The following is a 128,207-nucleotide window of genomic DNA, read 5'->3' on the forward strand; positions in this document are numbered from 1 at the left end:
CAAAATATTTCAAATGAAGCATATCTGGCAAGTGAATGCATCACAGTTTATATTTTGTCATTTACTTCTGGCAAAGTGGTGAATGTTCAGTTTAGTATGCAGGTTGACATTTATTGTCATGAGTCTTGTCCTGGAGGTAGAACTGAGTGATTTCTCCTTAGATAGGCCAGCCTCAAAGTCAAAATTAGCTATATTGTAAAAATTCATGCTTTTTAGTCTTTATTGGTCTTAATTTAAGGTTAGATTAGGCATTAGGGTTAGCAGTGTGGTTAAGGTTAGGGTTAGGTTTAGAATCAGATTTTATGACTTTGTGGCTGTTCCAGCTAATGCAGAGCTCCCTCCAGAACAAGATTCATGATGAAAAACGCTAACCTGCGTTTAGAATGTCCAACTCCCTAAAGAACAGTGATACATTGTTTGTTGCCCCTTACTCAAACACACGACACAGCTCCCTTGGGCTTATGGCCTTATACGTAACTCAACTACTGTATTGTACATTAATATAATATTCAAGGTCCAGTTACAGTTTGACTAGACATGATTTTGGGAATGAACTAAGATCTGAAAATGTATAACTTTGTTCAATGGATGTGATGAATCAATATGAAATGACTGACAACCCCCAAACCAATAAATTAATAAATTAAGACTTCTATTTAAAGCATATAGGGAGTATGCACTTTTCATAAGTCTATTAATTTATTGTGAGGTGTGGCAGCACTTCATTAATAGTATTGAACAGCTATCTATTTTTTACTTAACACTTTTTTTTATTTTCTTAAAAACTGCATTGTTGGTTAAGGGCTTGTAAGTAAGCATTTCACTGTAATGTCTACACCTGTTGTATTTGGCGCATGTGGCAAATAAAATCTGATTTGATTACTGAAGATGTTACAGGTATCTTACTTTTTAAAACACTGCCAGTGTGGTGTGTTAATGAGAAGAATTCATATGACATGATAGGTGTAGATCTGGGTTTTAAAGAGCTGGTCTGGTAATCTCGGTTGTTCAGATGAAGATGTTATTGTATGTTTGATCATCTTTAGGGAACTACCGTGTTAGAACATACCCACTGGGCACACACTGGTTGAATCAATGTTGTTTCCATATCATTTCAATGAAATTATGTTGAACCAATGTGAAATAGACTTTGAATTGATGTCTGTGCCCAGAGGTATTCTGTGTGTGAATACAAATGTCATCTCCAAGGAGACATTTTCCATGTTTGAAATGAAGATATTGTATACTGTAGATATTTACTTTCAATGGTGGTTGTCAATTTCAATTGTGAAAATCATGCAGCCTACCATGCAGCTCTTTGCACACTACAAGTTGTATGGTTGCCCAGCAGCATAGGAAGATGAAAGCTGAAGCCAGACAACTTCCATCTGGCCCCTCCAGACAAGTCCACGGCACATGTCTCTCTCCTGCCCAGTAAAAGGTACTGGGGCCAGCACAGAGCCCAGCGGTACCCCTGGCCAACACCTGTGATCCAGACACCCATCTCTCACACTCCCTGGGAGAGCCTGGACACGGCCACAGCTCCACAGCTTCCAACACCTGATCAAACTTAATGTCTTCTCTGCAGGGACTCCCAGACAGAATTTCCTAAAATGTTTGTATTTATTCTGGGTTAAAGGGAGATTGTCTTGAAATGTTTCCCAGAATTTAGTCATTGTACAGGCCTGTCCTGATTATCTGTGTTTCAGTGTTCTTATTTCTTAGGAGTGGGGAGCCAAGTTGATGGTTTTGTGCAGTAGGCTACTTATAATTGCATTGGAGGGTGGTAACCACTGGGAAAACATATTTCCACATGCTCTTTATACATATTGTAGGCTTGTATGTATTATGGATGAAGCAATAGCAGTTTCTCCCAAACATTTGACTGCGCTCTGACAAAATAATGGATGTGACTGAAAAATCAGGTCAGGAAATACTTGAGGTCAATTTAACAGAATTATTATATTTACTGTATGAATCTAATAGTGGCTGCATCAAACATTGCCAGTTGGATGCTACTGAATAAAGACTGTTGTATTAAGCAGACATATTGAGAGTAAAAAAAGAGTGAGGCATCAAACCAAAGAGATAGCTACAGATGTAGGATCTTAATCTGATCACTCTTTTTTTGAGGAAATGCAAATTTGTAGTGTTTTCAACATTTAAAAAGGCTTCTAAAGTTTGTAATTTCCACTTTAAAATGTCAGACTTGATTTGCCCTAACGCAAAATGTACCAACCCCTACAAGAAATATCTATGAATTATAATCCACATAATAATTCACCTTTCCTGTTGATGTAGCAAACTGGCTCAAATTAAGATCCTACATATGTAAGTATTTATTATTTTGTTCCAGATCACACTGAGAGCTGCTGATGCTAACATAGCCCCTCATATCATAACTGGAAGATGGAAAGTGATTTGCATTGGGGTGGACTCCCAATGTTTGGTGCTGTGACAATTTTTATCTTCTTGCACAGGACTGTCAGGACATCAACAAGGTTGTTAGGCAGACTGTTTTTACATGTGGAGATGACCTCTTACGACTGAATCCTGACCCATTATGATCACTCTGCTTTGATATGGAAATGCTCTCATACTGAGTCATGAAAATTAAGACGGAAGAATCCAGACTTCAATTGGTTTTATTCACAGCATGAATCCAAGTAAAACATTTGGACACTTGACTCAAAACAGATGACCACCACATCTTGTGTTTTCTTAATTTCATGTTAACCAGACACTTGATCCAAAGGGATTTCGTCATTAACAGAAACAAGAGTTTCTGATCTCACATATCCCCCCAGAGCTCCAGTGAGATGATCACAGGAATTTCCAACAGGATATGCAAGATTATACCGGTATTATTAAAGTCTGTTCACAGGGGTGATATGAGCAGGATAATTTTAATCCATGTTCTGTATTAAATCTAAAGTACAACTCCCTCTCTCTCTCTCTCTCTCTCTCTCTCTCTCTCTCTCTCTCTCTCTCTCTCTCTCTCTCTCTCTCTCTCTCTCTCTCTCTCTCTCTTGCTCTCCCTCTCTCTCTCTCTCTCTCTCTCTCTCTCTCTCTCTCTCCAGTGCAATCCCTCTTCACCAGTCGTGAATAGTTATCTTCATTCTGACAACTCAGCTTGAATTAAGCTCACCCATTCTCATCAGCATGCCCCCTCTTGACAGGGACATTAAGTGCTATATCCTGTGTATGACAGGTCTTGGGAATTGATTTTTATGCCCTATGAAGGCAGTATCTCTTTCACATCAGACAGGAGCTGAATCCAAAGTTCAATTTTCAGTAACAAGAGCTACTGAGAGAAGATCATGTCTCAGACTGACATAATCATACCAGTGCTGTCAAGAAACTGATGGGAATGAAATTGAAATTCTCCCAAACACAAAAATACTCAAAAACTCAAGACATAGACATAGACATAGACATAGACATAGGACCCAAAAGTATAAGACTATCTCTATCATCATTCAACAAGATATACCATTTTCTAAACATCTCCATAAAGATATTTGCTACTAAGGACCAGACCCGTTATACTAACTGTAAAATCATTTGAAAATTAAGCACCCATATCACTGCATCACAGTATCAGAGCACCAATTACCTCCAACACTTTACAACTTGTCACCCTGCCACCATACATTTTTCAAACCCTCCTTTCCCCCATGAGCTTCATGTACAAAATATATGGCATATGATGTGCTTCATTGACCAACCCCTGTAACATGTTTATGCAATGTCATTATGAATGGCATACTCATTCATTTTTTAAATTAGCTAGTTTGGAAACTAGAATAATTTAGGAGATATCCATATTATGCATTCAGGGAAGCATGCCGAAAATATACAGCCAGACATATGTACAGTATGATGGGAAAGATTGATGATAACACTTGATAGCGGAAGATCTATAAATATTTAAAGATAAGCCAAACAAATTCTATGTTCATGTTGCTTGGCTTTGAACAGGTTGTATAGACATTATTTTATAAGATAGACTTTCTTTTATAAGAGTTTGCAAAATATATATCTTTACCAGAGGCATTCGTTTTTCTTTATATAGACAGACACAGGACATGCCAAGCCAATGAAAATTGAATATTTCTCTATCAGAACTTTTGCAAGGCTTCGCAACTATAAATTACAACAACCAAATGAGCCAAGGCAGCTCTGCCCTGAAACCCTTTCTCCCACAAGCCACTGCGGCCACCTGCAGATGCTCTCACACAATCAGTTTGAATACAGGAAAGATAAATCAACTGCCAAAGATCCATTGATGTCTGGAAAATAAATTGCCCATGCCTGCGTTTTCAGGGAAAACTAATTTTCCTCACCCCGGTAATAAACTACACGGTAGTTTGTCCTCGCTGGAAGCTTGCCCATCAGACCCAGAGCTGTGTACCTCATTTGTCTTGACAAATGGATATATTCAATAACAGGCCGCGCTCTTTAACCTGGAGATAGTGTGCAGACTGCTGCTAGGTACTCTCTATGCTAATAAAAGTACCAATGTCTTGTTTGATTGCTTCCTTCCATCGTCAATTATTTGCCCCTCTCCTTTTCTCTCACCTGGAGTGAAGGTTTGACTGAATGCATGGATGACTTGCCAATTACTCCACATTAATCACAGAGAACCCATCGAACCAATGGGGATATGGAGGCCATTCCGAATGTCTCCTGGAGTAACTTGATTTGCTCCCCACAGTAATTCAATCATCATGCTGCCTTGCAGCAGGAATCCTATAAGAATTTCAAGAATCCTAATAAACACCAAATCAAGGAATAGGCGGTGGGCCATAGCAAGCTGTCTGCTTTAGCTTTCGAGATGATCGATCTCTGTCGAGGGAGGAACTGTTTTTTACATATTGTGGAAATTCTTCTGAACACATTTCCGTTTGTTGCCCATGTCAATTCTTGCAAATTATTTCAAAATACTTACTTTTATGTTCGCTAGCTGGACAGGCAAACGCTGCCGAGTACTAAACTGTAAACCAATCAAAACTCATGTACTATCCATGCTACTATCTCTCGTCTGCAAATCACTTTATCCGTACCTAAGGTAGTAGACAGCTGGTAGGCAGCCGGTGACTACAAAAATCTATAGGACAAATAGTGTAAAGCTAATACAGTCATCAAGGCAGGACAGGGCACACTAATTTCTTTCATGAAATGCCACATTATCCCTGTCAATAGTTGGAGTAGGATGATTGCAGAGCACCCTGCCTCAGCCTGTCAGGATGTTCATTTTCTAGCTCACAAACTACATTCCTTTGCTGTGATGATTTATTTTATTCATTTTTTTCTCACACTTTTGTCTCACATGATCTATTCAGCTCTCCTGTGTCATGCTCCCAGAGATCAACCAAGTGCTATTCACCGAGCATCAGCTGATTCACTCACCTGTGAAGAGAACCATCCTACTGCAGTTTGAACTAGCCCTGCTGTCACTGTTTAGACATTGGGACCACATAAGCGTTTGCCTTGTGTCTTTTCTTTGTGGATTTTGTCTTACACAGTCTAGTGCATTTTAAAGTTGAAGAACATCCAGTACAGATACATGGGCTTGTCTGACCATCTTTATTCATTATTATCTCTCACTTTTGTCTTCCACTATCTTTTCACCAAGTCCTGCAGTTTGAACTAGCCCTGCCGTCACTATTAAACATTGAGACCACATACAGTATGCATTTGCCTGATGTCTTTTCTTTGTGGATTTTGTCTTACACAGTCTAGTGCAGGGATCATCAACTAGATTCAGCTGAAGGACAATTTTTCTTGAGCGGATGTGGGCCGGAACATAATTACAAATAATTTGTAGATTGCAAATTTGTCACACCCTGATCTGTTTCACCTGTTTTGTGATTGTCTCCACCCCCTCCAGGTGTCGCCCATCTTCCCCATTATCCCCAGTGTATTTATACCCGTGTTCTCTGTTTGTCTGTTGCCAGTTCGTTTTGTTTCGTCAAGCCTACCAGCTGTTTTCCCCTTGCTCCTGTCTTTCTCAAGTTCCTATTTTCTAGTTTTCCCAGTTTTTACTATTCTGCCTGCCCTGACCCTGAGCCTGCCTGCCCTGATCCTGAGCCTGCCTGCCATTCTGTACCTTGTCACATCACCCTGGATTATTGACCTCTGCCTGCCCTGACCCTGAGACTGCCTGCCGTTCTGTACATTTTGGACTCTGATCTGGATTACTGTCCTCTGCCTGCCCGTGACCTGTCGTTTGCCTACCCCCTGTTTTTGTAATAAACTTTTGTTACTTCAACACTGTCTGCATCTGGGTCTTCTCCTGAAACGTGATAGTACGAACTGGCCTTGACTGAGCCAGCAGACTCGGACCAGCTCCGCAACGTCATTTCCTCCCAAGGAGCCACCATTGGAAGGCACGAGGAGTTGCTTCGTGGTCTCATGGAAGGGTTCCAGACCTTGGCCGAACGCCATGACCGAGTGTTTAACACATTGCTGGAGCAATTCCGCGGGTTGTCTGTTATGCAGCTTACCACGACGGTAACCTCCCAGCCCCTCAGTAACCCGGCTGTTAGCAGCACGGCCTCCCCGGCCACCCCGGTTTCCCGAGAACCCTGCTTACCTCCCCGGAACGCTTCGCTGGAGAGTCGGGAACCTGTCGGGCATTTCTCGCTCAGTGTTCGCTCATCATCGAGCTGCAGCCCTCCTTTCCCTCGGACCGCTCTAAGATAGTGTACCTCATCACATTGATGTCCAGGAGGGCTCTCGCCTGGGCTACAGCAGTGTGGGAACAACAGTCGGCCGTATGCTTCAGTCTGGAGGAGTTCATGCAGGAGGTAAAGAAGGTTTTCGACGCTCCATTGTCCGGGAGAGAGGCTGCCCGGAAGTTACTCCAGCTTCGGCAAGAATCCTGCAGTGTGGCAGACTATGCAGTGGATTTCCGCAAGTTGGCAGCTGAGTGTGCCTGGAACCTGGAAGCGCTATTCGACACGTTCCTGCACAGAGTATCGGAGGAAGTAAAGGACGAGCTTGAAGCCCGGGAACTACCGACGGATCTCGACTCGCTCATCGCCTTGACCATTTGGATCAATGGGCGACTACAGAAATGAAGGAAGGAGAGGAAGTCCGATTCCACTCGCCCGCCCAAGGATTCCACCTCGCCTCCGAGGCATCCTGGATGTCCGCGATGGCTCCGTTGCCAAGAGAACCCGAGGCTACCAGAGTTCCCCCGAGAGTCTCCGAAGTCTGCTGATTCACCTCTTCCCGAGCCAATGCAACTAGGCAGAGCTAGGCTGTCTCCAGCCGAACGGCAATACAGGCTTCACATGAAGAGTTGCCTGTATTGCGGGACTACTGGTCATTTTGTGTCCACCTGTCCACTAAAAGACCAGGCTCACCGGTAGGAGCGAGTACTCTGGTGGGCCATACGGATAACTTTTCCCTCCCCTTACTTGCACCACCTTTCATGCCATCTTGCTGTGGGGGAACCAGTCAAAATCTCTCTGGGTACTCATCGACTCTGGGGTCGATGAGAGCTTTATGGATGCTACCCTGGCATCCGAGCTGGGCATCCCCACTCAGCCCCTCTCCATTCCCATGGATGTTAGAGCACTGGACGGGCGCTCTATAGGCCGGGTCACCCACAATACCACCCCCATCAACCTATCATTATCAGGGAACCACAGCGAGATGATCCAATTCCTGCTTATTAAGTCTCCTCAGGTTCCCATGGTTTTGGGTTTCTCTTGACTCCAGCGACACAGACCCTTTATTGACTGGTCTACTGGTGCCATCATGGGCTGGAGCCCGTTCTGCCACGCTCATTGCCTGAAGTCAGCGCAGCCTGCCCCTGGGACGTCATCCTGGGGGCTCGGAAGTTGCCTCGGACCTCTCTGCCATTCCCGCGGAGTACCAGGACCTCCGGGAGGTGTTCAGTAAGGCCCGGGCCACTTCACTTCTGCTGCACCGACCCTACGACTGCGGAATCGATCTTCTCCCAGCCACCACTCCGCCCCGGGGACGACTGTACTCGCTGTCGGGTCCGGAGACCAAGGCTATGGAGACCTACATTCATCTGTCCTTCTGCCTCCCGTGCATCGACTACCGGGGCCTCAACGACATCATGGTGAAGAACCGCTACCCACTACCACTCATCTCCTCGGCCTTCGAGCCGCTCCAGGGGGCCGACGTGTTCTCCAAGCTGGACCTACCTACCACCTGGTGCGGATACGGGAGGGGGACGAGTGGAAGACAACCAGATAACCGGATGTTTGTTCCTGATGCTGTCCGCTCCTCGGTCCTGGAGTGGGCCCACTCCTCCAGGCTCGCCTGCCATCCGGGCTCCCGTCGGACCCTGGCCTTTGTGCGACAACGCTTTTGGTGGCCTACTATGGTTCCTGACGTCTCCGCATTCGTTGCCACCTGCAAGATCTGTGTGCAGAACAAGACTCCTCAGCAAGCTCCAGCTGGTCTCCTCCAACCTCTGCCTGTTCCTCACCATCCCTGGTCTCACATATCCCTGGACTTTGTCACTGGTCTTCCCCCGTCTGATGGCAACACCGCCATCCTGACAGTTGTGGACCGGTTTTCCAAAGCCGCCTACTTCATTCCTCTCCCCAAGCTACCCTCCGCCAAAGAGACGGCCCAGCTCATGGTGCAGCACATCTTCCGGATCCATGGACTCCCAGTGGACATGGTCTCCGATCGGGGTCTTCAGTTCTTGTCCCGGTTCTGGAAGGCTTTCTGCACACTCATTGGGTCATCGGCCAGCCTGTCCTCCGGTTTCCACCCTCAGTCCAATGGCCAGTCGGAGCGAGCCAACCAAGACCTGGAGACGTCTCTGCGCTGCCTGGTCTCCGCCAACTTCACCACCTGGAGCCAGCAACTAGTGTGGGTCGAATACGCCTGCAACACCCTTCCATGCTCTGCCACTGGTCTTTCCCTTTAAGTGTTCCCTGGGTTATCAGCCCCCGCTCTTCCCGGAGCAAGAGGTCGGCACACCCTCGGCCCAGATGTTTGTCCACCGCTGTCGTCGTACCTGGAGGAGAGCCCAGTCAGCTCTTCTCAAGAACCACCTCCAGGTATCGACGACAAGCGGACCGCCACCGGACCCCGGCTTCCCGGTATCGTCCCAAGAGCTGCCCCTCCGGGTGGAGTCCTGCAAACTTTCCCCCCAGTTTATCGGCTCTTTCCCCATCTCAAAGATCATTAGCCCCTCTGAGGTTCGTCTTCCGTTGCCCCGTACCCTCCGTATACATCCCACTTTTCATGTGTCTAGGATCAAACCCATGTCTCACAGCCTTTTGTCTCCTGTTTCCAGGCCCACCCCTCTCCCGCGTCTCATTGACGGCCAACCGCCGTACACAGTGAGGCGTCTCCTGAAGGTTCGACCTTGGGGCAGGTGATTCCAGTACCTGGTTGACTGGGAGGGTTATGGCCCGGAGGAGAGGTGCTGGGTCCCCGCTAGGGACATCCTGGACCCAGGCCTCATCTCTGAGTTTCAACACCAGCACCCCGGTCAACCAGGTATGTGCCCAGGTAGGACGTCAGGTGGCGGCCCTAGAGGGGTGGGGTACTGTCACACCCTGATCTGTTTCAGGTGTCGCCCATCTTCCCCATTATCCCAAGTGTATTTATACAGTGGCTTGCGAAATATTCACCCCCTCTTAGCATTTTTTTCTATTTTGTTGCCTTACAACCTGGAATTAAAATGGATTTTTTGGGGGTTTGTATCATTTCATTTACACAACATGCCTACCACTTTGAAGATGCAAAATATTTTTTTTTTGTGAAACAAACAAGAAATAAGACAAAAAAACTGAACTATTCACCCCCCCAAAGTCAATACTTTGTAGAGCCACCTTTTGCAGCAATTACAGCTACCAGTCTCTTGGGGTATGTCTCTATAAGCTTGGCACATCTAGCCACTGGGATTTTTGCCCATTCTTCAAGGCAAAACTGCTCCAGCTCCTTCAAGTTGGATGGGTTCTGCTGGTGTACAGCAATCTTTAAGTCATACCACAGATTCTCAATTGAATTGAGGTCTGGGCTTTGACTAGGCCATTCCAAGACATTTAAATGTTTCCCCTTAAACCACTCGAGTGTTGCTTTAGCAGTATGCTTAGGGTCATTGTCCTGCTGGAAGGTGAACCTCTGTCCCAGTCTCAAATCTCTGGAAGTCTGAAACAGGTTTCCCTCAAGAATTTCCCTGTATTTAGCACCATTCATCATTCCTTCAATTCTGACCAGTTTCCCAGTCCATGCCAATGAAAAACATCCCCACAGCATGATGCTGCCACCACCATGCTTCACTGTGGGGATGGTGTTCTCAGGGTGATGAGAGGTGTTGGGTTTGCGCCAGACATAGCGTTTTCCTTGATGGCCAAAAAGCTCAATTTTCATCTGACCAGAGTACCTTTTTCCATATGTTTGGGGAGTCTCCCACATGCTTTTTGGCGAACACCAAACGTGTTTGCTTATTTTTTTCTTTAAGCAATGGCTTTTTTCTGGCCACTCTTCCGTAAAGCCCAGCTCTGTGGAATGTACGGCTTAAAGTGGTCCTATGGACAGATACTCCAATCTCTGCTGTGGAGCTTTGCAGCTTCTTCAGGGTTATCTTTGGTCTCTTTGATGCCTCTCTGATTAATGCCCTCCTTGCCTGGTCCATGAGTTTTGGTGGGCAGCCCTCTCTTGGCAGGTTTGTTGTGGTGCCATATTCTTTCCATTTTTTAAAATATGGATTTAATGGTGCTCCGTGGGATGTTCAAAGTTTCAGATATTTTTTTATAACCCAACCCTGATCTGTACTTCTCCACGACTTTGTCCCTGACCTGTTTGGAGAGCTCCTTGGTCTTCATGGTGCCGCTTGCTTGGTGGTGCCCCTTGCTTAGTGGTGTTGCAGAAGGTAATTGGTTGCACCAGATCTTATTTAGGGGCTTCATAGCAAAGGGGGTGAATACATATGCACGCACCACTTTTTTGTTATTTATCTTTTAGAATTTTTGAAACAAGTTATTATTTTAATTTCACTTCACCAGTTTGGACTATTTTGTGTATGTCCATTGCATGAAATCCAAATGAAAATCAAGCTGTCGGAGTATTAGTCATCCTTTTTACTACTCTATCCAAAGTTCTTGATATCGAACTGCAGCCTTGTCCTTTGATAGCTATATTTGGAGATCCATCTGTGCTGCCCAGTCTCATCAAAAGTAAAGCAGTTGTTGTAACGTTTGCTTCACTCACAGATTTTATACTTAATTGGAAATCCTCCAAACCAACCACTGTATCATCCTGGTTGAAATACCTAATGGCTTTGCTTCATTTAGAAAAAATAAAATACACTCTGAGAGGATGCACTAATAACCTTTTCTTAAGATGGCAACATTTAATTTCCTTATTTGACCAAATACCCTCTATTGATGAGGATTAACAACTTGGGTCAACAGGGAAAGGGAGGTAGGGGATGTTGTGATTTGTTTTAATATTATTTTAATATTGTATGTTTATTGTGCTCTTTTTCTTTTGTTTCTTTGTTTGTTTATGGTTTTTTTGTGTGTGTGTGTGTGTGTGGGGGGGGGGGGGGTCTTGTTCTAATAAGAAAATATATATATATATATATTTTACGTACAGTATGTAAAGAATAGTAAATGGTTTGACCTTATATGTCCAATCAGGAAAAAATACATAAAGATTTTATACAAATCTTTCTGAAAATGTTGTCTTGTGTGTGTATGGAGTGACTAACACATTGGTCACCAATGTCAGCATTATCTATTTTCCATAAAACATATCAGCAGGGAACATGTTAAATCAACTAAATACAGCAGCTTCCTGGCATGGCCTCTTCAACCTCAATATCACTTCCAGGACTGTTTCCACTGTTTATTCTCTCTAATCCAAAAATGGATGCATCTCATGCCCTGCCACTAACTAATTTCTATGTCAGAATGTATTGATCCTTTTCTTGCAGTTGCAGCTATGAATAAATTACAAGACAGTGACAAACAGTCTGCAGTGGCGTCAGATGGATGCACTGCTTGCTGGCTGTGGCTAGCGGGGTATAGGGATGGGATGCACTACCATTTCTATAAATGCAAACACAGCAAATAGGGAGCGAAGGGAAAAATGCAGAGTTGTGCTGAAACTGACAACGTTTAGCCCCTCACAGGCAGCAAATAATTTAATTGCAGAGGGAAATGTCATTACTTTGTCTGTGTTTTTTCCTCACACACAAAGACAAGGGAATTAATTGGTTCATTATTCTGAAAGGGGCCCTGTCATCCTTTCCCCAGTCTAAAGTCTCCCCAACCCCTGGGTGCCTGTCTGTGTGACCGATAGGCATCAGTAGTGTCATTAGAGTAAGAGCAATGTCTGTCAGGCTGAGATTTAAGGCCCACCTCCTCTCTGAGCCTCTCCAGGTATCCCATTAGAAACACATCTCTATGGCGATGTGCTGACCCAATGAAGTCATGATCAACATGCACGAAGACCTACACTACCAGTCAAAAGTTTGGACACACCTACTCATTCAAGGGTTTTTCTTAATTTTTTACAATTTTTTACATTGTAGAATAATAGTGAAGACATCAAAACTATGAAATAACACATATGGAATCATGTAGTAACCAAAGAAGTGTTAAACAAATCAAAACATATTTTATAATTGAGATTCTTCAAATAGCCACCCTTTGCCTTGATGACAGCTTTGCACACTCTTGGCATTCTCTCAACCAGCTTCATGAGGTAGTACTCCTGAGTGGCGCAGTCGTCTAAGGCACTGCATCGCAGTGCTAACTGTGCCACTAGAGATCCTGGTTCGAATCCAGGCTCTGTCGCAGCCGGCCGCGACCGGGAGACTCATGGGCGGCGCACAATTGGCCCAGTGTCGTCTAGGGTAGGGGAGGGAATGGCTGGCAGGGATGTTGATAGAGCATGGCGTTTGCAACGCCAGGGTTGTGGGTTCGATTCCCACGGGGGGCCAGTATAAAAAAAAATGTAATCACTAACTGTAAGTCGCTCTGGATAAGAGCGTCTGCTAAATGACTGTAATGTAATGTAGACACCTGGAATGCATTTCAATGAACAGCTGTGCCTTCTTAAAAGTTAATTTGTGGAATTTCTTTCCTTCTTAATGCGTTTGAGCCAATCCTTTGTTCTGGAGTCCAAATTGGAAATGTTTGGTTCAAACTGCCGTGTCTTTGTGAGACGCTGTGTGGGTGAACAGATGATCTCTGCATGTGTTGTTCCCACCGTAAAGCATGGAGGATGGGGGTGCTTTGCAGGTGACACTGTCTGTGATTTATTTAGAATTCAAGGCACACTTAACCAGCATGGCTACCACAGCATTCTGCAGCGATACGCCATCCCATCTGGTTTGGGCTTAGTGGGACTATCATTTGTTTTTCAACAGTGACCTGACACACTTCCAGGCTGTGTAAGGGCTATTTTACCAAGAAGGAGAGGGATGGAGTGCTGCATCAGATGACCTGGCCTCCACAATCCCCCGACCTCAACCCAATTAAGATGGTTTGGGATGAATCGGACCGCAGAGTGAAGGAAAAGCAGCCAACAAGTGCTCAGCATATGTGTGAACTCCTTCAAGACTGTTGGAAAAGCATTCCAGTTGAATCTGGTTGAGAGAATGCCAAGAGTGTGCAAAGCTGTCATCAAGGCAAAGGGTGGCTATTTGAAGAATCTCAAATATAAAATATATTTTGATTTGTTTAACACTTTTCTGGTTACTACATGATTCCATATGTGTTACTTAATAGTTTTGATGTCTTCACTATTATTCTACAATGTAGAAAATAATAAAAAATAAATAAAAACCCTTGAATGAGTAGGTGTGTCCAAACTTTTGACTGGTACTGTACAATGGCACTCCTCTGATGGTCTGTCCATCTCAGTGTGGATAATCTGTGAGTTGTAATCTGTGAGGATAATCTGTGAGTTGTAATCTTTGAGGATAATCTGTGAGTTGTATGCTCTGCCATGCAGCCTTGCTACAGTACACCGCCTGAATTAAGATTGTTACCTGAGCAATAAGATCATGTCATGAATTTAAGATAGGAAATAAATATCTTTGTAGCTGCATAATGAAGAATCAGTAAGTTATAACCCTTACTTGACACCTGGTTCGAGTAACCTTGATAAATGTTCAACTAAAATGAGAATCAGAGAGTCATATGAAAAGTTCAACCAACCCTTAATAATTAAGTAGTTACTACAAAGCTTCCCTATTTTATCTGCTGCCTGCATTAAAGATTGATCCAGTGGTGCAGACAATAGACTGGAGATGCATTATGTCTTCGCAGAAGAAAGTATAGGTTTTAGCCAGGCCTTTACATGGCCTACTCTCTTTACACCAACTGGGTGTCTATTAGGTATGGAATATAAGACAGACCAGAGACTCCACCACAGGAGGTTGGTGGCACCTTAATTTGATATGAGCCAGCGTTGTAATGGCAGGAGCGGATCAGGGGAATGGTATCAAATACATCCAACACATGGTTTCCATGTGTTTGATGCCATTCCATTCGCTCCGTTCCAGACATTATTATGAGCCGTCCTCCCCTCAGCTGCCTCCACTGGACTCCACGTTAACAAAACCCTGATTGCCTTCTTGAACTTAAATTTGAGTAAAAAATAAACAAGCCAAAGAGGTTACAGAAACCCATTGTAGTCCTTTCTCTTTGTTCAACCCATCATTTGTTGCATGCCAAACAACACAAAATTTGGTTCCATGTTTCTTTTCTTTCCATCTCTTTGGGTCAAAGGCATGATTTGCTAACCTTTGGAATATTCTGGAAGCCCTCCTGTCATATATGATTAAGTGTCTCTCCCCGAGGTATATTTACATTTAATGTAAGTCAGCGCTTTCCTGATGCACCATTGCCCTGAATGGAGGAAATCAAATGCCATGCACCTCTGAGGGACATTAATCAGCCTGTCTAATTTGGTGTGCCCCCAACTGGGACCCTAGAGCCACAGGCTCAGCACTTGCTAATGTCCATGGAAGGTGAGGAAATGTAAACAGTCCTTTTATGGGGCACATCAGATTCAGCAGGCCTGGCCAGGTCTGGGCTGTACTTTTCAGGAGCTGGATTACTACACAAAGAAAAAGAAAAATGTTCCCCTAGAGGTGTTACTTTCACAGAGCAACGTGTTTTTTGCTTGCTTTCTGCTGTCCTCTGTTTTTTGGCTGCCCTTTAAAAGTAGAAGATTTTAAGTTTGGGTGGTCTGACAAGTTTGTGGGGAAGTGGGAAGATGTATCGTGACGAGTCATGTAAAAGAGACAAATGGACACTGTCTGAGGGCACTAGTATGTCTCTCAAGATTTAGGCCACTGGCTGATTCTACACATTGATTTTTATATAATTATCAGTGAAGACAATTATTTCAAATGAACAATGATCAGATTTGGTCTTCATTAGCAAATATGAGGTGTCAGGTCAGATTAATCCACAAAATAGGGTACACACCCGTGTGACATTTCATCCTTGTCTCTTCACTGGAACAACTTGTTTCTCTCCTGTGTTCTAGGCTGGATATAGCATATGGATGTCTAAACATAGCGCTCCCTGTTTATGAAAACATTTCACTATAATACAGGTATAGTGGTTTGGAGTTGAACTGCATTGTATGCTTTGCTAAGGTACTGTATGAGCTTCAGATTTGACAATCCTGCAGTTTTTCATGTGCATGTAGTCTCTAATGAAATGTGGTGAACCTCAGTGATTCATTAAAATATTTCAAACTGGAGCAAACAAACGTTATCATTATACAATGGACAGGACATTTAAGTCTGGGGAGGGATTTCTCTGAGGAAGGAGGATTTGAAATATAAAAAGACTTAGTATTTGCAAACGTAGCACTTTTATTTGCTCCACTTAATTTGCAAAACCGCTATCTCTGAGCAATTTAAGCAAGCACTTGTAATACACACATGATTACACAATGAACTGTTAATATGAATATGATCCAGGAACAAATAAAATAGGACATTTCTGCATAGAGCACATTCCTAGCTGGATAGTCATACTGGAGGGATTCTATATGTACCGTATTTTCCGCACTATAAGGCGCACCGGAGTATAAGCCGCAGCAGCTAAATTGAATGATGTGTACATATATAAGCCGCACTGGACTATAAGCCGCAGGTGTTTTAATGTTTAATTACCATATGTAAGGGTTCGTGCACAGAGGGGATTGTCGGGAAAGAGATGGCTGCTTGAGGAAGCTCCCATTTATTGTGGGGGGCGCAGACCGGTCATAGAGCCCATAGAGTTAAAGTTGGTGGACTGTAACCTGTAAAATCCATAGATTTAGGAGGTCTTCTAGTGGCCGTTAGCTGTAAAAATCCATAGATTAGCCGCACCGTTATATAAACCGCAGGGTCGAAAAATAGGAAAAAAGGCGCGGCTTATAGTCCGAAAATTATGGTAGTTGTGTTCCATTTAAAGATGTGTTAGTCGTTGCATTGTATTTGACAGACAGAAAAACTCTGCTGACGTCTTACAAACATGAGGTGTGGAGCAACAAAAGCTAAACAAAGACGACATCACTTTCAGTCAGAGGACACAACATTCTTAGTCCAACATCAAACTATATAAGCAAATACATCAAACTTTAAAGCCATTTTGTCTCTGCCAGAAACCTCCCATTAAATGATCCCCATTACGTTCCCTGCATAGGGCCTAATAGGTTGGAGCAGCATTTGGTTTGTTATCTAAATTATGGCCATGTGTCCCTGCATTAAACTCAGGACTAATTTACTTACTCTCCATTCACACAGGGTCTCCTGAGAGTAATATAACAGGCCATTAGCTAGTCAAATCAGTGCTGGGTACGGGATTGCAACATTTAGTCCAGATGAGGGATGCACTGTATCCCCTGTTCAAGTGGGGAATGATGTTCTCCCTCTGCAATAGCTGCCACATAGTGTATTAAGTATTGTGAAAAATAAGACCACAAGAGCAGCGCAGAGCGAGAGGCAAGGGCTTGATTCACAGAAGTGTCAGTGAAAATACAACCGTGCCAAAACCAATCTGGCGGCCTTCTTCAGGTCAACGATTACTGAGAGCAAATGTATTTTTTCTTCTCTAGTCCTCCACACCGTAGATGGACAAAATAAGGACATCTCAGACCTCTTCTTCTGTTATAGTCATGAAGAGAAACACTCTAGAGAACGAGAGATAAAAATACATTTGGTTAAAAATACATTTAAAATATGCAAGCATACGTACCACACTGTGAACAAAGACCATGGTGAACTTATTTTATCTATATTTTGAACTTGAACTTATTTCATCTATAGCTATCTTGTATCCATGCCAAACAATGTCAATTGATTTATTTTATTTTCAGTTCAGTTAAATAGTACTGTACATCAGAGGCTTTCTCTTCTCTCTCTTCTCATTCGATGCCAATCTATTCTTGGCAGGTGTCTCTAAGCTAACCCTCTTGATGAAATACATGTCTGTCAATCATGTTGGCTGATAATGCAATCTTGTATGACTCACTTTGGGTATTTGCCTTGTCTGAGTTCATATGAGCCAACTGATATAGGCTACACTCTTCCAAAAGGGTTCTTCGGCTGTCTCCACAGGATAACCTTTTTTTGGTTCCAGGGAGAACCCTTTTTGGTTACATGTAGAACCCTTTTGGGTTCCACGTAGAATCCTCTGTGGAAAGGGTCCTACATGGAACCAAAAAAAGGTTATCCTGTGGTTCCTACCTGGAACCAAAAGGGTCCTACCTGAAACCAAAAAGGGTTCTTCAAAGGGTTCTCCTATGGGGACAGCCGAATAACCATTTTAGGTTCTAGATAGAACCCTTTTTTCCTAAGAGTGTACAAGTGAACTCCTGATGCAATCTAAGAGGACACAGTAGATGTCTGTCCCTTTATGATGCAGTTTTAGACAATAAAGTAATGTTAGTTCTCCCACAGACAAGAAGTTGTTGATATAGGCTACAACTGAATTCCTGATACAGTTATAAAGGAGCCTGTCAGATGGATGTTTGTCCCTCACCAGAGAAGATGTCATTGAGGTTCTCCAGTTCCTCCTGGACCCTGAGGAGAAGAATGTCCAGTAGGATCTCCTGAAGATGCTCCCCCTCCACCCCCATCCTCTCCAACTGGTGTTTACCCATCCTCAGCAGAGCTCGGCCTGGGGAGGGACAGAGCAAGAAGGCAAGAGAGGTGGTGAGGTGAGGCTACTAGAGTTGGAAGCAAAATGATGCCAGTCAATTCAGGCTGGGTGCATGGATTTCAAATGGAATGGAATTCAAATTACATGATGAACTTGAATTATGTGTCAAATTCCATTCCTAAATTAACTTGAATTCAAATGCATTTAACCCCAACGCAGGAAACCACGGTGGGCAAAACTACGGTCCCAGGATCTAAGTCTTAGGACACAAGGTTTTATTAGTCATATAACAGTTGTTTTTACTGCATGTTTTTGGTCAGCTTCTGACAAGGATTTACTGATGGAACATTACAACAGTATTGACACTGTGAATGAGCTGTGTGGTTAGTAGAGAATTAACAGTAACTGGGAAGATGAATGATCCATGTCATTATGTGGGGTCCGGAACTGTCTACAGGCATCCAATACTTATACAGCCTGGGATAAAATATCACATATATTCACTTTAAGAAACATAATAGCAGTCTATTAATGATGTCTGATGTACATGACCATGGGTTGTTTTGTACTAAGGCAACATTTGGTAAGTAGAGGGGTTACTGAAGATAGCTACCGGATATGTCATGCTTGAAGACGGCCAGTTGGAGGACACTCTTTTGGTAGGGGTACTGCTCCTTGACCCAGTCAAACACATCCACCACGGTCCAGAGGGAGACCCTTTTGGGGACGCTCATTGTGGCAATATTATCTGGGCTGCACTGTATATGTCAGGGAAGGAGAAAGTCATTAGTATCTAGTATAAATCTGAGAACAGCATCACACTATGCATCCCTTACTTAGATACATTTCTCAAAAATTGGCAATGACAATTTGAAGTTGATTAATTATACAATATCCTAGGAAAAAAACTGAATACTGCAGTCGTTAATGTTATGACAGTGAGATGGTTGCTTTTGTATGTCAACTTCATTATAGTACTATTTCCTCAGCCATATCCCCTGAGGAAATACTTTTATAGAGCTGCATCAATGTTTATTTGGCCTTTACATGCTGTGGGGCACTTGTTTTTGCCATGTTGGAAATATAGGAATGTTTTACTGATTTAATGAAGAGACTAATCTATGATGTTGGCAGGAACGAGCTCCCATATTAGTAATTACTGGACAGCCAGACGAGACAGTGAGAAACCTTTCATTAAGAGGGCAGGGAAAGCAGGAAACCTCTGCTTGTATAGTAAATACAATAAACAATTCCACTTGACTTTTCCTACTAGTACTGACTTTGCTGATAACTTCTTTATTGAGAAAACGTTAATTACTATGACTGATATGTCGTTGTCTCACCTAGCTATCTTGAGATGAATGCATTAACTGTAAATCGCTTTGGATGAGAGCGTCTGCTAAACGACTAAATTGTAAATGTGAGTTTTTCCTGCCTATGCAAAGAAAGCTGTAAGCACTGTATGAAATGTTGCAGTAGGATCTGTTCCCGAGTGCTAGGGGCTGTGGGATTAGACTTTGACATCTGTACACAAATCACACCACAACATCATGTATGAAACATAATCTCATCAGAGAAACACCTTTATCAGTCTTGCTGCTTTCCAGAAGGATTGCATCTCCATCTTCCTGATCAAACCCACATGAAACCACATACTCTGACCCAGTGCATTAATGACTGGTGTGTGTAACTCAATGTTTTGTGTGATTCAAAGATGAAGTTGAGAGTATTCAATTTCTTACAATATATCCGGATTAATCACAGGATAATGGAGAGATAGGATCTAAGTGGTGAAAAATACATCCTCCCGACCCCAAATCTCCCCTTGGGCAGAGAGAGTTCCTTTCTCTTTGTTTTCACAAACTCTTGGAGACCCGACCACAGACCAGACGGAGTATGAGGCAACACGGTTTGGAGTAAATTTCACTGAGGTTTAAGACTCAGACCAAATCAAATATTAAATAAACGTTTTTGAGTAAACGCTGCGGGCCTGGAATGTTATAGGAAAACGGTTCAACAAACATTGTATGGTGCGTAGAATAAAGATAGAACGAGACAGTAAGAGAAACGGGAAGGAAAAGGAGAGAAGGAGTTGATAAATCTCTCTGAGAGGTCGTCATCAGAGTCAAGTGCATAGGTGCACCTTGCTCAGCTAATTAATCAAACTTGCCAAGTAATTTAACATACCTTCAACAGCTGTTGTATGTAGGCCTACTCATGTTTTGCTGGACCTGGGTAAACAAGAAGTATATATCTTATAGTCAGATACAGTCTTTTGCCAACACAACTCCCAGTGGGTTTTTACTGTACAACATGTGCCCAACGTGACAAATATACCATCTTGTGGTGATATACAATACCACAGAACATATTCACTTCCCAAATTCTACTACTCATGGTCATTTCAATGACATTATATTATATAACCTTTCAAATTCTACACAGGTACACATTTAATTAATGATATAACTTTATTTCAGGTATGGTTGTCGTTTTGATTTATATTTTGCTGCACATCATACTGTATGCTATTCAGTACAGTAATAGTAGCCTATGCCATTCACAGCAAGTGTACTGCAATGAGTGCAAACTGTTGATAAAGACAGACAATGGACAGAAAACTGGTGAAACTAATCGGTAGCCTATTCTATTGTAACTATTTATTTACTAGTACTACTACTATAAACTCTACTGTAAATGCTACCACGTCGCATTTGTAAAGTAGGCCTGGCGCAGGTAAGGCAAACTTTAGTAGTCCTTGTCTATTACCTGCCTTCGCATTATGCACTTATATGCACTAGACTTGACATTCATGATAGTAAAAGTAACGTTAATAGTTATTGTAGTGTTTAATCAAGTACAGTTAATCGTTTTATCGGCAGTCATATCTGCCTCTTACCTGCCCATTGTGCCCAACCCTTCCTGTCTCTGAGTCAGTCAAGCCCGCGTGCTGCAGTGGCTGTGGCTGGTGCTGGTCTGGTGCACACCTGCCTGGAGGAATAACCACTACTCGAGGGCTCCATCATGTGGAAGGAACTCTTCCTAAAAGGTGATCTTGGACCACAGCCAGAACCATCCAAATAAAAATCATATTTCATGCAGAGGCAATAAAGGTATTTTATGACGACCATGCTTCATTTAGGCTACTCTGCCTACAGAGTCATGTTTACACCACAAGCCTAAATACATATTAACGTTACGCTATTTTATCTATTTTGCAGGCTTTCAATAAAGAATAGTTCATTATTTTTCCTCATAAATTATAGACCTAAGTGGCGATTTTCGCATGTAAATCTTGGTGGGGCAAACAAAAAACGTTTTTTAGATGCATGCCAGCAAACCCATTACACAACACAACACAACACTAATACATTAATTGCACTATAACGTGACAAACGGTGCCCACACACTGTTAGGGCCTACATAAAGCTGTCTTAACAGCAGAGTCCCAACAGCAGTCCCAACACCTTAACACTGCTACACCTAGCAATCAGCGGAACAGTAGGCAAAATTAGACCAAATTATTAGGGTGAGGCACATGGGCTACTAACAGCTTACTACAAAACATACAATTAGTATTACTTTCTTAACTACAGTATACATATCTCCCTGGCATATTACATCATCTATGCAGCAGCATACAATACATTTTTGGACTCACCTTTTTGTGCTGTGCCCACTTGAACATGAAGGTGGCGAAGCTGTCATTGGCAAATTTTGTCATCAAACTGACCTTCTATGGATTTATGGTGCTTTCAAGACAACTGGGAACTCGGAAAAAAACAAGGTCGAATCATGATGACGTCAGTGATCTTCAGGTTGGAGCTCTAGAAAGAGGCACTTGGAATTCCGAATTGGATGACGTTCAAAACGTTTTTTCCCCGTTTTTGTTGTCTTGAACTCACTGAATTCAGATTTATATAAGATCTATAGAGATGGAGCGCAGCTTTTCTGTAATGTACCATGCTTAAATGCCCAGAGGAGGGCGCATTTGTTCAACAATGTGTAAAAAAAAGTTTTACCATAATTTATACTGGACCCTGCCCTGCCCCAGGCGCATAAGTACAGCAACTAGATACTATATAGAATGAGGTAAGAACGCATCTAGTCAGAGTTGTCCAGGCAGGGGTATTAGCCACATCGTAGTCTCCATGCCTCCACTACACTTTGAAAAAGGGATTAATTCACCCGAGCATCACAGACTGGCTGGTGCACGGATCTCCACGCTGCGGTTATCTAGCTACTGAGAGAGCGAGACTTCAGTTAACTGTCTTATGTTGAGAGGAAACGTTTATTGAGATGTCATTGGGAAAACATGCACCCTTTTTAGATTGAAATTAGAGATGAGACATTTGCATCTGTTATACTTTTTAGTCACAACTTTGACAAGGTGAGTGACAAACTTTTACAAATGTTGCGTCAATTTGTGTAGTCTAGTTTTGCCACCTGTTCTATGTGTTCATTTGAAGACATCAACAAAGTGAACCTGAAATGCATTTATCCTCGAAAACCTTTTTACATTCACTTGATTATGTCCATAGATCAATAATTTTCAGTTTTTTGCATCATGACCTTGAAATTGCACAAAAAACGAGACAATTATGTTTAATGAAATTCGAATTTCCACAAATAGAAATTAGATGGCCCCAAATAATGTGGCAATAATATAATTCAGATGTCATTATGGAGACAGGTGATCTGTAGCGTCTCCATAATGACATCTGAATTATATTATGGCCACATTATTTTACACCTGTGCTCTGGTATCCAATTTATGCACAAATAAACGGGCCTGTTCCTCGTTGACTTAATGCCAAGAAAATGCACATCAGAAAGTTTTTTGTTTTATATTTATCCACTCATGGGTGAAGTGTCCGCGCGTTTAATTAACTGGGAAATGGGTTAATTCCACACGGACGGATGGATACGGGATGTCTCTCTATAAAAGTTTCCGCTCATGTGAGACCTCTGAGACCACAATGCTGAGCTCTGCTGACATCGTGCACAGAGGCCACTCAGCTGTGCGGTGCGCGCGGGGGCCACTGGACATTTTAATTGTTTTCTCTCCTTTAGATTCTGTCACCATCCATGTGTGCAAGTTCTCAGTGTGTCTAGTCTATGTCTATTCAGACCTCCCTGGTTGGCAGAGAGAAGGCAAACATTACTATGGCATAGTCACAAATCACAGTGTGTGCTTTTTTGTCACAATGATGGATGGAGGGCTCTGTCCTCTCTCTTTGCCTAGAGACTTTATTTTTCATGATACAGAAAGAAGTTCCTCATGGAGATTGGACATGCTCATGTGTTAATTCCTGTATTTGAGGAGACATCACAGGGCTCACTCATTGCCAGGTAGAGCAATATCATGGAAGGGTTGTACTGTAGCCTCCAATTCCAAAGGAAATATGTCTGGAGCCTACCACTGCCCTGCCTCCAGGGAAAAACAGGCAGTGGTGTGTGAAAGAAGGCAGGATTGCTTCCTGGGCATTGGAAGGGATGTACTTTCCCAGAGTCTTGCGTTGGGTGACAATGATCAGTGGTGGTGATCACATACAGGTTTCCTAGCAGCCCGGTTCGGTAATGGCTGTGTCTGCCCCCTACCCGAAAATGTCAACTGACACTCCCGCTGCTTAATGAAAAATTCCAGATTGAGCTCCTTTTAATGACTTTGTTCAACAGTCCCACATCCGTCTCTGTATTTCACATTATATTCTCTATTACACAGTTAATATTGACCTATTCCCCACTGAAGTCCAAACAACACTGTTTTCTCAGCTATAGCATACTGTAAAGGTACATGCACCTTAATCCCAAATAAAGGTGATTATTAGGGTATTTTATGAGGGTCTCATTTCTTGTCTGCTGCTACTGGTTCATACTGTAAGGGGAGGGGTCCATAGGTCTGCCTGAGCTGTGGCCCAGGAATGTGGGGGAGCATCACTCTCTCTCTCACACAGCTGTTCAACTGGGACTGTTTACTGTCAGCCACTTTCTCTCTCTCTCTCATAGACCACAGTCAGATCTATGGCACTAGATGGCAGCACAGGAGTCTTTGGATCCTCCATATTCCTGTCATGGATTAATGTAATTCAATCCATACCACTTGCATTATGTTTTAGAGGCTCTGCTGTTTGCTTTAAAGAGAAAAGTTATGAGTTTGGTTTTATATTCCATGCTGAAAAGATAGTAAGGTAATAGATTGGTAAGGATACTTGTGGAGCTTTGCCCTCTTGAATAATGTGTAGTAGACTGAGAGACAGAGGTACAGTGCTCGACCAAAGGCCCTACATCCACACTTCAACTTAATAACGAATGCCTCAACACTGACAGCCAGCCACATTAGTGGTCTGGTGATGATTTAAAATGTACAATTTTAAATTGACACTCAGTCATGCCTCATAAGAGACAGATCAGACAGACTCAATATTATAAAAAAGAGTGGGGAGAAATAGAGCTTGATAGAATGCAATACCGGTAAATCAGCTTTGTCCTTCCAGAAGTTTTACTGGAACATTTAATCTATTCATGTGTCTTACATATTGCTTTGGCTACATGAAAATCATCTGTTTTGTCTTCCCTACAGTTTCTGAATGGAGAATAAGGCCATGTACCTGAGTACATACGAAGAGAGGGAGAACGGATCCATCTATGAGGAGGGCTACGATGGCAGGAACCTATCAAAGCTCAACCTGTGTGAAGATGGTAAAGAAGCAGTTTCCCTTCTTGTCCTGTATAAATCCTTGCCCCTTGACCTTTCACAGATTTGCCCAGAGGCCTGTAATCACCCTCACACATTCACACACACAACATACTATCAGCACGTAGTGCTTTTTCACCGCTCGCTGGGTGAGAGAAATCTGCAGACCCCAGGAGTCAGATTTCCCATATTTATCTTTGCAGTTACAAGCATACCTCTAAAAAGGCCATGACCAAGTTGGGTCAAATCCTCTTTGAATTCTGCCATTGATGTAAGAACTTATTTAGTGCCTCCATATGTGATGTGCTCATATTTCAGCTCTTGGAGTGATGCAAGCAGAGTCCCTTTGACCCGTCTTGGTCATGGCCTTTTTAGAGGATATGCTTGTAACTGCAAATATAAATATGGGAAATCTGACTCCTGGGGTCTGCCGAGTTTTCTCACCCAGCGAGCGGTCAATAAACACTAAGTGCTGATAGTATGTTGTGTGTGTGAATGTGTGAGGGTCTTGGGCTTGGACAGGTGCAGCTGAACAAATCTACTGTACAGTGTTCTCAAGTCATGCCACGCTGGTGGGAAATGCTTATCAAGCCTTAACAGTGAATTGGTCCAAATTTAGTTGGCTTCTACTTGTCCAACTCAACTAATCTGTCCCTAAGCTGCCAAGCATACTCACTGTAAACATTCAAGGATCCTGTTGCTATCACAACCACTATAAAAAAAGCCAGGCTGAACATGCAGCCACATACTGCCACATTAACTTGTGTTCTTTGGTGTTGTGTCCAACGTATTACAGCGTCTATGTCTTAATGTTGCAGGAATTTTTAAATGTAGAAGCTGTTCTGCTCCACTTCCTCTATAAATATTCAGTCTCTCATTGCCTGATGTCAGCTTGTGTTTAGACTTTATTGACCCCTATAAATGTCTAAGATAAGTAAATATTGTCATGGTAAGGGTAGGATATATGATATACATGACGCCATACATAGCACCAGCGTTTTTCTGTGGAATGTTTATTTACATGTTTATTTTCCACAGAAAAACTAGTGTGATTTAGTAAGCAGACAACTTCAAATGAAAAATGTCAAATTACCCAGCCTTTATGTGACATAACTTCCAAAAGGCACAAGACTGTTTATGGAAAATAGGTTGAGGGCCTTGTCTTCTAGAGCGGTATCCTCTGTGACTTCAGAGCTATATGCTCCACAGAGAGAAAGAGAGACGAGGAAGGATTGGGGGGACTACTCATTTTTTGTCTTGTGGCTGGGATGACTTGCCAGGAGAACATAAAATTAAAGTGTGTAATACTTTCCCATTGGTCTCTCTCAGGGCTTATGTCTCCTCGAAATAAGACAATGTGCTTCATGACCTAATAGCATGAGACACTTTGGAATTGATATCAGATTCCTATTGGACTGAGATCTTCTTAGTCTGACTAATGATGTCTTCTGTCACCCTACTTCTGGGCCTATTTGACCAGCGCTGAATGTTCCCTCAGCAACAACAGTTAAATCCAAACAGCTTCCTCACAAGCACACATGACACACACACACAAATTCCCAACTGGAATGCCATGATGACAGTTTTATCCAAATGAATTCCAGTGCATTTGTTCGACCTGGAGAGTGTGTTAAGGGGTTAAATGACTGATTGTTGCTATTATTACTCAGTATCTGTGTGGCAGCCCTGTGATGTATGGTGCAGAGGTGACAAATAGATCTCAGGCCAAATGCCAGACATGCAGACTTTGTTTTGACTCTCATGCTGACTACAATATCAACCAAGTGGAGAATCAAGGCTGCCAACTCGCTACGTCAGTACTAATAGAACAATAATAAAATCATTTGGGGGGATTTTTAGCACTCATAAAGTCTATGTTATGAGAGATGGCCGCAACAATGCAACATGTCATTCAGTTGACAGTTAGGCATGCATTTTTATGTAGGACCTTTTCATCACTGCATAAGAATATTATCCTCATGACATTTTATCCTAATTTCATCCAGCTTCTTTTATCCTCATGGCCCCTCACTTCAGACCTCCTCTAAGAGACCTTGTATCCATCTTTGTCTTCCAATTCTAAAGATATGTTTTCTTTTCAGCTGGTTCTGCCAAGAGGAGAAGAAAGCAAGACAATTGCTGCAGCCAGCTGAACGCCCTGTCTGCCATCAAGTATGCCATCGTGTCTCTATACATCTTGGTACTCCTGAGTATTTTTGGCCTCTGTTTAGCAGGTACGTCAAATCACTTGAGTTACAAAGCATGTTATTGCCAAGCTGTCTATCTAAGAGTTTATATACACAAACCACATCAGATAAGATAAATACTTTATTAGACACTGTCAATGTTATTCCAGTTCCCAAGAGGTGGATATATTATGCTATTCTTTACATTTTTCTCTGTGGGATCAAATGTGAATGAACTCAACGACATACACTGTCTGAAGCAGGTATTCTGGTTGACTTGAAGTGAAAAACCGAATGAGTTGAGATGTGTTCAATTCTTAAGTTCTTCAACTGAAATTCCAAATTGTTAGTCCATCTGGTTTCACTTGAGAACTCTGGTCTTCAGCCTTTTGCAACGAATGACATCAGTGATCCCACAAGATTAAGAATTAATGGGAAAACCTATGGCTACTGCCACATTAAAACAGTTAGTCTGCCTTAGGTAACACATAAGGATTGTGCTTTGAAATTGTACTCCACTTTAACCATAAGTGACTGTCAATTTCAGTTTATGGATTAAGAGACATTTTTGGTAATTTGAGAAAAGCCATTTCTTTGTACATTTGGAGAGTGTAGCTTGAGACCAATGAAAGCAGTAGGAAAAGCAGCTTTTGGTCAAATCAAACAAAGACTCAAGCTTTGATTGCCGACAGGCTGTCTTCCCAACCAATGGCACTGGCAAAGGCCTATAGAGTAGCTGTAACATTCTTGAAACAATACATTTTCTTAAGTAACCAACCCTGACATATGACTAAGGTTACCTGAGACATACTATAATCCTCATATTTAAAAGTTATGGTGCTGAAAGAGGGCCACACTTCCCTAAGGTATTTCTCAGTCATGTACCTGCCTGAGTGCATTACCTATGTGACAGTGTGGAGAGAGAGGCCATGCGGATGGATTTGGCATGCAGAGACTGACAGGAATGTGTTTCCAATACTCCATGGGCCCTGGAGGGACTCTCAGGGTTCCACCATGGCCATCATGGCTCTCACAGGGTCCGTGTGTGTGTTTGTTGTGTGTTGTGTGTGCGGAGAAACTGGACTCCCATCAGCACGTTCCTCTCCTAAGGTCGAGGGCTCGCCCATGGTTCTGCCTAGCAGCTGAGGCCCTTTCTTCCCACTCCTGGAAGCTGTGTCGTAAGTGCTGCCTGGTCTGTAGCCAACCCTGGGAAACAGTATCATTAACCAGTCCTGATAGAGCTGTGCCTAGAGCCTTTCCTCCAGGCCTGGGTCTTTGTATCTGGGGAGGGATGTCTATAACGTGACTTGTCAGGGTTAGAATCTATGCCCTGGTGACCTTTGGTGATGTATCAGAATAACCATTCTGGGGGGGAAGTTTGAAGTTGGATTTATGGAAAGGTTTTATGTTGTTGTTGTGTATCGCTGGCTTTGTAAGCTAGAATCCTTAAAGCTGAAACTGACAAGTCCGTTTGGGATATTACAACAAATAATAATATGCCATTTAGCAGACGCTTTTATCCAAAGCGACTTACAGTCATGTGTGCATACATTTTTACATATGGGTGGTCCCGGGGATCGAACCCACTACCCTGGCGTTACAAGCGCCATGCTCTACCAATTGAGCTACAGAGGACCACAATATACAATGTTTTCTTCTGGCATAATAGTTTTTGGGGGTGTCACAGAATTTCGGCGTTAACCACAACAGAGTATGGGTGGCAAATGTGTGCCATCATAAACCAGGAAAATATGGTTTAAGGTTAGGGACACAGCAGGAGGCAAAGGGTTCAAAATGTGTTTTTACTGCAAACCAGTGGCGGTAGATGCCGTTTAAGATGGAGGGAGGACGATTCTTTTTTTAATGAGCATGGCTCTATTTCTATTACAGCATATATTTCAGTTTTTTATTTGTAATACATTTGCAAAAATGGGGTATTGTGTGTAGATTGATGAGGGAAAAAAACAATTAAATCAATTTTAAAATAAGGCTGTAACGTAACAAAATGTGGAAAAAGTCAAGCGGTCTGAATACTTTCCGAATGCACTGTATTAGCTAAAGCAACATCATAGTCAACATAGCTAATAGAACTAACGCGTTGGTAAACCTGCAACAATCATGCAGTACAGTGTACAGCCAGTAAGCAGTTTAGCAGTTACACCTGCAGGCCCCGGTGGCAATACATTTGTAAAACCAAAAGCTTACCTTGACTTGGAAGAATTCCAGTGTAGGATTCTCATAGGCAGCTAGCTAACATAGCATCCCTCTGTTTGAGCCGTGTGTTTGAGTAGGCTAAACTAGCTAGCTGCATTTGCTAGTTAGTTAATTTTTTTAACGAAATCTCTCTCTCTCTCTCTCTCTCTCTCTCTCTCTCTCTCTCTTGCTCCTCCATTTTTGAAGAAATTAATTTGTTCAAAACTGTTCAACTATTGTCTTTCTCTCTCTTTGAGTCAACAACTCACCACATTTTATGCACTGCAGTGCTAGCTAGCTGTAGCTTATGCTTTCAGTACTAGATTCATTCTCTGATCCTTTAATTGGGTGTACAACGTGTCAGTTCATGCTGCAAGAGCTCTGATAGGTTGGAGGATGTCCGCCGGAAGTTGTCATAATTACTGTGTAAGTCTATGGAAGGGAGTGAGAACCATGAGCCTCCTAGGTTTTGTATTGAAGTCAATGTACCCAGAGGAGGACGGAAGCTTGCTGTCCTCCGGCTACACCATGGTGCTACCCTACAGAGTGCTGTTGAGGTTACTGTAGACCATTGCAAAACAGTGTGTTTTAATCAATTATTTGGTGACGTGAATATATTCTGTATAGTTTTATCTAAAAATAAATGTTTTAAATGTTTAGCTATTTTTATTTTTATGAAATTCACTGAGGACGATGGTCCTCCACCTCCTCCTCTGAGGAGCCTCCACCGCTGCAAACAACAAACACTGTTTTTTCTCCTCTGACATTATTGCACGCTCTATAGAACAGCAAAATATGTACTGCAAAATTGTTTTACCACGCTCCTCTTCTCTTTTTCCATCAACAAAGCAAAGTGGCACCTTTTCCCCAAATGCGGATTCGTACTTTAAACCAATTTAGAATTATACCGTTGTTGCCTAGATTGATTTGGAAAAATCCAGAGCATTTGAAAAGAATCATGCTCTTGGTATCCATGGCTGACAAATTATATCCTGGTAACCAATTAAACATGAATAAAGTAATGTTTCACTGTTAGATTCTAGCTCTATAACCCAGAGAAACCATGCAGTGTTGGTCTGTAAACCACACCTCTGCATTATTAGTAAAGAGGGAAGGTACTCCTGAGTGGCGCAGTGGTCTAAGGCACTGCATCGCAGTGCTAACTGTGCCACTAGAGATCCTGGTTCGAATCCAGGCTCTGTCGCAGCCGGCCGCGACTGGGAGACTCATGGGCGGCGCACAATTGGCCCAGGGTAGGGGAGGGAATGGCCGGCAGGGATGTAGCTCAGTTGATAGAGCATGGCGTTTGCAACGCCAGGGTTGTGGGTTTGATTCCCATGGGGGACCAGTATAAAAAATAAAAATGTATTCACTAACTGTAAGTCACTCTGGATAAGAGCGTCTGCTAAATGACCAAAATGTAAGGTCCCAGATGCAGACCTAAGCCCTGTTGGGTTGGTGAACAGCAGGAATGCTTAACGCTTTGTGTAATCTCTGTGGAATTTCACACATGCCTTTCCAACTCCTCCCATCAGGACCATAATAACTGAAGTTCTATAGGTGGATATAGGCCAAGGCATTACTGGGGCCAACATGCAATACCATTGACATCATTTGAAAAGGAAGATGAAATCGTGGGAGACAAACACTGTCATGGAGGTATTTAGCAATTTATGGTTTAGCGTTAAGCTAATTTAAAAAGCAATCTAACAGAGCTTTCAAATAGAAATGAAATGAAATGTGGATCATTAGAGAGGGTGAATGAGATTAACATAACATGATGACTGCTGTGGAGGGGGACATTTCAGAGGGACCCTGCCAAGTTTCCAGTGTGAACACGAACCAACACCCATCCACATTTGCTTTTCATTTGTGTTCATATGTGAATATTTATGAGGTTTCCCTATATGACCTGGGCAGGGCTCTGCTTCAACCTCTTAGCTAGCACATTAAATATCCAGACCTGACATCTGAACCTTTAATCCATGCTTTTAGATAGATAAGAAAGAGGGGTCATATCACTCCATATTTCATGTCATTCATATGTACTCGCTGATCCATGCTGAGAGATCACAACTCTGTAAGGTCGGAGAAGGCACGGCATGAATACAGATCTGAACCCTGTGCTCCGTATAAAAGGATGTTCTCACACTTTCCATAGACCGACTGTATTGGTACAGCTCTGTCCACGGACTCAGAATGGCTGTTGCAACTGTTAAACAGTTGAACAGTTTACATACAATCAAAGTCATCTGCTACTTAGTAGGATTAGCATAACTACACATTACTCTGACAATCACAATAACTATCACCCTACTACTCAGGAATTGAGATGGGGATGGAAGAGCCGAGGACAGTAAGGAGGGAACGATGGAGAGACTAGAGATAATAAATAGAGATACAACAGTTTGATTAGCCTAAAAATCGAAGCACTCAAAGTTTTTTGGCTATTCGACTTTAGCACATGATGTTGAGAATGTATGAGAAGTGAGTGACCCAGCTAGTGTTAAGTTTCCAGTAAAAAAATAACTCCCATTGGGGACCTCCCTGATTATGTCTGGCTCTCTCAGCTGCCTGATAGGGCTTAACAGTGTTTAAGAGAGTGTTCCAGTGAGTTTAACAAACGTTGGGATCCTCACACTCTCTTATATAAATGGTGCTGTGTGCATGGAAAGCTATTGCACTTTTGATCCTCCATGTTTATGAAGAAAAGTCATGGACTTGTTTGGCCAATGTTCCTAGAGGGGAAGGGACCGGTGCAGTCAAGAGGAAAAAGTCTGCAAAAAATATAAATATAATGTCAACCCAAAAACATTGGCAAGTATTTTTTTAAATATCAAGGAGGATGTCACTGAGAAAATGTATTATTTTCATGAATCACTGTGCTCATTTCCACTGTCAAGAACTAATAGTAAATAAATTGCATATTATTATAGTGAAGAGAGGCAGGTTCCTATTCTAGGTACATAACTAATGTGTCATGTTGGTTTCAGAATTTAGTACTATTTCTATTTAAATAGCAAAACAAATTGCAGCTGCTTAAAAAAAAACCTTGAGCTACATGAGTCTGTATAAATGGACCCTATGAATCATAATCAAGTGGTGACTAGTTAATCAACCCTTTACAGTGGGTTGATGATTCAAAGCATGAAAACACTAGGATTTTCTGGAAACCAAAGTGGTTTATAGGTAATAAAATAACTGCTCCCCAAACCTTGTCCTGCGTAGTCCTGTTCCAAATGCCTACAGGTCATCTGGACAGTCACTCTACATACAGTATTAAACAAACCAGATAGACCTGTTCAGATCATCTATTGTTTTGAAGGCCGACTAGTAGCCTATGACTTGGACACATACGGTACACATTATTTGGGTCATGCTACATTGATTTCCAATGTATTTGAATGTACAGTATGTTGACTAATTTGAATGCATACAGAACCTGGTACTCATGTTTCAGCTGGGCAGCAGTACAACTAGTCTGCTCCTGCATCTGGAGTCCTTTATGGGAAAATGTGTTTTGCAAGGTACCCAACAAACATTCCTATGGACAAGGAGATTGCCCAATACGTCACCTTTCAGAGGAGCTGATTTCTAAATAGTGTTGACACTTCATAGGTGTCCAGGACAGAAGAGAGGAAGATTGACCATCAACACCGAAAAAGTAGGCCTACTAACAATCTGTTTGAGAATGGTAGATACATTTGGAGAGTAGACCTAGGACTACCAAAAATATCTGTCTTTTATGATTCCTGCAGCAACCAGTCATGCGAGTTTATGACATATTGGCAATGGCATTTTGCTATAAACTGTGCCCTGTTAAAGTCCTCTTGATGTTTTGTTTACCTAATTTCTATCTGACATTTTGCAAAACTACCTCAGAATTTTTTTCAACATCCCGTTTTTGGCTCAATGTAGTGTGTATATATATACACTGAACAAAACTATAAACTCATGTTTCCCATGTTTCATGAGCTGGAATAAAACATCCCAGAAATATTCCAGATGCACAAAAAGCGTATTCCTCTCAAATTTTGTGCACAAAGTTGTTTACATCCCTGTTAGTGAGCATTTATCCTTTGCCAAGATTGTGACGAAGAAAGTCAGGAAGCAGGTGCAGTCGGTGAGGTTAATCGAAACTAACATAGAGCGAATACAAAAACAGGAGTAGCGTCTGAACATGAAAACAGAAACAATACTGCCTGATGGGTGATACAATGGAGTGCTAGATAAAGGGGAAGTAATCAGAGGGTGATGAAGTCCAGGTGCGTAATGATGGTTGCCAGGTGTGCGTAATGATGGGTTGCCAGAACCGGTGGTTAGTAGAACGGCGACGTCGAGCGCCGAAGTGGGAGTAGACGTGACAAATATAGTCCATCCACCTGACAGGTGTGGCATATCAAGAAGCTGATTAAACAGCATGATCATTATACAGGGGACAATAAAAGGCCACTCTAAAATGTGCAGTTTTCTCACACAACACAATGCCATAGATGTCTCAAGTTTTGAGGGAGCGTGCAATTGGCATGCTGACTGCAGGAATGTCCTCCAGAGCTGTTGCCAGATAATATAATGTTCATTTCTCTACCTTAAGCCCCATCCAACGTCGTTTTAGAGAATTTGTCAGTACGTCCAACCGGCCTCACAACCGCAGACCATGTGTAACCACGCCAGCCCAGGATCTCCACATCCGGCTTCTTCACCTGCGGGATGGTCCGAGACGAGCCACCTGGACAGCTGATGAATTTCTGCACAACCGTCTCAGGGAAACTCATCTGCGTGCTCGTCGTCCTCACCAAGGTCTTGACATGACTGCAGTTCGGCGTCGAAACTGACTTGAGTTGGCAAATGCTCAACTTCGATGGCCACTGGTCCACTGGAGAAGTGTGCTCTTCACGGATGAATCCCGGTTTCAACTGTACCAGGCCGATGGCAGACGTGTGGGCGTCGTGTGGGCGAACGGTTTGCTGATGTCAACGTTGTGAACAGAGTGCCCCATGGTGGCCGTGGGGTTATGGTATGGGCGGGCCTAAGCTACGGACAACGAACATAATTGCATTTTATCGATGGCAAGTTGAATCACAGAGATACAGTACCGTGACGAGATCCTGAGGCCCATTGTCGTGCCGTTCATCCGCCGCATCACATCATGTTTCAGCATGATAATGCACGGCCCCATGCTGCAAGGATCTGTACACAATTCCTGGAAGCTGAAAATGGCCCAGTTCTTCCATGGCCTGCATACTCACCAGACATGTCACCCATTGAGCATGTTTGGGATGCTCTGGATCGACGTGTACGACAGCGTGTTCCAGTTCCCGCCAATATCCAGCAACTTCGCACAGCCATTGAAGAGGAGTAGGACAACATTCCACAGGCCACAATCAACAGCCTGATCAACTCTATGCGAAGTAGATATGTCGCTCTGCATGAGGCAAATGGTGGACACAGCAGATACTGACTGGTTTTCTTATTCACGCCCCTACTTTTTTTTTTAAAGATATCTGGTACCAACAGATGCATATCTGTATTCCCAGTCATGTGAAATCCATAGATCAGGGCCTAATGAGTGTATTTCAATTGACTGATTTCCTTATATGAACTTTAACTCATTAAAACTTTGAAATTGTTGCATGTTGCATTCATATTTTTGTTCAGTTTAGTTCATACATGCATAATTAAATAGTATAATTATTGTTTTACTTAGCTACATCATTTAGCCACCGAATCCTTAGTTTGAGAGCGCCAAATGTTTTGAATCTGTAGGCCGTCATTTTTCTGAACATGGTACAGTACATATGGGTCATACGGAAACTGTGTCTAGATTAACAGCCAGCCAGAAGACCCACTATTACCAGTAAGTCACAAATATCAATCTTAGCAAGCTACTCATTTTACAGCCTGCAAGTAATTTCTGGAATATTGTTGTAGGCCTATTGTTTGTTGAGATTCCCTTTTATATTCAACATCAAGTTTGCTTTCAAACACCACATTTGCTGACTCATAGTTTTACTTATGCCAGTGCCTGTCTGGCATACGTCTGACATCTAAGAGATTTAAAAGAGCAGCATTTTAATGTTGAGCAAGCCCAGTTCCATGTGGAGATAGAAACTGAACCTCATCCATCTGGGTAAATAGTTAATCAGAGAGACACTGCTGAGAGAGTATTCAACAGGAAAACCTTTCTGCTCTGTCATGACGGCCTCACAGTCACTTCTATCCAGATGGTTATGTTGATGTATTAGTTGGAACGCCGGTGACTTGATTTAGTTCTACAGGCTCAACACCAGGTTAAGATGCTCTGAGGCTACTTTATAAGGAATGTCCTGATGCAGTCAGACCTGAGCTGATATTGGTTTTCATGTCTAAGCAGTTTTGAGAGACCAAGATCAAGCAGTTAGACATCAAGGCACCACTCATTGTCCATGTTTTTATAGTCATAATCATCTGGTCTGTTTACTATACCATTGTCTAGCTCTCTGCTCTTCCCAATCAGAGTTTTGTTATATTTAGGGATCCTCCCTATATCGTGGACTTCAAAGCTTTTTTCCCTTCTCCGCTATACTGTCTTTGTATGTCTGGATGGACACTTTTATCCTTCTGTTGAGTGGAAAGCACCTTTTATAGATACAGACATCTACGATACAGACATCTACAGTATTGTAGGCTTAGGCTATTGCTAATCATTGGCATCCACAAACAATGCTTATAAATGCCCTCCAACCCCTGTGGATAAATAAATGTTATGTGGCATGATTCTCTACCCCAGGATTCATTTCCTATACACAGTGCTGTATCTCTGTTTACTCTATACATTTGAGTAATGCTTTCCATTGTATGTAACCACTCAAGTTTGTGGCAATTTTTTCGTATCGTTTTTTTCCTAAGTGGATCATTGGAAAAGTTGAGGGCTGCTGATTTTCAGGACAAGTTGCTGGTTAGCATAAATTACCATAATAGGTTTCTGTTATGAAAAATCAGTTTTCGAATTATCTTGTTTTTTTCTGACATGGTATTTCTTAGATGTTTTGCTTTTTTAGGTGGACCTCGACTCTGTATGGACCTCCATGGTGCAAAACATTTGTATATTTTCATCTTTCATTAGTTATATGTGATTATGTGCCATCGTAATCATTATCAGTCATATTTATGATTGTAAGACCTGTCCGCTATTGAACTTCTGCCTCTACCAAGTCATAAAGACCTTCTAACAATTTAGACCAATGAAACCACCTGCCTTCTCTTCTGTATGATGTACTGTATGCAGGATATGATCTGGTATGGGCACTGGGCGCTGGGGCTTTCTTGGCCAAGTGTGGAGTGCAAAAGATGAAGTAAAACTGTAGGTCACAGTCGCAAACCTCTCTCCTTACTCACAACCGCACTGCTGGCCAACTTAACCACCAACTGTCAGATTAGATGAAGATCTGTGGTCTGATGCCAACCCTGTAGGGTTTCCATTAACTGTGACCAACTAGAAAGGCACTACTCAGGAGACGTTCAAATCCAGTCAGAGTTCTTGAGGAAATAGTGAGAAGCTGAGCTTAGCATAACCGCCCAAAAAAAATCACCATGTCTGAAGTTATCTTCATATAACAGGGTACAAGATACAAATTCCCATGAATCTAGAACACGTGTTATACCTAGTTTATCCATAGAATAACTTTCTGTGTGTAATTCAAACCACAAATCGAGCCACTCCTCAGAGCTCAAAGAGAACCTCAATAGTACTGCCACACCCAACTCTGAGACAACTATTGGATTTATGTGCTCATTTGCTAATTATTTCTTATTTTTATGTGTTTATACTTGATATGTGTGAGAAGTGAACTTGCATATGTGCTTCATAAACAGTCCAAAGATGACAAAGATTTTCCACAAACACGTGTAGCTTGGCAACAGAGTTAAAGCCTTGGCTGGAACCCTCTCTAGTCTCCAATAGCCCCTTTTTTGCACGGTTTCCTTCCATTCTTCTCTGGAAAAGCCCCACTAATGAAGTTCTGAGCTGATGTTGAAGTTCTGAGCTGACGTTCAGGCTCCTCTGTGCCCAACTCATTACAGACAGGGATTAATCCTTTCGGTTCCCGTTGGAGAAGTCCTGCTCCCTATAGGTTCACTGGGAAGTGATGAATGCTAAAAACATCCCCATTCAGACAGAGAGAGAGTTAAACAGCGTGTCAATTAACATTTGAACCCTAATTGGTCTGGCCCGTTGCTGGACTGTGCACTTTGCAGCTCCTAACTGTTATAATGAGTTGTCCACGTGCTGAATTCATTCCATGCAGAGTGCTTTGTCAGCTGTTCTATTGAAGATAGCCAGGGGTAAGTGACGAAAGAGCAGATAAGCTCAACTCTTTTACCATATCTGGACTAGATTTGGTAAATGTTGATAACTTCCTTTCAATAAAAAGTTATGTTGGGAAGTGTTGATTGAATCTTAGTTTTTCTTTGGCTGTTGGTGGTCCCTCGTAACCGACCAGGACAAAACCCCTTCATGTCAAGAGTTTAGAGGACAGAAACGATTCCACTTGACACCATGTCGCAGCCAACTTTCAAGGACCCCAAGTAGTTCACAACAGACAAGTTTTAGAAAAATGTCAAGCGGTATTGCTCAGGCTCTGCCCGCCAAATAAACCAGCGGCATAATTGATATAACTTTCCACAAATGACTACAGTGATTCTAGAAGTCTGCAGCAGAGGACCATAAATGTGTAGCACACTTAAATGTCGCAGCATGTTACAAAATTAAACCTATAAATGTTTCTCTGAAGAGGTAATTAAGCACAACAGATTCAGAGGCCTCATGTTGGACTGTGCTTGGGCTGTGTTTGTGTCTTGGCCGGCCATAGGGTTTCCAGCCGCAGAGCTAATATTTCGGTGAAAACACACAATGCATGATGACTGCCGTCAGGCGTTTGCATAGTTGTTACTTTCAATCAGTGTTTGGGGAGATGATTACATGACAAAAACAAATTAAACAAACTACTGAGGAAACTGAATGGATTGTTTGTCTCATGTCCATGCCCCAGGGTACAGATAGTAAAGTTACATTTAAAAAAAATCCTCGGTCTCATTACATGGTTTACTCGTGGTTCAAAGCTGTACAGTTGTGGTACAGGCGGTAGGTAGCCTAGCGGTTAAGAGCATTGGGCCAGTAACTGAAAGGTCGCTGGTTCGAATCCCTGAGTCGACTAGGTGAAAAATATGTTGATGTGCCCTTGAGCAAGGCACTTAACCCTAATTGCTCCTGTAAGTTGTGTCTACTGAAATGTAATAAAACATACCTTCACCCTATGAAGTTCAACATTAGCAGTGCATAGATGGAAGATATATATGAGTTTGGAAAAATTATGTTTATACTAGGCACAGGAAATGTTCAATTACCATAGTGAAAGCTGTCGGAGAGAGAACAGGTGCTTTCTACCTCAAGGGCTTCAGCTAAAAGATCCCCCTGCGGTCCCAGATTGCATCACTTCAACCAGCCAATCCCCCTCTCAGCAGGAGCTGCGCTTTGATTCCCTTATCAGAGAAAAACATCAGAGAAAGTGAAGTGGAATCAAACAAAAGCCTGGGTTCTACTTCTGACTATGTGCCTTTCAGCAGCTAGGTTTCATACCATACATCCCGCGCTACAGCCTGTAGTCTGGTCTGGTCTGTCCTGCTCATTGTCCAGCAGACAGTCCCTCCATAGCCACTCCTGGATGGAGTGGGTAACTCCCTGTCTGGGGCACTGACTGATCTACAGTATATGACACACAGCAGTTTAGAGTGCAGACCGTCCAGACGACCCTCCACTCCTCAATTATGCAATCAATCCCATAATATTGGGGAGGTATTTGTCTGAGCAGCGGATAAAGGTCGTTTCGGGAACAGGAAATTAAAGTGGAGCCTTTGTCTTGTCCAGATGGTATGTGAAAGGATTGTCTTGTCAAGAATAATAGCAGATTTTCGCTGATGTAAAACAACACAGATTTAACCTCCCATAATTGTATTCTCATTCCACCTGGAATTTCAAGGTGGTTTTCTATGGTTTTCAAACGGCTCTGGTTGCTCAGACAGTTCAGCAGGGTGCAGATGAGATTCCTCCCTTCAGAAGAACTGAAGCAGATGTCCACTGGTGTACCTGACTCTCTGTTTGGGGTATTACATTCTGGTGTTGCCATCACAACATGGAACTACTTGATGTGTATCCACCACAAACAGAACTCACACCGTGGGGATAAAATGGCAAACTGGAAGTGCAGGAGACATCAGGCAGCTGCTTTTGATCTGTCCTGATGTCAACTGCTCACTCTCAGGGTAATTTGTATTATTCTGTACGTAAATCTGTGATATTCCATTTAGTATGATATGTTTCGTTACGTTAGGTAACATTATGAATGGAATAGCGGTCGTAGAATATCATACGAATTAGAGGACATATCCCAGCTAGCACATAACTTTCTGAGAACCATATGTTTCTTAGAGCTTGGTGAGAGAGTGGTTTTCCTATGCTTATTTTGCATACAACCTTCCCACAACTTTCTGGGAATGGTGCAAGATACCCAGCTAGCACATAACGTTCTGAGAACCATATGTTTCTTAGGTGGGATTTTCAGTACTTCAGCATAACATTTCCTACAGATTTCCTCATGGTTCTATTTAAAGTCATGTTCTCAGAACATTCAGAGAATGTTGAAGTTGCACTATGCAGAAATCGCTCTGCCATTTCCTGGTTGCTAAAACTCTAATAGTTCACCTAACTTCAGTTTATGTGACAAAATAATCTAGCATAGTGTAGAGAATAATTGTACCATCTAAACCGCTATTAAATATATTTTCCATAACCAAAAATATTGTTGTTTCAGCTGTTTGAAGCTGGTGTACAAAACTGAAATACAACAATGCAAAAACAAAACTTAAGAACAGGAAGCATAGAAATAGCGCATATAGAACAGATCTACAGCTTCTTAGACTTGCGTTCAAGTACAATGATAGATCTATAACTCACATTTCTATGTGAATTTGGTCGGGTCGCCCAAAAAGTTACATATTGCCACTTTAAGAAACAACGTTCTTCTGTTTCAATTTCAGTATTTTAGCATAACGTTTTCTACAGATTTTCTCCATAGTGTTATTTAAAGTCATGTTCTCAGAACGTTCAGAGAACTTTAAGAAACAAAGTTTTTCTGTGGGAATTTCAGTACTTCAGCATAATGTTTTCTGCAGCTTTCCTCATGGATCTATTTAAGGGCATGATTAATTTTCTGAGATGGCCATGGAAATGTATAAGGACATGCAATATACAGAGTAAATCCGATGAGACTCTTTTCCTCACTTCCCCACCACTGTTACTGCAGCCTGAGTACAAGTTAATGCCCTGTTTAATATGTGCGTGACTCCGAGAGCCGAACACAAACTGTAATGTGTTCCAGATGACAGGCTCGTCACGGCCTACACACTCTGATGTGCTGAAAAGAAGAGTGACTTGGCACCCTGTGACAACGCTCAGTGCTGCTAGCCGCCCCCAGATCTGGGAGGAGCAATCAACAACACTGACAAGGCCCTGACATGTATTAACAGAAAGACATGATGGCACTGACTCACTGCTTTTTACATTTGCCCTCGGAGGAATGCAGCTCTAATAGTCCTCTCCGTGTGTCTTCTTGACCGTGGGACTTTGAAGTGGACGCAGACTGAGCCAGCCCAGCGAGCCACCCTGTAAAGTCATGTCAGTATGTACGCCCCATGGCTCACATTAAGTTGTTTGAACTGGCAGAGCCTGGGTGTACCTGTATATTTTCCTTGGCTGTCGCTCAGAGCCCTATAAGAATCTGAGATCCCTTTGATTGTGCGTGGGCTGCTTCTTGGCCAGTCTGTGACGCTGTGGATGAAAGAGCCGAGCTGGTCTGAGCAGGATCCAGGATGGACGTCTCTCTGCCCTCTACTCCCAGAGACAATGGTCCTATTGTGGGGTGGGTGTACTGGCTGAGCCCTAGGGCTGGGTGGGCCTCCTGGACACAGCATGGGAGTGGAGGCCTGGGTGATAACGTAGTGGCACAGGATGCTACTGGGCTCTGGCCTGGTGTCTACTCAAACAGTCTGACACTGTGTCCTCATCAGGAAACAAGACAGCTGTTGTGGGCCTACTGAGTGTCCCTGCCAAGGCATGGCTAGACCAGACCAGACCAGACCAGAGCAGAGCTGGGTGGACAAAGTGTTTGATTCTCCCCAGAGAGCCCTCTGGTAATGTCAAAAACACCCAGACCTGTGAATGGGATTGTAACTAATCTGTAGGTCCGTCACTGGGAGAGAGTACTTTCTCATATGCAGGAAAGAGACGATGATGGAGAAAGAGTTTCTCTGAGTTTGTAATGATTTCATCAGGCCGACGATCGTGTGTAAATCTGCTTCTTGTTAGCTAGACACTGTCAAAAACATACTCATATTCCAGGGTTTTTTCAGTAAATGACTCATATAGGATAAAATCATGTTGACTCTATCTGAATGTCATATATAATTTATGACAGAGCCAGTCAGAGACAAAACAGCCAAATGTGAGGAGTGGGAGACTGTCAGGGCTGATAGGGCTGTACAAAGGCACTGTCTGTCTGTCTGCAGCACAAAGACTGTCAGCCCCTGCCCTGCTCTGCCCTGCACAGTGTCTGTCCCTGTCAGGGTGATTCTCTAAAATGCATGCTTCTAAGCCCTAACCCTGCTTCTTTTACCTGGTTGTCTTTTAAGGTTCCCTTTAACTTAATCAATTACATATTCTTTGACAGATGCCTGCAAATATTTGTGTCCTTCCTCTAGGCACATTCAGAGAGAGATGAGAGAAATTGATGTACAATACTATTTGCTTGTATTTTGTAATGGTTGCCGTGCCGGTGTGTACAGTTGAAGTCAGAAGTTTACATACACCTTAGCCAAATACATTTAAACTCAGCTTTCACAATTACTGATATTTAATCCTAGTAGAAATTCCCTGTTTTAGGTCAGTTAGGATCACCACTTTATTTTAAGAATGTGAAATGTCAGAATAATAGTAGAGAGAATGATTTATTTCAGATTTTATTTATTTCATCACATTCCCAGTGGGTCAGAAGTTTACATACACTCAATTAGTATTTGGTAGCATTGCCTTTCAATTGTTTAACTTGGGTCAAACGTTTCGGGTAGCCTTCCACAAGCTTCCCACAATAAGTTGGGTGAATTTTAGCCCATTCCTCCTGACAGAGCTGGTGTAACTGAGTCAGGTTTGTAGGCCTCCTTGCTCGCACACACTTTTTCAGTTCTGCCCACAGATGTTCTATAGGATTGAGGTCAGGGCTTTGTGATGGCCACTCCAATACCTTGACTTTGTTGTCCTTAAGCCATTTTGCCACAACTTTGGAAGTATGCTTGGGGTCATTGTCCATTTGGAAGACCCATTTGCGACCAAGCTTTAACTTCCTGACTGATGTCTTGAGATGTTGCTTCAATATATCCACATAATTTTCCTTCCTCATGATGCCATCTATTTTGTGAAGTGCACCAGTCCCTCCTGCAGCAAAGCACCCCCACAGCATGATGCTGGGGGGGGGGGGTACTGTCACGACTTCCTCCGAAGCTGCCTCCTCTCCTTGTTCGGGCAGGCTTCGGCGTTCATCGTCACCGGCCTTCTAGCCACTGCCGCTCCTCATCTCATCATTACATTTGTTTTGTCTTGTTGTTTGACCTGGTTCATATCCCCTCATCAGTACCTGTATAAGTGTTCCCTCTGCCCCCTTGTCTTTGTGTGTGATTGTTTATTGTGGAGGTTAGTTTAGCTTGGTGGAGCTCCTTGTATTTTGTATCACCGGGATATTTCACCCGTGTGCCTTGTTGTTTCCCTGTGCACCTGATTTACGCACTGGAGTGTTTGAGGCATTGCTGCGTACCGCTGTGTTTTCGGAATAAACCCTTTTATTCTGTGATTTACCCTCCTGTGCCTGACTCCTTCAAAATCACTCACCACAGGCTGAGGTCCTTGATGATCTTCTTGGCCTTCCTGCAACACCTGGTGAGCACCCAATGGTGCCTTCGGCTGAGCGTACCACCCACTGTAGAGCCTTGCGGTCAGTGGCGGTGGAGTTGCCGTTCCAGGCTGTGATGCAGCCCGACAGTATGCTCTCGATGGTGCAAATGATTAAATCAGTGACCAGTTTTGTTAAACTTTAGATTTTCACCTGAACACCCAAGGCCAAAGAAATGTATAATACAAACCTAGCGAGACATGAACCACATCAGACAGTGCTGTTATAATATTGTGCCATGACATGTTCCAGGCACTGTTGTAATAGATCCCCTCAACTAAGGCCCATAGAGTCCATTCAGGGAGAGATTCAGTGATCCTCTGAGACCTAAATGGAGAGAGTCGGCCAGGCCGCTCTTTAGAGGCTGCTCTCGTTCTGTTCAAGAACAAATGAGCAGGCCGTGGCAATCACCTTCCCCACATGTGGCTTTTGTAGTCCATTAAGCCGGTCCCAGGCCAGCCCTGGGTGTGGGTCCCCAAGCCCCAACAGCGCCAACCTCAGGCCCCTTTGGTCATATGAGCCTCTGAGGGCAAACAGGTGCTATAGGCCTTGCAAACTGTCAAACTGCCACTACCCCTTTTGGGAATGTGTGGGACGTTTTTCAGAGACTGGAATGAGTACCAGAGACATCATGCCCATATGGGGCACAGGGGCACGTGCCTCCTCAGGTTTGTCTTGTTTAAACAAAACAAAATGTATGTACTGAATAAAAACGTGTTGGTCCCATGTTTCATGAGCTGAAATAAAATATCCCAGAAATTTTCCATGTGCACAAAAAGCATTTCTCTCAAATGTTTTTGTTAGTGAGCATTTATCCTTTCCCAAGATAATCCATCCACCTGACAGGTGTGGCATATCAAGAAGCTTATTAAACAGCATGAACATTACACAGGTGCAGCTTGTGCTGTGGACAATAAAAGGCCACTCTATAATGTGAAGTTTTGTCACACAACACAATGCCACAGATGTCTTAAGTTTTCAGGGAGTGTGCAATTGGCATGCTGACTGCAGGAGTTTCCACCAGAGCTGTTCCAAGAGAATGTAATGTTCATTTCTCTACCATAAGCCGCCTCCCACGTCGTTTTAGATAATTTGGCATTACGTTCAACTGGCCTCACAACCGCAGACCACGTGTAACTATGCCAGCTCAGGACCTCCACATCCGGCTTCTTCACCTGTGGGATCGTCTGAGACCAGCCACCAGGACAGCTGATGAAAATGTGGGGTTGCAGAACTGAATAATTTCTGCACAAACTGTCAGAAACCATCTCACGGAAGCTCCTCTGCGTGCTCATCGTCCTCACCAGAGTCTTGACCTGACTGCAGTTCGGTGTCGTAACTGACTTCAGTGGGCAAATGCTCACCTTTGATGTCCAATGGCATGCTGGAGAAGTGTGCTCTTCACGGATGAATCCCGGTTTCAACTGTACCGGGCAGATGGCGTCGTGTGGGCGAGAGGTTTGCTGATGTCAACGTTGTGAACAGAGTGCACCATGGTGCTGGTGGGGTTATGGTATGGGCAGGCATAAGCTAAGGAAAATGAACACAGTGGCATTTTATCGATGGCATGTTGAATGCAGAGAGATACCGTGATGAGATCCTGAGGCCCATTGTCATGCCATTCATCCACTGCCATCACCTCATGTTTCAGCATGATAATGCACGGCCCCATGTCGCAAGGATCTGTACACAATTCCTGGAAGCTAAAAATGTCCCAGTTCTTCCATGGCCTGCATGCTCACCAGACATGTCACCGATTGAGCATGTTTGGGATGCTATGGATCGACGTGTACGACAGCATGTTCCAGTTCCTTATTTCCTTATATGAACTGTAACTCAGTAAAATCTTTGAAATTGTTGCATGTTGCGTTTATATTTTTGTTCAGTGTATATACTCTAAATACAGTATATATACATGTCTATATTAATACAATTTTGTTGCTGTTGTTGTTGTTTCTCTGTAATACTGCTAGCCACCTAGCAATTTTTTGAAGTTCGCTTTAGCTAGCCCAGATAGGTTCCAAATCTCCCACCCTCATAACTAGCTACCAAGAAGCCATTTCAGGCTATCAATCAAGTTAGAGTAGCCAGCTTGTCTAACTAGCTTAGCTGGCATGCCTACTGGCAAGGTTGGTAGATTTGAGAAAAGCAAACAATAACTTAATGTAGCCTACTGAATAAGACTCACATTCCTTTCAATCTTTTACCCAGATTTTAGCAGAGATGCAGAGAAGCATATTTTGTTTCTTTAAAATAAGAACCACCAGTCAGGAGTATACAGACAGCTCAAGAGGTATGCTTAGATATGCCGAAAAATTTAGCATAATGATTATGGCTAGATTGCAGGAAAAAGCTGTTTCAGGAGTTTGAAAATTGCAGAATTCTCCAACTTTCCAACGGGGGGCCTAGCCCCCCTCCGGACCACCCCCAGCCATCCTCATGTACTTTATGCCGCCTCAGATTTTTGGGGTGCATGACACCCCTGATGAGGACCATGCTTAAATGTACATTTACATTTACATAATTTAGCAGACGTCTTATCCAGAGCGACTTACAGTTAGTGAGTGCATACATTATTTTATTTTTCATACTGGCCCCCCGTGGGAATGGAACCCACATGGTCATGGATAATTAGCTATACATACCCCCCACCCTCTCCCCTCCCCCTACAGCTCTAGTCGCCCCAGACTCATGATTCTCCAGGGACTAGTCAACTTTATCTAGCCAATCATTGTGTTTATGTTATTGTTAGTTCCAGATCATTTGGTCATAGAGCCCTAACGAGCTATGGTGGGTATGTTTTGGTTTTAGATTTATAGTACATCCACTGGTAGAGGAGGTGTATAGCTGAAAAAGGTATGGTTCTTTATTGAGGCATTGATATTATTCTTGTACAAGACCTAATGAAAAAATACTATAGTATACTATGGTCTAAATACTGTAATGTTATTCTATTTATATACTGTAGTATTCAGTAGTGTTTTTGCGGACATGACTGTAGTATACTATAGTATTCACTCTAGTGTTTTTGCGGACGTGACTAGTATACTATAGTATTCACTGTAGTATTTTTGCAGACATGACTGTAGTATAATATAGTATTCACTGTAGTGTTTTTACTGACATTACTGTAGTATACTATAATATTCACTATAGTGTATTTGCAGACTTTACTGTAGTATTCACTGTAGTGTTTTTGCAGACATGACTAGTATACTATAGTATTCACTGTAGTGTTTTTGCGGACCTTACTGTAGTATTGACTATAGGGTTTTGCAGACATGACTAGTATACTGTAGTATTTACTGTAAAGTTTTTGTGGACATAAGTGTAGTATACTGTAGTATTTTTGTAGACATGACTGTAGTATACTGTAGTAACCTGCCATCTAGGGTTAGCTAAAATGGCATAACTACCAGACTAGACCAGTTACTGTTTAATGATGGGAACACCTCAACCAGAACGTAATACTCACAAGTTCGTGACAGGCCACCTATTGAGTTGGGTCAACAGTTCTGAGCAATGCAACGGACCAGACAACACTTCAGCAAAAATATATAATTTTATTACAATTGTAACATCTAAGACAGGTTCTAGGCCCATTAAAGGGAAACAGCACAGAGGCAGATATAAAGAACAAGCAAAGCTTATTAATGCTTAGAGGATTAGGTTTGCTTGTTTGACAGATAAATAACACATTAACAAGAGTACACCAAAATGACTTCTTAGATCTGTTACTTCCTCTGAAATGCAACAGTGCTTTCACAGAGATTCAGCTGACCATAAGTAAGTAAGCATGTCGCTGTTAGTCTACACCAGTTGTTTACAAAGCATGCAACAAATACAATTTGATTTGACCAAGTTCATTATGTTGTTTTGTAGTTAGATTGGTAAAAACAAAGTCAAATTGATTGTATGATTGTATAATTGATTAATAAATGCATACATGGCTGTCTCAAAGAAATGTAAGGATATTGAACTCAAAAGATGCCCAATGATTGAACAGAGCAGTAGCTGAGTTTATCTATCTGGATCAAGTGCCATTCTGTGACTTTGGTTAATACGCCATCTTTTTTTGTTGTTGTGGTATCGTTTCTGGTATCGAGTATAGTGATGGTATCGAGTATCGTGATACTAAACCTGGTATCGTATCGAAGTTGTCACGTTCGTTCATGAACGGGGCAGACCAAGGCGCAGCGTGATATGCATACATGTTTATTTGACTATTAAACACAATGACAAAACAAGAAACGAAACGTGAAGTCCAAGGTACTCAAACAAAAAAAATTCTTGGGGTTGCCTCTCGGGTCTCCGTCGTCGGCACTCCTCTTCCCGTGAGGACTCCTCCGGGAGCCCCCACGAGTTAGGGAACAGAACCTCGTCGTCGTCGTCATCCGCCGACTCCTCAGTATAATACTGTTCCCACTCCTCTTCCCATGGTCGTAGGGACCCAATCTGAAAACCAACCGGGTGCAGTGGTCGGGGCTCTTCTCTCTCGCTCCCCGACCACCCCTTTAGCCCCCCCAAAAAATGTTCTTGGGGCTGTCTCTCAGGCTTCCTCCTCGCCCGGCGTCCTCTGTGTTGCCGTTGCTCCTTTCCTGCCTGGGCATCTACCTTCGCCCATGGCCCTTTCCCCACGAATATCTCCTCCCATGACCACAATTTGCCCACCTGTGACATGGCAATTCGCTCTTCCTGGGCACGCTGCTTGGTCCTCGTTTGGTGGGATCTTCTGTCACGTTCTTTCATGAACGGGGCAGACCAAGGTGCAGCGTGATATGCATACATGTTTATTTAAATATTAAACACAATGACAAAACAAGAAACGAAACGTGAAGTCCAAGGTACTCAAACAACATACCTAACACGGAACAAGATCCCACAACCCACTAGTGCCAATAGGCTGCCTAAGTATGGTCCCCAATCAGAGACAACGAGCGACAGCTGCCTCTGATTTGGAACCACACCGGCCAACATAGATCTAGACATACTAGAACTACAACATAGAAATACACAACAAGGAATACACACACCCTGACTCAACATATAAGCGTCCCCTGAGTCCGGGCGTGACAGAAGTCAAAATTCTGGTATCGTGACAACACTACAGTGTGTAGTATAGTATTCTCCAGTACACTACAAAATGAACATTCTAAATTAAGCACTACATGATCGAGGGATACTACAGTGTGGCGTATAGGATTCTATAGTATACTACAGTTTACTACCCGAATTCTATAGTAAGTACTATAGTATTCTATAGTACAGTGTATTATTTTTTTTATGTGGGAGAGGAAATCAGTTCTTATTGACAATAACACACTTCCACTAGGTGAAAAGTCCCTGCATACTGAACTCATGGGACAGACACAGAACATGTGTGAGGCTACTATTTTATGAAGAGGCTTGTTAAGAAGCAAAAGCTACGGTTGATAATCAGGAACATGCATTGGGTGTGGGGATGTGAAATCCAATAACAGGAAAAGGAGAGGAGCGTGGCCTGTATTTTTCAGCCTCCTCTCCTCTTGAACTAGTTTGAGAGCAAACAGCTGACTAGCACCTGGTCCTAGAGATCATCTTGCACAGTAACATCCTGTAAAACCACATGATGCACCAGGACAGTGAGGCCTCTGGGAATAATAGGTCCGCCACCACACCCTCACAGGGATGTTTTACACATTGACTCTCCATTCTTTTACAGACTCTCCAGTCGTCACGGTAGGTAGTCCAGGGGAGGAATGGGGTTGTTGACCTCGCCTGCTGGCTGTTTCGATGAGCAGTCCAGTTTACTGGTCACCACACCCCTGTTTGCAAATTTGTTTGGCTCTAGTGCAAGGGTAAATGTTGCATGGGTGATGATGAAATTCATACATTAGATATCCTCCAGAGCATTGCTTGAAACTTAATTGGGCTCCCAGATTCCTGTAAACAGAAATGCATCAATAGGAGAAATAGAAAAAGTATTTGTGCATTTTGGAGCCTTTTATGGAATGTGACTGTTAACTTGTGTGAGTTCTTGTTACTGTCCTGTGGTAGAGCAGGGACAGGTCAAGGTCATGCGAAGAGCCGCAGTGCGTTACCAGAGACTTCGGTGTCTCCAAGGATGAGTGATTGAATGCTAAATGAGGGCAGACCTTCACCTACTCTATATTCACCCTAGTCAGTCCAGGATCCCACATCTCTCTTCTTAATTTATCCTTCTGGGAAACAAATCCATCTGTTTTGGTTTTGTGCTTTTTGGCACGTTCCCACGTTACTCTTCAACCCACATTAGAGCCAAAGTTGCCATCCGTGACTTCCTGATTAATAACAATTAGGTTTATCTACGTGTGGAAATAACATACTGTAAGATAGACTGTCATTTTGGAATGAGAAAGTCTCTGTGGTTGAGCGCCAGCTTATTTTGGTTTTCAGCTCATTAACTTTGTAAAGAACATAAAATGAGAAGTAATATAAAGTCTCTTTGTGCAACCATGTAGGCAACATTTCCCTCATATTGAAATAATTAAATTAGTTCTGGTCCTCAACACACACATAGGCAACAATTTTATAATAGCCGTGGAGAAGGATGAGAGGGATTTTGAACATGTGTGCTGGGAATTGGCCATTTCCTTCCATTTCCCCAACATTCTATTATTCTCAGATTGAGCCACATCACTTTTTTTGACATAAGGGTCTCGAAAGTATAAGAGAGGATGTCGTCATTGCAGAGCTGAGAGGATTTAGTTTCAAAATATCTCTCTGGCTGACTGCACTGTTACCAAGCAACTTCACTCCGACAGAACATAAACCTTAAAAGCCTTCTCTTGTTATAGAGGTTGTTTAAAATAGATCACTTCTCTTTCCTTTCCAAAGACGTTAACAACAAACAGTCATTGCCAATGGTATAAAAGAGATCACAACACTATCTTGCCGTTTTAATAGTAATACTGTAGTGTACAACTCTAGTGTTATTAATCATCATTCCAGTGACAATTAAGTGATCCAATGCGGTGGATTCTGTTGATAAATGTTCAGGAGCCATATACTGTAGCGTTGTTGATCTGTAGCGTTTTCTATCTGCTATGGAGATGTAGGAGATGTATAATTGAACCTCTCCTCTTTCTCCTCTCTTCCATGTGTCCTCCTCAGTGTCCAGGTCCCAGATGTCCTCAGAGAAGCAGGAGGCACTGATGGAGAACATGACCCGTATGGAGGACCGCTCTCGGGAGCTTCAGCAGTCCCTGGGTGACATCTCCTCTCAGGCAGACCTCCTGGAGAACATCTGGAAGCTGGAGAGCCTGTTGCAGAACCACAGCGAGTCCTTAAAGCAGCTGGGCCGGGCAGTGAGTGGCCTGGAGAGGGACATCAGGGATCTGCAAGGCCACTGCCAGTCGACAGACAGCACCATGGAGCAGCTGGGGGACCGTGTCTCCGTCCTGAACCGCTCCACCCAGAGGAACGTGAGTAGGCTCAGCAACCAGCTGGTCCAGGCCTCGGTCTCACTGCACGACCACAACCTCCTGCTGAGGAGCACGGCGGACCAAGTGGACCAGCTCAAGGACAGGCTGGAGGAGGTTGGCTGGACGGTCGGCGCAGTCAACCACACGTTCACCAGCGACATCAGCGTCCATCACCTAAAGATCCAGGACCTGCAGGTGCAGATCAGCAACGCAAGCCAGGACGCAATGTACATGAGGGAGACACAAGTGCACATGGAGGAGACCCTGAAGAATGAGGTCGAGATCCTCAGCACCATCACAGAAGACCTGAGGCTCAAGGACTGGGAACACTCCTATATCCTCAAGAACATCACCTTCTTAGAAGGTAACGGCCCCATCACTGATCACTGGCTAGAATGAAGTTTATGTCATTATAATCTCCCTATGATTACTGAGCTCCTTTCACGACGGTTAAGGAAAATGTTGAAGATGTTGATGTTATGTATGGTAACTCTAGAATCAATTACAGATTGTATTGAGACTTGCTCTCATACTCAATAAATTTCAAATAAGTATGTCATTATTAATGTTAGCAGGAATTAGACAGAATTCAGTGATGTGAATCCATGCCAAATAAGACTTTGAATCAGAATCTGATTTATATTGTATGTGGATGGGACAGTGTTTTATCTAGGCTGGAAACAATTGTGGGTTACATTTAGAAGCCTCCAAAACCAAGGAACTTAGCCCTGTCATTTGTTCCACTGAAAATCCCATTTGTTTGTCATTAAGCATGGGTTTAGCCAGGAAAGCTGCACACCTTTTCGTGGTAATTGGCGTTTCTGGCCATGATGCCTCCTCTCCCTCCCTTCCTCACTCCATCCCTCCATCCCAATACCTTTAGCTTACATTGCATTCGGAAAGTATTCAGACCCCTTGACTTTTTCCACATTTAGTTACGTTACAGCCTTATTCTAGAATTGATTAAATTGTTCTTTCCCCCTCATCAATCTACACACAATACCCCATAATGACAAAGCAAAAACTGGTTTTTAGAAATGTTTGCAAATGTATTAAAAGTTAAAAAACTGAAATATCACATTTACATAAGTATTCAGACCCTTTACTCAGTACTTTGAAGAAGCACCTTTGGCAGCGATTACAACCTTGAGTCTTCTTGGGTATGACGCTACAAGCTTGGCACACCTGTATTTGGGGAGTTTCTCCCATTCTTCTCTGCAGAACCTCTCAAGCTCTGTCAGGTTGGATGGGGAGTGTTGCTGCACAGCTATTTTCAGGTCTCTCCAGAGATGTTCGATTGTGTTCAAGTCCGGGCTCTGGCTGGGCCACTCATCCTGGTTTTGAGACCACCAGTAAAGATCCTTGTTTCACCATCTCTGACTACTGCCTACTGTCTATCCTGCACCGTACCTGGGTCACACCTCACACCAACCCTTACATTTACATTTTACATTTTAGTCATTTAGCAGACACTCTTATCCAGAGCGACTTACAGTTAGTGAGTGCATAAATTGTTCATACTGTCCCCCTGTGGGAATCGAACCCACAACCCTGGCGTTGCAAGCGCCATGCTCTACCAACTGAGCTACAGGAAGGCTTTCATGGGCCATTCAAGGACATTCAGAAACTTTTCCCGAAGCCACTTCTGCGTTGACTTGGCTGTGTGCTTAGGGTTGTTGTCCTGTTGTAAGGTGAACCTTCACCCAAGTCTGAGGTCCTGAGTGCTCTCGAGCAGGTTTTCATCAAGGATCTCTCTGTACTTTGCGCCGTTCAACTTTCCCTCAATCCTGACTAGTCTCCCAGTCCTTGTCACTGAAAAACATCCCCACAGCATGATGCTGCCACCACCATGCTTCACCGTAGGGATGGTGCCAGGCTTCCTCCAGACGCGACGCTTGGCATTCAGGCCAAAGAGTTCAATCTTGGTTTCACCAGACCAGAGAATCTTGTTTCTTATGGTCTGAGAGTCCTTTAGGTGCCTTTTGGCAAACTCCAAGCGGGCTGTCATGTGCCTTTTACTAAGGAGTGGCTTCTGTCTGGCCACTCTACCATAAAGGCCTGATTGGTGGAGTGCTGCAGAGATGGTTGTCCTTCTGGAAGGTTCTCCTATCTCCACAGAAGAACTCTGGAGCTCTGTCAGAGTGGCCATCGGGTTCTTGGTCACCTCCCTGACCAAGGCCCTTCTCCCCCGATTGCTCAGTTTGGCCGGACGGCCAGCTCTAGGAAGAGTCTAGGTGGTTCCAAACTACTTCCATTTAAGAATGACGGAGGCCACTGTGTTCTTGGGGACCTTCAATGCTGCAGAAATGTTTTGGTACCCTTCCCCAGATCTGTGCCTCGACACAATACTGTCTTGATGCTCTACGGACAGTTCCTTTGACTTCATGGCTTGGTTTTTGCTCTGACATGCACTGTCAACTGTGGGACCTTATATAGACAGGTGTGTGCCTTTCCAATTCATATCCAATCAATTTAATTTACCACAGGTGGACTCCAATCAAGTTGTAGAAACATCTCAAGGATGATCAATGGAAACAGGATGCACCTGAGCTCAATTTCGAGTCTCATAGCAAAGGGTTTGAATACGTATGTAAATAAGGTATTTCTGTTTTTTATTTTTTATGAATTTGCAAACATTTCTAAGAACCTGTTTTCGCTTTGTCATTATTGGGTATTGTGTGTAGATTGATGAGGAAAAAAAATAATTTAATCAATTTTAGAGTAAGGCTGTAACGTAACAAAATGTGGAAAAAGTCAAGGGTTCTGAATACTTTCCGAATGCACTGTATGTTTCATGCCTACCTTCCAATTTGGCAGCGGTGGACAAATGATAAGGGAAAAAAAACATTTAAGCAAAGTTTAGAGGCGGATTAAGAAACTGTGATGTGTTGGTCTGAGGAGAGTGTGAGCATGGAAACATTTATATTCATCACACAGCCACTTGATTAACAGTAATGACCTCAGCAGTGACATGTTTGCTGTTTTAGTGAAGTGTCTTCTGGCTGTGAGGATCACTGTGTCCATTGCCTTCATTCTCATGGAAATGTAATTGTTATAATTTAAACATTGATCTAGCGGTAATTTCATTTTTCACCAGTGGTGAAACAAAATAAGGAAAATGTGATGTTCTTTTAATGGATAATTTGATAAATGGTCATCCTTGGTGTAAAAACAATATCAGCCACCTTAAATAGCCTAAATATGTTTGTTTTTAAAGTATCACAGCTTCATCAGAAAGCCAATGGTTTAAATAATCTATCTATCAAGTTGATACCAAATATCACAAAACGGATTGCATTGCAGGCGTTTTCCCTTGACATTCAAATAGTGCATTACCAATGTGTGGTTTCTGTCCAGCCAACTCAAAATTGCTGATCCAAGACACAGCACCACATATTGGTGCTTCACGGACGGCTATTTATGTGAAAGTTGCACGCTGGTTGACCCTCATGGAGCATGTTTGTTTTTCTTGAGCATTCTTCATTTAATTAATAGAAGACTATTAAGAAGTGAAGAGTGATACCATTGGTCCCACTAAAACAAACCAGTCACCACCAATTAAGTGGAGTGGTTTTCCCTTCAGACCCCCCAGGGTGAGAAGACTTCCAAGTCAACCTTTAACCCTGACTTCTCATTAGCTACTCCTTTACGCCAGGATAGTATCTTAGGATCTAAGGAACAGCTCACATTATGATTTGAAAGGCTACTTTTGAAAATGTCAGTTGGACAAAACAAGACTAAAATCAAATGTTTTCAATTGTGGTTCCATTGTGGTGTACCTTGGGTAACGTGGTTTCCGTTGTGGCCAAGCTGATTCTACAAACAAGTCTGAAGTCAGTTAACTGGATCCAAGTATAAAAAATTGTTGGATGATGTCCCTTAACCATGTTTCAGACTCAGATTCTGCCTTGAGCTCCTCTGCTTTAGTCAGAGGGTGTGGTGAAACATGAATGACATACCAAGAGGAAACTGGTGATTTATGGGATTACACAACTTCAGCAATCATATTGTCTTCATATTACAGTATATTCATCAGTTTGTTATCTCGGGATCAACTCAACGCTTTAATTAGGTTGTTTTCAACAGGGCCTCCAGGACCAAAAGGTGAGAAGGGCGATGTGGGGCCACTTGGGGCCACTGGTGTGGCAGGCCTCACAGGGATGAGAGGTTCGTACACTGTACTGTACAGTCATTAGTCCTATTCTAACTTTCAACATACATTATATTATTCAACCATTTTTCAACCATGTCCTCGCAACCTAATAATGCTAGCAACCTAATAACAGCCCCCAACTGGTCTCAAAGCATCCTGGGAAAGGGAGCAGGGGCATTCCCTTAGATAGTCTTTCATTACATAATTAAATGATGAATAAAGAAAGAGAACATTGGAAAATGTTATTATGGCATGCAAGCGGACCATCATACTCAAAGATTCGGATAAGATAGGTTGTTTGCATTCTTTGAAACGCATGTCAGATATTCTGTTTGAAAAGATTGGGAAAATAAATCCAATGCTTTGTTTCTGTCCTCCCGGCAGGTTTTACAGGAGAAAAAGGCATCCAGGGACCAAGGGGACTAAAGGGCCCGAGCGGCTCCGATGGCCTACAGGGGGAGAACGGGGATATGGGACCCGAAGGGCCCAAAGGTATGTCTGATATTATTACTGTCTGACAGCTGTAGAGCCATTAGTTAAACTATCATCTGTACCTCGCTGCCTCTTTGAACCAGTCTCCCTTATCCTGTTGTGATGGCATGCTCTCTCTTAAACTCAGGCTCCAGAGAAGGCAATCCAGACAGATTGATGAAGGCTCAAGGACTATTCCATCTGATTTGTTGTGTCTCATTGACAACTATATCTGCAGGCCCTCGCCCTCCCCACCCTAACCCAAAGCAGACCTTCCTTATCAGCTGAACTGCCAACCTAAAACCTTGCAGACAGAAATATCTCCCTCACCATAATAATGGAGGAAAGCCATGTCCGGGTTTTAGTTGGTCCAACCTTAGCCCTGAGACCTTGCTATAGGAGTCTACAGCCATGTCTCAGGGCTCGTCCAACCTTGCTTCTAGGAAGCCTTTTCCTCTTTCGTCACCTTGTGTGTTGGGAAGCAGCACTTGTTTTGTAATCAGACATATGATTCGAGACGCAGTGCCTTATTGCATTGGTCATGGATTTGACTCTCCACAACAGGCTTATTTTATTTCTCTATGCTAACCAAACAGCTGGATCAGTTTAGTTTGGCTGAACTGTCCGGTGATGGAGGCTTAAACCCCTGTGAGCCAATAACATTAAGATTGGATGTGTGTGCCCTGCACTCTCTATCTGCCCTGGCCTCCGAGCCCTGTTAGACTGACTCACTGTGACTACAACACACATAACACAGGGTTAGATAAATACGAAATAAAACAACAAAGGTACTTAACCTTTTAGTAAAGCTTGTAAAAGCACCCTTGTGGAAAAGGGAGAGATGTTGTGTGGCCTGTTAAAGTAGGCCTTTCTTTATGTCCGTTTTTCTGTGAGGTAGAGCTGTGTTTGGCAATGGGCGTTTGAACCAGAGTAAGTGTCTAACATTTCCTGACCACCGCACACATTACGATGAGGATGTGGTCAGCTCAGAGCACTACCCGACAATTGGTGGTTCTGTTTGGGTGCCAATGCCATTGGACCCTTTCCTGTGATTTTAGATATGAAACTACAGGAATTAAACGTGGGATAATGGTCACTTTATAGTCATATGTTATATTACTTTCTTACAGTAACAGCTCATAACCACACCTTGTGGATTTAAACTTGTAGTTACAGAGAGATGTTTCCACCGAACTGAGTGGTATGAATTTGAATATTCCATCAAAGGCAAATCCATAGTTTATTTTTTTTAATGAATATTCTACAACAAAAAGTTGACAGTACCATAATGGTCCTTTTTGCCTTATTGTGTGGTGTCCTTTATAATAATGGACATAAACTTCTGGTACATATCAAAATACAACAAATCTTTATTGAATGGAATTAAAGATTGAAGTTGACTGATTACTTCATTTTCCACAGCCTCTCTCAAGTCCAGACAGTAAATTAAATGTATGGTGCTGGCACACTTGTAACAATCAAGACTTTCAGGTGAAACTGCAAGGCTCCAGAATGTCCCTGCATCCACACTCAGATCCTCATCAGATCAACATCAGATTCCCTCTTCAGGACACAAATGTATCCAAGGAGGATCTACTTTCAATAACATTGATAAGACTGTTAACTGGCTTCAAATAGTGAAGCCAGAAAGACGCCATAACATTTCTCTCTGCTCACTCTGAAAGAGGAGATGCAGGATGACTGTGCTTTCAGCCTCTCAACCCCAGCGATTTTTCAAAAAATCCTTTAATCGTTAAATTGATGTTGTCTTTTGCTCTGACCCCTTTTTGTCTTTCATAATTTGGCATACAACCCACAGACAGATAGATGAGTTGCCTCAGACGACGAGAGCAGAGCAACAAACAAAACAATAGCCCACAACAATGGACGTCAGATCACAGAGAATCAAGGACATAATGTGTTCATGTTCACTTTTGGGGAAACATACACCTCAATATACTGTATTTGCTTGTTTTTTAATCTTTGTACTGTCTTTTTCTTTGTACTGTTTTTCTAGTCCACTTCAGCAAACGCTGAAGATACAGTAGTTCACAAGGGGGTTGTCCTATAATTGTTAAGTCTAATGACTAGGTGATTACATTTAGTTTGTGGGTCTTCAGTTCAGGTTAACAAGATTATAAGGTATTCAAAGGGAAATTGAGTTGAGGGATGTCTAATATCAGACCTGAGGTTGGTTCAGCTGTCTTTCTTCTCAGTGTGAGGGGGACTATTTTAGAGTTACTTTATGTTTCCCCAACCATTGGCAAAAATACAAATATTCTTGTCTCACAAGTAGAGGTGGCACCACAGGTCCCAGAGTGGTGTGGTGAAAAAAACAATCTGGGGCCCGTAGTTTTTCCTGGTAACCTAACCAGTTAAAACTCTGACCTTATACGGTATGACGTGACTAATCAGTTGTAAAAAGGTTTAATACAGGCTATGATGGGACCAGAGTTTTTCTAATCAGGTCACATGGAACAACTCCTGGTCTTGGGGAGGATGAAAACCCTGTCAAACTTCAGCAAACTTGTACTTGTTCATATGAATTATATTTTAAAGAAGGACAAGGGGGGTTTCCTATACAGAGACACAGAGAAAGCGCAGGAAAGTGGAGAGCGCGCCTTGAGTTTTGTGCATTGTGCCCAGCTCGCGCGACCTGCGATTTCCATGAATCTGATTGGTCAAGACACGCAAAGAGCCTGCAACAACACTCTGATGTGAATTACAGAGTAATTGTGCACAAGTCGACAAATCATGAGGCAAATGTATCCAAAAACAGCACTTTGCCCCTCTTTTTAACGCTTTGCATCTATATATTTTATTCAACTAAATCAAAAGTGGTGTGGCACTGCCACACCTGATTGAAAGTGCAATGGCAAATGCCACCTCGCCACACGTTTTCCAGCAGCCCTGCTCACAAGTATTCCAGGAACGCAATTTGGAAACCTCAAACCATAGCTTTAGGCCTAATCCGGGCCCACCTACACAAAGTCAACCATGACAGAGTCAACCATGACAGAGTGAGAGGGCAATACTTAGAAGAGAAGTAGCATGTTGGGAGGTTCTCTAGGAACATAATACTGCTCTTGTTCAACAGGATCATCAGTTTCACTTATGTTCAGTTTGATTTTGTAGTTACATTATGTTAAATATTCATCTGTGCTACTCCTAAAGCTGCCACTGAGTGAAACACAATGCTTTGTTGTCTGTCTGTCTGTCCTTTCCAAGGTGACAGAGGAGAAAGAGGACTTAAGGGCGAGAAGGGAGACCGAGGTGACCGTGGTGAAAAAACAGGTGAGACCAGTGAATAGTGAAGAGTTATGGGATTGCTGATGCTCATCATCCTCTCAATGATGTTGTCCATTATTATCTGCATACATATCTGTAACACTGCTGCATCGTAAAATGAGTTGTTGTAATAGGTTGTAGTAAAACACAGGTAGGTTACAGAATTGAACCCTAACTGACCTACCAATTATTTTGTACTGCTGTTCAGGGGGTGAAGGAGTGCAGAGGGTCTTTTGAGGCCTGTTACCTTTCGGTTTGGCTTTAGAATGCAGTTTGCTCCATCACAACACATTCCAAAACTCAGCACCAGAGCTGAAGTCACATGCTGGTCTCAGTCTAGTGAGTTCATCACTCATTTACATGAGTAGTTGGAGGCTCTCACCTGGCACACACGCATCACTTGTAAACAGGGATGCCAGAGGATCAAATAGAAAAATAGACGATTTTATGGACCGAATCACAACAAGCATAAATCTCTGCTCTACTGGTACATGGAATGCTAGTGGTTGATGGGAAGCAGTGGTGTCACAAATTGTAGGTTCCTGTAGTGAGACGAAGGTCTGTCACAGCTCAGAACCCGTGGGGCTCTTTGAGTTGGGGATTGCGCTCCCCAGTCCCCTGGGTCATTAATCCTCTATCTCGCTTGATGTTTATAACGTCACAACTGACAACCATGTTTCTCCTAGAAGGCTGAGAGCTGGGGCTGAGAGTTGGGGCTGAGAGCTGGGGCTGAGGGTTGGGGCTGAGGGTTGGGGCTGAGGGTTGGGACTGAGAGCTGGGGCTGAGAGCTGGGGCTGAGGGTTGTGGGTGAGAGCTGGGGCTGAGAGCTGGGGCTGAGGGTTGGGACTGAGAGCTGGGGCTGAGAGCTGGGGCTGAGGGTTGAGGCTGAGGGTTGGGGCTGAGGGTTGGGGCTGAGGGTTGGGGCTGAGAGCTGTGGCTGAGAGCTGGGGCTGAGAGCTGGGGCTGAGGGTTGTGGGTGAGAGCTGGGGCTGAGGGTTGGGGGTGAGGGTTGGGGCTGAGAGCTGGGGCTGAGGGTTGGGGCTGAGGGTTGGGACTGAGAGCTGGGGCTGAGAGCTGGGGCTGAGGGTTGGGGCTGAGGTTTGGGGCTGAGGGTTGGGGCTTAGGGTTGGGGCTGAGGGTTGGGGCTGAGGGTTGGGGCTGAGGGTTGGGACTGAGAGCTGGGGCTGAGGGTTGGTACTGAGAGCTGGGGCTGAGGGTTGGGACTGAGAGCTGGGGCTGAGGGTTGGGACTGAGAGCTGGGGCTGAGGGTTGGGACTGAGAACTGGGGCTGAGGGTTGGGGCTGAGGGTTGGGGGTGCAGTTGGACCTAAAGCCCCTAGCTTGACTTGCTTGGTAATTGTTGCCATAGCGTTGCCTTTCACTCTCACACCCACACACCTCTCAGAATGGGGGTACCGAACTTTGATATGATATCCCAAGAGTCCCAAGAAACTGGAGTAAGTTTGGGTTTGACAGATTGTTTTTACAGGACAGGCACAAGCTTCAGTCGCCACATTTGAAGTGTCAGCCTACACACACACACGCACACACACACACACAGTCTTGTACAGCTAACCTTGTGGGGACACACAATTCAGTCCCATTCAAAATCCTATTTTCCCTAACTGTCACGATCGTCGGGTACAGAGGACCAAGGCGCAGCGTGAAAAGTGAACATATTTATTAAATAATGATGATGATAACACGAACAAAAACAACAAACGATAACGTGACGTCCTCGGTCTAACACAAACCACACTGGAACAAGATCCCACAACCACTGTGGGAAAACAGGCTGTCTAAATATGGTTCCCAATCAGAGACAACCAGCAACAGCTGACACTCGTTGCCTCTGATTGAGAACCATTCTGGCTAACATAGAAATACAACAACTAGAAACGAAAAACAAATGAAAACTCACACCCTGGCTCAACATACTAGAGTCCCCAGAGCCAGGGCGTGACAGTACCCCCCCCCCCAAAGGCGTGGACTTCGACCGCGCCAACCAAACACCACAGGGGAGGGACCGGGTGGGCACTCTGCCTTGGCGGCGGATCCGGCTCCGGGCATGATCCCCACTCCCTCTCTAACCCCCCAAAGTACCCCTGGTCCGGTCTGGCCCTGCTGACCGGAGCTGGACTGCACACTGGTGGAGCGGATTGCTCTAGCTCCGGCGTGAAGCAGCTGACCCGTGCCGAACCAGGCACCGGTGGAACAGGCACGGGCTGTGCCGGACTGACGACGCACATCACTGGCTTGGTGTGGGGAACAGGAACGGGCCGAGCCGGGCTGACGAAACGCACCCCTGACTTGGTGCGGGGAGCAGGAGCGGGCCGGACCGGGCTGACGAAGTGCACCACTGACTTGGTGCGGGGAGCAGGAGCGGGCCGGACCGGGCTGACGAAGCGCACCACTGACTTGGTGCGGGGAGCAGGAGCGGGCCGAACCGGGCTGACGATGCGCACGATAGGCTTGGTGCGTGGAGCAGGAACAGGCCGGGCTGGGCTGACGACGCGCACCACAGGCTCGATGCGAGGAACAGGCCGGACCGTACTGGGGACACACACCACTGGCCCTACGCAGGGATCAGGAACGGGCCGGACCGGACTGGTAACACACCCCAGTACCTCTCGCCGTGCCTCTACACTTTCCCTCTCCTCTGTGACCAGTGGCCCCCTTAACCTGCCGGCCTCCTCTGCAACCCCGCTGGACCGCTCTATAGCGGCCTCCTGCTGCCCCGTTGTCCACGGCGTGAGCCCCCCCCTAAGAATTCTGGGGGTCTCTCCTCCCCGTGGGCCAGGCCCAGCCGAGGTTGATGTCCTTAAGCGATACCTCTGGCGCTGGCTCCTGGACACGCTGCTTGGTCCAGTGTTGGTGGGATCTTCTGTCACGATCGTCGGGTACAGAGGACCAAGGCGCAGCGTGAAAAGTGAACATATTTATTAAATAATGATGATGATAACACGAACAAAAACAACAAACGATAACGTGACGTCCTCGGTCTAACACAAACCACACTGGAACAAGATCCCACAACCACTGTGGGAAAACAGGCTGTCTAAATATGGTTCCCAATCAGAGACAACCAGCAACAGCTGACACTCGTTGCCTCTGATTGAGAACCATTCTGGCTAACATAGAAATACAACAACTAGAAACGAAAAACAAATGAAAACTCACACCCTGGCTCAACATACTAGAGTCCCCAGAGCCAGGGCGTGACACTAACCCCTAAACCTAACCCTAACCCTAAACCGTACTCTTACCCTAACCTTAACCCTAACCCTAACCTTAACCCAAAAACCTAACCTTAACCCTAACCCTAAACCTTAACGTAATTCTAACCCTAACACTAATTCTAACCTTAACCCTAAACCCCCTAGAAATAGCATTTGACCTTGTGGGGACTAACAAAATGTCCCCAGTTGGTCAAATTGTTGTTTGTTTACTATTCTTGTGGGGAATTCTGGTCCCCACAAGAATAGTTAAACACGTCCACACACACATACACACACACACACACACACACACACACACACACACACACACACACACACACAAACAAACAAAATGCACAGCATGGTCTTAATCCATTCGTCCAGAAATGTTGTTGCAAAGGGCCAAACATCGGTTCCCTGCCAGATGTTGTAAAATGTTGCTCTAAGATTAAGCTTCACTCCCTTCCCCTCCCCTAAGAGTAAGGAGGAAGGTGTAGAACGTTTGGTGGAAGTTTTGTACATCATTTTTCTTCTGTTATTGTTAATGCCCTGATTATGTGCATGTCATGCCAAAACCAAGTTAGATATCTTTTTTCCCAGAGTATATTTTAATGATGAAAAATACCTAGTTAAAATTGCAGTTTTGATTACATACAGCATTGCAAAGTGGGCCAGTGCTCCAATCTGCCAAATGCACTTTTGACAACGTGCCTGTTTTTATAAGGTATTGACAGCATGGTTTTTAGTGCTCTCTCCCTTTGGACTAAACCAATTGGCTCTTTTTCTAGAACAAATAGTTTTGTTTGAAAACTGCAGAGCGATGTCAGCTGTGTGTTGGTAGAAAGGGGAAGGACTGGTTTTCTTTATGCCGTCGTCTGATCAATTAGCTGGACTTTAATAGGTTCTGCTAAGTGATTATGTCTAGAGTAAAGTGTTAACACATTTCTGTCTGAATTTCTAAAATGATTGGACCAAACCAAGCCTCATGCTGTCCTCATGGTAGGTAGGTCTATACCTGGCTGAGACATGTTTTTCATTAGTTATTTTGTTCCAGGTCTCCAGGACTGGGATTCATGTGCAGGGGACCTGTAATATGACATCCTGGCTAGATCTAGCATTTCCTCTCCTTCCTATTCTTCCTAAATCTGTTCTCCTCTCACATGATGGGGGACAGGAGGCCCCTTGGATCAGCCTCCCACTGTGTGTGTGCTGAGGGAAAGGGACTCCTGCTGTCTCGGGGGGCACACACACACACACACAAGAGAGGATGACGACATTGCCCACACATAACCCTGTTTGCACAAAGCAGAAAACAGTCCAGCACAAACACACAGCGGAGGTGACTTGAGAGGAGATTGTGTCAAAACAGTTACGATAGCACATAGACTGGTCCCTGTGATAGCCATCTCTGGGAGGTGACGTCTTGCTTATGAAACTCCTTTAGGGACTATAGGCAGGGGCACATCCAGGGGTTGAACACAGTTTGTGTTTGCCTAACCAGTAAACTGATAAACCCATTTATTCAATGAAAGCCCGAAGGGTTTAGTAAGAGATGTAGAGGTCTTTATTTTCAGACGTACAGATATCAATCAGAGATTAATTATAGAGTAAATGCTTGAACAAGTAGACAAACTTGACATGGGAGATTGTTTGTTATATTGTCCTTGTTCTGCAGTAGGCTACAGCACAGTTTATATTCTATCAATGCATCATTTCCAATCCCCCATATATGTAAAAAAAAATATATATATATATATATATATATTATTTTAAATATATAGATTTGTTTTATAGATTTTCCTTCTTTATTCTTTTCCCCTAACCCTGCCACCCCTCCCCTAATTGGAGTAAACTAATGGACAGCAATACTTAGGCTTCTACTTCCAGCTTATACATACTATGTACATTTCACAGACAGTATATTTTACATTAGTTATCTTTTGTTTGTTTTTATCTCGACAAATGGTAATAATTTCACTTTATGATATGGTTAATATCTTGTCCTTGCATCTCTAAAATTCTCTGACTATATTCCAGTGAAGGATATGGTAGGCTTTGATCTACCTACAGCACTTAGTCATATGTCTCCCTGTAACAGTACACAGCAGTATAACCCACCAATTGAGGTGTCTGTTGAGTAGCGACCCACCATAAAGGTTGAATGGTGAAAAAACATACACAGACTCAAGAATAAGTAAAACATATCATCCTGGCAGTGGAGAGAAAATGTAATAAGTAAAAAATATAATCTTGGCATTTTGAAATAACATTATGCAGTTTTAAAGCCAATTTCCTACAATTCTATACATTTTGACATGGAATTGAGAAAATGTTGCACATTTTACATAAGTATTCAGACCCTTTACTCAGTACTTTCTTGAAGCACCTTTGGCAGCGATTACAAGTCTTCTTGGGTATGACGCTACAAGTTTGGCACACTTGTATTTGGGGAGTTTCTCCCATTCTCCTCTGCAGATCCTCTCAAGCTCTGTCAGGTTGGATGGGGAGCATCGCTGCACAACTATTTTCAGATCTCTCCAGAGATGTTAGATCGGGTTCAAGTCCGGGCTCTGGCTGGGCCTGTTACAGGAGGGGGTCGCTGTTCCGGAGCGACCCACTAGGTGTCATCCTCCGACAACCTTAGGCACCTCCTCACTCACATTCTGGACTAATCATTATCTTATTGGTGTCACCTGTGTCTACCTGGCTATTTATGCCCTCACTTCCCTGTGTTCCCTTGCTCTGTTTTCTCTGCTAGTTCTCGATGCCAAACAGTACTAATCAGTGTCTGATCGTGAGACGTATGTACAGGTACTTGAGAAGTGTTCTCCCTGTTTCATTGTTGTTTTCAGTCATAGTTAGTAGCACGCTTAATGGCGCCGGAGAAGATGTTTGGCTTGTTACTCCATATCGGATGGATTTATTAGTCTACATGAAATGACAAACAATGCTTTAAACAAACGTATTGAAAAAAGTATGTATTCACTAATTAAAGACATTCTGGTAAGCCATGCTGGGCCAGGTTTCCCAAAAGCATGTAATACTAAGTTAATTGTTAGAACCTTCATAGGAGCATCGTTAAAACTGCGAGATGTTTCCCAAAACCATCATTATTAACGTTGCACTTGAAAAAGCTCATAATCCAACGCCTGCCTCAGATCACTCGTAGAACAGTTAAGTGCGTCGTTAAATGATTTTTTTGCCCTCAGAATATCTCTGCTAATTATAGAATCACATGGTGTATCCATCTCTGTGACTGCCGATAACTTCAGAACAAAGTTGACTACAAATACAAAGTTGCCAATGTTTTTGCAATTGATACAAACAAGAGACGTATAAAAAGATGCTTCAAATGAAACCAAGCCATGGCAAAAAAAAAAATTATTACAGGAAATGAGCTAATGCCATGCTCTTATGAACTGAGCCACGTACAGGATCACTACAATACATAAGTACAATACTGTAGTGCTGGCCACCCAGTCACGTATGCTCACGCACAACATCACGACAATACATTACTGTAAAATACAATACACGATTACAATACAGGTGGAAGATGTATGATTTTTTTTTTATTGTTATATTAGGATCCCCATTAGCCGACGCCAATGACGACAGCTAGTCTTACTGGGGTCCGACACATAACGAAAAATACATTACAGACAAAATACTTTACAATTTATTGCCATCCCCATGAGCGTACCACCCTCCTTCAGGCCATGGATGAGGCATACAATGATTTCAATCCAGACCTATGTCTGGCTTAGATTTGCCATGCCAAAAGGTTTTTCCCCAGGTGTATGAACAATTAGGATATTTACAGTGAGAACCTATGGCCAAATGATCAAGGCAGGCTTGATGCAGATTAGTGCTGCTAATCATTCTGTTTCTTTCATGTGTTTATATTGTGAAAGATTTCATTTACATTTACGTCATTTAGCAGACACTCTTATCCAGAGCGACTTACAGTTAGTGAGTGCAGTTTTTCATACTGGCCCTCTGTGGGAAACGAACCCACAACCCTGGCATTGCAAACGCCATGCTCTACCAACTGAGCTACATCCCTGCCGGCCAATCCCTCCCCTACCCTGGGCCAATTGTGCGCCGCCCCATGGGTCTCCCGGTCGCGGCCGGCTACGACAGAGCCTGGATTCGAACCAGGATCTCTAGTGGCACAGCTAGCACTGCGATGCAGTGCCTTAGACCACTGCGCCACTCGGGAGGCGCAGTGGACAAAGATGTCTTCAATGATCACACCTTTGATCACACATTGGATAGAAATAATGGAAATGTGATGTTTAGTCAATTTTAATGGGTAATTTAATGGGTAATGCAAGTGAAATACCTAATGTGAAAATTTAAAAAATTACAGTACTGTAGCATACTACATTCAAAGGGCAATCTTAAATCACATATCTTACATCTTTTGCTGTTGGATTAACTGGTTGTTAAAATAACTACCGTTTTTTTTGTTTTTTTTGCTTTGGTACTATGTTCACAAGTATGTGTTGAATTTTCTAAACTCCAAACTGGTAACACTTGTAACACAGCCAGTCTTACATTCAAAACCTTTCATTGTGCATTCATTTTGTTGTAGACATCTTTCACCAAATGTAAGTTTAATGTGAAATATAATGAGTACATTGGTTTAATCACCAAAACACAATATCTTCTCAATGTACAGTTTTCATTTTGGATACATGTTTACTGTATATGGGATGCATTTCTTTCTTGTTTTGGACTTTCTGGATTGTTTGCGTATTGGTATTGTATTGTATTGATATTGTATTACTGCACTGTAGGAGCTAGAAACACAAGCATTTCACTGTACCTGCTGTAACATCAACTAATCTGTGTACGCAACCAATAAACTTGAATTTGATTGTTACATACAGTACATCTCTGACCTTGTCAATATCAGATTTTTTTTCAATTTACTGTGAATTAAAATCATAATAGTCATCACCATAGCAATACTTTCGAGTATACAGTATATCATACTTTTTATGTTTCTACTTTACAGATGTACATTTTCATTATGTAGTTCTCAAAATCTTTAGTAGACAAACCAGTTGTCACGCCCTGGCTCTAGGGACTCTTTTAAGTTGAGCCAGGGTGTGTAGAGTTTATGTTTTGTGCTCGTTGTGTCTAGTCTAGTTTTGTATATCTATGTTGGCCAGAGTGGTTCTCAATCAGAGGCAACGAGTATCAGCTGTTGCTGGTTGTCTCTGATTGGGAACCATATTTAGTCAGGTGGTTTTCCCACAGTGTTTGTGGGATCTTGTTCCGTGTTTTGCACCTGTGGACGTCACGTATCGAATACATTTTTAGGGGGGGCACATGGCACATGGCACATGGCACATGGCACATGGCACATGGCACATGGCACATGGCGCAGGGACGACGGGGACGACGGGGCCACTGGAGGCAGATAAGGGGCGAGTTGGTGGACGAGGAGAGAAGGCCACTGGGTTATGGGAGCCATTGGTGTATAGAGGGAAGGAAAATGTAGAGGCACGGCGAGAGGTACTGAAGTGTGTTGCCAGTCCGGTCCGGCCCGTTCCTGATCCCTGTGTAAGGCCAGTGGTGTGTGTTCCCAGTACGGTCCGGCCTGTTCCTGTCCATCGCGCCAAGCCTATGATGCGCGTCGCCAGCCCGGCCCGGCCTGTTCCTGCCCCTCGCACCAAGCCTATGGTGCGCGTCGCCAGCCCGGCCCGGCCTGTTCCTGCTCCCCGCACCAAACCTGTGGTGCGCATCGCCAGCCCGGCCCGGCCTGTTCCTGCTCCCCGCACCAAGCTAGTGGTGTGCGTCGCCAGCCCGGCCCGGCCTGTTCCTGCTCCCCGCACCAAGCCAATGGTGCGCGTCGCCAGCCTGGTCCGGCCTGTTCCTGCTCCCCGCACCAAACCTGTGGTGCGCATCGCCAGCCCGTGCCCGTTTCACCGGTGCCTGGTTAGGTACCGGTCAGCTGCTCCACACCGGAGCCTGAGCAATCCGCTCCACCGAAGTCCAGTCCAGCTCCAGCCAGTGGGGCTAGACCAGACCAGGGGCACTACGGGGGGGTTAGTAGAGGGTGGTGGTCAAGCCCGGAGCCGGAACCGCCTCCGAGGAGGAATGCCCACCCAGCCCTCCCCTGGTCGGTGATGTTTAGGCGCGGTCGCAGTCCGCGCCTTTAGGGGGGGGTACTGTCACGCCCTGGCTCTAGGGACTCTTTTAAGTTGAGCCAGGGTGTGTAGAGTTTATGTTTTGTGCTTGTTGTGTCTAGTCTAGTTTTGTATATCTATGTTGGCCAGAGTGGTTCTCAATCAGAGGCAACGAGTATCAGCTGTTGCTGGTTGTCTCTGATTGGGAACCATATTTAGTCAGGTGGTTTTCCCACAGTGTTTGTGGGATCTTGTTCCGTGTTGGTTTGTGTTTTGCACCTGTGGACGTCACGTATCGATTTGTTGTTTTGTTCGTGTATCATTTAATAAATAAGTATGTTCACCTTCCACGCTGCACCTTGGTCCTCTATATCCGACGATCGTGACACCAGTTTACATGTAAAATCTATAGGTTTACCAAACGTTTAAGTGATCATCAATGAAGAGCAGTCGGATTAAGTAATAGTACTTGTAACAATTAAGTAAATGTATTTTAACAAAAGAGAAGAGAATCATATCAAAAGTAATGTGAGCATTGCATTGTGGAAGGCAATTACTTTATATGAACATGTACTGCAATGTGAAACATGTATTTCTAGATGAAACACTGATTAAGTTTGGTGAAAAAGTGAATGTATGATTTTGTTTGTTATACTTAATCAATTGAAAAATGTGCTTATAGTTTTGAAACAGCTGCTTTTTGATTATCTGTTTTAAGTTTTGTACTAACAGTTGTGAAAATGTACAACATACTTGTGAAAATTGCGCCAAAGCGATAAAAATTGAGAAGATGTAATTATGTTGTGTTTTGGTGATTAAAACAATGTGTGGTGAAAGATGTCTACAAACAAAATGAATGCACAAAAAAAATGAATACACTGAGTCAAGCCATCTCAACCTAATCTGTCATCTGTGGTCTATGAACCTCTCAGCTTCCCCTGTCTAACCACCATTCATGTGTCTCTCTCCTGCTGTGTGTGTGTGTGAGTGTTTCAGTGGATGAGACACTGGTGAGACTGGTGAATGGATCAGGCCCTCACGAGGGGAGAGTGGAGGTGTTCCACGAGAGGCGCTGGGGAACGGTGTGTGACGACGTCTGGGACAAGAAGGACGGCGACGTGGTCTGCAGGATGCTTGGCTACACAGGAGCCTTCGAGATCCATAAAACAGGCCGGTTTGGACAAGGTAACCCAGCTAGCACTTTTGGTTCCTTGGAAGTTGTGGGAATGTAAGTTTTTGGTTTCCCATTAGTTCTGGGAACAAAGCAATACGTTTCCTGAATGGTAAAACTGAAGGTTTTTAAACGTTCTGAGAACAGAAGTGAACATTTTGCCTGTTCCTGGAACGTTAATTTTTAGGTTGCAGGGAGGTTCTGAGAACATTTTACTATGGTTCCCTGAAAGTTTTCCTCTGAGGTTTTATTAACGTTCTGCGATAGTAAATTGTAGGTTATATTGAGGTTTTTTAATAACTTCCTTAAAACTTTCACTGAATGTTTCAATAAGACTTTTAATAACACTGCTAGATAGTTTGGGTTAACTGTTTTGAACTCCAAGCACAGATGGCACACATGGAAATTAATTTGCTTAGGCATTAATTAATCATGCAAACACATTTCTTTTTTATTGTGGCACGGCATCAGTGAGATTCAAACCTATGATCTTCTGTTCTCTAACCGTGGAATTGTAACCAAAATAATTTTCCAATCGTTTCATTCTTAACAGAACCATTAGTCTTTTTGTTGCGTTCCACTGTTCCGACCTGCAAAATAAAGTTTTGAACCGGTTCTAAACAAAAAGAAGTACCTGGTTATATCATTCCTTTCTGTTCCTTTTTAAACCTCTGAAATCTTTTTTTTTTCTTACATTAGCTCGAGATTAAATTACTTCACCAATCAGTGCAGATAGAGCAGCTTGCTATGGAGCGGTCAAGCTATAGCTATACGTAAAACAATGTTATTAACTGGTTACCATGCTTTTAAAATAATGGTTCTGTTCTGGAACAGTAGAGATCACTTTCGTTCCCATTTCTGATTCTGTTCCTCCAATTTGTTTTAGTTTTTTCGGGTAATCGGTTCTGTTCCCAGAAACGATTCCAACCCCTGGCTAGCATGCCATGTTTTATTTACTCATACAAAGCTATTCATTTTAGTCTATTCAAACAGACCCCATTTCAAAGGAAACAAGCTCTCATTCAGATCAGGGTAATTTAGTGGACCTGAACACACTTAACAAGATAGAGGATAGAGAGAGTTTTGTTGACACTGAGAACGGAGTGTATATGTTTTTAAATAACATTCTTAGAACGTTCTTTGAACGTTACTAATGTTATCTTGTGGTTTTTACATTTTACAGAAAGGTTTTTTAATGTTCTGAGAACATGACTTTAAATAGAACCATGAGGAAACCTGGTGGAAATGTTATGTTGAAGTATTGAAATTCCCACAGGAAAACGTTGTTTCTTAATGTTCTCTGAACTATTTGAGAACATTCCCAATGTCAAGCCAGTTGGAGAACGTTCCTAGAACGTTGCCAAAAATGTAATCAAATGTAAACATGTTTGAACTTTTAGGAAACGTTCTGTTAAAGTAATGAAATACCAAGAAAATAACGTTATTTTGTCAAGTTCCTTAAATGTGCTGAGAATGTTCCAAAGCCAAGCAACTATCCTGCACCATTCCCAGAAAGTTGTGGGAAGGTTGTATGCAAAATAACCATAGGACAACCACGCTCTCACCAAGCTCTAAGAAACATATGGTTCTCAGAACGTTATGTGCTAGCTGGGAAGCCACTTTTCAGTTTATCTCCATCTAGTTATGAACTAACTACAGTACAGACTGTGATAAACTTGTTTCGTGGAGGTAGATTATGATTTTTACCATTTGTTTTTGTAGTATTAGAATACTACTGAGATTCATATAAGTTTATATGGAAAATCATAGGAGCCAGATACCATCAAAAGAGTCCCAGTGGTAATATCCATCTGTTTCCTCTATGACCTTATTTCAACAACCATCATTACATCACACACACACACACACACACACACACACACCTCTGTTAGGTCCAATCAACATATTATGGTGTATTAATATTATTTATTTATGGGAAAACTAATTCCAAGAGCTATGCTTTAAAATGAATTATAATTCACATTGGCTTTTGAGGGCGTATGTTATTTGAGGACGAATGAAACAATTGTAAATGTGTCTTTCATAGACCCTATTTGTGAAGCTACATTTAGTAAAATCTTTCCAGTTTCTTTACTCTTGACAAATATATTTGATGTGATGTATCAATAATTAAGTTAGAGACGACATTGTACATCACTGCATGGTCAGTCCAATAAATAATTCTGAAAATAAGTGTTAAGAGCTGGGATAAACCAGTTTAGGAGGCATGTCTTGTTAAAATAAACCCAGCAGTGTTGTGTCAGCCTCTGAACATCTGTGCTGAGTGTACACTATACTGGCCCTGGCAAAGTTTCCTTTTCAAGTTTGCTTCATGTTCATGCTGCACTCAAGATGTTTCAGTTATTCAATGTAATGTAGTTGGTTGTGCTTGGACTCTTCTCTTATGGTGCTAAATGTGGTAGAAAGACCTTTGAGCAGAACTCTGATCACACAGACTGTGTTCGCCAACATTCGAAGGGAAAATATTGCTCACACTTAAAGTTCAAAATGTTTCTGTGAACAAACGGATAGAATAGGCCTACGTGGTTGTGGTCCCTTCTCGACAATACAGTTGGACATAAAGTATATGGAAAACAATATGGTATGATATTTACTTTCACATCCTGTTCTTAAACATGAAAGGGACTCATTTGAGCATTAGTGATATTACTTCTTTGGAGGCATCTCTCCCTTTACTCTACTATCTCTTCTTTTACTCTACTCCTATCTCTCCCTTTACTCTACTCCTATCTCTCTCTTTACTCTACTCCTATCTATCCCTTTACTCTACTCCTATATCTCCCTCTACTCCTATCTCTCTCTTTACTCTACTCCTATCTATCCCTTTACTCTACTCCTATCTATCCCTTTACTCTACTCCTATCTCTTCTTTTACTCTACTCATATCTCTCCCTTTACTCTACTCCTATCTTTCCCTTTACTCTACTCCTATCTCTCCCTTTACTCTACTCCTATCTCTCTCTTTACTCTACTCCTATCTCTCCCTCTACTCCTATCTCTCTCTTTAATTGCTGAAATTGAGACATTACTACCTAACTACACACAGAATTCTCATTACAGACCTCTATTTATACGTTATATCAGACCAGCCCTGACGTTAAACGGTTTGATGGTCTAGTCTGCTAGCTCCAACCAGAGCAGGATATATTGATATTATGTTGGCCTCTAATGATCTTTCATCAAATCTGTCTATTAATCCCCTCACCAGTACCCAGCCTCTGATTGGTCTATGGGAGGAGGCCCACATGCATGTCTGTAAACTCTCATCATAGAGTAAAATAAATTAATGTCTGATTCAGGTTTATAAAACCATATTGTGCTTTTTGTGCTTGTTATTTTGCCAGCATTCAAATATAACCCTGAAGAAATCTGATTCAAATGTGGAATAAGACAGACGTGCTTATGCTAATGGTAACTTTGTGGGAACCTTTGAGGAGACAGAGACATTCATATGACATATTGCATCTTAAAAACATATATTATGTGGATATGTTTGATATACTGTATATATAGTGTATCTGTGTGGTTTTCCTGCATGTATATTAGCCCTTGTTATAAATAAAACCAAGTTGGGTTATGTTAGGCATATATTTACATTTACATTTAAGTCATTTAGCAGACGCTCTTATCCAGAGCGACTTACAAATTGGTGCATTCAACTTAGGATAGCCAGTGGGACAACCACATCTTGATCACAGTAAGTACACTTCTTCAAACAAGCAGCTGTGAGCAAAGTCAGTGCATATTCAGTGTCCCAGGTGTGTGGGTGACTTGATCAGGGTTATTGATCAGACTGAAACGTGAATGGATTAAGTTAATAACCTTTAACTGCAGTGGGGTAAATCAGGGTCACACAGTGTGTTTCTTGGTAGTCTTAAACAAAACTGCTTTGAAACAAAAGTATACACCTCAAACACATGGTTATGGGCTTTAAAAAAAGAAGACACTTGTACCATGTCAGATATAGAGTTGAAATGTATTCCATTTTGAGTTTGCATCCCAATATTAAACTTTATATACATCACAGAAGACTGAAATATAACAAAACTGTCTGACATAGAAACACAGGATTTTCAGTGTTTTTTAACATTTAAATAATGTTTATTAATTATGAAAAATATGAATATCATTCCACCCATGAGGCCACTAGGTCATTTGACTACAGGAAAGGGGTTGCTACTACAGGTCTGTCTGTGGCCTGGGGTGCTGTAGCAGTTGAAGCTGTTACCTCCAGAACACATGTATGTAGCCATGCTAGCATGGGTTCCAATCAGACCCACTGCTCTTCTGGCAAACTCTCTCCCTCCATCTTTCCTGTTTTACTCACTACCCTATCCAGTAACATTCTCACTGGGTTATTTTAGGTTATTTACAAAACATGTACAAATATGAAAGGAGTGGGAAATTAATTATCACAGAGAGAATATATTAATTATTACATGAGTGAAGATTCTATGTATTTTATTTATGTTAGTGAACTTCTCAAACCTGCTTATTTGGCAAGTAATGTAATTTAGATCCCAAAAAGAGCACAGTGGTAGAACAATAGACAGAGTGTAATACCATCCGGCCCTTAAGCACCCAAATGCATTCCCATCAGATTTACATACCGATTGATGACGTGACCTTTTTTCTCAAAGCGCATGAACTCATCATGAACAATGGAATTCCTAAGGTGTATTCATATGTTGGACATTCATTTTGCACATCATTCTTCAGACAGCAATAATTCATTAAGCCATCCCGGAGATCTTGACTGGGTCTTGAAATAATTTTCGTTTGGACCAAGAAGCAGGCACTGGGGGGTGGTGTCTTGTGTGTTTGTCAGCCTCCCAGCTCTGTCTTCAATGTAATTGATACCACAATAAACCCTGTTTCAGACTGAGGTTCCATGCCAGAGGTCCCCTCTCGTGGTGCTTGGCTACCCTACCTGGTGCCTGTGGACAGGGGAGAGGAGAGACTTGCTCCAGTCTCCAGAACCTCTGTGTTTGTGGAGACACGGTGTGCTCTCATCCCTCTGCCAGATATCTGCCGCACATTAACACTTCCAAGGGCTCTCAGAGGAGACTGGTGTGATGAATAACTCTGCAGACTGAGGGGCTAGGAGAGCTAGGAGAGGAGCCTGAGTATGACCAGACCAGACTCCGCTATCACACTCGCTTCACTTCAGATAACGGCTGTGATTTGAGAGGAAAAACAATAGAACATCAGAGCCTGATACTTGGCTGCCCCCATGCAACTCCCTCCCTCTATATACCTCCTTTATCATCTCAGTTGAAAACCATATGTTTCTGTAAGTACTAAGTACTGGAGTGATGTGCACTGTCAGGTAAATCTTGACGAAAGTGTTTATGCTCTCTCTCGCTCTCGCTCTCTATTTCGCTCACTCTCTCTCTCTCACTATCTCTCTCTTTTCTCTCTTCTCTTTCTCCTCTCTCTCTCTCTCATTAGTATACAAATATATCTCCCTGTCTATTTCTACAGGTACTGGGCTCATCTGGATGGATGATATGGCCTGTGTTGGGAATGAAGACACCATCCACCAGTGCAAGTTCTCAGGCTGGGGCAAGACCAACTGTGGGCATGTGGAGGACGCGGGGGTGACATGCAACACCTAACACCCACCATTTTAACTCCCACCGAGTTCAGTTTGAAACTGCAGAGTTAAATTGCAGATGAAAGGCAGTGTGAGGTAGAGTAGAGGGGCTGTGTCCTGCTGTCCTACACACACTCACCGCTGTGGGCAACTGATTTGACAGTTATGTGCAAACATGCTTTGACTTCAGACCCCTTTATGGCCTCTTGGCTGACTATTGTCCACGTAAAGTATGTTTAACAATAGCTGGTACTTCTTAGCTGAACTAGATGCAGTGCCTATAAAGGACCAACTTCAAAAATTGTCAGTCACAAATGTTTGTCCAATTGTTGATGGGTGAAGCGATTACAAAGAAAAGAAAGGGAACTAATGCCATTTGAAATAGATGTATGGCTCGGCCCCAGTACGATTGATTGGTTTGATTTGACCATTTCTGCCTGTGGAGCCAGCATTGTTTTTTATCATCATGAATGAGAGTCTCTCTCTCTCTATCTCGCTCTCTTTCATGATTCTCCCTTCAACTGGCTAATTTTGATTATGTTAGAGCGCAGCCAAAAATGCCACTATCTTCATCGTCAATTGCAGGGGCGGTTTGGAGACTGTTTGTTTTATGTATGGAAACCAGGACTAATTACAGTAAGACAAATTACAGCCTAAGATTTATTTTTATATTTTATTAAATAGTAAAACATGCACAATGAATTGAGGTTTATCACAGGAAAAGAAACAAGAAAGATGGATTATTGTGTGAAATAAACTAAAATAACCGCTGATGTAATACACTTTCAAATGTAAATCAAGTGTTGCCATGATATGATGGCTGTAAGAAAGTCTGAGCATGATATCTTTTATCATAGATTTATGTAGATGATCCTAGACAAATATTGCTTTAGGATAAGCAAAGATATGTGCTGAGATCCCGAGGACTAGGTTTGATACAGTCTGAGACACATGAATCTGGACTGTCTCTCAGTATTTCATTTGGAGCATTGAAGCAGCTCCCCTTTAGACATGGTCCTCAATTTCTTCCACTGAGGTTCATGCTCAGACAAGTGCTATAGAGGTGTAATAAGAGTGCTATAGAGTAGTGGAGGTTGGTGAGAGGAGCTATAGGAGGATGGGCCCATTGTAATGGTTGGAATGGAATAAATGGAACGGTATCAAAGACATCAAACATATGGAAACCACATTTCTGACTCCATTCCTTAATTCCATTCCAGCCATTACAATGAGCCCATCGCTCCTCCCACCAGCCTCCAGTGCTATAGAGTGCTATAGAGTTTACTGTTTGGAATACCTGAGCCGACAAGGTGAAAAATCTGTAGATGTGCCCTTGAGCAAGGCTCTTGACCCTAATTTGCTCCAGGGGTGCCATACTACTATGGCTGTCCCTGTAAAACAACACATTTCATTGCACCTACAGTGAGGGAAAAAAGTATTTGATCCCCTGCTGATTTTGTACGTTTGCCCACTGACAAAGAAATGATCAGTCTATAATTTTAATGGTAGGTTTATTTGAACAGTGAGAGACAGAATAACAACAAAAAAATCCAGAAAAACGCTTGTCAAAAATGTTATTAATTGATTTGCATTTTAATGAGGGAAATAGGTATTTGACCCCCTCTCAATCAGAAAGATTTCTGGCTCCCAGGTGTCTTTTATACAGGTAACAAGAGCTCTCCAAGGATGTCAAGGACAAGATTGTAGACCTACACAAGGCTGGAATGGGCTACAAGACCATCACCAAGCAGCTTGGTGAGAAGGTGACAACAGTTGGTGCGATTATTCGCAAATGGAAGAAACACAAAAGGACTGTCAATCTCTCTCGGCCTGGGGCTCCATGCAAGATCTCACCTCATGGAGTTGCAATGATCATGAGAACGGTGAGGAATCAGCCCAGAACTACACGGGAGGATCTTGTCAATGATCTCAAGGCAGCTGGGACCATAGTCACCAAGAAAACAATTGGTAACACACTACGCCGTGAAGGACTGAAATCCTGCAGAGCCCGCAAGGTCCCCCTGCTCAAGAAAGCACATATACAGGCCCGTCTGAAGTTTGCCAATACACATCTGAATGATTCAGAGGAGAACTGGGTGAAAGTGTTGTGGTCAGATGAGACCAAAATCGAGCTTTTTGGCATCAACTCAACTCGCCGTGTTTGGAGGAGGAGGAATGCTGCCTATGACCCCAAGAACACCATCCCCACCGTCAAACATGGAGGTGGAAACATTATGCTTTGGTGGTGTTTTTCTGCTAAGGGGACAGGACAACTTCATCGCATCAAAGGGATGATGGACGGGGACATGTACCGTCAAATCTTGGGTGAGAACCTCCTTCCCTCAGCCAGGGCATTGAAAATGGGTCGTGGATGGGTATTCCAGCATGACAATGACCCAAAACACATTAAGGTCCTGGGGTGGCCTAGCCAGTCTCCAGACCTTAATCCCATAGAAAATCTGTGGAGGGAGCTGAAGGTTTGAGTTGCCAAACGTCAGGCTCGAAACCTTAATGACTTGGAGAAGATCTGCAAAGAGGAGTGGGACAAAATCCCTCCTGAGATGTGTGCAAACCCGATGGCCAACTACAAGAAACGTCTGACCTCTGTGATTGCCAACAAGGGTTTTGCCACCAAGTATTAGTCATGTTTTGCAAAGGGGTCAAATACTTATTTCCCTCATTAAAATGCAAATCAATTTATACAATTTTTGACATGGGTTTTTCAGGATTTTGTTGTTGTTATTCTGTCTCTCACTGTTCAAATAAACCTACCATTAAAATTATAGACTGATCATGTCTTGGGCAAACGTACAAAATCAGCAGGGGATCAAATACTTTTTTCCCTCACTGTATCTGGTGTATGTGACAATATAACATATTTCCCCCCCTTTTTTTTAAGCTAACAGTCAAAGATAACACCTTACCCTTTTTGTATATTTTCACTCAGATTGATCATGCTTCCCTCTTGGGAAAGGTCCTTAAACAGAAAAGAACTAGAAAAATATTTTTTATTGGAATTCTTCCTAATTATTTTCATATAAATAAATTATTCTGGTTTTGTAGAAATACGTATTCCTACAGTATGTGATCATTACTATTATAATCCACTCTCAAATATTCAACTAGGGTGCAGTTAGTCTGTGAACATAACAGAGGTAATTTTTGCATGGATCTTCAACTGTTCTGTAAATTCATCACTGTCATGCAATGCTTTTTCATGTACAGGGGAGCAGCCTGCACAGGGACCACAAACCCAGGTTCCCACTTTAGGAACATACTATCAAATACCAGGATGTTATGATTGCTACAGTATGTGAAGTCGAGATTGGTTGATGTGTTATACCATGGTACCCCTGTAACCCTAACCACCACTTTTATTGGACAAGATTTAATAAGGACTTTTGAGGAGTGTAAATATCTGTTTATCAATTGTGCTGGTCATAACACCCAGCCCACATCAAAAAAATACTACAGTTTACTATAGAATACTACAGCACTTATTATAAAATTCTCTTCTTAAAATGTGATTTTAAACCTAACACTAACTTTAACCCTAACCTTAAACACTAACCTTAAATTTAGACGAAAAAGCTCATTTTTGTTTTCATGAATATCCCAATTTGTGCCACCCATAAGTGATAAACCTACATGCCAAGTATAGACCATATATTGTGTTACTTACAGATTATAGAAAAGAGCAGAAGTGCTGAATTATGTGTTCAGACCTCAGTCCTACCTACCTACCTACCTACCTACCTACCTACCTACATACATACTGGTTATGGAAAATGTGCTATTTTTAGTACTGCTCCAGTAGCCTCCACTTCTATGTCAAAGATAATAAAACAGAAACACTATAGTAAATACTACAGTAATGTCTGCAAAAACACTACAGTAAATACTACAGTCTGCAAAAACACTACAGTAAATACTACAGTATACAACAATCTTCAAAAACATTACATTAAATACCATAGTAGTATATACTACAGTTATATTTTACTACAGTATTTATACTATAGTTAACTGTAAATATACAGTATACTACAGTAAATACTACAGTAAAGTATGCAAAACACTACAGTAAATACTATAGCATTTATACCATAGTATAGTATAGTATTTTTTCATGTAATATGAAATATTTAAATAAATACAGTGAATATGTGACAATAATATTTAATATGTCAATTAGATAATACTTTTAACTTGATATTTCTTGCTGATAAAAAATTAAAGAAATCATGTACTGTTGAAATAATAAAATGGTATTCATTTGTTTATGTGGACTTGATACATTTTTTTATTAAAATGACGAAGTTAGAGGCAGTTCAGTAGAAAGCTAAGTAATCCTATCCCATACTATAGCGTGTAGCTACATCAAGAGAACAGGTGAAGATGGAGAGAGGAAGTTGGGTATGCCATCTCTGGATTGACAACTGAGAAACAATTACCATAAAAGTGGTTTCACATGGAGGACGGATATAAAAATGACTGCTGGAGAATCACCTGATCACCTCAGCATATGGTGAGCCTAGGGCAGGGGTAGGAAACTGTGTTCCTGGAGTGCTGCCTGTACTGCAGGATTTTGTTCCAACTAGGCACCACACCTGATCAACTGAGGTAATTGATCAGTTCAGTGATTGCCTAAATTCAACACACCTGGTCTTCCAGGTCGGTTAAATAAAAAACATGAAGTCCCTGCGGCTCTCCAGGACCAGCGTTGCCTACCCCTGGCTTAGGGAGAACAAAGACCCTGAATCCCAAGTGAGGGGAAATGCGTTTAATCAACATGTTTTAACTTTTATTGGAGGAAATGTTTATTTAGCAGGTAATAGCACATATTTCATTTTATCATGTAAAATGTTTTGGTCTTTGGTATACCCAGGTTCATACACTCCGATTGTGAAAATTCTTTAGCATCTGGAACTGTCTGTCACGCCCAGGGTGTGATTTTCTATGTTGTATTTTCTATGTTTGTGATCTAGGTTTTGTAGTTCTATGATTGGCCGGGTGTGTTTCCCAATCAGAGGCAGCTGTCGCTCGTTGTCTCTGATTGGGGCGCATACTTAGGCAGCCTATTGGCACTAGTGGGTTGTGGGATCTTGTTCCGTGTTAGGTATGTTGTGTGTGTACCTTGGACTTCACGTTTCGTTTCTTGTTTTGTATTTGTGTTTATAAGTCAAATAAACATGTATGCATATCACGCTGCGCCTTGGTCTGACCCGTTCCTTAACGAACGTGACAGAAGATCCCACCAAACACGGACCAAGCAGCGTGCCCAGGAGGACCGAACACCCTGGACACAGGTGGGGAAGATGTGGTCGTGGGAGGAGATATTTGCGGGGAAAGGGCCATGGGCGAAGGTAGATGCCCAGGCAGGAGAGGAGCAACGGCAACACAGAGGACGCCGGTCGAGGAAGAAGCCCGAGAGACAGCCCCAAGAAAAAAATGTGGGGGGGCTAAAAGGGTGGTTGGCAGAGCCTAGTGTTAGAGCAGCGCCAACTCCCCGTACTCACGCGAGGAAGCGTGTGACTGGGCAGGCTCCGTGTAATGCGGAGCTACGTACTGTGTCGCCAGTGTGCCGGCACAGTCCTATACGTCCTGTGCTAGCACCACGCACGTGCCGTGCGAAGATGGGCATCCAGCTACTACAGGGTGTGCCGGCTCAATGCTCCTGGTCTCCAGTATGCCTCCTCGGTCCCGCATATCCTGCGCCGGTTCTTCGTACTGTATCGCCAGTGCACGTGCACAGCCCTGTGCGACCTGTGCTAATGCCTCACACATACTGTGCGGAAGTAGGCATCCAGCCAGGACGGGTTGTGCCAGCTCTCCGCTTCAGACCTCCAGTCCGCCTACACAGTCCGGTACGGCCCGTTCCTGCTCCTCGCACCAAGCCAGTGGTGCGCGTCGCCAGCCCGGTCCGGCCTGTTCCTGCTCCTCGCACCAAACCAGTGGTGCGTGTTCCCAGCCCGGCCCGGCCTGTTCCTGCTCCTCTCACCAAGCCAGTGGTGTGCGTCGCCAGCCCGGCCCGGCCTGTTCCTGCTCCTCGCACCAAGCCAGTGGTGCGCAACGCAGGCCCGGCCTGTTCCTGCTCCTCGCACCAAGCCAGTGGTGCGCGTCGCCAGCCCGGCCCGTTCCTGCTCCTCCCACCAAGCCAGTGGTGCGCGTCGCCGGCCCGGCCTGTTCCTGCTCCTCGCACCAAACCAGTGGTGCGTGTTCCCAGCCCGGCCCGGCCTGTTCCTGCTCCTCGCACCAAGCCAGTGGTGAGCGTCGCCAGCCCGGCCCGGCCTGTTCCTGCTCCTCGCACCAAGCCAGTGGTGCGCGTCGCCAGTCCGGCCCGGCCTGTTCCCGTACCTCGCACCAACCTAGTGGTGCGCGTCGCCAGTCCGGCCTGGCCTGTTCCTGCTCCTCGCACCAAGCCAGTGGTGCGTGTCGCCAGTCCGGCCCGGCCCGTTCCTGCTCCTCGCACCAGACCAGTGGTGAGTGTTCCTAGTCCGGCACGGCCCGTGCCCGTTCCACCGGTGCCTGGTCCGGCACCAGTCAGCAGCTCCAGTCCGGAGTCAGAGTAGTCCGCTCCACCAGTGCCTGATCCAGCTCCGGTAAGCTGCTCCAGTCCGGAGCCAGAGCAGTCCGCTCCACCGGTGCCTGATCCAGCTCCGGTCAGCTGCTCCACTCCGGAGCCAGAGCAGTCCACTCCACCGGGGTCCAGTCCAGCTCCGGTCAGCGGCTCCACTCCGGAGCCAGAGCAGTCCGCTACACCGGTGCCCGGTTCAGCTCCGGTCAGCGGCTCCAGTCCAGACCCAGACGTCAGCCCCTCTCCAGGTTCGGGGTCTCCCACACCAGGGTCCAGACAGGGCTTGGAGTATAGTGGGAGGAAGGAGAGGGGAAGCAGCGCGCCGAGGTCCAGACCAGACCAGGGGCGCAACAGGGAGGCGGAGAATAGGTGGTGGTCACGCCCGGAGCCGGATCCGCCTCCGAGGCGGAATGCCCACCCGGCCCCTACCCTGTTAAGTAAAGGTTGTGCGGTCGGAGTCCGCACCTTTGGGGGTGGGGGAGGGTACTGTCACGCCCTGACTCTGGGGACTCCTATTTGTTGAGTCAGGGTTTGACTTTCTATGTTGTGATGTTCTATGTTGTATTTTCTAGGTTTAGATCTAGTACGTCTAGATCTATGTTGGCCGGTGTGGTTCCCAATCAGAGGCAGCTGTCGCTCGTTGTCTCTGATTGGGGACCATACTTAGGCAGCCTATTGGCACTAGTGTGTTGTGGGATCTTGTTCCGTGTGAGGTTTGTTGTGTGTTACCTTTGGACGTCACGTTTCGTTGGTTTATTGTTTTGTCGTTGTTTATTAAGTTTAAAATAAACATGTATGCATATCACGCTGCGCCTTGGTCTGACCCGTCTATAAACGAACGTGACACTGTCTCAAATTATTTTTTCTACCCTCAGTTTTATGTCAAATGCAGACAAACAACACCAAGTTGTTTATTTGAGGTACGACATGAGGACAATATTTGTTAAGAGATATTTCAGTGGAATTCACAGATAGACAAAGGAACCGTTGGACTCTTATCCTCTATAGTACCCACAAGGGCTCTCTGGCATTAACATCCATGACTGTCACATTGAGTCAGCTCGGTACGATGGTTTGAAATAACAATCATTGGAACTATTTACAGAGATTTTGTGCAAGCGGTAGTGGGCTCAATAACTATATCTCTTCAGTCCATTTATGGAAAGAAACCACATTGTTCAGAGCAGGGTCACGTCACATAACTCAGAGAGAGATAGCGCAGTTCCAGCAATCAGCACTGCTCAACGCGTAAGTTTAAAAAATTAGGAAGTTCCCAGGCTGCACTTTGAAGTGCTACCCCAGAGCCCTCCAGAACTCCCCCATATTCCCATAAGTATTCTGGACAGGATCAGCTCTATAAGAAAGAGTCCTCCCTTGAGATTTGACAGACGCTGTTTGCTATTGTAAACTAGCGAGCGTTATCGTGGCCTTTGGCCTGGATTTCCTGAACACTCTTCCATCTCCTGTGTCTGAATGTTCAGATGAAGCTGCTGCTGAGAGCTGTTGGAACACACATTCTGTCGACATGTCCATATACAGAATTGATTAACTTATGTACACTGGATGTGATCCAAAGTAATGTAAAGCTAAACAATAAGCCAGAAATTGTCAATGCAGTTGATTATTTAAGTAAAACAATGGACAAATAAAACACGTATACAGAACAACGTTTGACATTGAAAACATGCATGAAATGATTAAATTGTGGATTTCCTCAATTCCACCCAATTTGAGCAGAGCTGAGGACCGCTCCTTCTCCCCCTCCAGAGCCCACACTGAGGTTTGACCAAGGAACACACTCTTTTAGAAAAACAACCACAACATGTAGCAAGCCCACAAAAATGAGCTGTTTTCTAACCAGTCTTCTTCATATTAAACTGTGTTTCTACAATATAGTGCTGAAGGAAAGAGGGAAAACAACTAGAGTATTGAAATCATTCCCACCAGTGATTAAACAGCATGCAGTACCACCTGGAAGGGCAGTATGGCTGGAGCATGGTCTGCCCATTGCTATGGTGAGGTGGTGTAGCTATACACGTGGAGAAATGGGGTAAGACACATTAATCAATGTGCCTCAACTATTCTTGGGATAATTTCAGACACACATGCAGGCTACAGCAGACATCTGCTCAAATGTGGCTGGTTAAATAACAAATTAAACAGGGGATTTGTCCCTTGATCTGCAGAAAATCTGGACGTATGGATATCTGTTCTGCCACTAGAGTCCAGGGGTTGGCCCCAAACATGAAAATGTAAGATCAATAGAGACTTTTTCTTTTACACTTATGTAAACACAGTCTCTGATAGAGTGCAGAACATTTGCATACCCCAAAGCTGTCTTTTCTCCCCTTAGAACACACACCATTTCAGTCAAGAAAAAGAGACACATGCAATGAACATAATTGTTGTTTATTTTTTTCATAAGAGAGAAACAACACAGGTCTGACAAGTTGGCTCCTCATGAGTCTCACGTTTCTGTGCACTACAGTAGGCCTACATTGATTTGGAATCTGATGTATCCTCCTTGCTCAGCACACCACTGGTGGTCACATATCTACCTATTTGTAACCTGTGGTCATGACATGCACTATAGGTTTGTAAGATGTTTAATGTAGGGTAAAGCACTTTGGTGCACCTATATGTGCCCACAGTCCACACCATTGACCGTAAAGGTCCACACAAACAACATACCTCTCTATTTAGCTCATAAGCCTGCCCTCTGCTGGTGTATTTTACTTGACTATATTTTCTACAAGCATAAACTGTGAGTTTTTAAAATCAAACCAGAAACACCATTAGCTACATCATTACATTTTATTATACATCAAACCACTGCCACTGACCTGTATTTCAGATGAGCTGAGGGGAGGATGGCTCATAATAATGTCTAGGAACAGAGCCAATGGCATCAAACACATGGAAACCATGTGTTTGATGTATTTGATCCCATTCCACTCATCCTCTCCAGTCATTACCATGAGCCCGTTCTCCCCAATTAAGGTGCCACCAACCTCCTGTGGCTCAATCACTGTATATACGAATGGGCTACATATTTTTGTGGGTTACCCCTGCACCTCTTTGATTCAGAGGGGTTAAATGCGGAAGGCACATTTCAGTTGAATACATTCAGTTGTGCAACTGACTAGGTATCCCATTTCCTTACATATTTTAAAAACGCTTTTCTAGTCATTTGACAGATGTGCGGTTTGTCCTTCTAGCGCGCCTGTACTTGACCTACGTAAACCATTTTTGATTTTTGAACGAAAGCTGGGCGCGTTTTCTACTGCATGTTGTGTGATGTAGACATAGGTAGCTACAAGACAGAAATTGATAAGAAATAATAATCAGTGAATTTATCACATTATGCTGTAATTACATAAAACGATCATAATCGCTAACTTTGGGATAACGTTAGATCACTGACCGTTGTTGTTGAAGTTAGCCTAGCACAATACAGTAAGTAACTTACTGTTAAGGCGTTACCGTCTATGAATTGGGAAAAGTTATCCTATATCAGTGGCCTAGTCCTAGATAGCAAGTTAGCTAGCTAGCCAGCCATCTGTGCTAGCATTGAAAGATTATTTTACATCTGTCACATCTCTTTTAAATCTCTATTCACAGATCCAGGAAAGAATGGACTCCACTATTGCCAGTGATGTGAATGGATTCAAGACGCCCTGCAAACCAGACAGGGTGAAGAGCCTTCTCTCTGGTGGCACTGCCAGTCCTAGAACCCCCATAACCATCCCTGCCTCCCCTTTCATGAAGAAACTGGGATGTGGAACTGGGGTGAATGTGTATCTCATGAACAGGTTTGTTTTGTTTAGCTTCTTCAATGTCACCTATGATGTTGGTGTGTCATGAGTCATGACCATGTTCCTATGTGCTCTTTTTTAGAGTTGGTAAACTGAACCTGTCTCCATGGGCTGTCAAAAAGATCAACAACAAATGTGCCTCAAAGCAGGTGGGTGTCTACCAGAGACGACTCTGTGATGAGGCAAAGATCCTGAAAGGCCTGCAACACCCAAACATTGTTGGTAAGAATGAAAAACGTTGTTTTGACAGTCTAATGAATATTTATACTCTACATGAAAAGGGCTACAGTACTTGTACATATTATAATGATAGTGTTGAACAACTCCCAGTCCATGCAATATTTGGTTCTTGATATCCATATTAATAGCCATATTATTTGACAGGATTCCGTGCCTTCACTACTGCCAATGATGGCTCTAAGTGCCTGGCCATGGAGTATGGTGGGGAGCAGTCCCTGAATGACCTGATAGAGCGGAGAAGAGAGGAGGGCCTGAAGGCATATCCCGCTGCCACCATTGAGAAAGTGGCCTTGCATGTGGCGCGTGGCCTACAGGTAACATCATACTCATCATCATCTTTTGAACCCAGTTTACACCTGGTATAGGTCTGGAAGGGGTGGGGAATGGAGAGAGTGCTTGTAAACAGAAAGCTGTAATACCAGGAGGTACTGTAAACTGTATTGGCTTTGATGTGATTATCCAGATAGGCTAATCGATATGGATGGGCTTTATTCATTTCTCATGCTTTGGGGCAGCGAGGTCATGTAAGCAAATGTAATTGAAGATTGCTTTTATACATTGTTCCCCACTCAATCATCCTCTGATGTGAATAAAGACGTGGTGTTGAAGGGTCTTTGAGTTTCTCATCCATTGGTGTTATTACATCAATTTCAGGTTTAGGATTTCAAATGTTCTGTAATCCCCTGAAGGGGTGTTGCTCTCTGCAGCACCTTTTTAACAGTGTCACTGCTGAGTGTAGGGATCTTTGATTCATGGCCTAGCTATGACCAAATAAACTTAAAAGCCACCATGAAATCCCCTCTTAATTATCAGATGTTCCTGTTTCCTCTTTCCCTCTCATTGTTCCCAGATGCTTCACATAATTCCATATTTTAACGTGAGTCAAACACATATGACTGTGTACAATTGTTTATAGAAGTATAGTAAGGAAACACTGGAATGTATATCTTTTTTTCACCTTCTCCAGTACCTTCACAACGAGAAGAAGCTACTACATGGCGACATGAAGTCTTGCAATGTTGTCATCAAGGGTGACTTTGAGACCGTCAAAATCTGTGATGTGGGAGTCTCCTTGCAGTTGGATGAGAATATGAAAGGTAGATGTCACTGTCTGAGCCGAATACATGCGCTCAAACACTGGGGAAAATAGGCATAACTTGATATTTTGGTCGTTAGGCCTCGTTTCCCCATGTTGTCAGACAACCTGTCTTTCTCTCTGTTCGATAGTGTGAACCTGAGAAATTAGTCATGTGTAAACACTGATTTGACTTTAACAAAGTGCATTCCTACTAGCCCGGTTTAGGACTCTGGGAGTAATGCCAAACATCTGTTGTTGTTCCTGCAAAGTAGCCTGTTGATGATTTTCACAATATTGCACACACTCATGTCATGAGCCTAATGGAACACATGCCAAGGGCTTTCTCAGAAATACAGCCTGTGAATTCATGGAAGTGATGCTGTAGGGAGGGGTATAGAGTAACAGCACAATGTACAGGTGGTTTGCCATGTAAACAATGTCTGTTTTCTTCATGAGGTCATGGAACCTCTCGATGAAAAAGGCACAATCAATGAAGTTAATGTATTCTTGTATTTCAGAAATAGGCCTAGGCAATAGTGAATAATTCCTGGTGTCAACAAGTAAAATGCAATAAGAAGAGTTTTGTTTACCTCAAACCAAATGCTGAAGAGCTTTGTGTTTAATGCACATTAATACTTTTATTTAGACAAAAATTGGTAATAGTTTCAATCCTGTCATGGTAACTTTCATGCGGTTTGCATGTAAATGCTTTGAGCAATGTGTGTGATTTAATTATAGTTAAGAGATGTTAACATTGGCAAGAACATGAAAGGGGATAAAAATGTTTATAATACCTCCGTTTCTGTTTCTTAGCCTTCTAAGCAAATACATTCCTCATCTTTATTCTTAAATAGTTTATCTTAAACATGTTCCCAACTTTAGGATCTTTAAATTATATTTTTGGATTTGCTGAGAACCACGAATACTCACAAATAAACTGTCAAATGTAAGAACACCCAATAAGCCTAAAAACCAAGGCTTCAATCACTGCATTAAGTGTTTAAACCTATTCCTGTAAACCTCTCAATCCCAGTGAGTAACCCTAAAGCAGAGTATGTTGGCACTGAGCCGTGGAAGCCCAAGGAGGCTCTGGAAGAGGGAGGCGTGATCACGGACAAGGCAGACATCTTTGCTTACGGACTGACCCTGTGGGAGATGATGACTCTGGCCATGCCTCACCTGGAGATGGAGAACAGTGAGGAGGAGGGTATGGAGTGTTCTCATACTCTGGCTGTATTTGAATCTATTGCTCTTTTAAGTATATTTCCCTTACATGAACTTGTTTTAGAGAACATTATTTCATAAGAGCTCAGATTTTAGTCACTGTTTGACAAATGTTTCTTTCCCATAAGTTCTGTCACAAACAATATCACTTGCTCAATGATTGCTAAAATAATTTTACAATAAACTTTTATATTTCTCTTTTTAGATGACTCAATGGACGAGGATGACTTTGATGAGGATGCCTACTATGAGAAGTTGGGCACCCGACCGGCGCTTGACTCTGACAGCCTTGGGGGAGCCTACCAGAGAATGGTGGAGCTCTTCTGGCTCTGCACGGAGGAGAACCCACAGAAACGCCCCTCGGCTGCCCAAATAGTTCAGGTTCTGGAGTCCAACATGCAGGCGGACAACAAAAACAGTGAGGTCATTGTCATAGACTGATCAGTTAGACTAGTCTCATCTCATGCAAGCCATACTGTAATGTTGACTGGACTTGTTTTCGTGTCCAGAAACCTTTCCTTTCCTGTTTGTCTTGACTCTTATGTATGCAATATCATTGTAATATTCTGTCCTGTACTCTTCTCTTGTCAGGTGAAATATGTAGTAAATCAAATGTATATTTCAGTAAACTGTTATGAAATAATTTAAGGAAGCAGCTTTTTTCTCAAGTTATTCAAACCAGAGGCGACTAATACTTGAGCCATTTGTGTTCATGTCAAATTGATGAGGGCATACATTGTGCTGCATAAACTGAATGTGTAATGTAAAATAGATTATGAATGAATTCTCAGCTAAAACATTCAGGTTGTAATTTCGGGATGTTTCCCCATGCATCATGCATGTCAATGATCATGCAATTAAATGAATTTGCTTAGATGCTCTGCCATACTCATCATTATTGTAACAGACTAGCCTGATTGTTGAAAGGGTATCTTCATATCAACTTCACTGTTTATATACACTGAACAAAAATAAAGGCAACATGTAAAGTGTTGGTCCCATGTTTCATGAGCTGAAATAAAAGATCCCTGAAATGTTCCATATGCACAAAAAGCTTAATCTCAAATGTTGTGCATAAATGTGTTTGTCTGTTAATGAGCATTTCTTCTTTGCCAAGATAATCCATCCACCTGACAGGTGTGGCATATCAAGAAGCTGATTAAACAGCAACTTGTGCTGGGGACAATTTCCACAATGCCACAGATGTCTCAAGTTTTGAGGGAGTGTGCAATTGGCATGCTGACTACAGGAATGTCCACCAGAGCTGTTGCCAGAGAATTTAATGTTCATTTCTCTACCATAAGCCACCAACGTTGTTTTAGAGAATTTGGCAGTACGTCCAACCGGCCTCACAACCGCAGACCAAGTGTAACCACGACGGCCCAGGACCTCCACATCTGGCTACGTCGCCTGCAGGATCGTCGGGGGGGTGGGAGTGCTGAGAAGTATTTCTGTCTGTAATAAAGTCATTTTGTGGGGAAAAACTAATTCTGATTGGCTGGGGCCTGGCTCCCTAGTGGGTGGGCCAATGCCCTCCCAGGCCGCGCACCTGCCCATTCATGAAATTGTTGCATGTGGCGTTAATATTTTTGCTCAGTACAGATATTTAGCTCACAATGAATTTCTGTAAATAGCAGCGGCACACATCTAACGGTTAGTTCTATTGCTGACAAACTACTCTCCCCTAAATGCACCTGTTTCACTACAAGATTCCATCATTCAGTGCAGCGCATGACATGTATTTTCTAAGAAGTTGTGATTCTGAAGTGTGATAAAAGGGGTAAAGATTTTATTCAAACTATATACAAGCTGTAGAAAAGATCAATATATACACTCCCCTATATATTTATTTGGACAGTTAGCCTGACCAAATCACCATCTCTTCAAAGTAAGTTACTACATATAGTCCAGTTTAACATTCTTTATGAAATACACTTTAAAATGATGTGTGATTAGAAATTATGGATGCATGTCCATTTAAAAGTGGTTAATGACAGTAGTGTGATCATTTAAATGTATATTTTATTTAGTTTAAGTTTGACACGTTTACTTTTTGAAAGTACTCATTAAAAAAGGACCAAAATATATCACAATTGATAAGTAGATACAAAAATGTCATTTCAGCCTGTGGTGCCTGGCCTTAGCCAATGAAATTGTAGACCATAAATGCAGGCATCTCGCAGTACTTTGTGGCGAACAGTTTGCCGTCTGGGGTAGGATCAGAGAAGGCTATTTCCTCCTTGGTCAGGTGGCCCCCATACATGAAGGAGTTTCTGAAATGATAGAAATACATTCTGATTAAAATGGGATATGACCTTTCCTGGTTAATCAGGAAAAACTCAATTTATACATCACTGAAACTAACACACCCTCAAACCAGTAGCTATCCACCTTTTCATTGTTGTCCTGCTGACCACATCTCTTATATTAACAACATCCATTTATCTCAAGTAAGTTAGCACTACCCAACCTGTAATAATTCCCTTACCTGACGGTGTCGAGCATCCTTGTGGCGATGCCCTTCCTACGGGCCAGGCTGAACACCCAGATACGGCTGACCCCACAGATGGCCTTCTCTGGGGTGGTAGAGCAACACCAGACCCTGTGGTGCTCCATGAAGTCTTCCTTGGTCATGTCCTTAGTCTGCTCTGGCTGCTCCAGCACTCTAAAGCCCTGGAAACAAAAGGCAAGATAGACCAATCATTCATCAGTCACTCAGCTAAATATCCCTGTAAGATAGCAATTCACTCGCCAACTACACCCAGTTGGATAGTGAGAATATCCACCGAGTGTGATTACAAAGATCTGATTGAATCTCCTCCAGAGTGCTACCCTATTGGTAGTTCCCTGTCGTAGGTGCTCTGCAATGAGGCAGCAGATGACCATCCAGTCACTGGTCCTCATGAACGTGGATCTGACAGCAGAAATGACTGTGCACTAAAGCTCACGTCTGATTCTGAGCATTTATTAGTTCATTTCTTGATAAACCATACTTCATCTTTCACATTTACGCGACCGGAAATTAACATTATCACAGGCCTTTACAGGCGCCATAGTCGGGTAAAAGACTCCTGATCCATTCCTGAAAAATCTACCATTTGTTTGGAGCGTGACACATTGGAACAGAGCGCAAAACTTTAGCAGCACAGGAGAAGAGTATTTACCTGTCGTATGTGCTCTGCAATGAGGCAGCCGACGACCATCCTGTCACTGTTCACAAACAGATAGGTTTTAGCCTGACTGGGGCAGCTGAGGGACACTTGTTGGAAACCCAACTCGTTGTCAGCAAGTTGCCTCACATCTTCAGCCTAATAATGAACATTAAACATGAGCAAGTGGGTTCAGAATTCAATTTACACCAAATGCATAAATACACACTGATGATTGATACAGTTGTGGACATAAATATTGGCACCCTTGCACTTTTCTTAAATAATTCCCTATTTTTTCTAAAATAAGCTGAAATTGAAAAACTTTAGTTCTCCACACCTTGTTATTGGATTTTCAACATTGCAGAACCAATTAAATTTTTGTAAACTTAAGTTTACAATTTTTATTTAGAAAATAAAGACAAATGGCATGGACGAAATTATTGGCACCCCAGCTAGTACCTGGTTGCACAGCCTTTGGCCAAGATAACTGCCAACAAACGCTTCTGTTCATCAATGAGCTTGCTGGACCATTCTACTGGCAATTTGGCCCACTCTTCAGTAGCAAACTGCTCTAATTCTTCAATGTTTGAGGTTGTGCCCTCCACCAACTGCTGTTTTCAGCTCTCGCCATAGTTTATAGATATGACAGAACAGTCCAGCGCTTCTTGAACCAATTCTGTGTGCTTTTGATGTGTGTTTGGGTTTGTTGTCCTGCTGGAAGACCCACAACCTTCAACAGAGAGACAGTTTTTGGACGCTGGATTGAACATTGCAATCCAAAACACCTTGATAATCTTCTGATTTCATGATGTCTTGCACATATTCAAGGCCCCCAGTACCAAAGGCAGCTAAGCAACCCCACAGCATTATCGAACCTTCCCCATGTTTGACTGTTATTTTCTTTGAATGCTTCATTTGGCTGTTGGTAAAAATAGGAACACGCCACTGCTGACCGAGGCACAAGAAGGCCTGATTGAACTTCTCAAAAACCCACCTAAACAAGCCTAAATCCTGGGAAATGTTCTGTGGACCAATTAAACAAAATTAGAGCTCTTTGGCAATACAAATCAGCGTTTTTTGATGACCAAATGAAGCATTCAATGAAAATAACACCCTCCCTACAATCAAACATGGGGGAGGTTTGATAATGCTGTGGGGTTGCTTTGCTGCCTCTGTTACTGGGGGCCATGAATGTGCACAAGGCATCATGAAATCAGCAGATGATCAGGTGTTTTGTAGTCCAATGTTCAACCCAGTGTCCAAAATATGTCTCTGTTGAAGATTGTGGGTCTTCCATTTTAGAAGAAAGGGAATTATTTAAGAAAAGTGCAAGGGTGCAAATATATTTGTCTGGATCTGCAACTATATATATATAGATATATATATATATATATACACACACATACATACATACATACACACTGTACCTTTCTGACAGCCTATTTTGGATCATCTGGTAGAACCAGAATGATTTTTCCATCCCAGAAATCTGCTACCACCCTCTCTTTCTTCCAGCCCTGGGGACGAGAAGGAAACATTGATTAAGCAACTGTCAGAAATCAAGAGTGAGAGTGGTCAGTTAAATTTTTCCCCCCACTAAACCATGGCAGCGGATTTGGCTAAGCTTTTGTGGAAAAAATAATGAGCCACTCTAAAAGCAACATCCTTAGGGCAACTTGTACACATCAGTCGGAGGGAGGAAACGCCTGGACGTACATACCACAAACTTAATACTGTCCAGAAAGCGCTTGTGGAACTGTGTGTGCTGGAAGTTGTCTTCCAGACTGTCTGCACTGTAGAGCATGCCACAGGACCCACACGTGGTGGCACCAAACTGCTTCTGGCCTGCATCCTGAGGTAAACACAGAACAGAACACAGAACATTAGCAGAGCTCACAGATGGCAGGGAGAGAGAGGTAACAGTCATCAACATTTCCATCCATTCATCTTTCTATCAAAGGATTTATTTACAATGATGAGTTGATCATCAGCCTGTTTATTAATCTCTCTCTTCTTCCTGCCACTCCTCTCTTTAGCAGCAGAGGGAATGGGCTGACCAAGGGAAGAGGGGGTGCTGCAGTTTACTGAAGAGGCCTGAGCTGCCATTCTCTGTGGCCTACAGGCAGAAAGGAGACATTATAAAATGATAAATGCATATAAACATTGATACACTCCTGTACACAGTGTGTGGAGTTACTACTACTTGACCATGTGAAAGACTGTCAATAATTTCCTCCCTGTAGGGCAGTAAACCATTCTAGCTGAAAATAAATTGAAGTGTTTTTTGCCTACCTCTTTGATGCAGATCCAAAGATTGTCCACACAGCTGAGGATTCTACAGAATCGGCTGAGGATTATATAAAGGGGAGAGAGAAATCATGAATGAAAATGAAATTTGATTTGAAGTAAAAACATATGAATGTTAATTGACCAATGACAACAACAAAAAACCTTTGACTGGAATGCTGATGCAGTTTAATGGGCTAATATCGCTGAGATCAAACACTGCATGAGAGCCTGCATCCATGATAAAGTCCTCCTACAAACAGAAAGAACAATATAATCAAATGTAGTATGGATACACTATGCTTTGCTAATTATTTTCCCACAGGATTTACAGACTGTGAGATTGAGGCTAAACGCTATTCCAGTGATATACAGCTCACCTGAGTGTTTATTTCTGGGGATGCTGAACATGTGGGAGACAAAGATATGTTTAACACAATCCTGACTTCCTTGGTCATACTGTATTTCTCTGCTATAGCTCTGGGAGACAGGGCCTCGGGTGACTCTGGACTCTTTGGCAAATCCTGGACACTGGGTGGAGACTGTGGCTCTTCCTGCAGTTTCTTCACTACAACAGCTCGTCGCTGTGGAGAGGGGGCTTTTTGATATTTTTCTTGCTTTCCCTCTGACGCAGGAACCAGGGCCTTTGTTTTCTCAAAACTCGAAGCTAGCTTGGTAGACTTCAGGGCAGACTTTTTGTACATGGAGGCTGGCTTTTTTCCTGTGCTGAAAAAGGCAGCCCCAACAAAGATCTTAGGCTTGGGCTTAGACTTTAAACCGCCGAAGGTCAAGGTGATGCCTTTTTTTGGCTCCACATGCTTTGTTCTGGTGGGTGCTTTAGGCTTTGAGGAATTGATCAGGTTTGATTTGAAGTTGAAATGTCCCTTTACGCTAGTCTTCACTCAGTGGCCACTTTCTTGACCTTGTTACTGTTAATCATCCTCTTTTTCTCAGCATCAGTCAGTATTCCATACGGATCCACAGTGGTCAGCCTTGGAGGTGATTTAGTCTCATTCAGCATCTTCCTCTCCAGTGGTGTCAGATACAAAGGTTTGCGTTTACCATAGAAGGACCCTGTTACCGCAGCAGGCTTGAATGGAGAGCCTCTCTTCTGAGCAATCTTAAGGGGAGATGGAGCAGGTGATCTCTGAGGGGTTGGGCAGTTTTCCTTCTCCTGGTGTCTGGCTGACATCTTTAGCGGAGACTGGGGCAGCCGGGGTGACCTTCCATCCATGACAGGCCTTTTGGCTGGGTGACTAAAAATGTTGTTGTAGAATAATAAGGATGTTACTCAATGTTATATGATTGATTGATTGATTAGTGACTGATTTAACACACGCCTGACTAATACACATCTTGTAACTCACCTGTCCTTCCTTGTAGTATTAGGCATCATGTTTGTAACTTCACTGGAAGAATAAGTAGCATCAGTAACGACGTAGCTAGCTAGCTACGTAAATTAAGCATTGTATAATCAGTTAACATAACAATAAATTATAATTGAAATACAAACAATGGCATTTAAACATTGAACGGTTATTGTTAAATATCTTGATGCTAAATATTTATGTGAAGACAGCAGTTTTTGCCAGCCAGCTGGCTGGTTCAATGGCTGAGTGAATAATATTTGGCGGGGTCATGGATTGGCATAAATATCCCAGCTACAACACTGTCTGGCAGACATAGCTAACGTTAGTAGGTAAGGTGATGTGATCAAACTTGCCAGCAACTTTTCACTCAAAAGTTACTAAACTAATTTTAGATTGAAGTCGCTAGATTCTAGTTTTTGACTGACAGGATTCTTATCAGTTAACTAGTTAAGCTTGCAGAGTTTTGGTGCACACAGGGGTGTATTCATTACGCTTATTCTGTTGCAAAACGTTTTGTCTGTTGCGAAACGCTTTGCAAAACGTTTTGCAACAGAAACCGTTTACTCCAAACAGGAAAGGTTTTGCAACGAAAACAAGAGTTTCTATTGGACAATTGCAGGTAGGTCCCTTGCAGTTTCGTTCCGTTTGCTCTGTTTGCAGTTCCGTTTAGTTCTTCAACGGTACACGATTTCCGTTACAAAACATAATGAATACACCCTAACAGTAGCTGACTTGCAAAAACAAAACGTCATGCCATCTAAACACTTTTGCTAACTGACTTTAATCAAATAAATTGTTTTTCACAAATACATACCAAATCAGACGTTATCCACAACGTAACAATGTTAGAAAGTTGTGGCACTGTGGCTTGCTTGCTATGTTAGTTAGCGCGCCACAACCAGCCTTCTGTTTCCCCGCGGTTCTTTTGCGGATTGTTTTGAACTGCGCGGCCACTTTGCAAAAAAGTTACGCAACATGACTTAAGCGGAAACAGTTTGTTTGTGACCACCGACGACTTCCGTGTCAACTTTCAGCACAGTTATCACAAAGATTGTGGTTATCATCTCGTTATTATGCAAATGTAGTTAATTGGCATGTTTTTAAAGTACTTCATTCATAATTCGTTTAATGGTTAAAACAGTTGCTTCGATTCATGCAGGATGGTGTTTTACTTCACTAGTGCAGGTGAGTAGCTGGCTAGTCCGCCCATAGTTACATTTACATTTTCGTCATTTAGCAGACGCTCTTATCCAGAGCGACTTACAAATTGGTGCATTCACCTTATGAAAGCCAGTGGGACAACCACTTTACAAAAAAAAATTTTTGGGGGGGGTTAGTTAACGTTAGCTCAACTGCTAACTACCTAGCCTAACTAGAGAATCGTCTTTAATCATTTTGTTAACTAGCAACGTTTGATGTCTTGTGAGAAAGCTTTCATGTCACATCTACCATCAACCAATTATGTCAATGCGGAGCTATGCGGAGCTATACTGAGCCCTCAGCATTGTTTAAAAAAAATTGGGAGGCACACAGCAATGCGGCATGGAGCTCAATTTGGCCTCTGTGTGACTGCTGTGGCCCTGCAATTGCGTCACACCCTCCATATGGAGTCTCCGACCACATTTTCGGATCAAGCATAAATTGGCTCTGACGCTTACACACAGGTGTTCGGAGCACGCTAGATAGCTAATTAGCACATGTGGTCACCGCTTGTGTTCCATCTGTTTTCCGTAAACAAGCCTGTAACATGGAGATATGGCCGTATGGGAAAACTAACCATATCAAGGTGAATATCAATTTAACCATTTGTTTTTTCAAAATAGTTTCTCACTGATATGAAAGACAAGGTCCTTATGCTTCCATAACCATACCGCAAGTGACACATGTTAATGGTAAGATTGAGCACCGGGACTCTTACCAAAACACCCAGTACAGAAGACTCCTTCGTCCAATGACTCTTATGTGTAATGGAACTGAGTCATGATCAAGGGCTAGTGTTAGCTTAACGAGCTAGCTAGCTAGCTAGGCATTAATGATGAATAATCATCATGTGTAGTGGAGGATGGAAGAGTTATTGTCCTATTCTGAGAATGGACTGTTCTGTTATCCACGCCCTACTGTGTAACTAGTAGTGTTTGAGCCAAATGATCCTATTATTTGTGTTTAATTAGCCCCAAAGCCTTGTTGATATAGCAAGTTACCTATTAACCTTTGCTTGTTTTATTTTAGTTGTTACTCCTCCCTACACTATCTACATGGGGAAAGACAAATATGAAAGTAAGTAGCTGGTCATTTCAAGTGTTGTTTTCTAGTAACAAACCAAGATTGTTGTTAGCAGCATTAAAAGTGACTACCTAGCCAGCAGATCCGACCCATTTTGCTTACAGCTGCACTAGGGTCGGACAGGCTTCCTGTGTAGAATTAGACACAGAGGAGCCTGTGCGAGATATGGCTCGGAAAACGTACTTCCATCCAGGGATGAGAAATGCATTGCCCCCCCAAAATTGTCCCATTATCTCAACTGTTATACCAAGAAGATTGAACGACTGCTAGTTTTCAAATAAACTGCTGTTTTCGACCTCAAGCTAGCTAGCAGTAGCCACAGCAGCCATTATGGAATGGCACGTCGCGTTGAACAACAAAGGAGCTGATTGGCTGACACTGCGATTCCAAAATGGTTGCTGTGGCTTCTGCTACCTAGCACGAGGACGAAAAGGGCATTTTTCCGGAAAATTAGCAGTCGCTCAAGCTCAGTGTAACAGTTGGGATAATGGGACAATTCGGAGTACAACACATTTCTCATTCCTGGATTGAGGTACGTTTTCCAAGCTATATCTCGCGCCGGCTCTGCGGTGTCTTAAGGCTTCCGCATGGTTCGGGTTGGCGAACTGAACGAGTGTGCTTGCATACTCACTTAAGACCTTGCTTGAAAATAATACTGTTTGTCCATCTTCAGACACTGTAGCCAGTATACACTTCCTCAAAATACTCAGAATTGTTACGTTAAGAAATCTGTCATTAATTGACGTTTTTGCAGAGGAGATCTTAGCCGTGCAATTTTACATCTAAGATGTTTGGTGCAGTATTTCTCAATGAAAAAATGTGCATGAAAACGAGTCATCTATCATTGAACGACGACAAACACTTCATTGAAGAATCCCTACTGTTGACCAATGACCGACGAAGGGGCGTAGACTTCGGCTCCGAACTTTGTCTTGCCTCCAGAATTTATTTTGTGAACGGACAGCCCCCAAAAAACCTTTCCGAAGACCAAAACGAACAAAAATGTCACAATGTTGTCATAATATATGCACGAACTGTTCCGACCTGTTTCGGATGGGAAGCATGCAGACGCCTTTACTCTACACAGGAAGCATGTCCAACCCTAGTTCATCTGTAAGCAAGCGGGTCGGATCTGACTACCCAGCTTACCATCTGCTGCTTTCTCACTATTAGATGAAGATCTCATCAAATATGGATGGCCTGAAGACATTTGGTGAGAAACTCATATCTATCTAACTGTAAGTCGCTCTGGATAAGAGCGTCTGCTAAATGACTGAAATGTAATGTAAATGTATCTCTTGTAACTGAAACCATGAGATACATTATTGGGATTTGACCATTTGATGAGTCTGACTGTTGGTCGTATGTATACTCCTGAGTGGCGCAGTGGTCTAAGGCACTGCATCGCAGTGCTAACTGTGCCACTAGAGATCCTGGTTCGAATCCAGGCTCTGTCGCAGCCGGCCGCGACCGGGAGACTCATGGGTGGCGCACAATTGGCCCAGCGTTGTCCAGGGTAGGGGAGGGAATGGCCGGCAGGGATGTAGCTCAGTTGATAGAGCATGGCGTTTGCAACTCCAGGGTTGTGGGTTCGATTCCCACGGGGGGCCAGTATAAAAAAATATGTATTCACTAACTGTAAGTCGCTCTGGATAAGAGCGTCTGCTAAATGACTAAAATGTTAATGTATACATTACTCTATGTAGTGTTGAAAAATGTCCACCAGGTGGCCCTAGAGCTAGGCTAATGGTGCAGTAGTCCTATATCAGCTAATAGTGCTGTGGTAATATGCATGTCATTGATTCTTTAAGTATGGATGTATTATTGCTGTTATAATAATAATTTCACTATTTCCACAGGTTTCATGTGGATAAACTCTCTTCTGCCCATGTGTACCTTAGAATGCCTAAGGGACTGACAATTGAGGATATTCCCAAGGAAGTCTTGATTGACTGTGCACTGCTTGTGAAAAACAACAGCATCCAAGGTAATACATTGAGTGGCCCGGTGAGTTTGATAAGAATAATAGAATAGTAATGTACAATCTCACAAACATCTCCAGGAAACGTTGTGATATCCGTTTATCTCAGGATGTAAAATGAACAACATCAATGTTGTCTACACACCATGGGCCAACCTAAAAAAAACAGGGGACATGGATGTAGGCCAAATAGGTTTCCATCGACACAAGGAGGTCAGTGATTTCTCTCTTCTGGCAAAATGCATCTGTGTAACTTTCAGATCTGTTAGGCTACTTTTATAGGTCTCAGCTTTCATTGTTAATATGTTTAGTTTCTATTGGTTTTCTATTTTGGTAATTTCTATGAAATGATCATTTTGACTTTGGCTACTGTTTTGTAGGTGAAGATTGTGGCAGTAGAGAAGGAAGTGAATGAGATTGTGAACAGGTTGGAGACAAAAGAGGAGCGATACCCTAATCTAGCAGCAGAGAAAGAGTCTCGAGATGGGGAGGAGAGAAACGAGAAGAAGGCCCAGATACAAGATCAGAAAAATAAGGAGAATGATGACATAAAAAATAAAAGAGAGCTGGATGAGCTCGAGTAAGTTCTCTTATCTCTATCCTATACTACTCTATCCAACCCTAGCTACTTCATCTCTCTTCGACTGTCATCCCAAAACACTGAATAGTCACTTATGTGAATGATAAACTCACGCAGTAATTGTCCCTTAACAGGAGTTATTCTTCGCTGATGATGAGTGACAATATGACAACAAATGAGGTGAGTTGATTAACATAATCTAAACGGATGTGTAGTCTGCTTCTTTCAGAAATAGACTGTCCTATTAATTGTTTATATGACAGTGTGTTGTAATATGACCATATAATTATACATTTCAGACATAATAAATCTTTTTCAGGATGGAAATGATTCTGATGACTTCATGTAAAAGGACAATATGGGACATCGGACGTACGCCACCACCTGCAAGTAAACATTGTTGGGTTGGCCCTGCACTGGTATACCAGACAGTGCTTTGACATTGGATATAGATCGATAAACTTGCTACTGTATTTTTGGAACAGTACTCGTGCCAATTTTACAAAATTTCAGGACTATCTCTGAACAGCTTGGTTTCGCTACGCTTCTTGAATTTCAAAGGATAACATTCCAACAGCGTTGATCTCTTGTGTACTGTACGTCCTCTGCTTGACTGACAAGAGGGTAACAAGAACCCCTGATTCCTCAGACAACTGCTGTCAATGATTTAGTCTTGGGACAGCTATTCCTTACATGCTCTATGATCTAATTCAGTATTGTTGCATGTTGACCTAATGATATGGATGAATATATGATCTCCTGACCAATATGTCTAGCTATGGGTGAAATGAAATGAGTATGTACATTTTATTGTTATAATTTACCTGGCCAATGCTGCAGACCTTGTCCTGGCCAGAGACTGGAGCATGTGAATTGTGTCCTTGTGAAGCCATGCATAAGAAGGTTTGTCATGGATGTTGCTTTGAAATAATTGAAAGATAGCTGACGTTATGAATAAAAATCCCCTTGTTTATCAACGCAAAGTTCCGTTTTTGTTAAAAATTTAACTGCCCAGAAGCTATGGTAATTGCCCAGTTCATTATTGAGACAATATGTTGACATACAGTGAGGGGAAAAAAGTATTTGATCCCCTGCTGATTTTGTACGTTTTTCCACTGACAAAGATATGATCAGTCTATAATTTTAATGGTAGGTTTATTTGAACAGTGAGAGATAGAATAACAACAGAAAAATCCAGAAAAACGCATGTCAAAAATTTTATAAATAGATTTGCATTTTAATGAGGGAAATAAGTATTTGACCCCTCTGCAAAACATGACTTACTACTTGGTGGCAAAACCTTTGTTGGCAATCAGAGGTCAGATGTTTCTTGTAGTTGGCACCAGGTTTGCACACATCTCAGAAGGGATTTTGTCCCACTCCTCTTTGCAGATCTTCTCCAAGTCATTAAGGTTTCGAGCCTGACGTTTGGCAACTCGAACCTTCAGCTCCCTCCACAGATTTTCTATGGGATTAAGGTCTGGAGACAGGCTAGGCCACTCCAGGACCTTAATGTGCTTCTTCTTGAGCCACTCCTTTGTTGCCTTGGCCGTGTATTTTGGGTCATTGTCATGCTGGAATACCCATCCACGACCCATTTTCAATGCCCTGGCTGAGGGAAGGAGGTTCTCACCCAAGATTTGACGGTACATGGCCCCGTCCATCGTCCCTTTTGATGCGGTGAAGTTGTCCTGTCCCCTTAGCAGAAAAACACCCCTAAAGCAATATGTTTCCACCTCCATGTTTGACAGTGGGGATGGTGTTATTGGGGTCATAGGCAGCATTCCTCCTCCTCCAAACACGGCGAGTTGAGTTGATGCCAAAGAGCTCGATTTTGGTCTCATCTGACCACAACACTTTCACCCAGTTCTCCTTTGAATCATTCAGATGTTAATTGGCAAACTTCAGACGGGCATGTATATGTGCTTTCTTGAGCAGGGGGACCTTGCGGGCGCTGCAGGATTTCAGTCCTTCACGGCGTAGTGTGTTACCAATTGTTTTCTTGGTGACTATGGTCCCAGCTGCCTTGAGATCATTGACAAGATCCTCCCGTGTAGTTCTGGGCTGATTCCTCACCGTTCTCATGATCATTGCAACTCCACGAGGTGAGATCTTGCATGGAGCCCCAGGCCGAGGGAGATTGACAGTTCTTTTGTGTTTCTTCATTTGCGAATAATCGCACCAACTGTTGTCACCTTCTCACCAAGCTGCTTGGCGATGGTCTTGTAGCCCATTCCAGCCTTGTATAGTTCTACAATCTTGTCCCTGACATCCTTGGAGAGCTCTTTGGTCTTGGCCATGGTGGAGAGTTTGGAATCTGATTGATTGCTTCTGTGGACAGGTGTCTTTTATACAGGTAACAAGCTGAGATTAGGAGCACTCCCTTTAAGAGTGTGATCCTAATCTCAGCTCGTTACCTGTATAAAAGACACCTGGGAGCCAGAAATCTTTCTGATTGAGAGGGGGTCAAATACTTATTTCCCTCATTAAAATGCAAATCAATTTATAACATTTTTGACATGTGTTTTTCTGGATATTTTTGTTGTTGTTATTCTGTCTCACTGTTCAAATAAACCTACCATTAAAATTATACACTGATCATTTCTTTGTCAGTGGGCAAACATACAAAATCAGCAGGGGATCAAATACTTTTTTCCCTCACTGTAGCTTTGCTGATGAAGAGTGAAATGCTTGAATGGTTCGAGTTGTTTGTTTCTTAGCCATATGGGTACCATTCTCTCAGGTTTGTCTTTCCTGGGTGATCAGAGCTGGGATTGAATTGCCACATGGTGGTTTTTCAGTATGAAATGTGACATCTCTAGTTCTGAATGTTGTGTGTGGATGCAGTGGTGGGTGACCTCTGGTCCACATCACACAGACTGAAACGCATGGAGCAGGTTGAGGCACAAGGAGTGCGTCCAAAATTAATTGTTCTAGACGACTTGCATTTCATTTGACATCTGCGTAAACATTTTCACTCCAAACAACCTCTAAAAACAGAAGAAAAGGCCTTTGTTTCAATCTGCATGTGATTTGCTTGCCACTACATGAATAAGACTGGGTTATTCTCATGTACAGTGGGGAAAAAAAGTATTTAGTCAGCCACCAATTGTGCAAGTTCTCCCACTTAAAAAGATGAGAGGCCTGTAATTTTCATCATAGGTACACGTCAACTATGACAGACAAAATGATAATTTTTTTCCAGAAAATCACATTGTAGGATTTTTAATGAATTTATTTGCAAATTATGGTGGAAAATAAGTATTTGGTCAATAACAAAAGTTTCTCAATACTTTGTTATATACCCTTTGTTGGCAATGACACAGGTCAAACGTTTTCTGTAAGTCTTCACAAGGTTTTCACACACTGTTGCTGGTATTTTGGCCCATTCCTCCATGCAGATCTCCTCTAGAGCAGTGATGTTTTGGGGCTGTCGCTGGGCAACATGGACTTTCAACTCCCTCCAAAGATTTTCTATGGGGTTGAGATCTGGAGACTGGCTAGGCCACTCCAGGACCTTGAAATGCTTCTTACGAAGCCACTCCTTCGTTGCCGGGCGGTGTGTTTGGGATCATTGTCATGCTGAAAGACCCAGCCACGTTTCATCTTCAATGCCCTTGCTGATGGAAGGAGGTTTTCACTCAAAATCTCACGATACATGGCGCCATTCATTCTTTCCTTTACACGGATCAGTCGTCCTGGTCCCTTTGCAGAAAAACAGCCCCAAAGCATGATGTTTCCACCCCCATGCTTCACAGTAGGTATGGTGTTCTTTGGATGCAACTCAGCATTCTTTGTCCTCCAAACACGACGAGTTGAGTTTTTACCAAAACGTTATATTTTGGTTTCATCTGACATTCTCCCAATCCTCTTCTGGATCATCCAAATGCACTCTAGCAAACTTCAGACGGGCCTGGACATGTACTGGCTTAAGCAGGGGGACACGTCTGGCACTGCAGGATTTGAGTCCCTGGCGGCGTAGTGTGTTACTGATGGTAGGCTTTGTTACTTTGGTCCCAGCTCTCTGCAGGTCATTCACTAGGTCCCCCCGTGTGGTTCTGGGAATTTTGCTCACCGTTCTTGTGATCATTTTGACCCCACGGGGTGAGATCTTGCGTGGACCCCCAGATCGAGGGAGATTATCAGTGGTCTTGTATGTCTTCCATTTCCTAATAATTGCTCCCACAGTTGATTTCTTCAAACCAAGCTGCTTACCTATTGCAGATTCAGTCTTCCCAGCGTGGTGCATGTCTACAATTTTGTTTCTGGTGTCCTTTGACAGCTCTTTGGTCTTGGCCATAGTGGAGTTTGGCGTGTGACTGTTTGAGGTTGTGGACAGGTGTCTTATACTGATAACAAGTTCAAACAGGTGCCATTAATACAGGTAACGAGTGGAGGACAGAGGAGCCTCTTAAAGAAGAAGTTACAGGTCTGTGAGAGCCAGAAATCTTGCTTGTTTGTAGGTGACCAAATACTTATTTTCCACCATAATTTGCAAATAAATTCATTAAAAATCCTACAATGTGATTTTCTGGATTTTTTTTTTTCTCAATTTGTCTGTCATAGTTGACGTGTACCTATGATGAAAATTACAGGCCTCTCATCTTTTTAAGTGGGAGAACTTGCACAATTGGTGGCTGACTAAATACTTTTTTTCCCCACTGTAACTATAGGACCCTGTCTATGTTTATCAACCCAACTGTTGAATATGCATATCTGTCACATGCCAATATGATTTCAAGGACTGGAACACGGTGTACAAATGTCATGTTTTCCATGAAGGTTGTTTCATGGATGAGGCATTTAGATTTTTTTTAAGACATGGACTGTTGAACAAAGGCATGATATTGAAGTTATAGCTGACCTGACAGTTGGTTGTGTGTTTAAACAAGGCTCTTATCACAACAAGCATACAGTCGTGGTTCAATGTTTTGAGAATGACACAAGTATTGGTCTTTACAAAGTTTGCTGCTTCAGTGTTTTTAGATATTTTTGTCAGATGTTACTATGGTATACTGAAGTATAATTACAAGCATTCCATAAGTGTCAAAGGCTTTTATTGACAATTACATTAAGTTTATGCAAAGAGTCAATATTTGCAGTGTTCAAATCAAATTTTATTTGCCACATGCGTCGAATACAACAGGTGTAGACATTACAGTGAAATGCTTACTTGCAAGCCCTTAACCAACAATGCATTTTTTTGTTTTGTTTGTTTTTTTAAAGAATAAAAGCAAATAACTAAAGCACAGCAGTAAAATAACAGTAGGGAGGCTATATACAGGGGGGTACCGGTGCAGAGTCAATGTGCGGGGGCACCGGCTAGTCGAGGTAATATGTACATGTGGGTAGAGTTCAAGACCTCTGCAATCCGCCCTGGCATGCTGTCAATTAACTTCTGGGCCACATCCTGACTGATGGCAGCCCATTCTTGCATAATCAATGCTTGGAGTTTGTCAGAACTTGTGGGGTTTTGTTTGTCCACCCGCCTCTTGAGGCTTGACCACAAGTTCTCAATGGGATTAAGGTCTGGGGAGTTTCCTGGACCTAAAATGTCGATGTTTTGTTCCCCGAGCCACTTAGTTATCACTTTTGCCTTATGGCAAGGTTCTCCAACATGCTGGAAAAGGCATTGTTCGTCACCAAACTGTTCTTGGATGGTTGGGAGAAGTTGCTCTCGGAAGATGTGTTAGTACCGTTCTTTATTCATGGCTGTGTTCTTAGATAAAATTGTGAGTGAGCCCACTCCCTTGGCTGAGAAGCAACCCCACACATGAATGGTCTCAGGATGCTTTACTGTTGGCATGACACAGGACTGATGGTAGCGCTCACTTTGCCTTCTCCGGACAAGCTTTTTTCCGGATGCCCCAAACAATCGGAAAGGGGATTCATCAGAGAAAATGACTTTACCCCAGTCCTCAGCAGTCCAATCCCTGTACCTTTTTGCAGAATATCGGTCTGTCCCCTGATGCTTTTTTCTGGAGAGAAGTGGCTTCCTCGCTGCCCTTATTGACACCAGGCCATCCTCCAAAAATCTTCGCCTCACTGTGTGTGCAGATGCACTCACACATGCCTGCTGCCATTCCTGAGCAAGCTCTGCACTGGTGATGCCCCGATCCCGCAGCTGAATCAACTTTAGGAGACGGTCCTGGCGCTTGCTGTACTTTCTTGGGTGCCCTGAAGCCTTCTTCACAACAATTGAACCGCTCTCCTTTAAGTTCTTGATGATCCGATAAATGGTTGATTTAGGTGCAATCTTACTAGCAGCAATATTCTTGCCTGTGAAGCCCTTTTTGTGCAAAGCAATGATGACGGCACGTGTTTCCTTGCAGGTAACCATGGTTAACAGAGGAAGAACAATGATTTAAAGCTTCCAGTCTGTTATTCTAACTCAATCAGCATGACAGCGTGATCTCCAGCCTTGTCCTCGTTAACACTCTCACCTGTGTTAACGAGACAATCACTGACATGATGTCAGCTGGTCCTTTTTGTGGCAGGGCTGAAATGCAGTGGAAATGTTTTTTTTTTGGATTAAGTTCATTTTCATGGCAAAGGGGGACTTAATATTTGTGTCATTCTCAAAACATTTGACCAAGACTGTACATCGGGCATCGGTCATGTTTCCGTGCTGATTAGAAGTAGCCAACATTGTATCGTTCCTGGAGAAACTGACCTACTGTAATGTGTTAGAAGACCCTAGGTAACAATTACAGTACATTACCCCATGGGATCCTGTATGATTGAGTGATTATGGATTAATGGTTTGGTTGGTTATTAATGGCATTTGTGGTGCTGACATCGGTAACCCTTTCTAAAGAGATTTACCGCTTGAGTAGCATCAACTTGAGCTGTATTACTGTAAAAAAAAGCCAAAGCATTATACTTTGTAAAGTATCGTGGCAGTTCAGTTGTTCCTTTGCAAGGGAGTCATTTCTTTTTTTATAAAGGTCAGATATTTTACCTGATGGTGGTGCTCTAAAAGTGGGGATTCTTATGACATTGCCTGTACCGGGCCCAAAACAACCACTCAGAGTTTAACAGGTTAAATTACAAATATTTGCGCTATATTGAAGCGTTAGGCTCTAGGTGCACGAGGAATAGCCACTTGGATTGGAGAGGAGCCAGAGCCTGTTAAGCTTTCCTGAAAAACTGGGCCTGCTGGGAACATATGTGGCCACATTATTATAGGACGACTTGGGAGAATGATGATCTGATAAATTGGAGAGTAGACCCACAACTGATCTGAATGGAATGAAACATTCAAGTCACAGGGCTTTTGCTCCATTATTCAAATTAAATATTCACTGCAGCCTAGAGCAGAATTTTGTACTCACTTGAAAACAATAATGCAATTATTCATTGTATTGTGGTGTTTTAGGCTAGTGTAGGTAGGATAATTGTATTGTCCCTAAACAAGATCAATAGGGGAGCTTTTTGAGCAGGATGTCTCACTGTTCTTTCATGTGCACTGAAGCACTTGGCCGCCGCTGCCTATCAGCTATTCCAATTTGTTCTTGTGGATATATATATATAGAAAATTGATGCAATTTTGAATGATTTTATGTGTGGTATGATTGCTAGCTAGCCTATTGCAGATCTGGGTAAACAATCCACCTATTACTATTGTCACTATGAATGGTGGATAGAGGGCAGGATAGACAGACTGTTATAGTGACCTGTGTTATAGTAATAGTTAGCACGCGGAAAAGAGTAGATCAGGAGGCAGTGCTGGTGAGTCCAGGGCAGATGGTGGATCAGCTCGGACCCCAGGAGCAGGAATAAATCGTGCCCCTGGGACAGGACACTGGGGGGTGAAGTCTGGGTGGTCCCCCCCGATGAGGTCTGGTCTGTCCCCAGTCACGTCGGGGTTGAGTCCAGCGGCAGCAGAACCAGGACTGGAGCTGGGTCAGGTGGTGCATGCTGGGCAGGGGCATCCTGGACACCCCGAACGGGACCCAGAGCTGTGGCTGGGTCAGTTGAGACTGTATTGTCAGCAGCTGGTGACAGTGGTGTGGCTGGGTCCCTCAATGGGCCCAGGTCAGGGCTGGACCGGTCATCGGAGGTAGCAGCAGACCGGTTTGGCGCTGCTGGAGGTTCCCCTAGTGCAGGGACAGGCAGAGAGTCAGAGGCAGACAGATAGTTCTGGCTGGTGATGATCTGGTGGCGGTGAGAAATAGGGTCCTGTCAGCAACTTAGGCTCACTACCGCATGCCGATGCTGCTGGAGTCACATAGGCTGCCCAAGCTGGGGAGAGGGTTCCCCCAGACTCCACAGCAGTGGAGGGAGGATCGGGAATGACATCTGGGGTGGGCTCAGTCTCTGTAGCAGGAAACTCCTGAGGACCAGCGTGGGCCGAGGACATGGCATGTCACTGCCCGGTCGCAGCCGTGCCCGAAAACAGTGCTGGGGCTGGAGAGGCAATATAGTCACAACCGATGGTCACAGTTACACCTGGCCTCTGGAGAGGGCTCCCCTGAAAGGAGGAATCCCGGCATCTGGTCCTCTGCTGCACAATGCAAAGAAGACTATATTCTGCTCAATACGGGCAAAATGTGTACTCCATACAACGTAGGCAGCGATGACCACGGCGCTGCAACTCCCTGGTACTCCAACGTAGAAGTATAATCCATCCGCTGGGTTGTTGGGGATGCGGCCCCACCTAGTGCTGAGTAGTATCCCACAGGTGGAGGAGAGGGAACATAGGGTCCATGCTGCACCATCGGCAGGCGTGGGGTTTCCATAGGCTCCAGAGAGAGGGTATAATCCACATGGTAGTAGTCTACTGGATACCCCGGAGCCATACTCCACTGGACCGCAGGTGGGCAGTGTGGAAAGTACCCTATGTGGTCTCTGTGGGCTGCCATATTGTAGTGGTGTCAGCAAAGTCACAAATCTGGCTCGAAGGACCATGAAAGAGAGCGACCCGGCTCTACGTATTTTACTGGTTTGTGACTCACTGACACTGTCCCCGGTTAGAGGGGAATAAAGCAGCCCAATAGTCAACACACACAGGAACTTTAAACACACTGAGGAAGATGGACGGGATGAAAAGTGGGAATGGTAGTGGTTCTGTAATGGACAGAAACAGAGTTAATGAATACACACATACTGAACGAATACACCAGGGCACAAAGGCACAGATACAGCATTTTACAGAATATAGCAGCAAGGACTGTATATATTGCATATGCCACCTGCAGAGTATTACACCACTGTAAACTCAGAGGGGCAACATACAATAGGCAATAGTAGTAACTAACTATGAAGAACCATATGCAAATGTCACACAACTCACTTTGGGCACGCACACCATCCCACAAGTCCAGAGATATGAGTGAGTCCAGTTGTTGATGGGCAGAGACCGAGATGTTGCTCTCTGCCGCTGCTTGAGGGAGACTGCAAGTGTTTTGTGACCTTCAGAGTCAAGAACAGTAACCTCCCTAGCCTCCCTAGCAACCTATCAGGGCACAGGTCATTCAGGTCAAAGAGAGTTTGAGAGGCAGGTTTATGGTACCCTCTAGACTGTCAGGCGCCGGTCGTGGGGGATGAGGAGTTGAGTGTGCAGCTCAATGTTGTGAGGTGCTGATAACAGTCACCGGCAGGGAAATTATAACAGCCAAAACACCTTGATATAGGGGAGGCGCATGCAAGCAGATGAGGAAATTAGGCTAGGATGGACGAAATTATGTAGTAAAACCTGCAAAAGGGTGAACGTAAACCAGAGAAAAAATGCACTACCCTCCCCTGTGCCCAAAAAAACAAACACACAACCCTCCCCAAAGCAAAACAAATTAAGTTAGACAACCCCCCTCCCCCCAGTACATTTCTAACTGTCCCTAAGTGGTATAATTTGTCATTCTTTGATTTGATCAATAAGCAAACTTGATGTTGGCTACAGATTTGTTTAGTCAAAGTGCCTTTCAATATTATCTCACAGACATGCTATAGGCCTATATTGTACTCATGCACTGCAAGTCGGCATTTAATTTTTTTTTTAAACCTTTGTCTTGTTTTGTCATAACTTAGTAGGTTGTGTTCATTCGGACGGGAAGATGAAAGCAAATTGGTGTCTGGTTTTCCTACTGGAAATCTTTTTTCTCAGTTTGTGACTGACCAAACAAGATAATTAGTTTGTGTCTGGAGCCTGTCTTTTGTGGAGAATAACAACTTTTTTGATGGGGCAAATGTTACCCAAATCACACGAAATAATAGTCTGGCAGTGACATTCTGAAAGTAAAGCACTAAACCAGGACAAATGAGGACAGACTACCAGGGACCATTTCCAGTTCTGTCACAATAGTTTAATTTCATATTTATGAGAAAAACAGTAAATATCCTGCCAAATGCCCTATGTTTCCCACACCTTTGGATGCAGTACTCAGAGCTATTTTCCTAAACTTAACTTTTACTTCAGGACCCTGAAGGTAGCCCTAAATACCTTACAAAGCTTTTACAGGTCTGAATTTACAGTTTTTTCCACAGTACATTTAAGAGGGTACATTTCAGAAGAGCTAGCCTACACAATATAGAGATGGCACACAAAGTGATGGAGGCCTGTCCTGAACATAAAACAAAGGACTTATTCTGCAGAGGAGGGCGTCAGCCATGCTGGCAGGACATAAGGCCACGGTGGAAAAAACGGCCTCTGAATGCTGCCACCTCTGATGGTCCTCTCCACATGGAGACAGCAGGTTTTTGTGTTTATTGGAAATATGCAGTCATCCCCTCCAGGAGCCAATGGCATGACCCTGCCAGAGCTCAAGCTTCAGCTCCATCCCAGCCCAATTCTTACAGAACCCAAGCACAGTGCAGCATTGGGGTGGAGAGTGGAAACCTGGCTTTGCTAATAATGACCAGAGAGAGCATGGGAGCACATTGTTGCTAATTTGCTTCGGTGCAGTGCAGTAGTGAGGCAGATGCTTATCTACTTTATGGCTGAGATGTAGGGCTGGTGGTTTCCCGGACCTAGATTTAACCCTGTTCCTGGACAGAAAAAGCATTTTCAATGGGGATTATCTTAATCTGGGTCCAGGAAACTGGCCCATACAGTACATGTATTCAGATACTGTACTGCTTTACCACAGTGGAGCCTATTCTCAACATGGAGCTCCCAACTCCTGCCCATGTGGCCCATTTGTATAACTCCTACCCTAAACATTTCTGCTCTGTGGATGTATTGTCATCCATTTAACACTATAGCTAGGCAGTCCTGTCATTTCCTGTTTAGAGAGAGAGAGGAGGAAAGTTTCCCTAACTGTGGCTGGGGAGCCCATGGTGGCTTCTGTCAGCTATGCTTTACCCCCGTGCTGGTCATAATAACATGTTCCTGTGGCTGACAGGGCCGAGGCAGGAGCCGGGAGGACCTCACACACCTCCACGTATGGAGGGTCTGACTCTGGAGGGCAGACTGAGCAGTACCAACTAGTATTGACCTGAGCAGCTGGAGCCTCCAACAAAAGCAAACAAGGCTGTAAAATGCAGAGTGAGGGTGCTGTCCTTGGAAAGGCCCCCTCCGATTTAAGGAAACATGGCCTGCACGTGGGGGTGATTTTGAATATTTCCTTCACTGTGTGGAGAGCAACCCCCACAACAAGATGGACTGTGTTTCTCCACGGATGACCGCTGTGTGTAAACTACCCAGGCAGGGTCTAAAGGTCGGGGCTCTGTGCATATATGTCAATTACGTACTATTACCAAGCCTCTTTCTTTGTATTTGTGCATGATTGTTTGCATGTATGCAATCAAGCACATATATTCTGAGATTGTGTCCATGTTAGGTTGAACCAACGCAGAATAGACATTAAATTGACGTCTGACCCCAATGGTTTTATTTGCTTCTATCCTTTGAAATTTCTTGATATTTATATTTATTCCAATATCTTTTGCCTTCACAGCTGCCATCAAACAAAATCTCATTGTACCATATTTGGGCATCAGATTTCATAACATTAGTCATCCCTGAAAGGGCCCAGTTACAGGCAGAGTTCCCTGTGGATTTACCGTCAGCATATTTCACCGCGCTGAGTCACCCAGACCCAGCAGCAGAATATAGCTGTCTCTAATCTGTGCACCAGCAGGATGGCCCTCTCACCTGCCCAACCTGCACCTCTCACAGGACAACAACAAGGATTCCTCCAGCTCCTCTCACCCATCCATGAGGCTTAAATTACCTCAATAAAACGTATTTATGCTTTCCATCCTCCTTCAATAAATACTGTATTTTAGATCTTATAATGAGAGGAACTCGGTTAGTGTCATTTCTACAGACTTTGTTTGGAGCATTGTCTTTCTGGATCAAATGAGCTCAAACTCATGACAACGCATGGTATGTGGATGCATTCATTCACACGTTTGCACATTTTAAGACAATAGCAGCAATCACTCTCCCACCAGGCTAGAATAATGAGATCTAATGCTGTGCAACAATCCCCAGTATCCTCTATCTTTTATTATGCAGGAGTGCATATGTGAATAATGACTGTTTAGTTTTGATGGTGGGGGTGCTTATGCTGAGCATCTGGGTTAGGAGGAGTGAGTCCCTGCCACAGGAATCCACAATAAATTCCAGCCATGATGTGATGACCTTCATCCGTCCAAGATCACTTGGCTCACCCACAATCTCCTGCCTTCCAACCTGACATCCTTTTGGCAGGGCCGCTCTGCGTCTTTGGATATGTGTGGAGCCAGAGGGAATAGAGGGAAACAACAGGACTGTTTAAAAAGCCTTATGAAATGCAACTGAATTCTCGTTTACCACATGGAGCATGTTTCTTTATAAGGACTCCCCCAGAGACAACTTAAGTTAAAGAGTTGGGTCCCCACATACTGCATACCAAGGCCTCCCTAAAGAGTAAGTGTCTACATGCCAAAGAAAAGCCAACTCTCAACTGTCTGTGTTTGCATGATTTATCCAGTGACATAAATAAACCACAATTAAGTTAAATGCCTGGGGAGACTCCCACAGTCACAGCTGCACAGCTATCATTGTGGTGAAACCGACTGTCATAGTTAGAGGCGTTTCGTTATAATCGTCTCTCCCTGGAAACTATAATTGTTGAGAGTTTATTTATTTGTAACCATTATAATTTGTGTCATGTTATCATTTTCCTTGGTGGCCTGAAGTTGAAATTGTTTTACACTAAATTGTCTAGGGATTTGGGTTCTGGCATCATTCTTGACTTAATGTTATGGTTCTCATTCTTGATCCTCCCCTTATTCACTCATTATTACTGTAGTCATGTCCATTGTCTGCTTCCCACATGTTTCTTCTCCCATCCTCTGGCCATGTGCATCTTTCCCACAAGTTGATGGAAAATTCCTGTCACTATGTCAACACGGCGAGGTCCTTGTTCAGTTACTCTACAATTCTTACATGACAGTGGCCTAAAACCCTCACAAACTTTTACAGATGCACAATTGAGAGCATCCTGTCGGGCTGTATCACCGCCTGGTACGGCAACTGCACCGCCCGTGACCACAAGGCTCTCCAGAGAGTGGTGCGGTCTGCCTAACGCATTACCGGGGGCAAACTACCCGCACTCCAGGACACCTACAGCACCCGATGTCACAGGAAGGCCAAAAAGATAATCAAGGACATCAACCACCCGAGCCACAGCCTGTTCACCCCGCTATCATCCAGAAGGCGAGGTCAGTACAGGTGCATCAAAGCTGGGACCGAGAGACTGAAAAACGGCTTCTATCTCAAGGCCATCAGACTGTTAAACAGCCATCACTAGCACATTAGAGGCTGCTGCCTATAGACATAGACTAGAAATCACTGGCCACTTTAAGAAATGGAACACTAGCCACTTTAATAATGTTTACATATCTTGCATTACTCATCTCATATGTACAGTGGGGAGGACAAGTATTTGATACACTGCCGATTTAAAAAAAAGTTAATTTGTGGAATTTATTTCCTTCTTAATGCGTTTGAGCCAATCAGTTGTGTTGTGACAAGGTAGGGGGGGTATACAGAAGATAGCCCTATTTGGTAAAATATCAAGTCCATATTATGGCAAGAACAGCTCAAATAATCAAAGATAACGAAAGTCCATCATTACTTTAAGACCTCTGCTGCAGAGGATAAGTTCATTAGCGTTACCGACTTCAGAAATTGCAGCCCAAATAAATGCTTCACAGACTTCAAGTAACAGACACATCTCAACATCAACTGTTCAGAGGGGACTGTGTGAATCAGGCCTTCATGGTCGAATTGCTGCTAAGAAACAACTACTAAAGGACACCAATAAGAAGAAGAGACCTGCTTGGGCCAAGAAACACGAGCAATGAACATTAGACCTTTGGAAATGTGTCCTTTGACCTGGAGTCCAAATTGGAGATTTTGGGTTCCAACCGCTGTGTCTTTGTGAGACGCGGTGTGGGTGAACGGATGATCTCCGCATGTGTATTTCCCACCGTAAAGCATGGAGGAGGAGATGGTATGGTGTGGGGGTGCTTTGCTGGTGACATTGTCTGTGATTTATTTTATAATTCAAGGCACACTTAACCAGCATGGCTACCACAGCATTCTACAGCGATACGCCATCCCATCTGGTTTGGGCTTAGTGGGGCTATCATTTGTTTTTCAACAGGACAATGACCCAACACACCTCCAGGCTGTGTAAGGGCTATTTTACCAAGAAGGAGAGTGATGGAGTGCTGCATCAGATTACCTCAATTGAGATGGTTTGGGATGAGTCAGACCGCAGAGTGAAGGAAAAGCAGCCAACAAGTGCTCAGCATATGTGGGAACTCCTTCAAGACTGTTGGAAAAGCATTCCAGGTGAAGCTGGTTGAGAGAATGCCAAGAGTGTGCAAAGCTGTCATCAAGGCAAAGGATGGCTATTTGAAGATTGTCAAATATAAAATATACTTTGTTTAACAAAGAAAAAGCCATATCTCAGACTGCCCATCTTAATCTTTTCTTTTTATTGGCCAGTCTGTGATATGGCTTTTTCTTTGCAACTCTGCCTAGAAGGTCAGCATCCCGGAGTCGCCTCTTCACTGTTGACGTTGAGACTGGTGTTTCGCGGGTACTATTTAATGAAGCTGCCAGTTGAGGACCTGTGAGGCGTCTGTTTCTCAAACTAGACTCTAATATATTTGTCCTCTTGCTCAGTTGTACACCGGGGCCTCCCACTCCTCTTTCTATTCTGGTTAGAGCCAGTTTGCGCTGTTCTGTGAAGGGAGTAGTACACAGCGTTGTACGAGATCTTCAGTTTCTTGGCAATTTCTCGCATGGAATAGCCTTCATTTCTCAGAACAAGAATAGACTGACGAGTTTCAGAAGAAAGTTATTTGTTTCTGGGCATTTTGAGCCTGTAATCGAACCCACAATTGCTGATGCTGCAGATACTCAACTAGTCTCAAGAAGCCCAGTTTTATTGCTTCTTTAATCAGCACAACAGTTTTCAGCTGTGCTAACATAATTGCAAAAGGGTTTTCAAATGATCAATTAGCCTTTTAAAATGATAAACTTGGATTAGAAAACACAACGTGCCATTGGAACACAGGACTGATGGTTGCTGATAATGGGTCTCTGTACGCATATGTAGATATTCCATAAAAAATCAGCCGTTTCCAGCTACAATAGCCATTTACAACATTAACAATGTCTACACTGTATTTCTGATCAATTTGATCAATTCTTTCAAAAACAAGGACATTTCTAAGTGACCCCAAACTTTGGAACGGTAGTGTATATATTCTTAATTCATTCCTTACTTAGATTTGTGTGTATTGGGTATATGTTGTGAAATTGTTAGATATTACTGCACTGTCGGAGCTAGAAGCACAAGCATTTTGCTACACCCGCAGTAACAGCTGCTAAACACATGTATTTGACCAATAACATTTGATTTGATTTGAGCAGCACATCTCAAACACACATGTATTTAGAATAGTGTATTTTGGCATCTGTTGCTGTGCTGGTCATGTTTCGATCATCGTCTGAGCTCCCCTGTTTATTGCAGGAGCTCTTGGAAATCTCCAGCTCGAATTCTATTTGAGACCCATCACTCATCAAAGAGTTGTAATAATGTCACAATATAGAGGAAAGCTGAGGATTAAATGTATTATGTTTCACACAGCCCATTAATTTGAGAGTAATGTACACTGAGTATACAAAACATTAAGAACACCTACTCTTTCAATGACATGGACTGACCAGGTGAATTCAGGTGAAAGCTATGAAGGAGGTGTATCTAATGTTTGGTATACTCCGTGTATGTATGTACAGTGGGGAGAACAAGTATTTGATACACTGCCGATTTTGCAGGTTTTCCTACTTACAAAGCATGTAGAGGTCTGTAATTTTTATCATAGGTACACTTCAACTGTGAGAGACGGAATCTAAAACAAAAATCCAGAAAATCACATTGTATGATTTTTAAGTAATTAATTTGCATGTTATTGCATGACATAAGTATTTGATCACCTACCAACCAGTAAGAATTACATCTCTCACAGACCTGTTAGTTTTTCTTTAAGAAGCCCTCCTGTTCTCCACTCATTACCTGAATTAACTGCACCTGTTTGCACTCGTTACCTGTATAAAAGACACCTGTCCACACACTCAATCCAACAGACTCCAACCTCTCCACAATGGCCAAGACCAGAGAGCTGTGTAAGGACATCAGGGATAAAATTGTAGACCTGCACAAGGCTGGGATGGGCTACAGGACAATAGGCAAGCAGATTCCGTCTCTCACAGTTGAAGTGTACCTATCATAAAAATTGCAGACCTCTACATGCTTTGTAAGTAGGAAAACCTGCAAAATCGGCAGTGTATCAAATACTTGTTCTCCCCACTGTATATACAGTGCCTTCAGAAAGTATTCACACCCCTTGACTTTTTCCACATTTTGGCCTACATACAATACCCCATAATGTCAAAGTATAATTTGTTTTTTAATTAGTATTATTAGGAAGGTGTTCTTAATGTTTAGTATACTCAGGGTAGGAAGTGCATGCAGGGAAATCGGCCTCCACTGGAGTACATATAAACAACAGTGTGAAGTTGTTTTGAGACATTTGTTTTGCAGTCAGGCCGTCTCTTAAGTTTTGCAACAACTTTATAAGTGGAATCTTGAGTGCCCAGTCATTCCCCCCTTTGTCTCTGCTGATTGTCTGGCTCGTATGAGCTTTGGTTGTATTCAAAGAGTTCAACCTTTACAATAATATGACGTTTCCACCACCCATAATAGTCCAGAGAAACACACAGCTGTTTTAACAGATCCTGACCCCCTTCCCCGCACTGCTGTGGCTCCATCTGGATGGCGTTAGCCGCCTTGCCAGTCATGGCCCTCCCCATGGGCTCCAAACAGGCAACCACAGATGATGAACTCAGCAGAAAACGCCTGGGAGGAGGGGGGCGAGGCCCAGACCCCATTGCTCCATCCAACACTTCCATTCTTCCTAAATTGCTGTGAGGAGGCGGCCTCTCGGATTAGGGTTCCCACAGTTGTAGTGTGCACAGTAGTGAAAGTCTACCAGCCCAATGGCTTCACTGTAAAGCAGGGACTCATCTCTAAAGTCTAGCTGGACTTTGTAAGGTCTGCATGCTGGAGAGACATTGTTATTCTTAAGACAAGGAAATGAATAAGCAATTTACAGAGCACTCCTCCCATGAACTCTGGATGGTTTTGGTGGATTCAGGACCATTTTAATAGCTGGGGGAAAATGTGAATCATTCTTTGTCCTCAGATGATACTTGATCGATATTGTTTCACAATATACAGTGGGGGGAAAAAGTATTTAGTCAGCCACCAATTGTGCAAGTTCTCCCACTTAAAAAGATGAGAGAGGCCTGTAATTTTCATCATAGGTACACGTCAACTATGACAGACAAAATGAGAAATAAAAATCCAGAAAATCACATTGTAGGATTTTTAATGAATTTATTTGCAAATTATGGTGGAAAATAAGTGTATGGTCAATAACAAAAGTTTCTCAATACTTTGTTATATACCCTTTGTTGGCAATGACACAGGTCAAACGTTTTCTGTAAGTCTTCACAAGGTTTTCACACACTGTTGCTGGTATTTTGGCCCATTCCTCCATGCAGATCTCCTCTAGAGCAGTGATGTTTTGGGGCTGTCGCTGGGCAACACAGACTTTAAACTCCCTCCAAAGATGTTCTATGGGGTTGAGATCTGGAGACTGGCTAGGCCACTCCAGGACCTTGAAATGCTTCTTACGAAGCCACTCCTTCGTTGCCCGGGCGGTGTGTTTGGGATCATTGTCATGCTGAAAGACCCAGCCACGTTTCATCTTCAATGCCCTTGCTGATGGAAGGAGGTTTTCACTCAAAATCTCACGATACATGGCCCCATTCATTCTTTCCTTTACACGGATCAGTCGTCCTGGTCCCTTTGCAGAAAAACAGCCCCAAAGCATGATGTTTCCACCCCCCATGCTTCACAGTAGGTATGGTGTTCTTTGGATGCAACTCAGCATTCTTTGTCCTCCAAACACGACGAGTTGAGTTTTTACCAAAAAGTTCTATTTTGGTTTCATCTGACCATATGACATTCTCCCAATCCTCTTCTGGATCATCCAAATGCACTCTAGCAAACTTCAGACAGGCCTGGACATGTACTGGCTTAAGCAGGGGGACACGTCTGGCACTGCAGGATTTGAGTCCCTGGCGGCGTAGTGTGTTACTGATGGTAGGCTTTGTTACTTTGGTCCCAGCTCTCTGCAGGTCATTCACTAGGTCCCCCCTGTCACGATCGTCGAACAGAGATGAGGACCAAGGCGCAGCGTTGCAGGCAAACATACTCTTTATTAGAGACACGATCAAAAACAACAAAACGAAAACGTGACAGTTCACGGTCTAACACAACCGACTAGAAACAAGATCCCACAAACTCTGTGGGGAAACAGGCTGCTAAAGTATGGTTCTCAATCAGAGTCAACAAGCAACAGCTGAATCACGTTGCCTCTGATTGAGAACCACACTGGCCAACAGAACCACAATACCAGAATGTGAAACCTAGAACAACACACATAGACTTTACACACCCTGGCTCAACATATTAGAGTCCCCAGAGCCAGGGCGTGACAGTACCCCCCCCTAAAGCCGCGGACTCCGACCGCGCCCACCAAACACCACAGGGGAGGGACCGGGTGGGCACTCCGCTTAGGCGGCGGATCCGGCTCGGGCCTGATCCCCGCTCCTCTCCAACCCCCCAAAGTACCCCTGGTCCGGTCTGGCCCCGCTGGCCGGAGCTGGACTACACACTGGTGGAGCGGATTGCTCTAGCTCCGGCGTGAAGCATCTGACCGGTGCCGGACCAGCCACCGGTGGAACAGGCACGGGCCGTGCCGGACTGACGACGCACACCACTGGCTTGGTGTGGGGAGCAGGAGCGGGCCGGGCCGAGCTGGCGATGCGCACCGTAGACTTGGTGCGAGTGGCAGGAACAGGCCGGACCGTACTGGGAACACACACCACTGGCCCTACGTGGGGATCAGGAACAGGCCGGACCGGACTGGCAACACACGCCAGTACCTCTCGCCGTGCCTCTACATCCTCCTTCCCCCTGGTGACCAGTGACTCCCGTAACCTGGCGGCCTCCTGCTGCCCCGTCGTCCACGGCGTTAGCCCCCCCCCTAAAAAATTTATGGGCTTCACTCCTACCCGTGGACCAGGTCTCCATGCTCCTCGCCAGCCTTTCGCCCTTCTGCCTCCACGTCAAGCCCCTCTCTTCCTCACATGGCTTGACCCAGTCGAGGAGGCGAAGGAGATCCGCTAGAGATCTCTCAGGCGCTGGCTCCTGGACTTGCTGCTTGGTCCAGTCTTGGTGGGATCTTCTGTCACGATCGTCGAACAGAGATGAGGACCAAGGCGCAGCGTTGCAGGCAAACATACTCTTTATTAGAGACACGATCAAAAACAACAAAACGAAAACGTGACAGTTCACGGTCTAACACAACCGACTAGAAACAAGATCCCACAAACTCTGTGGGGAAACAGGCTGCTAAAGTATGGTTCTCAATCGGAGTCAACAAGCAACAGCTGAATCACGTTGCCTCTGATTGAGAACCACACTGGCCAACATAGAACCACAATACCAGAATGTGAAACCTAGAACAACACACATAGACTTTACACACCCTGGCTCAACATATTAGAGTCCCCAGAGCCAGGGCGTGACACCCCCGTGTGGTTCTGGGATTTTTGCTCACCGTTCTTGTGATCATTTTGACCCCACGGGGTGAGATCTTGCGTGGAGCCCCAGATCGAGGGAGATTATCAGTGGTCTTGTATGTCTTCCATTTCCTAATAATTGCTCCCACAGTTGATTTCTTCAAACCAAGCTGCTTACCTATTGCAGATTCAGTCTTCCCAGCCTGGTGCAGGTCTACAATTTTGTTTCTGGTGTCCTTTGACAGCTCTTTGGTCATGGCCATAGTGGAGTTTGGAGTGTGACTGTTTGAGGTTGTGGACAGGTGTCTTTTATACTGATAACAAGTTCAAACAGGTGCCATTAATACAGGTAACGAGTGGAGGACAGAGGAGCCTCTTAAAAAAGAAGTTACAGGTCTGTGAGAGCCAGAAATCTTGCTTGTTTGTAGGTGACCAAATACTTATTTTCCACCATAATTTGCAATTTGTCTGTCATAGTTGACGTGTACCTATGATGAAAATTACAGGCCTCTCTCATCTTTTTAAGTGGGAGAACTTGCACAATTGGTGGCTGACTAAATACTTTTTTCCCACACTGTACCACGTTTAGACTGGAATGCATAGTATGGTTCCATGTCTCACTCTCCATTGCCCACCCTTCTATTGTGGAATTACGTGCGTCATCTGTGGAATATGATCTTGTTTGGTGATTTATGTCTTTGAGCTGACTCAGGGTGTGCATACCTTTCAGAAATAATTATCTGGATGCATCGTCCACAATCCAGGCGGTGAGAATATGATTCATCAAATCAGTGGAAAACAGTAGGGAATGCATGCCTCTCCTGACTGGAGTAATAGGATTGCGGTATGCTAAAAAATGTCTGACTTTTAGTCCCCTACATCCTTATCATGTAAACCAACAGCATCTACCTGTCACATCTAAAAAATAAAAGATAAATAAAAGCTCAATTTTGAGACGGGTCTTATTTGAGGGGGGTCTTATTTGAGGCGCACCATATTTGTGGTTTTATTGTGTCTCAACTTTTGGAAGACTTTTTTTGTAAGATTTCTTGGAAGACAAGTAATTGATAGTAACTTGGAGCGTCTTTTAGTAAAAACACTTGGCATATTCTCTATACAGGAATAAACAATTATTTAATTTATAATGGTATTTAATAACTGGGAATAATAAATTATGACGTTTGATGCATACGTTTCTACATCTGTTATTGAAAGGAAAGGCACTTGGAAACCATAACGTTTAAGTAGGAATAGTGGTCCAAAGTCACTGTAGAGTATGGTCAGCAATATGACCTGACCAAAGAAAGACCCTTCCAAGATGTCTACCAGATTGTAGAGCAGATGTAAGCCATGTGGGTCCAAACCTAAGCGGAAAATTAGAGACCCCTTTTGGACAACCTGTTTAGATGAAAACATGTCACTGCAAAATTACAATGAAAATAGGGTCATTCAATACGAGATTGAGCTATTTGGGAAAATTGAATGTTAGAGTTTCTTGTTGAGGCTGAGTGGGTGCCCTAGTTCACAGATCATAACGTAAACAAAACTTATCGGCTTTCAAAGCATGAAATTACAGGACTTTTCTCCTGCAGCTTGGTAAAATAAGAAAAGTGATTCCAAATTAAATCAAACATTTTGCAGTGTCATTGATCTCAAGTACATTATTACTGTGAACGGATCAGCTTGTCCGAAACACCCTAACACAGGCGGGAGGCATAAAATGAACAGACCAGAGGCAGTGGTGGTGGTTCCTTTTCTTTTTGTATTGTTTACCAAATGGGTCTTCTTTCGCCCAACAAAATAACTCCAGTACAGTGCTGAGACACCAGCGTAACAAAACAAGTAAACAAACTAAGCCGTTGACCAAAAGGCCGTGGCCAAAAAGGGAAAGCAAAACAACAAATGGCTCCTCCTGTCTTTAGACTATCTTCTACACATTATAGTTACAGGAGGAACGCTTCTCTCTTCCTATAGCCTGCCTTGGTTAACAAAGAGACAAGGTGCCCCCATCAAAGAAGCTTACTTTGAGGTAGGAAATCCGACATCCTCACATGAACCCATCTCTACTCCCAATTCTCTCCTCAGCTCCTCTCCTGGCCCACCTATATAGAGGAAGACGCAAAGCAATTAGTGGCTCCAGCTGTGTACTAATTGGCTTTACACTGAGTACCTATCTCCTGAGGAGGGCCGTCTTCCTCCGGCTGGTCACTGAACTCTCACATTACATAGTGATTAATAATGTTTGACATATTGTTTATTAGACTTAATTAAAATAAGCATTGAAACACACTATGCAAATCCCTAGTGCCAAATTGGAATATTGAAGCAATGTCCCAAAAATACAACAAGGAAAAACAAAGAAATCAGCGTATGTATAGCACTGCCAAAGACTGGAAATGGATCATTCTTATTTGGCCTATGGGCCTCTCTCCAAACATATGGTTTTAATCATTAGAGACCTATATTGTTCTCTCTGTCATGAAAGCAAACAAATAGATAATACTTTAATTTAGTTCTCCATTTATATATTTCATTACAGATTGAAATAATAAGACCATCAGAGCACATTTGGAATCTCTGAGGACATTCTGCAGCCATAGCTTTTTCTACAGCTTTGAGAAATAGCATTGGACACTGCAATCAGGGTCGACCCTTGTGAAATGCTCAAGTTCAGAACGGTCACATTCCTCTACATGTGTGGTTTCAGTCAGCTAAAAGGGTTGTAAACTTTAAGCTTAGCTGGAGTGTAAATGTCACTCAGAGAGGGTAGGTCTCTGAGCACACATGTTGAAATATCCTGCCACACCAGGTGAAACGTCCTGCTCTGAAATAAAATTGGACTGCAGTGACCTTTGACCCACAGAGCTAAAAGAGGAGGTAGAATAACCATCAAGATTGTGTTATGTTCTTAATACTTCCAATAAGAACATCTAAACCATATATTATAGACTAGAATAGTGGTCCCATTGCTCTTACAAAAAGTCACCACCATACAGTAGAATGATGTTGTTCTCAATCTCTGTAATGCCTTATGTACAGACTTTCTAAAAGCGTTGACTCAACCACTGTTTACATAGAGAAAAATACAATAATAGTCATTTGATCAGCTTTAACGCAGGACTCAGAACAGTCTATTTAAACAGCTGCACCTGTAATGGGTTCCATTGGTGCTGTCAGATTCCAGGTTGGGTAATGTCTCCTGATGTTTCTGTCACCTCCCTCAATGGCCAGACTGGATATGACATTATGGTAGGAATCAATCCCTGGAGTCTCTATGACACAAGACTTGTGAAAACAATCAACGTACGTATCTCACTACTCATAATAGCAGCAGGTGTGAATGTGTGATGTGAGAGAGAAAAAGAGAGAAACAATATGGAGAGAGCTGGATGGATGGAGGTGGATCCAAGTATCTGACACACGTTGTGTTGACATAGTGAAAAAGACCATGCCTGATCCTTGATAAGTTCAAAGAGTATTCTGTGAGACATATCAGTCAACATTGATATAATCTGAAATGTGTTTTTGTCGGTGTCCAAAACAGACATTTATCATCTGTCAGACTGTGTGAATGAAAGTTATTATTGGTATAAGGCACTTTTCAGATGGACAATAACCCATTGTCAAATATTTAATGGTCACGTTATTGCAAGCTTGTAAAGTTGTCATTGTGACTTGGATTTGCAGGCGTGACTGCAGGTGTCGTTCCCTATTTTCGCCTTCTCTCTGGTAAACAGTGATCCATTGGTGTGTGTTAAAGGAGAAAATAATTAGCATGTAACTTTTGGCAGTCATTAAATCCACTTCTCAAGTAATCAAGTACCATGTCATGCATCCCTTGTTGCATCCGGGTTGTCAATGGCATTTGGAAAACGTAAATAGGAGGTAAGAACTTTTACCTTTGCAGAGACAGCTGTTTTATTAAGCACAGGAGTGAGAAAATACATGTGTGAAATGTATTCCACCTGGAGAATAAAAACTTGGCTCTGCTTCCTGACTGAACATCTGGCGCAGTTTATTCTGGCAAGCATTGTGTTTTTCACCAGAGCAAAAACACAACGCCCTCTTACTTTTCAGTTTTTGTGTTTGAACTGAGAATTAGAAAGAAGTAATCTCCTTTCATTCAACAGTATTAATCTTTATTAAAGAAATTGGAGAACTTAAAAGCCCAGTGCAGTCACAAATGTGATTTTCCTGTGTTTTATATACCCTATATATACAAAAGTATGTGGACACCCCTTCAAATTAGTGGATTTGGCTATTTCAGCCACACGTTGACACAAAATCGAGCACACAGCCATGCAATCTCCATAGACAAACATGGGCAGTAGAATGGCGTTACCGAAGAGCTCAGTGACTTTCAACGTGAAACCGTCATAGGATGCCACCTTTTTTTCAACAAGTCAGTTCGTCAAATTCCTGCCCTACTAGAGCTGCCCCGGTCAACTGTAAGTGCTGTTATTGTGAAGTGGAAACGTCTAGGAGCAACAACAGCTCAACCGTGAAGTGGTAGGCCACACAAGCTCACAGAAAAGGACCGCCGAGTGCTGAAGTACGTAGCGTTTAAGAATCATCTGTCTTTGGTTACAACACTCACCACCGAGTTCCATACTGCCTCTGGAAGCAATGTCTGCACAAGAACTGTTCGTCAGGAGCTTCATAAAATGGGTTTCCATGGCCGAGTAGCCGCACACAAGCCGAAGATCACCATGCGCTATGCCAAGCGTCGGCTGGAGTGGTGTAAAGCTCACCACCATTGGACTCTGGAGCAGTGGAAACGCGTTCTCTGGAGTGATGAATCACGCTTCACCATCTGGCATTCTGACGGACGAATCTGTGTTTGGCGGATGCCAGGAGAATGCGACCTGCCCCAATGCATAGTGCCAACTGTAAAGTTTGGTGGAGGAGGAATAATGGTCTGGGGCTGTTTTCATGGTTCGGTCTAGGCCCCTTAGTTCCAGTGAAGGGAAATCTTAACGCTACAACATACAATGACATTCTAGACGATTCTGTACTTTCAACATTGTGGCAACAGTTTGGGGAAGGCCGTTTCCTGTTTCAGCATGGCAATACCTCCATACAGAAATGGTTTGTTGAGATCGGTGTGGAAGAACTTGACTGGCCTGCACAGAGCCCTGACCTCAACCCCATCGAACACCTTTGGGATGAATTGGAACGCCGACTGCGAGCCAGGCCTAATCGCCCAACATCAGTGCCGACCTCACTAATGCTCTTGTCGCTGAATAGAAGCAAGTCCCCGCAGCAATGTTCCAACATCTAGTGGAAAGCCTTCCCAGAAGAGTGGAGGCTGTTATATCGGCAAAGGGAGGACCAACTCCATATTAATGCCCATGATTTTGGAATGAGATGTTCGATGAGCAGGTGTCCACATACTTTTGGTCATGTAGTGTATAATTCCACACTATGAGGTTGGAATAATACTGTGAAATTGTGAAAATTATGATAATGCCTTTTTAGTGTAAGGGCTGTTTGAAAAGACTGCCTGAAATTTCAGCCTGTTTTGGTAGGATGGAGTTTTGGCCTGCCTGGTGACATCACTGTAAATTAGTTAATAGGCCAATAAGAAAGATAGTTCCAAACCTCTCTGCCAATAACAGGTCGTTTTCAGTTTTCCCCCTCCCACTCAGACTACTCCCAGACAGTCCTAGCTAAATTCTTGCTTGAGAAATTGCTCATTGCTAAGAAACTTTTTTTGTTTACCATTTTAATTGAAAACAATCTCAGTAAGGTACTTCATTGTTACTCAGAAATTATTTGATATTGAGATTAAAAACAGCTGCATTGGACCTTTAATAGAAATTGAACATTCTGTGTACCCCGTCATGGCAATGTTTTCAGCTTTCTCTCACCCCCCATGTATTGTAGGGCCCACACAGTGTAAGAAGGGACACTGATATGCTGTGAAATATTGCATGAGAAATGGTCACCATATCTGTCTCCTTGTGTTACAGGCAACTGTTATTCCAGACTGACAATAAGATAGTGTTTTTCAGAAAAGACAGCAATCTTATAAAGCCATCCATTGACACTTGGCAACTGATAATGTTATGTGCTTTTCACAGCCAAAAACATCCTAGCAGCACAATATTATACTATGTCAGCCTAAATGGGCTAGCTAGTAGGCAATGGCATGATGATGATATTCCAATATGGCTGTCTTAAAATCCAGGACTTTTACTCTTGTCAACAATCACTTGGCAGCTGACAGCTCAGACCAACACTTGGCTGTGGTGCGTCACAGGAGCACCACGCTCAAACCTACAGAAGTTATCATTATGTAACTTTCCATCACTCGTACTAGTCCTTCTTCTCACTGACTTTCATAGTGGACTTTTACTTTTACCTCCATGTGAAGTTAGTGTTTTTCATGCCTGGTAATTGTATCCATGGAGCGTTATGTGTCTGTCTGTCTGTCGGGGGTTGGAGGGGCGGTCCGGTCCGGTCCTGTTGTCAGGCAGGCCAGGCCAGCAGCGTGACATAGTGTGGTGGTGGTGGCGTGGACCTGCTACAGGCTGCTGTAGGCTACAGGACTGTTTGCCAGCTGTAGACACCCAGACCCAGGGCTTTTTTCCGCCACACAGTCAGCAGACACCAAGGGTAAAGGACAGCCATTAGCTCATAAAGAGGCCAAACAATCCCCAGGTAGATTATGGTAACTGAGGTGGCTCCTGTAAAGAGGTGTAGGATCTCTTTAATGAGATGACATCACCTTTTTCATAATTTGAGCCTGAGGGTTTAGAGTTATGTACATTCAATGGGTCCAAATAGCAGTTATTGTTCAACTCTTACAGTACAAGGGAAACTGAAACCAGTGAAATGGTGCTCAAATGACATGTTGACCCCCGGCAACTAATCTGCCCTCGTATATTTTTTGGTATTCATGGAAAGTGTATTCATGAAGAACAGAGTGTATCTGGGGGTTCAGTGGTATAGATATATAGATGGTATAGTCTTTGCTACAGATGGGCCTGTGAAATGAGTGTGTCAGCAACAGACAGCATCTGTGACCCCAACAATATGCCTGGTGCCAATACAATAGATATTATATGGAGCAGTTATTCTCCACGGACCTCCTTAGTTTACCGAGCTTCACATTAAAATGGAGTTATATGTCATTGGAGTATACACTGAAAGTAACAATATAATAAGTGTCATTAAATGTTCCAGTGTATGTTTGCTTAATGTGCTTTATTTACAGTAGCAGTTAGTTATTTCAGCACTAACAATGGTTATTGTAAAACTACAATGATAAGAGCCATGGCCAGTTGAGGAGGGCACAGACATGGTAATCAGAGTAAGCATCTGTGTGACTGAGCATAATGCTGGCTCCACATTGATTGTCGATAATACTGTTTCTGCCTAAATGTGCCATTTGTAATGACGCATCAAGCCAAAATCTCTCCCTACACACTGAAACTGTGAGTGATTTATGGTTGTACATGTGGTAATGGTTTTGTAAAGCTGCTGGAGGTCAGATATCTTGTGGCGGCTTGCACACCACATGTGCCAGTAACATATGAAAGAGAAGCCATTTTAACAGAGTATCTTTACACAGCCAGCCATTGAAATCAGACACACCTTCTCAAATTTAAACGCTGCAGTCTTTTCATAGTGTCTTCAGGATTAAAGCTTTTTCATTTTACAGTCTGTTTTCCACTTTAATATTGCTGAGGTGAATACACTTTGGTGAAGTTGAATGGTAGCATTTATTCAACATCTATGCAAGTCAGTCGCATGTTTATAAGAATGACACACAGGTTTACAAAAATAGCATCTCTTATCATTTAAACTTTTTAAACATTTTCTATTTGCTATTAAAATATACAGATCATCTCTGATTAAGTGCAGAGATAAATATGAATGGAAACAAGAAAACACAACAAACATGATGTATATTATCTACACTTTAAATCTGAAAACACTTTGAATGTAACATAGCAAATTGTTGGCATAAAACCCAAAATATATCTTGTAAAAATATATACAGCTCTGGAAAAAATTAAGAGACCACTGCAAAATTATCAGTTTCTCTGGTTTTACTATTTATATGTATGTGTTTGGGTAAAATTAACATTTTTGTTTTATTCTATAAACTACTGACAACATTTCTTACAAATTCCAAATAAAAATATTGTCATTTAGAGCATTTATTTGCAGAAAATGACAACTGGTCAAAATAACAAAAAAATATGCGGTGTTGTCAGACCTCGAATAATGCAAAGAAAATAAGTTCATGTTCATTTTTAAACAACACAATACTAATGTTCTAACTTAGGAAGAGTTCAGAAATCAATATTTGGTGGAATAACCCTGATTTTCAATCACAGCTTTCATGCGTCTTGGCATGCTCTCCACCAGTCTTTCACATTGATGTTGGGTGACTTTATGCCACTCCTGGCACAAAAATTCAAGCAGCTCGGCTTTGTTTGATGGCTTGTGACCATCCATCTTCCTCTTGATCACATTCCAGAAGTTTTCAATGGGGATCAGGTCTGGAGATTGGGCTGGCCAAGACAGGGTCTTGATCTGGTGGTCCTCCATCCACACCTTGACTGACCTGGCTGTGTGGCATGGCGCATTGTCCTGCTGGAAAAACCAATCCTCAGAGTTGGGGAACAATGTCAGAGCAAAATGAAGAACGTTTTCTTCCAGGACAACCTTGTACATGGCTTGATTCATGCATCCTTCATAAAGACAAATCTGCCCGATTCC

The 128,207-nt window shown here is 43.1% G+C and overlaps 4 protein-coding genes and 1 pseudogene across 13 annotated transcripts; 3 read left to right on the forward strand and 2 right to left on the reverse strand.

Annotated features, from left to right (window-relative positions):
• Positions 1 to 16,340: 16,340 nt before the first annotated feature.
• Positions 16,341 to 21,874, reverse strand: LOC121552611 (sterile alpha motif domain-containing protein 12-like). Its single transcript, XM_041865574.2, has 6 exons — positions 21,787 to 21,874; positions 21,025 to 21,179; positions 20,313 to 20,356; positions 18,739 to 18,883; positions 18,006 to 18,143; positions 16,341 to 17,154 (listed from the first exon to the last, which is right to left on the reverse strand). Exons 4-6 carry the CDS (start codon positions 18,857 to 18,859, stop codon positions 17,138 to 17,140), a joined length of 276 nt encoding a protein of 91 aa, XP_041721508.1. The 5' UTR covers positions 18,860 to 18,883; positions 20,313 to 20,356; positions 21,025 to 21,179; positions 21,787 to 21,874; the 3' UTR covers positions 16,341 to 17,137.
• Positions 21,875 to 22,230: 356 nt separating this feature from the next.
• LOC121552905 (scavenger receptor class A member 5-like) lies at positions 22,231 to 75,909 on the forward strand. Its single transcript, XM_041866001.2, has 9 exons — positions 22,231 to 22,515; positions 24,709 to 24,827; positions 26,925 to 27,056; positions 50,366 to 51,040; positions 54,763 to 54,843; positions 55,214 to 55,321; positions 58,529 to 58,594; positions 68,942 to 69,130; positions 74,622 to 75,909. The coding sequence occupies exons 2-9, from the start codon at positions 24,716 to 24,718 to the stop codon at positions 74,753 to 74,755; spliced, it is 1,497 nt and encodes a 498-aa protein (XP_041721935.2). The 5' UTR covers positions 22,231 to 22,515; positions 24,709 to 24,715; the 3' UTR covers positions 74,756 to 75,909.
• Positions 75,910 to 84,550: 8,641 nt separating this feature from the next.
• LOC121552673 (lymphokine-activated killer T-cell-originated protein kinase homolog) lies at positions 84,551 to 88,657 on the forward strand. 2 transcript variants are annotated; one of them, XM_041865680.2, is made up of 7 exons: positions 84,551 to 84,766; positions 84,932 to 85,122; positions 85,208 to 85,347; positions 85,510 to 85,679; positions 86,333 to 86,462; positions 87,477 to 87,650; positions 87,873 to 88,657. In XM_041865680.2, the coding sequence occupies exons 2-7, from the start codon at positions 84,944 to 84,946 to the stop codon at positions 88,106 to 88,108; spliced, it is 1,029 nt and encodes a 342-aa protein (XP_041721614.1). In that variant the 5' UTR covers positions 84,551 to 84,766; positions 84,932 to 84,943; the 3' UTR covers positions 88,109 to 88,657. The 2 variants fall into 2 exon arrangements, with proteins under 2 accessions (XP_041721614.1, XP_041721615.1); XM_041865681.1 differs by having other exon boundaries at positions 84,565 to 84,619.
• A 777-nt stretch (positions 88,658 to 89,434) lies between these two features.
• On the reverse strand, positions 89,435 to 95,273 carry LOC121552354 (annotated as a pseudogene).
• Positions 95,274 to 95,448: 175 nt separating this feature from the next.
• Positions 95,449 to 100,296, forward strand: LOC121552355 (coiled-coil domain-containing protein 25). Of its 9 annotated transcripts, none has more exons than XM_041865212.2 (8): positions 95,464 to 95,660; positions 96,705 to 96,752; positions 97,932 to 97,971; positions 98,618 to 98,745; positions 98,849 to 98,952; positions 99,120 to 99,319; positions 99,454 to 99,499; positions 99,619 to 100,296. In XM_041865212.2, the coding sequence occupies exons 1-8, from the start codon at positions 95,636 to 95,638 to the stop codon at positions 99,622 to 99,624; spliced, it is 597 nt and encodes a 198-aa protein (XP_041721146.1). In that variant the 5' UTR covers positions 95,464 to 95,635; the 3' UTR covers positions 99,625 to 100,296. The 9 variants fall into 9 exon arrangements, with proteins under 9 accessions (XP_045067230.1, XP_041721146.1, XP_041721145.1 ...); XM_041865211.2 differs by having other exon boundaries at positions 99,639 to 100,296; XM_041865213.2 differs by lacking the exon at positions 95,464 to 95,660 and adding an exon at positions 96,101 to 96,261 and having other exon boundaries at positions 99,639 to 100,296.
• The last annotated feature ends 27,911 nt before the right edge of the window (positions 100,297 to 128,207 follow it).

Source organism: Coregonus clupeaformis, chromosome 36 (assembly GCF_020615455.1).
Source record: "Coregonus clupeaformis isolate EN_2021a chromosome 36, ASM2061545v1, whole genome shotgun sequence".
Taxonomy (NCBI): domain Eukaryota; kingdom Metazoa; phylum Chordata; class Actinopteri; order Salmoniformes; family Salmonidae; genus Coregonus; species Coregonus clupeaformis.

Excerpts from the sequence above, each read along its gene's own strand:
- LOC121552611 (XM_041865574.2), bottom strand. The coding sequence starts at position 18,859 with ATGAGCGTCCCCAAAAGGGTCTCCCTCTGGACCGTGGTGGATGTGTTT. Across the intron at positions 18,144-18,738 it reads CTTCAAGCATGACATATCCG|GCCGAGCTCTGCTGAGGATG; the intron begins GTAGCTATCTTC and ends GTCCCTCCCCAG.
- LOC121552905 (XM_041866001.2), top strand. The coding sequence starts at position 24,716 with ATGGAGAATAAGGCCATGTACCTGAGTACATACGAAGAGAGGGAGAAC. Across the intron at positions 27,057-50,365 it reads TTTTGGCCTCTGTTTAGCAG|TGTCCAGGTCCCAGATGTCC; the intron begins GTACGTCAAATC and ends TGTCCTCCTCAG. Across the intron at positions 55,322-58,528 it reads GGGACCCGAAGGGCCCAAAG|GTGACAGAGGAGAAAGAGGA; the intron begins GTATGTCTGATA and ends GTCCTTTCCAAG.
- LOC121552673 (XM_041865680.2), top strand. The coding sequence starts at position 84,944 with ATGGACTCCACTATTGCCAGTGATGTGAATGGATTCAAGACGCCCTGC. Across the intron at positions 85,123-85,207 it reads AATGTGTATCTCATGAACAG|AGTTGGTAAACTGAACCTGT; the intron begins GTTTGTTTTGTT and ends GCTCTTTTTTAG. Across the intron at positions 87,651-87,872 it reads GGAGAACAGTGAGGAGGAGG|ATGACTCAATGGACGAGGAT; the intron begins GTATGGAGTGTT and ends TTCTCTTTTTAG.
- LOC121552355 (XM_041865211.2), top strand. The coding sequence starts at position 95,636 with ATGGTGTTTTACTTCACTAGTGCAG. Across the intron at positions 97,972-98,617 it reads GGATGGCCTGAAGACATTTG|GTTTCATGTGGATAAACTCT; the intron begins GTGAGAAACTCA and ends CTATTTCCACAG. Across the intron at positions 98,953-99,119 it reads GTTTCCATCGACACAAGGAG|GTGAAGATTGTGGCAGTAGA; the intron begins GTCAGTGATTTC and ends ACTGTTTTGTAG.